General features: G+C 42.0%; 1 protein-coding gene across 1 annotated transcript; it reads right to left on the reverse strand.

Moving 5' to 3' along the window:
* Positions 1-2,474: 2,474 nt before the first annotated feature.
* Positions 2,475-60,135, reverse strand: CXADR (CXADR Ig-like cell adhesion molecule). The gene is made up of 9 exons (XM_063126749.1): positions 60,112-60,135; positions 59,541-59,775; positions 42,891-43,051; positions 42,408-42,606; positions 33,198-33,347; positions 31,729-31,845; positions 31,482-31,620; positions 19,639-19,822; positions 2,475-3,030 (listed from the first exon to the last, which is right to left on the reverse strand). Exons 1-9 carry the CDS (start codon positions 60,118-60,120, stop codon positions 2,989-2,991), a joined length of 1,236 nt encoding a protein of 411 aa, XP_062982819.1. The 5' UTR covers positions 60,121-60,135; the 3' UTR covers positions 2,475-2,988.
* Between the last annotated feature and the right edge of the window lie 84,044 nt (positions 60,136-144,179).

Below are 144,179 nucleotides of genomic sequence, written 5' to 3' on the forward strand. Positions count from 1 at the left end.
AAAGCCTATTCTGTGGCAGTGAGTGTAGTCAAGAAATTGTATTTCTCCACCTCCATTGTGTCTACACAGAGTTCTCAAAAGGAGCTTTTTGTGGGGAGGTCAAAGACCTATTAAACTCTGGCCTGCGAGAAGAAAAGGTGGGCCACACAGTAGCCATTTTCACAACATGACCAATTTTCACAACACTGTGCAGATAAAATCAATTTTATCCATGCCAAGTTGGAGGCCATAGTTGATATAGGTCAGGTGGATGTAACTTTGAGCTTCTTCAGACGAGTGTTTTATCAGATGCCTATGACTAGCTACTCACGGATCTTCGCGGGTCATTTTGGTGACACAGTGATCCTCCTGCCCATCTCCCGCTTCTGATGTTTTTCGTGCTAGAAAATAAGATCCGGAAAATCCGTTTCTTCTTGGCTCTGGTTGCGCTATAAAAACCACCACTGAATGGGTCATGTGGTTGCTACTTGCTTCCTCTTTCTCCCCATGTGAAGAATGAGGAAACTGCTCATCCCTATTGTGAGACAGAAGCAGGAGGCAAAGCGATGGTAGGGAAACGCGAGCCCCCCCTCCCCCCGTCTGAAAACGCTATTTGGCTTCCGCTTTTCCAGTTTTAAATGGATCCTTTTCTATTTGAACAACCTGAGGATATAGAAAGGATCCTTGGAGAGGAGAGGAGAGGCTTACCATTTGTGTGGAGATCCCTTGCTTTTCCTGGCTTATAAAAACAGCTGAGGAGACTGGCTAAGTAGGTAAGGGTAGTGGAGAACACTCCTTTATGGCAAGGTGTGATTCCATCTTGCCTAGAAAAAATGGTGGTAAGACCTCTGTTTAAAAGTACTTCCCTGCACTCCACTGCATTGGATAATTACTCTATGTATCCATCTTCTTCTTTAAAGTTGTAGGCGTCACAGGAAATAAAGATTTCAAAGTGTGTGTGTGTGTGTGTATGTTTGTGTTCATACACATACAGTTAATTGCAAACATGAGAGCAACTTCAGCATTAGCCATGATAAAAATTGCTCCATCTTTCAGCTGTGTGAGTGACCTTTGTTTTAATTCCTTTCATTAACCTTTTATTTTATTTTGACATCTTTGGCTTTAAGTGCATTATGTTCCTAAGAATGTCTCCAAATTATGGCAGTGATCTTCATACCTCTTAATTCAGAGCATTTCAATCAACTCCAAGAGATCTATTTCCAAACAAGACGTTCACCTGCAGACTTTCTGAACAAAGCACATTTTGTGGGGATGAATCATCCTGTGCATAGAAGGAGATAATCTCCAAACATTTAAATGAATGGCCTGGTTCAGACAACACGCTAAACCACACTGCTTAACCACCAAATGGTTAATAGAATGCATTGACCTTAATGCATTCCATTAACCATTTGGTGGTTAAGCAGCATGGTTTAGTGTGTTGTCTGAACCAGGCCAATGTCTGTTTTGGCCATTAGGCAGGTTATATTCCCATAGAGAATAAGATGCACAGCCTAGAATTTTGCTAGGACTGGGCACTGATACTGTATTCTCAGTGGTGCCTTTTACCAGCCTCTACTGGGAAGTCAGCTATGACCACTTCTCCTGGACAAGGAGTTTGGTGGTCTCTATCAACTAGGGGTGTGCACGGACCCCCCGCTCCGCCCCGCGGGCCGATCTGAAAATTTCGGATCAGCCCGCTCCGCGCCACTCCGCCCATTCTCCGCTCCTCTTCGCCGCGGAGCTCCGGCTCCGAATCGGAGCTCCGCAGTGAAGGAGAGTGGCACCAGGTAAGGCCGGGAGAGGAGGGCGGGAGGTTTACCGGGCCCTGCCGCCATCGCCGCCCATGAGGCCGCGGCGGCAGAGCCTGGTAAGGGACCAAGGGGGAGGGGGGCCTTCCCTGCCTCCGTCCGCGGTCCGTCGGCGTCTTCAGTTGAGCCCGTGGTTCAACCAGGAAGTCATGGGCGACAGCGACAGCGGCAGAGCCCAGTAAACCCCACTTACCTTTCCAGCGGAGCTCCAGATCGAGGCGAAGGATCCGGCTTCACCTCAATCCTCTTTGCCACGCTCCGCCGGCCCCCCAATCCTCTTCTCTTCCGCCTTAAGGGCAGGCGAAGCCCCCCGCTCTGCTTCTAATTCGCCAGTCCCATTAGAAGCGGAGCACATCCCTACTATCAACAATGTATTACTTTCCACCTGTATTTACTACTACAATGTTTGTTCTACATGCGGCTATTTTGCAAAATAGTTCAGAAGCTACAGAATGTTGTGGCTCACCTTCTGACATGGAAAGATAGTGGGGAAGCACATAACTTAATTGTACTGGCTTTCTGTTTGCTGGGGGAAATAACATACCAGCAGTAGTAAGTACATCCTTAGAGCACAAGCCTTAACATTTTAATAAGTAAACACCTGTGTAAATTATAGAAACCAATGAACTGTAGAATATACTTTTAAATTTACACTCCAGACTGATTAGGATCATCATGTACATATAACTTACTGTATCGTCATATAAAATTTTATTAAGTTCTGTAAGATTTAGAAGGCTTTTTTTTTTTAAAAAAAGTCATGTTTATATCAAAAATCATTTTCATAAAATTAAAAAGACAGCACCAAACTATGCAGTATGAAAGGCACACATTGTTTCAAACATACTAATTCATTGCTAAGTGTAACTTGAAATTATACCTTGAATGCAATTCCATTTAATTAATTGAGCACCAAAACTGCAAGCTACATTATTCATTATGTGGTTTAATCTTCTGAATTTGCATATCTAGCCAGTGCTGATACTACCTTCACACATTTTCATATCTAGTATTTTTTCAAAGGAAGAAATAGTTAAAATAATACATTTGTAAACATTTGGGAGGCAAAACACTACCTATAATAACTTTAGTCTACTTTACCAACTTGTCTGTAGACTCTAAAAGACAATAACAAAACATACAGTACTTCATTTGCTCCGTACTTGAAATTCATGATATAAATTCTGTTTCTTCAAGTTTATACCACTGTTATGTCACCCATCCTGCATGCGTTGTCATACTACAATAGAAAAAATATTAATAATCAATTAAGAGTTTTAATATATTAAACATAAACTTTATTGTTATACAACCATTGGCTTAACAAAGGAAAATAAATTTTAACAGAACAAACTCCAGAATTAATGTTCCCAAAAGAACTTTCCCCCTGATTTCCCTAGCAGCAAGAGTGATAGTAATATCATAGTAATATAAGGGTCATAATCTCTCAAAAGCAGACAAAGTTTAACAATATCAGGAAAATAATAGCATTAGTTTATTTATTTTATTTTATTTATTGCATTTGTATACTGTCCCATAGCCAAAGCACTCTGGGTGGTTCACATAAGATAAAAACACTTAAAAACAATATACAAAAATTAAAAACCACAAAAACATGCAAAATGCTTACTCATGCATACTTCATTGGATCCAACCCAGATTTTACTAACATACAATCACTCAGTTCAAAACTACTTTTCACCTTGATTGTCCTAGTTTTCATTATAGACCTTGCTGTATTCATGCAGAATTTAACTAACATCTGAACCTAATCAGAGAACATTAGAAGCAGGAAAATAATGAGTATTAAACTGCTAAGACGGAATAAACCCAATGTAAAAAGTGAAACGTAACAAATAAATGCCAGATAAGAACAACAGAAAACATTCGTGATTACTTGATCTAGAAGCTACAGTTCTTCTGCATAGTTAAGCATGAAAAAATATTTACAAAGCTTTTCAAGGACCAAATGTTACAAGTATTCAGTAAAGTTCACCATAAAAAGACAAGTACTGGAAACAAATCAAGCAGAACGCCTTCTTAGCTTGATATAAATTTACTAACAAGCTACTGATACATGGAATTTTACACTGTGGGATTTTCTGTTAACAAAACCATCGCTTTCCCTTATAAGTGGGAAATAAGGAAGAGTTGATATCTTAAGTTTTTGTATAATTTGTATAATCAGAATGTACAATTTTCTCGTAAGAGAACTATTTTTATTTTCCTGCTTCTAAAGATTCTTTTCATCTGATACATTAAAATAAGACCTGTCTCACGAATTTATATCTTCCTAGAAGGGCAGTGAACCAAGAAACATTATTTCCAAGTGCCTTAGTTGAATTTGGCCTTTTTTAAAAAAAACCCACTGAACTGACATGTCAGTTACTGATTTTTGTCTTTTCTGACTACTGGTGCTTCAGGTAAGTCAGGAGAATGACAGATCAATTCCTGGATGAAGCATTTGTGTATCTTATTTCACACAGTGAAATTTTAGATGTTCGGTATGCATTATGCCTTCAACCAGCCTAGTCATCCTTTCAGCAATGGATGACTAAGATACATGGTGATTTTACTTATATTTTCCATAAATATCCAATCATACCCCTTCTATGTTATGGGAGGAATTGCATGGCAGAACTATTTCATAATCTAACATTTGGAAATAATTACAATTCATAGTATTTGATTAACTTAAGATCCTAAATATTGAAGATGTACACATTTTCTATAGTAGCTATTGAGAATTTGTATGAACTCCACAAGCCTGTTTCCCCTCCCCTCCCCCCCACAGCCGCTGCAGCAGGGGGAGGACACGGATTTGCAGGTGGGAAGGACTCAGATCTAAGCCGCATGGGGGCAGACCCATGTGTGGCATGGGGGTGCATGTGGTGCCAAGCCTACGAGGGCAAGCCCCACAGAAACCCTGGCCTCTTTCTTCTTTCTGGCACCCACCCTCTCTCACTAATAATCAGTATGGGATTAGCTAATCGCCCCCTTTGGAGGGGAGCGAAGTACGAATTTTGCCTGACACCAATTGCTCTGTGTACAGTTTTTTGCCTACTCCGTACTGGAACTAAATCTTAGTGGAGGGTGGAACAAATAGGTCAATTGGCATGGGTGCAGGGTATTACAGGAAATTTAGGAGATGGAATAGGGATTGGTGAACACTCTGGCACCTGTATGGTGATGGGCAAATCCGGAGGCCTGCTCCTCAAGGGTTATGAGTCCCTCATGCTAGGATACGGTTTGCCTTTGGGGACCTCCTTATCTCATCTACTCGGGCTTTTGTGGCCCCGGGCAGGAATAATGCAGGTAGGTCTCACCACACTTGCAATGCAGTGAGGCCTAAGAGGGGCTGGGTTTGACCCAGCTTCTGGCTTAGCAGAGTAGCTCGCCCTTAATGGCAGGCTAGATGCCTGAGGAAAGGACCTAATAGATTCCCGCACTTTCACGTGCAGATCCAGGGGACGGGTGAATTTCCCTTATTAATAGAGGCCCTAAGGAGGACAGGGCTCCTGTATCTTTAACAGTTGCATAGAAAACGGAATTTCAGCAGTTATCATTTGTATATATGGAGAACCTGGTGAAATTCCCTCTTCATCACAGCAGTTAAAGCTGCAGGAGCTATACTAGAGTGACCAGATTTAAAAGAGGGCAGGGCATCTGCAGCTTTAACTGTTGTGATGAAGAGGAAATTTCTCCAGGTTCCCCATATATACAAATGACACCTGCTGAAATTTCCTTTTCAATACAACAGTTAAAGATACAGGAGCCTTGTCCTCCTTTTCATATGGGCACCCTAGTTTATACCAAAGCTCTGGTGTGCGTGTCTTTATTTTAGGAGTGCTGTCTCCACTTGCACACACATTTTCTAAATTAGCTATTGAGAATTTATATCAACTCCACAAACAATGAAACAGAAATGGAACTTAGTTGAACTGATGAACTTTTTAAAGGAGTCAGTTTGCATGATCTACTTGTCTAAAAATTGAAAATAAACCAGCATGACGGACAGTAACATATTTCAAGATGCCTATTATGAATTAACAAGGGAAATACTTCCTAGGCCCAAACCTTGTCATAGAATGCCTCAAGAATGGGTTATGACAGGGATAGGGAACTTGTGGCCCGACAAATGTTGTTGGACACCAACTCCCTTAGTCAGCCTGGGCCATGGACATGGCTGATTGCTGCTGGAGTCCAACATCTGGAGACCCCAGGTTCCCCAGCCTTGTCAAATTCCAAACTGTGCCATAAGAAAGCAGGCATTATTTCCTGTCTCTTTCTTGAAAGTTATAGAAAGTACACACGGAGTGTCATAAAAAAGATTAACCCCAAAACTGCCACACATTTTGGGTGAGTGAATACATGCATTCCTTATAATCGGATGGCTGAATAATATAATTCAACTTAAAGTTTTGTTATTCCAACATGGTAGTGATATAAGGACTGTATGTACTTGCCAAACACTTTGTAATTGTTGTATGCTTACATTTTTAGGGTGATAATACAGGTTCACTTTCTGTCTCAACAAGAAAACAGTGAACAATGCTATAAGAAATTGTGTTGGAAAGTGACTGATGAATACTGTAGAGGCGGTAAATGGTTTTACAATGTGGTGGATCTTTTTCTTTAAGAAGCCTTATGCCAAAGCCCAGTAGAGAGAAATCTTTCCAAGTTCACTAAAGTCAAAAGCTATCAAGATGAAAATCATAGCTGTATGTATGAAGTTTCTGTGAATAACTTGAGGCTGTCATGATTTAAAGAAGACTGTACTAAGACTGGAACAATTTGTATCACAGCAATTTATTCTCTGGTACCCATTTAGTCACTGGTCCTGAACATTTGCATTGGGAGAGCTGCTACAGAGCTGGTAATGTGGTAGTTTGGTTTGTTATAGTGATGCAGCACTTGGTCCTCTGCATCTTGGAACACTTTTGCTACCATTTCAGGTCTTGCAGCACTGAGTCTGTATAAAGTGGTCACCACTTCTACTGATGGGATGATAGTCCAAGTAGGCTCATCTGTTGCAAATGGTGACAAACCTCTTATAAAAAACAGAACTAATTACAAACATATGTCTATGTTCTATCTATGTAAGATTCAATAAACCGCAGGAAGAGCTATATGTAAAAAACAACCAGTAGATAATTTTGAGTCTCAGTTATATAGACAACCTATTTTGCTGCCTACTGTGACATTGTTTAGGGGTGCATTACAATCTATCAGAATCATTCTACAACTCTTAAAGTTGTGTTTCTAACCAATACTGAACAAACAGCATTTACTAGAGGCAATGAAGAAATGCAGGTTGCTTACCTGTAACTGTAGTTCTTCGAGTGGTCATCTATGCATTCATACATATGGGCTTTGCGCCTGCGCAGAGACTGAACCAGAACCATCTATAGCTAAGTGGAATGTTTTTGGCGGGAACCCCTCCCCCACGCTACTGCGCATGTCCCTGGGGTTCCCGCCCTTACCTCAGTTTATAGGAGTCCGACATTGTGCCCTCATAAACATGAGTGAAACATAATTATTTTAATTGTATATGTTACCAGAGATAATAAATGTACCATGTATACACGTTATATACCACCAAGCGGGGATGGTGGGTGGATTGTGTGAATGCATAGATGACCACTCGAAGAACTACAGTTACAGGTAAGCAACCTGCATTTCTTCTTCGTGGTCTCTATGCATCATACATATGGGCGAGTAGCAAGCTGACATACCTTGGAGGTGGGTTGGTGCATCATCTTAGGATCTCCAAGAGCACTGTCCTCCCAAAGGAGCAGTCTTGTCTTGCACGAGTGTCTAAACTGTAGTGTTTAACAAACGTGGATGGAGTGGACCACGTTGCAGCTCTACAAACGTCTGTTAAGGAGACACCTCTGTTGAAAGCAATGGATGTTGCTACAGCTCTGGTAGAGTGAGCTGTCACAGGCTGTTTCAGCTATAGTTTTGAGAGCGTAAGCCAGTTCAATTGTTTCTACGATCCAGCGTGATAATCGCTGGCATGACACAGGAAGCCCCTTGGAAGGCTCTCCATAACAAACAAATAATTGATTTGTTTTCCTAAAGCTCTCAGTCCTAGCCTTGTAAAAGGCGAGAGCTCTTCTTACGTCAAGTGTGTGTAGTGACGCATCCAGTGGTGTTGCAGGATTCGGGAAGAAGGCTGGTAATATGATGTGTTGAGACAGATGAAAGGTTGACACTACCTTAGGTAGGATAGCAGGGTCTGTGCGTAGTACAACCTTGTCCTTATGAAAAACTGTGTAAGGAGCGTCTATTCTGAGAGCTCTAAGCTCACTTGCACGCCTCGCAGATGTTATGGCCACTAGGAAGACAGTCTTGAATGTTAAAAGCCTAAGATCTGCTGTGGCCACGGGCTCAAAAGGTTTCCTTGTCAGTGATTGCAACACAACTGACAGACTCCATGGTGGAACGATGTCCTTTACTGTCGGTATCGTATTTTTAAGTCCTTTTAAGAATTTCCTTGATGTCGGATGTGTGAAAGGTGAAAAACCAGCCGTGCCTCGATGAGAGGCTGTAATCGCGGCTAAATGGACTCTAATTGATGTGAGTTTGAGTCCTTGCTGGTACAGTGTCAGTAGGTATTTGAGAATTATTGATATAGGGCAAGATTCCGGTGTTTGATTGTTCTCTGAGGCGAACTTTTGGAATCTCTGCCACTTTGCTGCGTAAGACTTCCTTGTTGAGGGCTTTAGCGATGCCAACAATATGTGGTCTACAGTTAAGTCTTTGATACGAGAAGAGGTTGTTATCCTCCACGCCGTCATTTTGAGAGTTGAAAGATTTGCATGTCGAACCCTGCCCTGGTGTCGAGACAGCAACGTCGGTATCGAAGGGAGCCTGATGTAATTCCCTTTCGATAATCGAAGGGCTTGGGGAAACCAAGCCTGTCGAGGCCACCAAGGTGTGATCAGAATGCAATCTGACTTGTCTGCCTGGATCTTGGCTACTACTTTTGTCAAAAGTGGAAATGGGGGAAAGATGTAGAGAAGCTCTCCTTTCCACGTTCTGCTGAAAGCGTCTCCTAGAGAGTTCTTTCCTTTTCCTGCTCTGCTGCAGAACTTGGAACAAGCTGCGTTTCCTTCGGTAGCAAAGACATCGACAGCAGGTTGTCCCCAATATCGAAAGAGGTATTTTCTCGTCTCGGTGTCGAGCTCCCACTCGTGGTCGACGTGGAAGGGCCTGCTGAGGGAGTCCGCAATGGTGTTTTCCTTTCCCGCTACGTGGATCGCAGTCAGGTATTTCTTTTTATGCACCAGTTCCAAATTCTGAGTGCCGATCGGGTCAGAGGGTGTGATCTTGTTCCACCCTGCCTGTTGATGTAGGCAACTACGGTGGTGTTGTCCGTCGCGATGAGAACATTTTGGCCTTCGATAATCTGAGCGAAGGTCTTTATTGCATTCTCCACCGCCAAAAGTTCCAGGTGATTGATGTGCTGTTCCTTCTGGCAAGGAGGCCAACGACCCTGGGCGGTGAGGGAGTTGCAATGGGCTCCCCATCTGGTCAAGGAAGCATCTGTTGTGATCGTTACCGAAGAAGTTTCTTGTTGAAACGGAACCCCCTCTAAGAGATTCTTCATCGATAGCCAGCACTTCAGAGATGCTCGCACTTGCCTCGGGATCGACAGGTACGTTCGGCGGGCATTGCGTTGAAGGTTGAACGTTCTTAAAAACCACCCTTGCAAGATTCTCATTCGCAGTCTTGCAAACCTGATCACTGCGGTGGTCGCTGCCATTAAACCTAGCAGTCTTTGGATTGTCCATGCCGAGAGTTTTAAGCGGCTCTCGGTAACAATGATTAGATCCCGAAGAGTCTTTGCTCTGGACGTGGGCAGGTATGCTCTCCCATCTCGAGACAATAGGGTTACCCCTATAAAGTCCAATTTCTGATGTGGTTTCAAGATGGATTTCTCCTCGTTGACCCATAGTCCTAACGAGTCCAACAGGTTGAGAGTGGTTAGTATATACTCCTGAAGCATGTAACTGTTGTCCGCCACCAGAAGCCAATCGTCTAAGTACGGGTATATATAAATCCCCTTTTGTCTTAGATGGGCGCACACCACAGCCATCACCTTCGTGAAGACCCTCGGTGCTGTGGCAAGCCCGAAGGGAAGGACGGTGAATTGGAACTGGCGGGTGCCGATAGAGAATCGCAGGTAAGCTTGATGCGGCCTCCTGATGGAAATATGGAAGTACGCATCCTTCAGATCCACCACAGCGAACCAAACCCCCTTGTGTAAAAGCTGGAGAATGGAAGTTACCGTTGTCATACGGAATTTTTTTGGGGTGATGTACTTGTTTAATTGCCTTAAGTCCATAATCGGTCGAAGACCCCCATCTTTCTTCGGGACCGTGAAGTAACGCGGAAAAAAACCCTGGTTGACTTCCTCTGCGGGTACGGGAGAGATGGCTCCCTTCGCTAGTAAGGTTTGTACCTCGATTAACAGAGGAGGGGACGGCGCTGTTACTTTCACTCCCAAAGAAGGAGGGGGGACATCGAGCTCGATGGCATACCCCGACTTGATGATGGTGAGCACCCAGGAGTCGGATGTTATTGACTCCCATCGATGGTAAAAGGGTGCTAGGTGGTTTGTGAAAGGTAGTGGATCTGGGACGAAGGAGTCAAACCCGCTGCTTCTTATTGAAGTCGGGTTGGCGTTTGTCTTGCTGGAAACGACCCTGGTAGGGTCTTTTCCTCTGGAGCTGGTGCTGTTGCTGCCTCGGCTGTCCTTGGTATTGAGGATGCTGTTGTTGCTGTTGTTGGGTAGATGGCCTCGTCCACCGTCTCGGTCTGTACTGTACAGGAGGAGCAGAGAAACCCATCTTTTTTGCTGTAGTGCGGGCTTTGTAGATAGAGTCCAAAGTGTCATCTGTTTTGGCGTTGAACAAGCCCTCGACGTCAAAGGGCATGTTCTCGATCCTGAACTTGGTTTCGTAAGTTAGGTTGGCGGATCTTAGCCATGCATGTCTTCTCAAGGATACGGCACACATCATACTTTTAGAGTGGCAGTCGACCTGGTGCCTGGCGGTAGATAGCTGTTGTTTAGCTATTGCTGAGGCTTCAGCCTGAAAAACCCTAGCCAACTCTCTCTTGTCCTCTGGGAGATAGTCACATAGTGAACCTACTTTCTCCCAGAGGAAGAGTTGGTATCGAGCCATCGTTGCCTGGTAAGTAGAGGCTCGAATACCAAGAGATGCAGAGGAATAAATTCTTCTGTCAGGTCTAATTTCCTGCCCTCTTTATCAACGGGGGCGGAATGAAACCTTTGTGACTGACCCTGAGCTGATTCTACTACAATGGAGTTAGGTTTTGGGTGTTGAGTTTAAAACCCTGCATCTCCCTCCTGGATACGGTAGAGAGTTTCTAACCTCCTTGATGTCGCTTGTGTAGAAGCTGGTGTCTTCCATGAGAGTTGTGCTGTCTGTTTCAAAGCGGGGGAGAGGGATGGCAACTGCTGCATTAGTTTTAGTGCGAAACACGTCGTAAATGGGATCATCCACAGAGTCATCTGATTGTTGTATGTCCAATCCGAGTGCTTGGGCCATTCTTAGCATATGCTCAGAGAATCTGCCCATGTCTTCAGATGGTGATGAGGGATCCTGTGCATGTATGGCATCGTCTGGTGACGGTACCGATGGTGTAACTGTTACTCTGGATTCGGAGTCGGATGGATAATCATCCTCGGGTGAGGACAATGTAATGAATTGCAACTGCTGTTGTGCTGGCTCTAACTGCTCCTGTTGAGCCGGTACCGTGGCAGTTGCAGTAGCCGGTATCGAAGAGGCATGGCTGTGATGTCGATGTAGGAGAGACTTGGTGGGACGGAGGTGGAGCTAATGGGACTTGGAATACCCTAGATGTTGGTGGAGGCTGGGCAAAGTAAGACTCAGGTGGGTATTGGTAATCCCGATCATGTTGAAAATATCTTTGCGGTCGATAGTAGTCCCAGTCATAATAGTCATGTCTTGACTGGTGCTCAGAGTACTGGGAAGCTCTGTCCCATTCACGTCTTGGCGTGCGTTCCGTAACCGTCGGTCTTGGTGACGGTTGTGGCAGACGAATGATTTCTTCGGTCTCTAAGAGCCCTGCGGGATCTCTAAATGAAGCTACGGAAGCCAAATCTCGTATCTTGCCCTCTGATAGACTTGGAGGGCGAGTCGGTAGCATGGTTGTCGGTACCGACTGAGGTCTCGGTATCGACTGAGGTCTCGGTATCAAGACAGTTGCGGAAGCTGTCGGTACGGAAGGAGGAGTTGAGTGACTCTGAGTCGGCTTAGAGGGTCGGGGAGACCTCGGCGAGGGTTTTCCCACGTTCTTTTTCTTTTTCTTCTTCTTCTTTTCTACCTCGGAGGAGGACTTAGGAGTCCGGGCCTTTTTCGTGATTTTCCTGGCCGCGGAGCTTGCTAATGACCGTCCAGGTGTGAGGGGTATCAATGCCCTACTATTCGCTCTGGTTTCATTGCACACTTTGGTGCTTCGGTCTGCAACGGACTTATTTGGTGCCGTTTTGTCCATTCTCGTTGTGTCTGTGGCTCTGAGGGCTTTTCCCCACAAAATGGCGCAAAGGTGATCTGTTCTGTTCTTTCTGGTTTGCTTGGTAAATGCCATGCAATGGTGGCAGGCTTCTACTTTGTGGCCTTCGCCCAAACAAAGAATGCACAGGGAGTGTCCGTCTGTAGGGGGGAGCTTAGCCCCGCACTTAACACATTTACAAAATGGGGCCTTCACTGCCATGCGGCTCAGGCGCCCGCGACCGAAAGTCGCTGAGGAAAAACTAACTAACAACAACATTTTTTAATTTTTTTTTAGGTAAGAAGAGAGATATAAGAAAGGTTGAAGAAATAAGAGATTTGAGAGGTTTTAAAAGAGAAACTGTGGGGAAAAAAACGCTACGAGGTTGGTTCTACAGGTCTAGGCACAATGGCGGACAACGAAGAACTGAGGTAAGGGCGGGAACCCCAGGGACATGTGCAGTAGCATGGGGGAGGGGTTCCCGCCAAAAATGTTCCACTTAGCTATAGAAGGTTCCGGTTCGGTCTCTGCGCAGGCGCAAAGCCCATATGTGTGATGCATAGAGACCACGAAGAATTACATACTTTATCTAAGACGTGAACTGTCTGGTATTTTATTTAGGCCACACCATTCTAAAAGCAGGTACCTGTCAGCTTGTATTTTTATAAATTAAATAGCAGACCTTATTTCTTGTTTCCAATGCAATATTGTTTTGCAGAGTTATTCCCAGATCTCCGCATGAAACACTCTTCAGTACTTCAATTTAACAATGTATTTCAAGCCATTATGATGTTTGTCCAGTGCTAATCTGTTTTAAATTCTAGTTGAAAACATTACTTTAAACCTTGGTCAAAATACCTCAGTCAGTGCAAACTAACCTCTACTGGAAACATAGGAAGCTGTGTTATACCAGGTCCATCAAGTCTAGAGTTATCTACTCTATCTGGAAATGGCTCTCCTATCACCTGCTACCAGATTATTTTTAAATTGGAGCTTCTGTATGCAAAATATGTTTTCCATCACTGAGCTAGCTGTTAGAAGAACATATTCGATACTCTCTCACATATTTTCTATTATAGTAACATACCAGAATCAGGGATAGCCTTGAAAATAGAAGTACTACTTTAACTTACAGCACTGATTAACATTTACTGGCAGATTCATCAGGCTAATTTTAAAGTTTGCTGCTCAGATGTCCTATACCTGCTTCCCCTGATCTGGTGCACTCCAGATCTGTTGGAGTGCAAATCTCACCATCTCCACCCAGCATCTGAAAGCCACTACGTAGTGTGTGTGTGTGTCCTATATTGTTCAAACCTTTTAAATCTTGCATAGTTGACAAACTATTTCTTTAAATCAATTGTTACTCTTATAATTGTTCTATGTCAATACGTTCTGTTCATGGAACATACGTAATATAGTTAGCAAATTTGTTAGTGTGCTTCAAAATTACTGTACTTTCTAAGAGTCTATAACCTGTGTCTTTGCAAAGTTTGATTGTGCAACACACAGGTTAAGTGATATTGGGTGAGCATCTACGCTGTAACTCAGTTACTGAAATGATGGCCACCCTGGTATGCCTGATTGTGCAGTCTGGTTCCCCTGCTCGGAATGGATAGCATGTGGGTCTGACCTGTATGTGAGAATGAGATACAAAGCCCAACAGAATGCCTCCCCCCTAATCCTAGTTCAACTTGGGGTTTGCGAGTGAAAGAGATTAGACAGGGGTGGGGAAACTGGCCCTCCAGATGTAGGTGAACTCCAGATCGTATTTGTATCAGCCAGCATGGCCAATGGCCAGGGATGGTGAGAGGTGCAATCCAGCAACAGCTGGTGGGTCAGATTCCCCATACCTGCATTAAGATATAGGGTGGTATTCAACATTGTTGCTCCATTCACAGGGGTTCTTCGGTAAACAAAGATGTTGCGTCCCATCCATAACAAATTGACTCTTTGGTTATTTTTTGAGTATTTTTAAGCATATCATTCTATTCCCTGCTTCCGCTTCCATTGGTCACAGGAGCCTTCTTAAAAGCCATAATATAGAGAGGGAACTGGGGGAGGAGCTGCTTTCGCATCCTAGAAACAGTGCATCAGTATAGCTGATGGCCATACCATTTCAGATCTACCTTTTGGTTTAATGTCTTCTGGGTCAAAGTACCTCAGGAGGTTCAGGCATTGCTTCGGGGAAGAGACGCTGTACCATCATGGGTGAGCTATTCCATCTACTTTCCCCCTCCCACATACAGACTTTAAAAGCAAAGCTGGAGCTGCGGTTTGGGAGGTGCTGCTTCAGGGCAAGAGATGCTATTCCAATCCTCACCAAGATGTAGCAATGGCCACCAGTTTGGACAGCTTTAAAAGGGGGTTGGATAAATTCCTGGAGAAGGGCTATCAATGGCTACTAGTCGTGATGGCTAAGTGCAACTTCCAGTATCAGAGGCACTAAGCCTGTATATGCTTGTTGGTGGGGAACCTGTGAGGGAGGGTGCTGATGCACTGTGCCCTGCTTGTGGGTCCCTGTGTCAACAGCTCGTTGGCCACTGTGGGAACAGAGTACTGGACTAAATGGACCCTTGGTCTGATCCAGCATGGCACTTATGCTCTTAATCAAGATGTGTTTGTTTTTTCCTTATCTGCTCTGCTGTAAACTTATATTTAGTATATTGTTGAATATTGTTGTAGTATACTTTTGAATATTGTGACATTTCTGCTGTAAACTTGCATTTAGTATAATTGAATATTATAGTGAGCTGCTTTGGGGGGCTTTCTGCCTAAAGGCGGCATAGAAATAAATATAACATACTTTTGCAGAAAGGATTGTGACTACCAACCTTAGTTTGGTATCAATCATACTCACACAAATTACACATTAATTGTTAATTATACAATAATAAATGTATAAACTGCATGCTCCAGTTTACTGTGTATTGTTAGTGTGCCATCCCCGCTCACTTGAGTATTGGAAATTGTTCCAGGTATCTGTATTACCCATTTTATTTTATTTTATCAGATTTATTAAGGGACAAGCAGAAAATGAAGAATGATGATGATTAACATTCAGAAAAAATTAGCCTTTTGAAATCACTTCCAGCACAAATAGGACAACAGACACAGACGCTGCAGCAGAACATCAGAATAATTTGTTTCCACTAATAACTTTATTTGAAGCAGTACACAAGTTATGAAGCTACAGCAGTTTGGACATGTCCTACAAATTTCAGTGCTTATACTACAAAAATCTGGAAAAGCAAACTGCATTCATTACCAAATCCAAACCCTATGATGGTGCCACCTTATGAATGTCCTGTATTATTGTTCCAATTGCTGAGTTTTAAAAATCTCTAATAATGAACACAAAGCACAAGGCCCAAGTGATCTAGGAGGCTGTTCTTCCCTTCTCTCTAAAGAACTGCATTAGTCTTGCTGACAAAAACATTCCATGTGCCAAGAAAAAGAAATTTCTTCACAAATCCTACAATATAAACATTACTTCTACAATAATGGTGAGGCACAAATCCAAGGAAATGCTTTTCAAATCTAACTGCTTGTTAATGAAAAGAGTGCAGTTTTTGAATGAAATTTCTACTTCTGAAAAAGAATTCTGTTTTAAAAATCATAAACATAAATTGAAATAAATGAAATGTTTTGAGGACGTGTCAGTCTAGATACTGTTAAATATCTATATATTTAAACAATTGTCACACAAGATTCTATCTTTTGTTTAAAAACCACATTGTATATTATAACTCATATATGAAATGGATATGCACATAATATCTTGCAGATGGACCCAATTTACTTACTTAACTGCTTGCTGCCTTAAGGAAGAGTTTGGCTTATTCATCCACAATATGAATCCTCTATTGCCAATAAGGGATGCTTAGGGTTAGGGTCAGCTACCTTTCCTCATCATGCAACTTGATAACATCAACTTTTCTTATTAAACCATTGACTTCATCCACCCAATGCCTATTTTAAAAAGTCAATTCTAACATATAAAAAAGCACCTCAACAATAAGAATATCCCTACTTATCAGCTTCCCCCATTGCTCAAGAACTGGTTGTACTGTTGTTGTACCTCTCCATGGATCAACACCACACCTATGAACTAAAGCCCCAGCAATGCAGTCAGGTGGCAGAATGCTACAATTATGAATTGATCACCCTGCTACCATTGGCATGCAGGGGGGTGGTGGGGAGGTGCTGAGCAGTGCATAGTGCCTTCTAAGACAACACCCTTTCTCATTTCCAAAGTGTAAGATGGCCTCCTTCTCCTGGTTAGTTGTGTGTCAAAGTGGTACCAACCAGTGGGGAACATATAGCCTGAACAAAATCTGAGTCTACCAAAAGTGACATTTTGGGATCTGATAAAGTTTGTAATAGCAGTGTCCTTCAGACTAGTGTTTTAGTCATTCAGTAGGGTCTAGAAGTTAAGCGCTTGGAGCAGAGTCTGTCCCAAGTCCGTTCTTACCTAAAATATATAGATCTGCTGTGTCAGTTCCTATTACTACAATCTCCATGCAGTTTTATAAACAAGCAGACATTGTCAAGGTTCCAAAGCCTAAGAGCTATGTTTTGAATGCGCATCGTGCTACACTTCATTCTGCCCATTTATTATTTTTATATGAGGTGACAAGTTATTAAATATGCATAAATTCTTCTGACTGCTACGATAGTACACAATTATGCATTCTGAACGTTTAAACTACAAGTACAGAATCCTGGGACAATGCTTCATGGGTACACTTAATATTCATCAACTGTGCAGCTCAGCCATTTAAAAGATGTTAAATAAGAGCAAATCTTATTCTTTGAGCTATTTTTCTCCAACTTGATGCCCTCCAGATGTTTTAGGCCATACTGGTTGAGACTGATGGGAGTTCTAATCCAAAACATCTGAAGAGCACCAGATTGGGAAAGTTTAAGCAGTGTGGCAGAATTCTGGATTGTACCAATCAGAGTACAAGCATATTCCCACATAAAATGTGTGTAGTAAATTTGCACATCATGGAGAGAGGTTTAACTTAGTCTTTTCCCAGATAGTCAACACTGTTAGGATACTGGCATTGTTTGTTTGTTTTTGAGAGTCACACAAAATATAATACCCAATCTGAAGTGGTACAGTTCCAGAATTCAACCACACTATTTGTTGAGATTAGATCCAAGGAGCAGTGTGTATGTATGTTTAGAAACAAAAATCGGTGGCTCTGAAATGTTAAATATTCAAAGGAGGTTGTTTTCATATTGGATTTTTAATTTAATTTTATCCTAATTAATCCCCTCTTTTCAAAAGCAGCCAGCAACCAGCTAAAGTCCTAATAATCCATTTGTCTGGTGCAGTGGTGAAGAACAGTTTTCAAAGAGAATAGTATCAAGCCTAATTAGGGTATTATAGACATGGCAACAATACAGGACCTTATGTAGTCACTGAAGCAACATCCAAAATGTTGGCAGGAAACATGAAACATCAAGTAAGAAGGAATTAAGTCACAGTGTTGTGTGAAAACTATACCTTCATATTCTAGCACCATTTAGAAATGCAAAGTCAGGCACCAGGATATTTTATAGTTGAAACTTAACTTACAATCAGGTGTAAAGTTTATTGGAAAGGCACAGATGAAAAAAGGATCTTAGATCCAATAGCATCAGGTAACCTAAAACAATTTAATATAAGAAGACTATTTACACACTGAAGATCCAGTTCAGTATCTAAACTTAGCAATTAGGGCTTAGATACTATACTTAATTGACCTGAAGTGAAGATGTATAATACTACCTAGTCTAGTAAGTGAATATATCAGATCTAGTTAACTTTAGAAAAACAAAGATATTTACAGCATAGCTTTTAAAGCAATGTTTTCATAACCACACACAAACATTTATTCAATCTAGAAGAGCAGGCAATGCAGACATTGTACTTCAGGAAGATGAGAGCAAATGATACACTAATATAGTTTATTGCAATGGCAGTTTAAGTATCGTTGAAATTTTAATTTTTAAAAATGACACAGGGCAGTGGGGAAATGACACTTTCACACAAACCCATTGTAAAGAACTTTCTAGTAATTCATCTTGTTATAAAAAGGACAGATAAATCCTAAGCCTAAATTGAATAGATATTTATCTTTATAGCCTTCCAGGTTTTTCTTCTTTATTTTGTAATTAAAATTGTAGAAGAACACAAATTGGTGGAATTATTTTTTAAAATGTTCTCTGCAAGTATTGGAAACATTCATTGAGGATACTAATATTACAAGAATACTGAGGGACAAAGTCTTTACTCCACCCTCCCCTTCTCAGTTACCACAACAGAATATTAAATATCCCAAACACCCACTTGTCCTACTGTCATTATAAATCAAAGCCCAAATTTAGATTCTCTGTACACACTTGGATGCTAAGTGGTCAGATTTATACAGAAATCAGGGTATCTGAAACTATTTCAAAAAGACAAACATGCTTAGGAAATGCTAAATGCTAATTTGGAAATATCCCTTTAGGCTTCCTTTATTTTCCTTTTTTTTTTTTTTTTTTTTGTCCAATGAACAGTTAAATACATCTATGTTCTTTATTTTGTGAAAACACAGACAGGATTATGCATCCAGACAGAAAGACATTTATGCACATAAAACAAACAGCATAGTATAACCCTAGTGGATTGTCTGCATGGGCAATTACTATTATCCTACAAGAGAAAGACCACTAGTAGAACATGGTTAAGCAATTAAGACCAAAATCAACTGAGCTGATTCTGCCTAACAGTATCTGACAATTCATTTTAAAAGTTCAAAGTTGTTGAGAAAAATAATCCAGAATCTATATTACAAGAATTCAAGTTCATGTTTTCAGACTTTTACACAACAATTTCACACTGTAACAGATGTCAAATATATTTCATTCACTCTAAAAACGCAAGGACAAACACAACATGTCATACAGTTCAGTATCTCTTAATGTCAAAAATTCAAACCTGTTTTCTTTAGTAACCCATATGGGATTTAAATATTGCCAGTATTTCATGTTTAGTCACAGATGACAATGTTTTCTTCAAAAGGTTGTTTTAGTGTACGTGGTCAAAAATTAATATAACGCTGGTGAACCAAACACATTTCTTGTTGTTCAAGACAAATTCTGTGTATATTTAAAAGTGTAGAACTCGAACAAGTTAATCATCAATGCTGGTACTGAACTGTAGAAAGTATAAATGAATGACAAACTATACTATAGAACCATCTTTGCTTTGTGCTGGAATCATCACAGGAATAGCTCCCATTCTACTTAGATTAGGTGCAGCTACCTTTGGTGGTTCAAAGGTCGGATTTTGAGAAGGTCGTTCAAAGTCTTCACTCGGTACTTTGTTGTATTGAGTCTTGGCATACCCATCCATATTGGAAGGAGACATTGATCCCAGAGATGAACGATTACTCCCTATATAGCTCCGGGCTGTTGAAGCACGACTCTTTGGAGGGGGAACATCCTCTCTGAAAATCAAACATATTTAATTTTCTTGAGTCTTTAAAACAAAACAAAACAAAACAAAACACTTATTTCAATGTAATGCTGCCCCAAGTACTTTACTTAGAATTCTCCTATATGTCAAAAAAAGTTGATGGGGTGTAGAAACACTTTCAGCCTGAGGGATGAATTCCATTTAGGAAAAGCACTTGGGGGCTGCATTCTAATGGTGGGTGGGGACTAAGGCAAAAGAAGCAGGGCTAAAGTAAAGGGGTGGGGCCAGAAATACCAGCATATTTTAACATAAAGCTCTTACTGGCATACTAATCCTCAGGAGAGGAATTTCAACTTCTTAGAATGTGGAAATCTGCACAAAAGCTGGGAAACCACCAAATGATTCTTGGCTGGGCCAGTTTTGACTCCCTAGCCTGAGATTCTGCACCCCTGTTCTAGATGGTATTCTTACTGCCATGCTCATGCTAGCCATGCTTTCTGAAAAGGGAAAGCAGCTCGTCTCACCTCATCCCTTTTAAAGGGGGAAGTTTGCATTGCAACTCTGGATGAGGGTGGGGGAAGCATGAATAACTTTCTAAGTTAGTGGCAATACAGCAACTAATTCTGTGGACAAGAGGCAAGGTAGCACTGTTTCTGTTCACTTGTTTTTTTTAAAGCACACTTTGTTTTTTGGAATTACATAAGCATTCCCACACTGAAGTGGTGAAGTGATACACAGTTCAACAGCTAGGTGTGTAAAAACAATTGAAAATCTGATGTGGGCATGGGGAAGAAGTCATGTTCTTTGGCAATAATAATATTGCAGGCACTATCTAACAAGTGGCCATGGTATACAGCTCAACATCCTTCATACTTCACTTGCTATCACAACTACCTGGAAGGAGGAAAAATATTTTCCCAGTGACAAAATATTGATGTTTTGAGTGCTGGGAAAGCATGACATCCCTGTAACTGCAGCACTCCTTTCAATGCTTGGAATAAGAGGAAAATGCAATGAAATTCGCAAACATCACCTCCTGCCTGACTCCCTCCAATTTTAGGTCTTCCCAATGGTGCTTGTAAGCCCTAGCTCTGTTGCTACAGGCTGCTGTACAAATTATGGGGCAAAGTTGTTAGACATTAAAATGAAAAATAAAATTTCTACACAAAGTTCTCATTTTAAACATATCTGGATCTTCAGTGCTGGTATGTAATCCTATCCATGGTGCTTGTTACCAAAACAAAAGTTCCCAACCTGCAACAGTAACCCTTTTCCCTCTTTGTTCTCTCTATGCTTGGGAAAGGTGGAGTCTAGAAATGAGGGAATGACGGAAAGCTGAGACTAGCATAGAAATTGGGTGGAACTAGTGGCAATTGGAAAAAAACAGTTAGAAGGAAGTCAGGGACAGTTATGGAAAAGTCAAGAAAAGAGGGAGCTGATGGGCAGAGATAATGAGAGGAATTATGGGCCAGAGGTAGTTAGGTTAATTAGTGAATAGAATAAGCAAGAGGGTGTGAATAAGAAGGGAGAGAAGCTATTGAAAGCAGTGATTTGGTGTACATTTTTTAATTAGTATCTTCATTATTTAGAACTACTATTATTACTGTCATTACTATTATTAATGGATGTTTACACTTTAAAATAATGATGCTCTGGTCTGAGTAGATCTGAAGATTGACATATCTCACCCCATGTGCTAAGGATATGAAGAGGAGAATTCTACCTCTCTAACTAGATGGTGGCAGATGGTGTTTTGGGGAGCCCTGTGGAAAATATGGACTAAGGCCTTAGTTAGAATCATAGAATAGCAGAGTTGGAAGGGGCCTACAAGGCCATCGAGTCCAACCCCCTGCTCAATGCAGGAATCCACCCTAAAGCATCCCTGACAGATGGTTGTCCAGCTGCCTCTTGAAGGCCTTTAGTGTGGGAGAGGCCACAACCTCACCAGGCAACTTATTCCATTGTCGTACTGCTCTAACAGTCAGGAAGTTTTTCCTGATGTCCAGCTGGAATCTGGCTTCCTTTCACTTGAGCCAGTTATTCCATGTCCTGCACTCTGGGAGGATCGAGAAGAGATCCTGGCCCTCCTCTGTGTGACAACCTTTTAAGTATTTGAAGAGTGCTATCATGTCTCCCCTCAATCTTCTCTTCTCCAGGCTAAACATGCCCAGTTCTTTCAGTCTCTCTTCATAGGGCTTTGTTTCCAGACCCCTGATCATCCTGGTTGCCCTCCTCTGAACACGCTCCAGCTTGTCTGCATCCTTCTTGAATTGTGGAGCCCAGAACTGGACGCAATACTCTAGATGAGGCCTAACCAGGGCCGAATAGAGAGGAAATGCAGGTTGCTTACCTGTAACTGTAGTTCTTCGAGTGGTCATCTATGCATTCACACATATGGGCTTTGCGCCTGCGCAGAGACCAGACCGGAACCTTCTATAGCTGAGTGGAACGTTTTTGGCGGGAACCCCTCCCCCACGCTACTGCGCATGTCCATGGGGTTCCCGCCCTTCCCTCAGTTTACAGGAGTCCGACATTGTGCCCCCATAAACCTGAGTGTAATTTTAATAAAGTACATTCCACACATAACTGTGTCATTTGTAAGTCTCACACCACCAAGTGGGGATGGTGGGTGGGTTGTGTGAATGCATAGATGACCACTCGAAGAACTACAGTTACAGGTAAGCAACCTGCATTTCTTCTTCGTGGTCTCTATGCATCACACATATGGGCGAGTAGCAAGCTGACATACCTTTGGAGGTGGGTTGGTGCATCATCTGAAGATCTCGGAGAGCACTGTCCTCCCAAACGAGCAGTCCTGCCTCGCACGAGTGTCCAAACTGTAGTGCTTGACAAACGTGGATGGAGTGGACCACGTTGCAGCTCTACAGACTTCAGTCAGTGGAACACCTCTGGTGAAGGCCACCGAAGTTGAAACAGCTCTGGTGGAATGAGCTGTCACAGGTTTCACTAACTCCATTTTAGAAATAGAGTAGGCCAATTCAATTGCCTCCACTATCCAACGTGACAGTCGTTGGCAGGAGACAGGGAGTCCCTTAGAAGGCTCCCCATAACAAATAAACAACTGTTTTGTCTTCCTAAAATTGTCCGTTCTGTCCTTGTAAAAAGCAAGAGCCCTTCTTACATCGAGAGTATGCAAGGAAGACTCAAGAGGTGTAGATGGATTAGGAAAGAAAGCAGGAAAAGTAATGTGCTGGGACAGATGAAAAGTTGACACTACCTTAGGTAGGAAGGCTGGGTCCGTGCGTAGCACAACCTTGTCCTTATGAAAAATAGTATACGGGACATCTATCCTAAGAGCTTTAAGCTCACTTGCACGTCTTGCCGATGTGATGGCTACTAAAAAGACAGTCTTTAAAGTAAGCAGCCTAAGGTCTGTCGAAGCCATGGGCTCGAAGGGCTTGCGTGTCAATGCTTGCAGCACAACTGACAGGCTCCAAGGCGGCACGATAGTCTTCACAGTCGGTATCGTGTTCTTCAGACCTTTCAGAAATTTCTTAGTTGTTGGATGGGTAAAAGGTGTAAAACCATCCACACCCCGATGAAAAGATGTAATCGCAGCAAGGTGAACCCTGATGGATGCGAGCTTAAGTCCCTGCTGGAAAAGTGTCAATAAATAATTGAGGATGAAGGATAAGTGGCAAGATTCTGGTATTTTGTCCTTTTCCGATGCAAAATTCTGAAATCTCTGCCACTTTGCTGCATAAGATTTTCTTGTGGAAGGCTTTAGTGCTGCCAATATAATGTGGTCCACAGTCAAAACTCTGGTTCCAGAGGAGGAGTGGTTGCTATCCTCCATGCAGTCATCTTGAGGGTCGACAGATCTGAGTGTCGAACCCTGCCCTGATGTCGAGACAGGAGCTTCGGTATCGACGGAAGCCTGATGTAATCCCCTCTCGATAACCGAAGAGCGTGGGAGAACCACGTCTGTCGAGGCCACCACGGCGTGATCAGGATGCAATCGGAGTTGTCCATCTGGATCTTGGCTATCACTCTTGTCAAAAGTGGAAAGGGAGGAAACATGTACAGGAGATTTCCTCTCCAAGTACTGGTGAAAGCGTCTCCTAGAGAGCGCTTTCCTTTTCCTGCCCTGCTGCAAAACTTGGCGCAGACCGCGTTGTCCTCGGTAGCGAAGACATCGACAACAGGGCGGCCCCAGTACCGAAAAAGGCTTTCCCGCACTTCGACGTCGAGCTCCCACTCGTGGTCGACATGGAAGGATCTGCTGAGAGAGTCCGCAATGACGTTTTCCTTGCCGGCTACATGGATCGCAGTCAGGTAAGTCCTTCTCTTTATGCACCAGTTCCATATCCTGAGTGCAGAACGGTTCAGAGGGTGCGATCTTGTTCCACCCTGCCTGTTGATGTATGCCACCACGGTAGTATTGTCCGTCGCGATCAAGACATTCTTGCCCTCGATCAACTGTGCAAACGCTCTTATTGCATTTTCTACAGCCATGAGTTCGAGGTGATTGATGTGCTGTTCTCTCTGTGATCGAGGCCAACGACCTTGAGCAGTAAGGGAGTTGCAATGAGCTCCCCATCCTTCTAAGGATGCATCCGTCGTGATCGTTACCGAAGGCGCCTGTTGTTGGAATGGAACGCCTTCGAGAAGAGTCGACATCGAGAACCACCATTTCAGCGATGCCCTGACTTGCTTCGGTAACGAAAGGTAAGTTCGTCGAGCATTGAGCCTGAGATCGAAAGTCCTTAAAAACCAGGCTTGCAATACCCTCATTCTGAGTCTTGCAAACCTGATGACTGCCGTAGTGGCTGCCATCAGGCCTAATAGTCTCTGGACTGTCCAAGCCGATACTTTCCGACGGCTTTCGATGTCGATGGCTAACTGCTGCAAGATGTTTGCCCTGGTTGAAGGTAAGTATGCTCTCCCGTCTCGAGAGGATAGGGTTACCCCTATGAAGTCCAATCTCTGCTGTGGAGTCAAAATGGACTTTTCGTGGTTGACCCACAGCCCCAACGAGTCCAACAGGTTGAGGGTGGTTAGTATATCCGACTGGAGCGCCTCGCTGCTGTCCGCTACGAGAAGCCAATCGTCCAGGTACGGATAAACATAAATGCCTTTCTGCCTTAGGTGGGCGCATACCACCGCCATGACCTTCGTGAAGACTCTCGGTGCCGTGGCCAACCCGAACGGAAGAACGGTGAACTGGTACTGGGATGCACCGATCGAAAACCGCAGGTAAGCTTGATGCGACTTCCTGATGGAGATATGGAAGTACGCATCCTTCAGATCCACCACTGCGAACCAAACTCCTTTTTGTAGAAGCTGCAAAATTGAAGTAACCGTTGTCATACGGAACTTCTTCGGGGTGATGAACTTGTTCAGTTGTCTTAAGTCCATGATCGGTCGAAGACCTCCATCTTTCTTCGGGACCGTGAAGTAACGGGAGAAAAAACCTTGGTTGATTTCCTCTGTAGGTACGGGAGAGATGGCTCCTTTCGATAGCAAGGTCTGTACCTCGAGTAGCAGAGGAGGGGATGGAGTCGTTACTTTCACGCCGGAAAAAGGAGGAAGGGCATCGAGCTCGATGGCATAGCCCGAGTTGATGATAGTGAGCACCCAGGAGTCTGATGTTATTGACTCCCATTGATGGTAATGGGGTGCTAGGCGGTTCGCAAAAGGGAGTGGATCTGGGGCCGAAGAGTCAAACCCGCTGCTTTTTAGAGAAGTCGGGCTGACGTTTTTCCTGCTGGAAATGACTCTGATAAGGCCGTTTCCTTTGAAGTTGTTGCTGCTGCTGCCTTGGTTGCTGGTATTGAGGCCGCTGCTGGTATTGTTGTTGTGGGGGAGGCCTTGTCCATCTTCTAGGTTTGTATTGTACAGGAGGGGCAGAAAAACCCATCTTTTTAGCAGTCGTACGAGCCTTATAGATGGAATCTAAGGTCTCGTCAGTTTTTGAATTAAACAACCCTTCGCCATCGAAGGGCATGCTTTCGATTCTGGCTTTTGTCTCGGTAGGGAGGTTGGCTGATCGTAGCCAGGCATGCCTCCTCAAAGAAATGGCCCCCATCATATTCTTTGAATGGCAATCGACTTGATGCCTCGCAGTTGACAATTGTTGCCTCGCAATCGCCGAAGCCTCCGTTTGGAAGACCCTCGCTAAGTCTCTTTTATCCTCTGGGAGGTAGTCACATAGTGACCCCACTTTCTCCCAGAGGAAGAGCTGGTACCGTGCCATTGTTGCTTCGTACGTTGAAGCTTTGATACCGAGGGATGATGCCGCGTAGATCTTTCTGCCTGCCAAATCCAACTTCCTACCCTCCTTGTCAACGGGAGCAGCATGAGCTCTTTGAGAGTGACCCTGGGCTGATTCAACCACGATGGAATTCGGTTTTGGGTGCTTAATTAAAAATCCAGCATCCCGTTCTTGAATCCTATAAAGAGATTCTAATCTCTTTGAAGCTGGTTGTGTTACCGATGGTGTCTCCCATGCGAGTTGTGCTGTCTGTTTGAGTGCCGGTGGAAAAGGGATCGCAATTGACAGACTAGTCTTTGTTTGAAAGACATCGTAGATGGGATCGACCTCCGGTTCAACCGCTTGTTCCAGGTCTAAGCCGAGTGCACGGGCCATCCTTAACATATGGTCCGAAAACCTCACCATATCATCCGAAGGTGATGAGGGGTCCTCTCCATGTACGTCATCATTAGGTGACGGTACCGATGCTGCTACAGTGTGTATTGAGTCCGAATCAGATGGGTAGTCACCCTCTGGGGATGATACGGTAACCAGTTGCATAGGATCCCGCTCCGTCGGTACCGTGGCAGCTGCAGCAGCTGGTGTCGAAGGGTGGCTTCGACGTCGAGATGGAGATTGATATGCTGATGGAGGCCGTAGCGGTAACTGGCAGACCCTAGTGGTAGGAGGAGGTTGAGGAAAACATTCCTCCTGCGGATAATGATAGGCTTGATCTGTATCATAGTATCTTTGGGTACGGTATCGATCCCAATCATAGAAACTCTGCCTGTCTTGGGGCTCAGAATATCGGGAGACTCTGTCCCAATCACGCCTCGGTGTTCGTCTAGGCGACACCTGCAGAGGGATTACATTCTGGGATGTTTGAGGTCTTGTAGGCTCCCGAGCCGAAGCTGCTGATGCGGAGTCTCGTAACTCACCCTCTGATAGACTAGGAGGGTGTGTCGGTACCGTCTTCCTCGGTATCGACTGAGGTCTCGGGGTCGAGACATGCCTCGATACCGTAACAGCGGTAGGAGGAGTTGTTTGCCCTCGAGGGGGCTCAGATAGTCTGGGAGAGCCATGAGAGGTTTTCTCCGCAGATTTCTTCTTCTTTTTCTTTTTCTTTTCCATTTCAATGGAAGATTTTGGCGTTCTGGCCTTTTTAGCAATCTTTTTGGCTGCAGAACTTGCCAAAGACCGGCCAGGCGTCAGGGGTATCTGTGCCCTATCAATTGCTCTGGCTTGCACATTCGTCCCTGTGCTTCGGTCAGAAACGGACTTATCAGTTGCCGTTTTATCCATTGGAGCTTCTGTAGCTTTGAGGGCTTTCTCCCAAAGTATCGAGCGAAGGCGGTCTGCCCTGTTCTTTCTGGTCTGCTTCGTAAAGGACATGCAATGGTGGCACGCCTGTACAATATGGCCTTCGCCCAAACAAAGGACACAGAGGGAGTGTCCGTCCGTAGGAGGTAGTTTGGCTCCGCACTTGACACACTTGCGGAACGGGGCCTTTACTGCCATGCGGCAGTCGCGACCGTAGTCGCTAAGATAAACTATCTACAAGAATATAATAATAATTTTTTTTATTTATTTATTTTATTTTTTTTTTATAGATGAAAAGAGAAAAAGGGCGAAAAAGAAGAAAGCTGAAGAAAGCTGAAGAAAAAGGTAAGTAGAAAATATTTTTAAACAGATTTAAGCAGAGAAACGCTAGAGGTTCAGTCTTTTGGTCTAGGCACGATGGCGGACGACGAAGAACTGAGGGAAGGGCGGGAACCCCATGGACATGCGCAGTAGCGTGGGGGAGGGGTTCCCGCCAAAAACGTTCCACTCAGCTATAGAAGGTTCCGGTCTGGTCTCTGCGCAGGCGCAAAGCCCATATGTGTGATGCATAGAGACCACGAAGAAGAACCAGTACCTCACGTGATTTGGAAGCTATACTTCTATTAATGCAGCCCAAAATACCATTGGCCTTTCTTGCAGCCATATCGCACTATTGGCTCATATTTAGCTTGTGATCTACAACAATTCCAAGATCCTTCTCGTTTGTAGTATTGCTGAGCCAAGTATCCCCCATCTTGTAACTGTGCCTTTGGTTTCTATTTCCTAAATGTAGAACTTGGCATTTATCCCTATTAAATTTCATTCTGTTGTTTTCAGCCCAGCACTCCAGCCTATAAAGATCACTTTGAAGTTTGTTTCTGTCTTCCAGGGTATTAGCTATCCCACCCAATTTTGTGTCATCTGCAAATTTGATAAGCGTTCCCTGCACCTCCTCGTCCAAATCATTAATAAAAATGTTGAAGAGCACTGGGCCCAGGACTGAGCCCTGCGGTACCCCACTCGTTGCCTCTCCCCAGTTTGAGAAGGTTCCATTGATAAGTACTCTTTGAGTCCGATTCTGTAGCCAACTGTGAATCCACCTAATAGTTGTTCCATCTAGCCCACTTTTAGCTAGTTTGTTAATCGAAATATCATGGGGCACTTTGTCAAAAGCTTTGCTGAAGTCAAGATATATGACATCCACAGTATTCCCACAGTCCACAAGGGAGGTCACCCGATCAAAAAATGAGATCAAATTAGTCTGACAGGACTTGTTCCTGACAAATCCATGTTGGCTTCTAGTGATCACCGCATTGATTTCAAAGTGTTTACAGATTGACTTCTTTATAATCTGCTCCAGAATTTTCCCAGGGATGGATGTCAGACTGACTGGTCTGTAGTTCCCAGGTTCCTCCTTTTTGCCCTTTTTGAAGATAGGGACAACGTTAGCCCTCCTCCAGTCGTCCGGCACCTCACCCGTCTTCCATGATTTTGCAAAGATAACAGACAAAGGTTCTGAGAATTCTTCCACTAGCTCCTTCATTACTCTAGGATGCAGTTCATCGGGCCCTGGAGATTTGAACTCATTCAAGGAAATTAGGTGTTCTTTGACCATTTGTTTATCAATCTCAAATTGCAATCCTGACCCCTCAACTTCTGCTTCACTTTTTCCAGGGGGGTCATAGACCCGCTTTTGGGAGAAGACTGAGGCAAAGCAGGAATTGAGCACTTCAGCCTTTTCTTTGTCATCTGTTAACAATTTGCCATCCTCATTAAGCAGTTGAACCACCATTTCTTTCCTCTGTCTTTTACTACTCACATATCTGAAGAAAGCCTTTTTATTGCTTTTAGCATCCCTCGCTAACCTCAGCTCATTATGAGCTTTAGCCTTCCTGATGCCATTTCGGCACTTCTGCGCCACCTGTCTGTACTCTTCTTTTGTAGCCTGGCCTTCCTTCCACTTCCTATATGTATCCTCTAAGCTTTTTGTGGAGGCACATTGGTTTCCTCTGTTGTCTTCTATCTTTTCTCCTTGTTGGAATTGTTTGTAACTGTGCCTTTAACATTTCCTTTTTTAAATACTCCCACCCATCCTGCACTCCTTTTCTCATTAGACTCACTTGCCACGGGACTTTACTTATTATAGTTCTGAGTTTATTAAAATCAGCTTTCCCAAAATCCAGAGTACACTCAACTTTTGTCTCCTTCATAATCAAGAATTCAAGTATGACATGGTCACTTTCCCCCAGAGTTCCCGTAACTGCCACTTTATCCACTAAGTCATCCCTGTTGGTCAATATCAAGTCAAGGATTGCCGATCCTCTAGTTCCTTCCTCCACTTTCTATAGGAGAAAGTTTTCACCCACACATGTCAGGAATTTCTTGGAAGGGCCGCTTTTGGCAGTATTTGTCTGCCAAAATAACATAATTAACAAAAGAACATAAGGTTTATCCCGGGGTCATCCGTGCCTGCTCCTGGGATATCCTGTGTGTCATTTACATGAACAGGGATGACCGCGGGACAATCCTGGGAGAAACCTTAGGTCTAGCTAAGGCCTCAGTGACTTCTAGGAGCCATGGACTTATAGGGGAAACAAATTTACATCACAACTCCTGAGAACGGGTATTAACTGTGAAAAAGGATGGATAGTGATCGGAAGATTACTCTTTTCACTAATCAAAATCCCCTTGACCATTGAAATCTCTGCACCGGTCTGCCTTCATATTATGACAAAGTAAGATTCACAGTATCTCCCAGCTCCTTATTCCATAAATGAGTTTTCATGAGTTTCACATTGTTTTCATACTCTCTTAATGAAAAGCAAAGAGCATTTACAAAATGAAGAGCAATATTACTAAACATTTCTTCTGCAGCAGACTTCTTCCCCTGAAGAGAAAGAATCCACGCCTGTGTGGCCCATGATGGCCATCTGAGTTGCACTAATCACCTCCTTACTTTGGTATCAGAGTTCTTTTGGAGCCTACCATTGCCTCAACGTAAAATAAGTTTGAAATTATTTAGTGAGGCATACTTGGCTAGAAAATTCCATCTTCTAAGGTATCTTGGGACCCTGGGGGTGTAGCAAGACTCTGATGGACAACAAGAACTATTTGATTAAACCAAATGTATGAGGGGAGAAGGAAGGCAGCTAGCTGAAGACAGAGCCTGCTGGAGGACATACAATGGGCAGATCTACACAGCCCAAGTAGAGAGAGCAATGCAGAGCTCAATACCATACTGTCAAGGACACATCTTGTGGCCATCTAGGCAGGATCCCTGATCCCATTTCCTGTAAATTTGGGGGCTAGTTGAACTGTGGGACATTAATCTATGGAACATTAATCTACAAACAGTGCAATCCTACACCCACTTACCTGGAAGTAATCTCCACTAAATTCAATGGGGCTTACTTCTGTGTAAACATGTATAGGATTGCTCTTCAAATTAAGTTTAAATAACAGGTATTTGAACAGGTAACAGAGGAAAGGCCCCACTTTTAAACAAGCGCCTCTCAAGCATAGTCTCCTAGAGAACAACTTTAGAGCATATGCGGAGTAGCCTATTTCTTTAGTGAAATAGATCCAATTGTTTTGTTCTACTTTCATCAGTATATGGATTATAGTCTTTTTAGCTTTACACATCTTTGGTGTACTAATAAATATATTTTAGTTACTGTTTAAAAAAGTCCACTGCTTGCCCTCTGCTAGCAGAATAGGCAAAACTGATTTACCCTCCCATTTGCAGCCCCCACATGTGCTGCAATCTACTCCAGAGGGTTGGGAGACTCTCCAGATCAGATCTGGGGGGCACACAAGGGTTGGAAGGAGATGGAGAGCAGAAGCCCACTTGCGCAACATTGGATTTATTATTATTATTTATTATTATTATTATTTATTTATATAGCACCATCAATGTACATGGTGCTGTACAGAGTAAAACAGTAAATAGCAAGAGCCTGCCGCATAGGCTTACATTCTAAATCCATTGTTTTTACAAGTTATAATCACTCTGAGATTTCAAATTGGAAAATGGAAAGAAAAAAAAATTATGAGTAGACCCCATTTCATGCCAATTGACTAAACCATGCAAATTTGTCTAAGCATTTTTAAATGTGAAAACGTGAAATCATATTGTCTGTTTCTTAGAATGACACACCTGATATCATGATGTACTTCTTTTTCATATTTTTTCTCCCTTTGTTTTTTGCAGCAACAGAAGATGAAAAAAGCCAGTAACGAGAGAGCCAGAAGAGTCCCTATGACAGCTCCAGCAATTGTACCCGCTCTGTTCATAGCTAAAACACATAAAACAAATTATATGAGGTGGCATAAATTAATCTGAGTAATGGAAAATCCTTAGCTGAATTCTATTATTTCACTATTACCTAATTACGAATACTTACGAGGGGTGATATTCAGCAAAAGTATGCATTCATCTGTGCCAACTCTATTTGAAGCCGAACATTTGTATGTGCCAGAGTGAACCTGAGAAGCATTTTTCAATGAAAGATCACCTGTACCTGTAAATATCAAAGAAATTAGTTAGAATTTTGCAAATATATATATATGGTAGAATCAATAAACCATGTATGTTACTGCAAGATTAACTTTGATTGTCATTTTGCATATTATTTATACACAACAAATTTGATTAACGTAGTTAAAATGCTTTCAGGGACCTATCTGTCACTGCTGTTTGGTATAGGTGTCCTTGACAGAACCAAATCCAATTTCTGCCAAGTTGTCTAAAAAACTGCTATCATCTTCACATACTTAACTCATCTATTTCATCCAGGATGACATGTCTAGACAAACATATAGCACCATAAGAAAAAATAAATACAATGCTACCCATCCCAATATGCTGTTTGCAGGAAAAAGGGAAAACACTGTTATCTTTATGTTCATATATACCCCCCCTCAGACACTCCATTCTTCCCACTTGTCACAACTGCCTAGTCTCCTGAATCAGATATCAAGTCAGTTATTGCTACTTCACATTCTTCCTCACTCTTTTTTAATTGATTGGCTTGCTTCTAAATGGTGAATGAGTAAACATTCCAAAATGAATCTTTCTGCATGAAAAAAATTCAATAGAATATAGGCGGGGTGGGGGCAAGGAGTAGGAGAGCTATGTCCTTATAGCCTTTTTTTTGTTCTCAAATGCAGTTTCCCAAATAACGTTTTGTAGGCAGCTAAACATAGCACTTCTTAGCAAACATCTTTGCAAAATTGTTTGGATACCATATAGGGCATGTCTGCACCATGCCTTATCCTGGGGATCGTTCCGGGATCATCCCTGTTCATCCACGTGATACACAGGGGATCCTGGGGACAGGGAGGGAAGATCCCTCCATATAAACCGGGACAGCTTTTAGCCCAATTTTTCCTGCGGTTTCGGGATCGTCCCAAGACTGCAGGAGGTGTGAGCAGCTATCCCAGTTTCATCCTGACTCCTCATGAGTAAACACAAGGAACTTCAGGCACTCTGTCCATCATGAGTGGGGTGGGGGGAGCGAGATGTGTAAGTTCTTTAAAAAAACCTTACAGTTCCGATGGAGCGCAATAGCGTTCATCTTCTGTAAAAAAAAAAAAAAAAAAAATGGTGGACACGACATCCCTCATTCCTCCCGGGATGTTGTGCGCACTATCTGCACAAAGGGGAGGATCCCACGATCACAAAATCGCGAGATCCTTCCCCATCCCTCCCGGAATCCCGGGAGGTGTAGACATGCCCATGATAAGTACAGCAGAATAGCTTTATTCTATCTTTAGTAAAGCTGCACTAGTAATTAATTTAGTATTTGAAGTTAGAAAGGTGTACACATTCATGCTCTTATCTTTGAGAAAGAGTAATAATATATAAGCATACTTGATAATGTGGTTGGAAGTTCGTCTGTACCAGAGGTTTTTGTCCAAAGGTAGTTTATAATTGCAGAGCCTTGGGATTCACATTTAAGCGTAAGATCCCTTCCAATCTCCTGTGATCCTTCAACGTAGCATTTAGTCTTCGCAGGCTTTTCTAATAAAGGAATATTAATCTACTATGAATGAAAAGTCTTAATATACTATCATCGACAGCTCTGTCTAAATAAATATACAGATATTTTGTCAGCAAATATAGAACTAAAAGTGTAACAGGAACTAGGAATACTGATTATTATACTACATTTTTCGTTGCGCAGATATTGGCCAGTATCCAATGATAGTCCTGCATAGTTTAGACCATTGAAAATAAATGAGACTTAGGTTACTCATGGCTAATTTAATTCCCATTCATTCCAATGGGTTTAATCTACCCAGGGCTAATATGGGATACTTTAAAAAAAAATCTCGCTCCTTCGCAAATATGAAGGTGCTATAAGAGAAGGCAGGATGAACTTGACAAGAACATTGAAGCCCACTGGAAAATGCATTAAACAAAATATTACAGATGTTTTACAAAGCCATTGACATTTTGTTTCAAGAATTTTCCATCAGGTTTCAAGATTCTTATAAATTTCACTTCTTTACAAATGCTGTCATCCACTCCTCCACACTTGAGAAGGACTGACAGAAGTAATAATAAAAAAGTATTTGCACATTTTTGAGGCACCAAAAAATACAAATAAAAAAAAGCCAGGGAATGAGTCATAGTCCTTTGAAACTGCCATTTCAGCATTATTTACAACTTCGAAACTTACCTAAGATTGTATTTGCAACTAGCATCCATTCATTGTTACCAAAGAACTTGGGAAATCAAAAACTTTCTGCCCACATCACTTCATAGCACCACAAGGACCTTTTCCATAGTGCCATATGAAGTAGTTGTATCATGCAATTTGTGTAGTTTGATTTATGGAAGTGAGAGTGATTTTGCCACATTCGAAAGAAACCTTACATTATATGACTTCCTGATGTAAAATTCTTGGTGAAGTTTGCACTGACAATAGGGTAAAACTACAATATCAGGTATATCCTTGCCTCTTTCAAATTCTACTCACATTGTTAAATGTCATTGTTCCATATGGTTTTTTTTTAGCAGATATATAGTTTAGGCTACTATGAAGAAGCCTTGTTGAACTTAGAATCATAGAATAGTAGAGTTGGAAGGGGCCTATAAGGCCATCCTTCCCTAGTGAGGTTTGTGATTGGTCAGAGTCTTAATTCCGCTGTTTAGTAGCTCATGAAGGAGAATAAATACGAATATATAAACACACATAGCACCTAGTACAAGAGAGATGGAAAGGCTTCCTCCTCAGACGTTTCTTTTTAGTCATTAAACACTGCCCCGAAATCTCTTGCAAGGATATACTTCACAGAGGCAGCTTTTCATTTGCAGCTGTGTTAAATGGAGAAATGAGCAGGGGCTGGGGAAGGAAGATGGACCCTTTTCATGCATAAGCCAGGATAGCAGGAGAAAAGGACAAACAGGAACGGAATTTAAAAATGGCATAGTTAGCTCCCATTGATCAATCAGAGGAGGATGTGGCAAGATTAGTGATGAAAAAGCTGCTCTTTGTTGTTATTACAGAGCAAAATACTACAACTGCTGCTTCCCAGAATTAAATTCATGGTTTCTGTGGCGCTGCTGCCAATCGTGACTGTTGATTCCTGCAGAGATGAATTCATGATGGACTCCAGGTGATGTGACTTCAAAACACAGCCCTAGGACTCTGTAATGGAGGAACAGCCTACAACTCCCAGTATGCACTGCCTGGTTGGCTGCACTTACCAGGGCCCAGGAACGCTGGGAACTTGTGGCTTCACCGCTGCCACGCTTGTCAGCACAATCCAGGACATGCCAGTCACCGCACATTTTACAAGCGCCCCGCAGTCTACTGCTTCCCTAAGAATGTGTGGCGATCTCTACATGGACTGGCACATCCTGGATCGCGCTGGCCAGCGGGTGATCACACTGGCGGGCGGGCGATTGTGGCAGCGGTGAACCTCAGTAAGTGCAGCCCTCCCAGGCACTGCAGACTTTGAGACATCATTTGGCAGGCAGCAGAAAATGCATCTTCCCTCACATACAATAATACTTGAATGTTGTCCAGGGGTACCTAAACATTTCACTTACAGCAGCTTCCTGTGAACAAAACTGTAAGGCTTTCAGCTGAACAACAACAAAAGAAAAGGAATAGACTAACAACTAAATGTACCACTAAGCTTGTTTCTGTTTCTCAAAATCTCTTGCTTTTGGAAAATCAGTCACAAGTACAAGCAGCGAAGGAGAACATGGTTCCACTAGCTCTGAATCAGGTTTGTTGCAGTGACAAATGGCACATATAAGTATTGACAGCAAAACTGAGGATACCCCAACAACCTTGGTGGAAGCCAGTTCAATTCTACTGAAACAGATGAGTGTTCTCAGCATGGCATGCAGAGTTCTTTGGGTTGCTAAAACATTAATTTTTCAGTTTTCAGTACTTTTTTTCTTAAACAATGTAAGTGTGAAAGGGTAATTCATGCTATTGTCTTCTAATTTTTTAGAAGTATCCAATAAAAATGTATCCATAATATAACATTTAAATCACATTAAGTGTGATTTAATTTTTCACTTAAATATTTCAGGTTCAATAGTTGTCATGTATTAGGACAAAAAAACAATAGGGGTACATTTTTTTAGCATTGTTATTTACTAAATAAACATACTATATTAGATCACTCTCTAGGGCATTAGAATTTTCCAATGCAAATTGAAATTTTTCCTAGTATATACTACCGTATCACCCTAATTTGTATAGGATTCCCCCCCCCCCTGGAAAATTCACATCACTGGTGCTATGTGGGCTAGATTTTATCAGGGTCCCTCACGAAAGTTTCAACTTGTACAATTGTTTACTCAAAGTGACATATTTTACCTGACTTTAATCTAAAAAGGTGATCCCCTCTTATCTATGAATATATATTCATAAATTGAAGTTATGTTCAAAAAATGCATCCAACTACTTTTCAATATCTAGTGATCCATTCTGGTTTTTTGTAAAGACAGGTTGCTTACCTGTAACTGTAGTTCTTCGAGTGGTCATCTGTGCAGTCACACATATGGGCTCTGCGCCTGCGCAGGGCCAGGTCGGAAACTTCTCAAGCTGAAAACCTTTTAGGCGGGAACCCCTCCCCCACCGTCCACTGAGCATGCTCAGGGGTTCCCGCCTAATCCCTAAGCTGACTTACCGGAGGTGGGTGGTGTCAGTTTATGAAGGAGTAGTCATAAAATCGCCGATAAGACGGCGCGCTCAAAAGCACAGTCTCTGCGTGCCCTGAGGTCAAGGCGGTAGTGACTGGCAAATGTTAATGGTGTCGACCAGGTAGCCGCTTTGCAGAGGTCTGGTAACGCGATCCCCTTTTCAAAGGCCGTAGAAGTGGCCACTCCTCTCGTGGAGTGAGAGCGCACTTTTCCCTCCAACGGGAGGCCAGCGAGTTCATAAGCTAATTTAATAGTCTGAACAACCCAAGCAGATATTCTCTGCGGAGATGCTTGGAGTCCCTTTTGTCTGCCCCCATAACAAACAAAGAGTCTTTGGGATCTCCGGAGAGTTGCTGTTCTGGCCTGGTAGAAAGCGAGAGCGCGTCTCACGTCCAGGGTGTGCAGAGTCGACTCAAGGGGAGAAGACGGTGATGGAAAAAAACTTGGCAGAGTAATATCCTGCCCAAGGTGAAAAGGAGACACCACCTTTGGAAGAAAGGCTGGGTCTGGTCTAAGGACCACCTTGTCAGCATGAAACATCGTATAAGGTGAGTCTATACGTAGTGCTGCTGGCTCTGATGCACGTCTAGCAGACGTGATGGCAACGAGGAATGCCACTTTAAAAGTCAGTAGACGTAAGTCCGTCTTTGCCAGTGGCTCAAAGGGTTTTGTAGCTAGTGCTTTTAGCACCAAGGAAAGGCTCCATTGAGGAACAAAGACATGAATAGGTGGAATGGTATTCTTCATACCTTTCATGAAACGTTTGGTTAAAGGGTGGGTGAAGACTGAGCATCCCTGAACCCAACGTGAGAGGCAGAGATAGCTGCCAAATAAACTCTAAGTGACGAGAACTTGAGTCCTTTTTTAAATAAAGAAAAAAGAAAAGAAAGTACAATGGGTAAAGGTGCCGTAATTGGGTTTTCATTTCTGCTAAAGGCAAAAGCAGAAAAAACTTCCCACTTTTTTGCGTATGATTTTCTAGTAGCCGGTTTCCTGGCTGCTAGAATAATGTCCCATACGTCAACAGGCAGGGATAGGTTATCTACCGATGCCTGATTCTCCAAGCAGTCAGGTTCAGGGACTGGACGTCTGGATGGAGAATGAGCCCTTTCTCCTTGGAGATCAAATTGTTGCATTGGGGCAGTCTGATAAACTCTGCTGAGGACAGTTTGAGTAGCGGAGTGAACCACGGCTGCCTTGGCCACCAAGGTGCTACTAATATGGCGTTGGCGTTGTCTGTGCGCAACTTCAGGATCACCTTGGATAGTAATGGTATGGGGGGGAACAGGTACAGGAACTGTTCCGACCACGTCCTCTCGAAGGCGTCTCCTAGGGATGCTGTCCCGTGACCCGCCCACGTGCAGAATTGACTGCAGATGGCGTTCTCTGATGACGCGAATAAGTCTATCACAGGCTGTCCCCATGCCTGAAAAATCATGTCGAGAACTGAGTCTTTCATCTGCCACTCGTGCGTGTCCACGAAAGAGCGGCTGCGGTCGTCTGCCAGAATATTGTCCTGGCCTGCGATATGAATGGCCGATAAAGTCATGCCATGGGCGATAGCCCAGTGCCAAATGTCTAATGTTAGGGAAATCAGGTCCATAGACCGTGTTCCACCTTGCTTGTTTATATGCCAAACAGCAGCCATGTTGTCTGTATGAATCTGGATGACATGTCCTGACAAGGTCTGCTGAAAGGCGTGCAGCGCTTTTTGGATGGCCATCAGTTCTAGGACATTGATATGTCTTTTCCTGTCGGAAATGCTCCAACGTTCCTGGATTGTGAGATCCCCGCAATGGGCTCCCCAGCCCAAAAGGGAGGCGTCCGTCATCAAATGATGCGATGGTAATGGAGGTCTGAAGTCCAGGCCCTGCATAATGTTGGGTAGATCTGTCCACCAAAGGAGAGAGTTCTTCACCTTGGCAGGGAGCGACAATTTCACTCGATGAGCGTCCCTTGTATTGTCGTACTCCCGCAGAAGCCACAATTGAAGAGGTCTCATATGCAAGCGTGCCCAAGGGACGACGCTGACAGTGGCTGCCATGAGACCTAGTAATCTCTGCACCTGGAAAGCAGATATCGTCTTGGAGTGAAAGAGTTTGAGCGCAAGTCTAATTAATGCTGTAGCTCTATCCTCCGGAAGGAAAGCCCTGGAGAGGGTTGAGTCCAGAATTGCTCCAAGGAATTTAATTTTTTGGGATGGTTGAAAATTTGATTTCTCCCTGTTGATGCACAGGCCTAATTCGTTAAGGAGGTTGATGGTGAGGTGGGTGTTACGGGTGGCTTCCTGCTCTGTACTAGCTATCAGCCAATCGTCCAGATAGGGGTAAATCTCTACCCCTCGAGTTCTCAGAAAGGCGCAAACTGGTGCCATACACTTAGTGAAGACTCGGGGGGCCGTAGAAAGACCAAAAGGAAGCACCTTAAATTGTAAGATGTCCTCCCCTATTATGAATCGGAGGAATTGGCGATGGTCAGGGTAAATAGAGACATGAAAGTAAGCATCCTTAAGGTCAATGGAAGTGAACCAGTCCCCTTGGGAGAGGAAAGGTAGGATGCTTGCTAAGGAGTTCATCCGGAATTTTTTGGGGTGGATGAACTTGTTTAGGTCTCTAAGGTCCAAAATAGGTCTTAGCCCCCCATCCTGTTTAGGAACCGTAAAATAGCGGGAGTAGAACCCACACCTTAGGGTATGAGTTGGTAATCGCTCTATGGCGCCCTTCTCCAAAAGAGACATGGTCTCTTGCAACAGAGTGTCTGTAGGTGGAGAGAACCTTACGGTTCCTAAGGGAGGGAGGGTGGTAAACTCAATTTTGTAGCCCCGGGAGATGATGTTAAGGACCCACCTGTCGGTGGTAATGGTGGTCCAACTGTTATAAAAGGGGGCAAGGATGTCGCCAAATTTTGGTGCAGAACTTAATGTTAAAGGGCAGTCAAAGACGCCGTCTTTGACTCTGGTCGGGTTTGCCTCTGCTTTGCTTGAAGCGTCCCGGGAATTGTTGCCTCTTGTACTGACCTTGGGGTTGGTACAGAGGAGGTCTATCCTGAAATTGCTGTTGCTGTCTGGGCTGGAACTGCTGTTGAGCCCTAGGCCAGCATCTTGGGTGGAAGGCCCTTTGAATTTGTTGTTGTTGCTGCTGCCCAATTCCCATCTTTTTAGCAGTATTCTTGGCCTTTTGGATGTTCTCCATCGATTCGTCAGTGGAAGAATGGAAAAGGCCGTTTCCATCAAATGGCAGATCCTCGATAAGGGAGCGTGCCTCCTGAGACAAACCTGCTGACCTAAGCCATGCATGTCTTCGTAGGGCTATGGACCCTACCATGGCTTTTGAGACGCAGTCCGTCACGTGGCGAGCTGTGTTAAGCTGTTGCCTTGATAGTGCCATGGCCTCAGTGTAAAAGACAGTCGCCAGTTCCCTTTGGTCATCTGGCAGATAACCAGACAGGGATGCCATCTTCTCCCATAAGAAGAGTTGGTGTTTTGCCATGGTGGCTTGATAATTATGCACTCGTAATGACAGTGCCGTTGAAGAATAAATTCTTCGACCTATGCCATCGAGCCGACGACCTTCTTTGTCCACTGGCGCATTGTGCCTCTTATGAGTGTGTCCCTGAGTGTGTCCCTCTACAATTATGGAGTTAGGCTTGGGATGGGTAAAAAGGAAAGGAGCAGACTTTTCCTGTATTTTGTATGTATTATCTAGCCTTCTGGACATTGGTGGCATAGAGGCAGGCAGCTTCCACGACTGTTGTGCTGTGCGTAGTAGCACGGGCAAATAAGGAATGGCTGCTGGAGTAGCTGACTCACAGTATGCGTCATCATAAACCGGGTCATTCATTTTTTCAATGGGTTGGGACATATCAATCCCCAATGATCTCGCCATCCTTTTGCACTTGGTCAGCAAAGTGCGATAGGTCTTCCGAAGGGGAGACCACATTCGAAGTCCCTACAATGTCGTCAGGGGAGGGAATGGATGGTACCGGTGAAGCCTCTTGGGAGGAATCAGACTGGTAGTCTTCCTCCGATAAGACGTCCAAGACGCGTGGCATCAGCTCCCGCGGTTGTGGCGCTTGGCTCGGTACCGAAGTGATCGGTACCGTCGCTTGCGTCGGTCGTGGCGTATGCCTCGGTACCGCTGGCTGAGGCGGTGGTGGCATGCTCGTGACCTCCTCCAGAGGCGGTGGACGGGAAATCGTCTCGGAGGGTGGCTGCCGGAAACGCGGGTACAGGTCATAGTGGCGCTCCGGATAATAGTATTCTTGATACCCTCTATGTCTCCAATCCTCAAAGTGCCGTGGAGGAAATTTTGGAGGGTACCAATCGGTATAGTGGTCCCGACCCCTCAGTGGGGACCTTGATCTTTCATTATGTGTGACGTATTGTCGACTTGAATAGATTGAAGCCGGTGAACCTTCACGGCTGTAACCATACGGGGGTGCGTGCCGGTATCGAAAGCCTTCGGTATTGACGTATGGTTGCTGTCAGTACCGACGTCCGTCGGTATCGATGGATTCTTCTCGGTACCGAGGGGAAGCAGTTCCCTGGTCCGCCACGGTGTTATCTACCAAAGAACTTCTGATTTCACCCTCAGAAATGGGTGCCCTCACACCGGGTTCTTCCGTCGGGACCGTAACAACGTGGAGTGGCGATGGGACTGGTGAATCAGCAACCGGTGGTGGAGGGTTCTGTACCGACAGTGAGGATGGGGTCGTCCGTCTCGGTATCGAGGAAGGCGTCGGTAGCGAAAGCCTCGGTATCAGGCTTACGGCATGCGAGGAAGGTCTCTGTAAGGAGAGACTCGATATCGGGCTCCTATGCCCCGTCTCGCGCCTCGGTATCGAAATACTCGGTACTGGGCTCCTCGGTACCAACGAGATCAGTTTCGATGGTTTTTTCTTTCCATCTTTGCCCTTCAATTTGCTCTTTTTCCTCTGAGGGTTTTCAGCCTCAGAGTGCTCTCTCGCTCTCTTAGAGATCTTCTTTGCCGCCTTTTTTGCGGACTGAGAGGAGGAGGGGGGAACCGCTAAGGCTTCACTCCTTGTCGGAGGATTTTGGGGCACAGACTCCATCTTGTGTGGAGAGGTAGAAACGTGAGCCGTTCTCAGTTTATCTACTGCCTCCAAAGCCTTTTCCCAGAGAATGGCCCGAAGGCGATCTGAGCGGTTCTTACGTGCTTGCCTTGAGAACTTCAGGCAAAAAGCACAGGACTCTACAACATGAGTCTCCCCCAAGCAGAGCAGGCATAAAGAATGCCCATCCGTTTTCGAAATCTTCTGTCTGCAGTTGGAACACTTCTTGAACAGGCCTTGGTGTGCCATAGGCACCAAGACAAGACAAAACAACAAAAATATTTTTTATTTTTTGGGGGGATAGGAAAGAATAGAAAACTGTAGAAGCAAGAAGAAGAAGGAAAAATAGATAGATTTTTCAGCTCTGGTATAATAAGAACGCACTATACCACAGAGAAGTCTCCAAACGCTGTTAGCCCACAGGCGGTTGAAGAGAACTGGGGGGATTAGGCAGGAACGCTTGAGCATGCTCAGTGGACGGTGGGGGAGGGGTTCCCGCCTAAAAGGTTTTCAGCTTGAGAAGTTTCCGACCTGGCCCTGCGCAAGCGCAGAGCCCATATGTGTGATGCACAGAGACCACGAAGAAGAACCATCTTTTAAAAAGTCAGATAGAAAACAATATTGTTTGCATAAATGTGTGCATGTATGGATCAACTTACTGGCCAATCATGGGTTAACTTTGTTTTTACCCACAATCAACCCAAAGTTTCCAGGTTCACATGTTATGCAGCAAGCTATGATTGGGTGACTGGAGATTCAAAGCAGCCGTGGCATGTGGTCCAGAAAACCATGCAAACTAGGTCACTATAAAGCTACAGAAAGACAAAACAAGAAACATCTTACCAAGTACAGTTAGTTGGACTCTATGGCTCTGAATACTAGGAAGCTTATTCACTTTACACTGGTATTTGCCAGAGTCAGCTGGCTTTAAGTTCAGGATTTCAATGCTAGCATCTCCAGAAGCTGGACTTGGATTAACAAATTGTACTCGTCCAGACAAATGATAGTCATCATAGACGGTGTCTCTGTTGTACAAGATTACCTGAAAGGAAAAAAGAGATTGTATCATGTATGTTCTACTCCAGCCTTCCTCAATATGGTGCCCTCCAGTTGTGTTGGACTGCATCCCCTAGTAAGCCATGGAGCACCAACCTGGGGAAGGCTGTTCTTCTCAACGCAATTTATATTCTTAAAATACAAAATATATTTTCAGTGAAACAGATCATATGAAGTATTTTAATTTACAGTTTGACAGCACACACACACTTCACCTAAAATGAAATTGAAACCTATGCAACAACTAAAAATTTAAAAACTTGCACTTACTGGTTTTTCTTCATTTGGTCCCAATAAATTCCATTCAATGTCAAGTGAGCCTTGATCTCTTTGTTCAAGAGTAAAAGTACACTGCAACCGAGCTTTCTCTCCTTGAGCCTGTGTTACCTGAGTCTGATCAGTTGAAGTTATTATTACACTCTTCGTTAGATCTAAGAAAAGCGATTGTAAAACCAAAACTTTAAAGTCAACACATTAAATATTCAAACAAAAAATACAAATGTGAATATATGTGTGTGTGTGTTTTTAAAAAAATGCCATCTGTTTGTTTCATTAGACATCTAAACAAACATGATTTTTAAACTTCTCCTGAAGACATCTTGACTTTACCATGGTGTTTTACCAGTGGAATGGAAACAGCATGCATGATTAATTTCCCTTCTGCCATGCAGCTCCCCAAATCTGTTCTGGAGGGCTTTTTATATGACAGTCACTGTGATCTCAAAAGCTCATAACCGCTTACTAACTAGATTCTCACTCAGAATTATTTGGTTTTCAATTTAACATAGGAATCAGTCTATTTGTTTAATCCACCTTTTCCCTATGTCAAACAGATAAGTAAGGAGCAGAAGTGTCATTGTATTGAACTGTGGAGTGAAGAGACTTCTGTAGAATTCGAATATTCCACTGTTGAGATGTTGTTAGCAGACTAATAAGCATCTCATGATCTCAATGGCCTATTCATCACAAAGTGAACGATTTGATACTGTTCCCTATCTTTGAATTCAAACATGTTGTCCAGCATGAGACAGCACACATCTCATTAAAATGATATGCCTGGCAATTTTTCCATATTTCCAACACAAAACTAGTATCTGCCATATTGCCCACATAAAGATATTGTCTTGTATTTCTGCACATATCTTTAGACTACTTCTAACATAGTTCAAAGACACTGTACTCCCCAGTACAGGAACAAAAAATTAAGTGTTAAGCATTGTAATTGCTGCATGAGATTATTCTGAGCATCCATTAATTGTCTTGCTTGCATTAGTATTTAACTCAGAGGTGTCCAATGTGGTGCCTGCAGGCACATAAAAAAATTTTTTTATCCATTTTTAAAATATACATGTATAGATTTGCATGAAATGCATACAACCTTCTAGCAATTATACATAGTTTTCAACAAAAGCAGACCAAATATCCAAATAAGTATCCATTTGAAGGTGATGTCTGCATGCCAGCTGTACAAATATTGAAAGCATTGTAAGGTATTCAATCCATTGCATTACAGCAGGTGAGTGTTTATCATTTCAATTTTGTAATATCAGTCTTTTAGCTGTCAAAGGGGTGCAGAGCTCATTTACGCTGGTCCTTTGTTAGTTTCCATGAAGTAAATTATTTAAGAGCGTGTGTATTTATGAATATTAAAGACTGTTCCAGTACAAAATTTATTTATATAATAACCGCCTCCAAAAAAGAAGCAAATACTGGACATTGCTTGAATATAATGTTTAAAAGAATCATTAGCTGTATTGCACCACAGCAATTAACCCAATTAGACAATACCTTATTAAAGAGACATTGTGATGTCTAATAGACACGAAACAAGTTTTTGCTGAATAAGATGCAACGTAACATCCCTAGATTATTATTTATTGCATTTGTATACTGCCCCCATAGCTGTGATGCGAGCCAAGATTATGCATTTTGAGGTGGTGCCCACAGCATGTTTTCAAAAAGGTTTGGGACCCCTGATTTTACATTTTCTTTTTCACCCTTGCAGTGTACTCTTGGAAATCTGATCGTAGAATTACGGGTAAAATAAAGAATTTAAGTGAACATTTTATTTATTTATTTTATTACATTTTTTTACATAGTCAATGCAATGCCTACATCCTATTTAGAAGTTTGAAACCCCCATGCAACTAAATTCAGCATACTGACATGTGGTTTGAAAAGTATCAAATGCACAGTAACGTGAGATAAGTTCATTCTTTCTCATTTTTGCAGCATATGTTATTAAGGTTGGGGCTATAAACATCTGACTCATCAATTCTCAACAAAAGAGCACTGCATTCCTCATATCAACCTATCTTCAACAAAGGACATGGAACATATTACTATCTGCCATGTAATTTTACAGCTAAGTCATAGAGTTCTGCTTTCAGATACAGTTTAATTTTAAAGAACTGTATGGGTTGTTTTCCTAAAATCCAATTGGGGTTCTTGGATTTAAAGCTTTTGGCAGTCTTTTCTGCATCATCTCCTCCTGGAACATCAGTGTAATCCTCATTTGCATGCTACGCTCAAACGGACAATATATTTCTGAGACACACATTTAGGCAAGCCAGTTATTAGAACATATCTGTACAATGGCCAAACAACTCCTCCAGAGATATTCAAAGAAAACACAAACATGATTTTACAAGTTTTGCAATCCTGCATATGCATTTACACACTTTCACATTTTAAAAAGAGACTTGGATGATAAAGTATCTTTTTAACAATTATCTCATTTAAATTTAAGGCCATAAAAAGATTTGTACTGAATTAGTTAAAAGCCCTATTAAGTCCAGCATTCTGTTTGCACAGTGACCAAACAGATGCCTATGGGAAACGCACGACAGGACATGAATGCAACAGCACCCACTCATGTTCCCCAGCAGAGGCATGCTGCCTGATACTGGAGGTAATCTATAGCCCCCATAACTTGGAAGTTTCATCATCCACAAATTTGTCTAATCTCCTTTTAAAGATGATCCCCAGATTCTAGTATAATGACAGAGGGACAAAAACATCTCCCTATCTTCTGTATGCCATGCACAATATATGCCTCCCCATTACTCATTTTTTTTCTAATAGCCCCAAACCTTGTAACCTTTTCTCATAGGAGAGTTGCTCCAACCCCTTGATTATTTTGTTTGCCCCTTTGTGAACATTTTCAAAGTCTACAATATCCTTTATTAAGTGTGATGATCAGAACCATACACAGTATTCCAAATGCAATCGCACCGTAGTTTTGTATAATGGCATTATGATATTGACAGTTGTCATGAACCAGGAATAGCCTGTTGGGATTTTTTTAAAAAAAGGATATGTTACTTCATATAAAGGATTAACAACTCTTTTATGCAATTGAACCAATGAAGTTCTGGTGGTCTAAATTTTCTTAGTAAAACGGATGCATACATAAGTGTTTTAGCTGTGCATATTTGTAATATTAGGGCTAGTTTAAGCTATGATTCAAGAAGTAAATCCCATTTTTACAAACCTTATGAAAATATAGTTTTAAGGGAAAAGATTAATCTAGAATTAATCAAAATAGCCTTCTTTTTTTTACCACTAACACATTCACAACATTTTCTGAAACTCTTGTTTTTGAAATAAAAGTTAACTGAACAGGTTTCCTAGCAACAGCAGTTGATGACCTTGCTCTAGAGAGACACAATTATCAACTTCATAAACCATTTGTATTCTTACTGCTGCAGTAAAGAAGATACTAGTAAGTTGCAATGTTCAAAAAGATTGTTGGTAGAAACAAAGAGGAAAGAGATTATTATTATCCATTATTTCTGTACTGATATGCACCATATATGGCAACATGGGAGAGGGCCTTTTCAGTGGTTGCCCCCCGACTGTGGAATGATCTCCCCGATGAGGCTCGCCTGGCACCAACATTGTTATCTTTTCGGCACCAGGTCCAGACTTTTCTCTTCTCCCAGGCATTTTAACAGCATTTAACAACGTTAAGTTTGTTTTTAATGGACCCCAGAATTGTTGTTTTTAAATGGATACTATTATTTTTATACTGGTTATTATGTTTTTGATGGTTTTTAAATTTTGTATACTTTTAATGTTTACTATTTTTAATTGTTGTAAACCGCCCAGAGAGCTTCAGCTGTGGGGTGGTATATAAAAGTAATAAAATACGTAAATAAATATTGTAAAAGTCTGAATTTAATACCTATCTTATAAATTAACCTTAAATCAGGAATGTGGCACACTAAAATCAGGACAAAGAATGGGGCATCAAGCTTTTCTTAGCACAGAATTCTTTGTACTTTGATACATTTGCAAAACTCCCATCTCCTCCTTGTCTGGGTTTGGACAACACAATCACCCATGATGAATGAAATAAGCTACAAAGGTTTATTTGATCCATCTTGAGTACCTTGTCATCTGGCAGGTTTTTTTTTAACCTACAATGGCCTTTTGGGCCAAAATAACCCACATTGAGTGGGTTATTTAAGCCATGTCAGGTTATGTCGTCTGGTGACCAAGTTGCGAGGCAAGAGTGGCAGAAACCATTGCCATTTGCTAGTGCGCCCAAGCCACTGTCCATATTTCCTTTCCTGCTCTGATAGTAATTACAGTCAGGTTGGCTCCATAATATATGGAGGATATCGGTCTTCCCATTTCCACACATGGGGAAATGGTATTGTTTTTCCCAGCTTTCCCGCTGTTGCATCCCTGCATGTTACCCAAACATGCCAGAGTGCAAGGGTGGGGGGAATCTGATATCCTTCATTTCCCTAGTGTTCCGCCCCGATTTTCCAGACAGGGCAGCTTCAAATCGCCAATGGCTCCATGGCTCTTCATAGAGTTTCATTGCAGATTTTTAGCTGCCCCATCTGAAAAATCAGGGGGGGGGAGTGAAAACGAAAATTGGGGGCACCACAGTCCTTGCAAGGCATTGGTTTTCACCCCTCTGATTTCCTGCTTTTTAAATTGTTCTTGGAAGCCCATTTGCACACCCACACTCCCTGTTTTTCTGAGATGTGCCTTGTTTCTTCTGAGGAAGTAAGGGTGCCAGACATGGGGGCAGGGTGGAAGTGGGTACAGCCAGCTACAACATGACAGCAATGGAGGTATTCATCTCATAAGTCTCCTGACCCCAATAAACTGTTACCAAAAGCTGGTGGGATAGAAGGAGGAGAGAAAACTCTCAACAGGCAAAAACAGTCTACAGTCTGCACTTGTGGACTACTAATTTTCAGGAAGATTACAAAACACTTTTTAATGTGTTTCATATTCACTGTTGTTCCCCACCTCGATCCAAGTGGAGAGGTGGGTAAGAAAAAAATTATCACATAATACATGGATCACGACATACAATGAGGCATGGAAAGGGGGGGGGGCAACCTACAGTTATTATCTTGGGCTGTCGATTTTTAACCTTGTACTTGTGTTAGGGTAACAGAAAACAATAGAAATGTTTTAAAAAATTATGTTTCACAATCACTAGTATGTTCCATCTGTAAAGTGAAGACAGACTAGAAAAAATTGCCAATTTTGCAAATGCTTGATAACACACTACATATATGCTACTTAGGTTTTGTGACTTTATATGTAGTCTATGGATGAGATAATATGCTTGAGTTATTAACTCTGTGCATATTTCTAGTTTTTGTTTTCTGCTTGTAGCATTTTGTATTAGTCCTGGTTATGATAAATGGATAATGGCAATCCAATATTATCTGGAGAGCCAAACTTTCTTATTGAGTTAGAATTCCACTCATGATTATTATGTTTGGTAGAGACCATTAAAGTTGCAATTCTAAACATACTTACTCACAGTAACACTTCTGAGTAAAAAACTAATATGATTGTGATGCATGAACAAGTTGAGGTCTCCCCTTTTAGTGCAGCCTGATGTTTTGCAACACAAAATGCAACTTATGATCACAAATATAAACAGAGTGAACACACCAGTTGCAAATCCTTTAGATCTGTTTCCTTGCTCAAACTGGAAAATTTAACATTTCATTTCATAAAATCAATTAGCAATTATTTATTTATATTTTTTATTTATTTATTTATTTATTATACTTATATACCGCTCCCATAGCCAGGGCTCTCTGGGCCGTTTACAGAAATTCTAAAATTGAGATAAAAACAAGAATACAAAATTTAAAACTCTGAAACACAGTACATACACACATAGAGCATTAAAAACCAATTAAAAACTAAACATGTGGGTAATTAGGATGTGCCGCCATATGCCCGGGCAAAGAGGAAAGTCTTAACCTGGCGCCGGAAAGATAGTAGCGTTGGTGCCAGGCGAGCCTCATCAGGGAGATCATTCCAGTCTGGGGGCCACCACCGAAAAGGCCCTATCCCTCGTTGCCACACTCCGAGCCTCTCTCAATTAATAACAATCAATGGATACACCAGTCAAAGTGGGCAGTTTCAAAGTTGCAGTTTAACATTTTTCAAGTAACTATGAGTGTGTACGTACACATGGTTGTATCCAATTGTGGCTTTGCAGTAGTGGAAAGCACTTGTACTTGGTCATGGTGGGGCATCCCATTTTCATGGAAATTTTTCAATTTTTCCATCCCACTTACTACTGTAGCCCTCTGCTCTTTGTCTCATACTGTTAAAGAGGGTTCCTCAATCCTCAGGCACAGATGGGGGGAGTGTTACAGTGTGCCATAGGAGGAGTTGGATATATCTCACCTTGCGCAAAGAACATGCTCTCCGCTAACACAGAGACATCACTAGATAAAATCAGTAATCCAAAAATGTTAAATCATATCCTAATCTATTTAGTACATCAAAATATTTTCCAACAAGTTTTCTAGAAAACCAATACTGCTGACTGTACGTTATCTTGTTTAACTCAAGTCAGGGGTATTTATATACCCCCTTTCCATATACTGTACTTGATTTGAAACTGATAATACAAATAATCTAAACTAGCAAAAATCATGAAGTAGTCTATTTCAATAATATTTCATTCCAGCATACAATTCATTTTGCCAGAGCAGACACCAACATTGTAATTGACAGCATTCAATTGTAATGTCTGTAGAAATTGTAATGTTTGTAGAGGTATTTGTAGAAACTATTTAACTAAAAACCTAGCAGAGTTCAATCACAATAAATTGCTTGGTGGAAGCTGACTTCATTTCTTTGTAGAGAATTTATAGTGGTCACACATAAGCCATATAACATAGCATTGAATAATGAACCTGGAAACATTTAGTTGAGATTCAAGAAGTACCATTTTGCTTAGAGAAAATAGTTTAAACAACACATACCACATAGTTCTATTCAAGCTATAAAAAGCATACAAATTCCAAGAATTCAAAGTCTGTGGTTTTAGTCACACCAAACTCCAAATCTTCCAATTTGTAAAGAAGTTCTAGATGAAGTCTTATTCAATAAAGTTCAATTGTTAAATGCTTACTTTTTATCCTAACATGATCCATATCTTTACTCTGAAACCTCAGGATCCTAGTAAGTGTGCTGCCTGCAGTATCAAAAACGCTGTTGTTGTGATATCTGTAGATATGCCTAACTCCACTAAGCCAATAAAAATTTGAGGAAAGTAGATTCATTTGCTTATTCAACTTTACTATAGTGGACTATATTTCAGAGTAATTAATGTAAAGTATATGCATCTGTTGGCTGCTGTATCGTCAACAGACTATAGCATCTGCTATTTACATTTTAACTAACTTGTGTGAAAAAAAATCTAATGCAGAGGACGATCAAAGTAGAAGCTTATTAGCACAACAGAGATGTGATCGTAATAACTTCTACAATATAATTAAAATGACAAATTCTTAGGAATACTTAGCATTTGTATGTGGATGTAGACACTTTATTATGCCTCAATATAAAATGCCAGAACACTGACATAGAGTGTTCAAATCTGAAACTCCTTCTCCCACATAAGCCAAATAACAATTTAACTTTACATGTGAACCAGGTCTTAATGTATGTAGAAGCCCTTATTTATTTTTCTTTATAAAGAGAGAAAATCAGAGAAATGTATTTCAATTAAATCTTTTTGGAAAGAGTTTTGCAGAAGAGAGAAAGTAATTAAACTTTCAAACTGGTCATCAATGAAGTTTGTTTGTACAAACAGTATTACCCTAGAGAAAACAGACTATTCCTGACATCAGCTAATCAAAGACCTACTATTCCCTCTGCTACAGAAACAACTTGGGAAAATTATAAGTGTTCAGCCACATCATTTGCTAATAAATATGTGAAGTCTTCCCAAAAACCAGATTATTATTATTATTATTATTATTATTATTATTATTTTGTTACCAAAAAGTGATCAGTCTCCTAACAATTGATGCCTAAACAGCTGTTATATAATAATAAGAGAAAATAATTAATACAACTTAGGGGGAAAACAATACAAAGAAGGAGAGAAAAGAAGAAGAAAAAAGAGAAAAGAAAAACAGAAATAACTAAATAAACAAATATACTAATTAATAAGTGTGCTGTATGATTTTCATTTGTTGTTATAATGTCCAAATGCATAAAGCTGAAACAGATATATAGTGTTGTAATTCCAGTTGTGACGTATGTTGAATAAATCTCCACCATATAGCATAAAAAGATAGCGGTTCTGTTTTTCCTTGGATTAGAAGCAAATCTTGAGTTATTTTTTCTGATATTGCCACAGACCATACATTTCGGTACCATGCCAATAAGTTCAAATTGTCCAATTTTTTTCCACTGAATTGTCTAGCGAGCGGCAGATGATATTTTGTATAATGTATACAGAGGGCAGGGACGAGCAGGAAAATGGAAGTTTGAGGGACACAGCAATCCAGGCAGTGTGCATCTGCCTATCATTGTGAAGACAGAATTCCAAAACCAAGCATACTTAGAACTCCTTTGGGGATACTTTTTTTTTTTTTAGAAACAAACTTATAGAAATATTATTGTGTCAAATAATACATCTGAATCATGGCAAACCCTGAATGAACTTTGATTTTAATGTAGCTCCTAAATCTAGTAAACCTAAATTAAACATCAGCTGTACAGTAGCACTTTCCAACATGTTAAATGGGCTTAGTACATCCTCTAACTCAGTGGTTCTCAACCTTCCTAATGCCGCGACCCTTTAATACAGTTCCTCATGTTGTGGTGACCCCCAACCATAAAATTATTTTCGTTGCTACTTCATAACTGTAATTTTGCTACTGTTATGAATCGTAATGTAAATATCTGATATGCAGGATGTATTTTCATTGTTACAAATTGAACATAATTAAAGCATAGTGATTAATCACAAAAACAATATGTAATTATATATTGTGAAATATTTATTTCTAATTACAAATAAATTACCATTGGAAATATGTGTTTTCCGATGATCTTAGGCGACCCCTGTGAAAGGGTCTTTCGACTCCCAAAGGGGTCGCGACCCACAGATTGAGAACCGCTGCTCTAACTGGATATAACTTGATGACAGCTAATAAAGTACTTGTTTACCATTGCTGAAACCAACACAGCATTTTGTTTCACTTGGACTTTTTCCTATACAACCAAATGCTACTGGTGGCAATATGGTAGATGCCAATACAGTTTATACGATTTGTTGTGCAAACACTCTGCAAACGTATTCATACAACACTTCAAAAAATTGGGAAGAAGGAGTACACACAGTAACAGCAGCAAAGGAGTGAAATGAATAGGCAAAGCTCCAGCAAGGCCTTACAACAATGACACTTATGACGTGCTGTACCTCACAGCTAGATGGCCTCCCCTAGAGAAAGTTGTGTTTCTTTTTCTTATCCATTTTGTCCCAATAGTGGGTCAACTAAGAATTGTTCATTCCTTTACTGGCAGCACTTCCTGAGTAGAAAGCAGGCTATATGCCTTAAAATTGAAAACACAGAGAAAACCTAGCTGCATATCTGGGTGTTGTTGAAATGTTTTGGGGGAAGTCTCTTTCCACATTCACTGCTTGTCCTCCAGCTGGAGTAGAATATTTGGCTAGGGGATGTATTGAGAGCTGATTTAGCAGCTAGGAATTGCTTCAGTGGTTAGAAGAGGTTTCTGGGGCCACATCCCGTCCTATCAGAACCACCATTTGATTCTTCCTACTTTTTGGGAGTAGAAAGGTAATCACAGTGAGTAAGTGACAGGAGGATATGAATATTGTTGAACCCAGAAAGAAGGGATACAGTACCTGATGAATAAGAAGGAACCAGAATAAATTCACATCTGAACAGGCCCACCAAACTTCAGTTCTTCAATGTCTATAGCTCTTATTTCTTAGCTAAAGTTCCCACCCTTCTTTCTGGGCAGCTTCTACTCAATACATCCAATTTTATTCTTCTGTACTGGTCACAGGAACTTCTGTACTGGTCACAGGAACAGGCAGAAGCATGCTCTGCTATCAAACCAGTATGAAAGGAGAGAAAGTCTGCCTGTTATGGACCCTCTTTAGACAATCCCCAGTATTTGCAGGATTAAACCCCAAAGTAAAGGGGGTTAATGCTGCTCATGGGGGAGTGTGCTGGATATTACTGTGTCATAATGCCCTCTCTCAATCTTTTTTTCCTTACCTGAACCTTTTATATCCATTCTAATTGTGTTTTATTTTCCTCCTTTATTCTATTAACTCTTTAGCTGTCCATCTCCTTTCCCTGCCTCACTCCATTATAACTCTTCTCATGATCCTTCGTCAGAGCTTAGATTTTAATAGGGTAGGCAGCATTCACGTTGGGTAGTATCCAGTGTTAGTCCTATGTAGAGTAGAGCCACTGAAATTAATGTTGTTTAAGTTAATCATGACTAACTTAAGCCTCATTCATTTCATATGGTCTACTTTAACTAGGACTGATACTGGATACTATCCACTGAATTTAATTTACTGTAGAGGTTTTAAGAGTTCCTTTAATTTACACTGATTTTTACAGCAGCTGTCCCTGTTGACCATGAACACATTTTTCCAGTCTCAGGGATGACTTAAGTAATCAAGGTAAATGCCATAATCCATTGATGTCAGCCGGTATACCTCACCACAATCCAATCCAAAAGTATGAAACACTGCCTCTCTAAGTGCACTCTATCACAGAGACAGTGATTTTATCTCTGTTCTACTGAACTAAAGACTATGGGGCAGGCAAGAATAGACCAGACCATGCTATATTCATACTTGCCAGCCCTGCCAGCTCTTATCCAGTTAGTGCCACAATACCCTGCTGCCACAGCTTGGTTGCCTATGCGCTAGCCAGTCAATCCCATAGAATGGTATGAAGGAGCAATTTATACTGCACTCTTACCTTAACCCCACAGGCAATTTGAGCATAACACTAATTCTGCACCAGCTACAATGATTGCCAGTGTGCTTCTGAGCCAAATTTAAGGTGCTTACCATTACCTTTCAAGTCCTAAATGGCTTGGGACCAGGTTATTTGAAGGACTGTCTGCACCTAGTCCAGGCCGCAATATTGTCCTGCTGATGTGCCTATTTGGTAAGATCTACCAGGCTGGTGGGCACAACTGCCAGGCACTTTTCTGTTGTGATACCAACTTTATGGCACAGTCTTCCACAGAAGGAATACCTTTTAAACAAGCCTTAATGACTTGGATGTTTCAGCCCACTTGTAATTGATACTGGCCCATTATTTATATTTTACAGTTTTAACATACACTGATATAATATTGAGTTTTTAAATTAAAATTGTATTTTATGCTGCTGTTTTAGTTACTTGTATTTTATATATAGCTGTTGCATGTTTTTATTTGTAAACTGCTTTTAAGGGTTTTATTTTTAAATGTGATTTTTTAAAAATAAAATAATAATAATACATACATAAATTGGCATATTCCCTCTTTCAAATTCTATTCTCCCTAGTTTTTCTCACAACCAGGCCTCTACTAGCCTAAGGGCCCAGCTAGAGGGGAGGAGGGGGGAATTAGTTTTAAACCTGCTGGATTGTGCATTTGCAGAGAGAATTAGTAGGTAGAAGACTTGTGCACCTCTTCCTATAGATCCTCTCTTGCAAATTTCCCTCGCTGATGCTCCTTTAATATTAATACAAGAGAAATATGGAATTAAAAATCCTGTGTTTCCCTTGCAATATGTAGCTCTGCTCAGACTACTATTGAGAGAAGTGAATTAAGTTTCCAAAACATAAGCACTCAATGAATTGCATCTTGTCTAAGATATAGACCTGGGTCGCATGACACACCAGGCTCACTGTAGGCTGTTAACTCCCAACTGATTGCTCTATTTTGAACATGCAATCTCCAATCAGGAATTGTCAAATCATGCAAATCTGACCATTGTGGATTATTTGAGCGTTAAACAACCTTTGCATAACTCTACTACAAACTGTGGGTTATGCGAGGATTGTCTTACCTCAAATAACCTATAGCGGCTAGATTCACATGACATGGCAACCCCCTGATCAAGGGCTGCATATTCAAAATGGTGCTCAGCACATGCCATCAGGGGTTAAACAATCTGCAGGGAGCCCAGCATATCATATGAACTAGGCCTATGAGAGAGAAGACAAACTCCAGAACCCTTTTTTCTTCCCCCAAGTTTTGGTGTCCCCTTTTGCTATTTTTGATGCAACAGGCTAATACTGGATTCAAAACTGATAAAAATCTACCAAAGAGTTAGGAAAGCTTAAGCCTGACAGTTATGTCCTGTGACAGTGGAAAGTTTAATATTGATCCAAATCCTTTATGTTTTAATGTTAAGTTAGTGGATGTCTTACATTTTCCCAACTGAAAGGTAGTATTAACCCAATAATCTAAGTTTATGTTATCAAATGTGTATGTGTGGCAAAAAGAAAAGAAACAGAAAGAACAGTACTATATGTACTATTTTATAACTGACAATTGATTATGAACACAATCATGATGCCATTGTGAGGAGCATTACCACCAACCTCAGTAGGGTTGTAATTTAATTCACGACCACTACATACTTGAAGAAAAACTGCACTGTTATTGCTGCTCAGAAACATTTTTTTTGTGCACTGCAATATCTTAACACGTCCAAACTGTGTTCAGCAACCATTCAATCCAGTCCTTAACAACTCTTTAGTATGCACTACCTGTTACCATGGCTTTAACCACTGTGGCTTTATTCACCATAATTAAAGCTGTGGTTTAAGGTGTCTTCTGAACAAGGCCAGAATCACCTATAAATGACAATTGCCTAGGTCACAAGGGGGCAGCATGAAAACAGACGTACAGGGCCTTGTCTCCTTAGGAGACACCCCTTTGCCTTCCATCCCCATTCAGTGAGGAAATACACTGCCTGTTCCTTGCCCTCTACCCAACTGTATGCCAGTTGCTGTGGAACATGAGTAGCTTTGTTGGCTTCCCAGAGGTATCTGGTTGATATTATACAAAGAGAATACTGGACTAGATAGGCCTTTGGTCTACTCCAGGAACTCAAGAGTGGCAAGAACAAGATATGATCAAACTTTAGTCTATGGAAATCATGTTAGGGAACCATCATGTTGAGAACTATTTCATTAAATGATGCAGGAAGGCAAATTAAAAAGCCTGCCCAAAGTACATAAACAGTTTCTTAAACCATCTGAGTCTATTTCCAATCTTATATGGGTTTTCATAAATTAACTTGCTTGTTCACCATGAGCGTTTCCACATCTGACTAGAGCCCATATTTCCAGAAAAAACATCTGCTTGTAGGGCAGTAACTACTACCTCTTTCTTAATGGAAAACTTTGGGGAGCAAAAGTAAATTCACTGTGGCCTGTTTTTTTTAAGGAGTGAAAAGATAGGAACTCCTCCTTTCTCCATGGAGGGAAAATGAGGGGTTGCTTCTCTTCCTGTAGGATTTTGCAGCAAAGTAGCCCAACTTGAAAGAGAGTAAACACTCATCTGTCCTTCCAGAGAACTTTGGGGTGTGAATTCTTTCCCTTTACACTGGATGTCCACAAGGAGGGATGTGTGGTGGTTACAAGTAATTGTTTAGGTAATAAGCTAAGCCCAAATTTGCAGACCTCTGAATGCTGTTTTCATCCTTAATTAGCCAATGTACAATAAACTGGTATTGATTATTGCAAGGGGAATTTTTCTAACATTCAGCATGGCACTTGTAGAGCAATATTAGCTACCTATATTTCAGTATAATTCTGTGAAGAGGAATAATTATTCTGTAACATTTGGGGTAATGACCTTAAATCACCTATTTTGTATTTTAGAAATTCACATTTCAAGTAAAAATTAAACATGGCAATTAATAACAGAGCTGAGTTAAAATAATCCTTCCTTATAAAAGATTTTAATCAACAATTACTTTCAGTACTACAAACAGTAAAATAATAGGGTCCGATTCTAATGTGTTTTTTAAAAGTTAAAGCAGTTTTCTAGTTCTATGCACTTTTAATGAAGTATTGTTTGATGACCAAACAGATTTTTTTTTACCCCATGAGTAATGACACACTTACTCTGGAACATCAACAATGGCATGAGATATTTCAACAGGAAACAAAAAGCTGAAAACTGCTGAAAAGCTTTTATTTTCCATAACTTTTAACCCCACAAGTGTACGCATTAGGTCCTGATTGCATTGGATCCTGATTGCAAGCAATTTAATTGCTAGGTTTTAAGAGAAGAAAATAATTACAAGAGAAGAGAAGCAGCTTCTCAACATTAAATTCATTACATTCTCTTTACATTATCACTCAATTTTAGGAAGAAAACTCTCACCATAAACTTGGCATTAGTATAGATGCAAAGATAGCAAACAACGTAATTTAATTTGTTGTTAAAAAAGTTAGGAGCCCAAGAGATATATATTTATTGGGAGAGCACCTGCACATGTAATTTTAATAATATCTTAAACAAAACACCTACGGTAAACATCTGAACCTCAATACTTGCCAGGCAAAGCATCTAGGAAGAGGCTTAACATCAAGACCAACCTATCCTCTTCAAAGACGTTTCAGCAGTATTTCTAGATCCCAAGAATGATACACTAGAATAAGGCCACTCAGCACAATTTTGGGGACCGCACTTCCATTTCAGAAAGCAATACTGCACTATAGTGCACACATATTTTGAGGCATGTACATAATGCAAGAACTCTTATTTCAACATATGAAGCTGCCTTATACTGTCAAATTGTTTGTTCACATTAGACCATACTGTCATTCCAACTGGCAGGTAAAAGACTTTCTCACTTTTGCAATTGGTAATGCCAGAAACTGATCATTCTGCATACACTATTAGTACACCACCACTGAATAGTGGCCCTGCCCGTTTTGTCAGTTGTACCAAAGTAGCACAATTGGCAGTTGGGAGTGCTCCGACCTTGACATACTTGTGTATAGGGTTAAAATGTAAATTTTATATTGTAAAACGAGTTCATTTAGAAAAAGACTGTACTTTAGCAAAACAATCTTATACAGGTTTATACTGAAGTTAGCCCCATTTATTTCAATGAGACTTAAGCCACAGCTAGACCTCAGGTTTATCCCTGGATCATCCAGGGGTCAAACCTGTTCATCTAGGTGACACACAGGGGATCCAGTGCTCAGGCAGGGGTGAACCCTGGATGATCCCAGGATAAACCTTAGGTCTAGCTGTGGCCTTACTCTCAAGTGAGTATAGAATTGCAACCTAAATGCAACTATTAACGCTTCTATTTTATTTCCAATATTTCAACTAGCTTCTCCAACCCCTCCTTAGAAAGGAGTCAAATTTTGAAGAGAAGCTAAAAATGACTCCAAAGTCAAAGAACACTATACGGTGTTTTTGTTTTTTAAGTGCCTTCCAATTCTTTTTAGAAGTACTGAAACCTGGCATTGGGGGGGGGGGGGGTCGGGGAAAGAGTAAGAAAGGACCATGCTTCTGCTCTGATCAGATATTGCAGGAAGAGGCTAGCCCCTCCCCCACTATTATTGGAGCCCTTCTGGCGCTACCGGCTTGACTACTGTTGAAGATCCATATAAACAACGTGTCTGGAATCTTTCGCCACTACCGCTCTCGAACAAGAACATGTCTTTATACTGTGTGTTTTGCCGCGTAGTTAAGTTATACGGCTTTGTTTTGGGGACTGGGGATTTCTTTTCTTTTTTTTCTTCGTTAAACATTAGGAACCTTTTTTACCCCTAAAGAAAGAAGTGGGGGAAATATACCCTTAGAGAGAGAGAAAAAAGCTACCCTACATCACACAAGCGAATCTTGCCTGGCCCACGAGTACAGAGAGGAGGACTTTGCTATGGGGCGTGGAGAGGGGCGGCTAAGCTAGCCTGGCGCACACAACAAAGCCTCTGATCTCAGTCAGGGTGAATCACCAGAGGGGGGGCGGGGGAGGGGGACCAGGATACCTCCTGCCTTCCCCACGCCCCACAGGGAAAGGACTCACAAAAAGGGCCAGACCAATATCGCAGAAGGGGGGGGGGGAGTCAGAAAAGAAGTTGTATCTCAGCTTAAAAAACAAAATAAAATGGAACTATGTGGGGAACCAATAGCAAAAACACTTGGTACCAGGCAGAGACAATCCTATTTTTCCTCACCCCATCCCTTATCTTTCTCATTCCAGTAACATACCCCCCTCCCCTTTCAATGCTAATTACTTTTGAAATACTCGCTTTTTAGATATCAAGGAGCCCCATACACTCCGCAACCACCCCCACCACCCCCAACCTCCCTCACCCCTCTCCAGCCACCTCCACCCGCAACTCAAACTCTTTGTTCCGCCACCTCCCATAGAGACTTCAGCGAAAGAAGCGCTGGGGAGCTCACAGAGCCGGCAGAAGAAACGCTGCGACTCCGGAGGAGGGGAGGGTGGAGACGGGGACAAGAGGTGCAGGGACGGTGCGTATCAGCGGCGCGGTGTGAGGCAAGGGTCGGGGCTTAGGAGTTGGCGAGGTCCTTTCCCCTCACCCCCAGACTCCGCTCCCCTTTCTTGGCCGTAGTCGCCGTCGCCCCCTCCTCCTGCCTTACCTGAACACAGGAACAGGAGAGTCCACAGCAAGTGCGGCGGCGGCAGCAGCAGCGACTCCATGGCGGGGACAGCAACCGACGACAGCCAGGGAGATGCCAACAACTCGCGAGTGAATTTCCCCAACGGACACGCTCCGCCTCGCGCCGCCCTCCTCGGTCCCCCCTCAGAGCCCAGCAGGTGAAGAGCGGCCGTCACTTCCGCCCGGCCACAGCCCCCGCCGCACGCCCAGCTGTACTGGCACACGGAGAAAGCGAGAGCGGCTGAACTCGAGGGGGGGACGGCCTCCTCGCTCACTTATTTAGTAGCCCCCACCCCACCCCCACAGGCCCGAAACTCCCAGCCTACCCAGCAGTGCAGGCGCGGAGAAAATGCCAGCCAGGCAAATGCACTTTCGCTCACCCTACCGCCCACAGCCTCATATCTCTATCTCTCACATACACACGGAACTCCAAACAATGGCTGCAAGCGCAGAGCGCTTACTGAAGAGCTGCATGGCTCAGCTACGCCTGCCTTGGCACCTTTCAACGCCTCGCACAACTATGGGGAGAAGGCGTAGCGTTTCCTCCCCACCTTTCCCATATCTGCTTAGGAGTGGAGTGGGGCCGTTTCTCTATATATTCAGGCGGCTAGGTGTACGAACTGCAGCGGCACTCCCAAGCTGCGGCACAAAGCGACCAGGAACGCGCAGGCCACTGTTAACTTCGCACGCTGCCTGTAGCAAAAAGGCAGTGGCTCACATACTCCCGACAACAACAGGCGCAGTCAAGGGAGATAAACATTCCCTGGCTCCAGAGCGGAACCTGTGCACAAGTTACACCCCCTGGGCCACCACATCTCTCTCTGCTGAAAGGAAGATTCGTATCAAACACAATAGGAACAAAAGGACTGCAGCCCTAAAGAACCTATCCAGATCTACACCAAGCAGGATATGACACTTTGAAAACGGGTTGAAAACTATAGAGTGTGTCCTGGGGCCCAACAGTTGTCACTACTGTTATAAAGCATTTTAAAGCAGTAGTGTAGATCCTGCCCTGCAGAAATACCCCCAAAGTGCAGGTAGGGCTCCAGGAACCAGTCACCCAACTTTCCACAAAATTGGTCTTATGCAGTATATTAATTTCTGAATGGCGCCAAGGCTCAACAATGACTAAAAGTCACAGCCTCAAGTCTAAATCCCATATTAAATCCCTGAAGTTTGTGTGATCATGGTCGTAATTGTAGAGAGGGGAGGTACTTAACACATGCTCAGGAACTTTTAAGTGAGCCTCAGATTTCAGAGCAAAGTCCCAAAGTTGCCAATTTGCCTTTAGGAGATTTCTGCTAGTTGGGTTAAACTGAGCAAGGGTGCCCAAGGTCATCCAGTAAATTTAACAAGTGGACAGAATTGACACAGGTTTAAGTTTCAGTAAAAAATGAATTTTGGTGTTTGCTGGGCTGATAGATTCAGAGGGGACAGGCATATGTATTCCAGAGAGCACCAATATCAGAGTAGAGAATTATTATTATTAATTATTATTATTATTATTATTACTATTATTATTATTATTTGTATACTGCCCCATAGCCGAAGCTCTCTGGACAGTTTACATAGGATAAAAACACTTAAAAACAATATACAAAAAATTTAAACCACAAAAACATACAATTTAAAACCACAAAAACAAACCAAGGCTAATTACATATTGCTAAATGCCTTGGAGAAGAGAAAAGTCTTGACCTGGGGCTGAAAAGATAACAATGTCGGCGCCATGCGGGCCTCGTCAGGGAGATTGTGCCTCAATTGGGGTGCCACCACAGAAAAGGCCCTCTCTCTTGTTGCCGTCCGAGATTCCAAAATGGCTGCCATTTTCCCAGAAGGTAAACTGAAGCTAAAAGAAAAGTTTACTTACCCAAGAAGCTGAATACAAGGTAGAGTTGGGGTCTGAGTCCCAAAGACCAGATTACATATTTGCCACCACAAAGCACAACAAAATGCCCATAAGACAAATAAAATGCTGAGAGAAACACACACACATATGCAAAACACACATCAAATACCCACAACAAACAAAAAACAGATATAACACCTGCCACACCAAAAATAAACAAGCACACAGCCGCAAAAACAATTGTCACCACCAAAAAACCAGGCAACTCACACATGTACCTGATAGTCATAACACACTCCTCACTGCTCTCTCTAACCAGTTTCCAAGACACTTTTGCCACCCTCGCTAGCTCCCAGGATGCTCCTTACCACCCTTAGCTTACATTTTTCTTTCTCCTGATTGTGTTGCAGCTGCCTGCCATTTTTATTTTCTAAGAATGCTTATGAAGCCCACATTAAGCCCAGAAGCATTATTGGAACTAAAGATGATGCTGGAGGCTAATGTTTTGCTTTGCAGCACACCAGCCTCCTAGTTTTTTTTTTCCCCTAAAAGTTTATTTTTTTAGTAAATCATTAAAATATGTTTAAAATTAGGAGGGAAGGGAGCCTGTGTTTGTTTGCAGGCACAGAGGTGTCCATAGGCACCATGTTAGGGACCCCAGGAAGAGATATTGAGTTTGGCTAAGATGATTTTGCTATAAGTGATAGATGATGGCACTCTGTTAACTAAGCCTTGACAATTTTGGAGCATATTAGTGTTTTAAAAATGTTTTAAGGTAAGGTTCAATATGAGTTTGCATGAGAAGAGGTTATGAAGAAGGTTTTGTGTGTTGATATTAATGATAGAGATTGTATCCTGTAACATTCTGTTTCTTCATTCTCTTAGAGGGCATAAAACTCGGTTATAATTCTGATAGGCTTCAAACAATTAAAATGTTCAACTAAAAGAAAAACATCCCTCGGCTGCAACCACACCTTAGCTTGGTTTTGCTAATCCCTTCCATAACAAATTCGTATTGTACTTCAAGCAATTCATTATTTAACTCTGCTTATGTCCACCCACAGATCTATTTTGATATTAAGAAGTAGCACAATCAATATTATAAAAGCAGTATTTATTATGTCTTTATTTATTATTGTTGTAATGTAAGGTATTTATGATTTTATACTGCTTTTATCTTGCTTTTTATACTGTATTGTACGTGCTTTTATGTAAACTGCTTAGACATCCTGGGATGTCAATCAGTATAGAAGCAGCTTAAATAAATAAGAGTGCAATCCTATCGCTATCAGGAATCGTATGCAGAGTGGGAGCCATGCAGAGGCGATCTTCACCTCTGTGCTCCAGTCTGCCCTGCATTTCTGCTAGATGGGCATTTTGTCCATCTAGCAGCAGCGCCTCAAAGAGGGAGGGAAGGAGACTGGGGTGGCCATAGGAAATGGCATAGCTAAATGGGGCAAAATCCCGGGGTGATCCCCGGGATCGTCCCTGTGCGTCCACATGACGCACAGGGGATCCTGGGATCAGGGAGGGATGATCCTTCCCTTACCCCAGGATCTCTCCCTACACTTTAGGCCTGCTTTGCTGAGCCTGAGACCGTGGAACATGTGTGAAGGCGTCACAGTTTGTCCCAGTTCCTTGTGAGGAGCTGGGACCTGCGCACGGGGCGCAGAGCTCCTCAGGAGCTCTGTGCCCATCGGGGTGGGGTGGGGTGAGTGAGGAATTTTTTTAAAAAATGAATAAAAGCCCTTACCTTTTGTGCACGAGTGCTCGTGCGCATCTTCTGTTTCTTTAAAAACAAAACAAAATGGTGGGCGCGACATCCTCTCTTCCGTGAGATGTTCACCCCTCCATTGCGCAATAACAGTTAGGTCTAGCTAAGGCCACAGCCACCCTATCTCTCCTCCCCTCCCTGCCCCTAGGAATGCCCTCTTTCTTCCATTTCCACACTCCGTTTACCAAGTGCAGAAAGTCAGCTGACATGGTTCTCTTTGCTCCAGCTACAATGGGAAGGGGGAGAGGGTGGGGAGCGTGGTTTCCTGGCTTCCAAATTGGAGCCCTGTCTATGAGGTTGGCATCAGTAAACTAAACAATCCTGTCTTCCCCCAGATGCTGTCTAGAGGGACATAGGATTGCTCCCTAAATCATTGAAAGTGCTGCAAATTTGGGAGGAGATCTGTGATGCTTACTTGTTTAAACCCAATATATGTCACTTATCATTGAAGTTGTCATAGTTTTCTAGAAAAATGCTGAACAGCACACAGGCACAAGAATATAAAATAAACTCAAACCTGGAGTCAGTGAAATCTCATATAAGTCTTGGCTCACTTTCAAGAGTCAAGTGATGCTATTTCTATGTAAAATGCAATTGGTCTTCGTTTAATCCATGGCATTTTTTCTAGGATTATTTATTTAATACAATTTAGCATGGGTAGAGTCTGGAAAAGCCGACTTTACAGAAAATTTTGATTTATACAGTCTTTGGGTCTCTTCTGACTCTATGCTTCCATAAATAAATAAAATAATCAGAATTTAAAAAGAAAAGCTATTACAAGAAAATGGAGGTAAAATACATGAAGATCTGAATTAAACAACATAGGTACTAAACCAGAATCCCCAAGGCATAGGTGTCATAAACTTAGACTGCAAATAAGAACATGGCAATAAGAGAAAGAGAATTATGCAGAAAAATGCAAATACGAATATTGAATTATACCATTACATTATTATCATAGAATCAAAAAGTTGGAAGGGACCTTGAAGGTCATCTAGTCTAATACAATATGTGCAGTATGTGCAACACTGGATGGAGCTACAACATCCATGACAGATGGCTGTCCAGCTTCAGCTTAAATACTTCCAGTGTAGCAGAGCCCACCACCTCCCATGGTCATCTGTTCCACTGTCAAGCAGCTCTTAATATTAGAAAGTTCTTCCTAATGTTATTTGCTTCCCTGCAATTTCTATCTGTTGATTATAGTCTGCCTTCTGGAGCAAGAGAAAACAACACTGCTCCATCTTCTGCATGAAAGCTTTCCAGATATTTAAAAGACTGTTATCATCTCTCTCCTTAATCTTCTCTCCTCTATGCTAAACATGCCCACCTTCCTAAACTTTCCTGCCAGTCTTTCTGCTCTAAAATTTAGATTCACAGACATGTACTACTGGAAAATAAATGCCAAAGACTGGAAAAAACTGATTTCACAATTTACTAATTTAAAAAATTCACATAATCTTTCATAACTAACGTGTTAGTCATATTTGTCCTGAAAGGGCTAGTATTTTTCCCAAACATTCCAGTGGGAATAAATGTCTCAAGAATAGATTCTGGTTAAAATATATAGATGAGAAGCAGCATAGTGGATAGAAAATGTCTTATAGTTACAAAAGTGTTTTTTTTAAAAAATGATTGGGCAGAATTTGACACTATTCCTTCCTTGTCCCAACGTTACACTACAAAACCAAATTTCTTTCTGCTTTCTATGGACACTAATACAGTCAAGAGGGTGTAGTTCCTCCTTGCTAACAAAAAGGTGATATTAGTCACTTTTTGTGGTAGATGACTTCTGCTGATGGGAACCACAATGCCTCCATTTCTGCTGAAATAATGAATATGTGAATGCGCCCTGGCATCTTTTGAAATCATTGGTTACTGTAAATAAAGCAGCTTTTACCTGCCAGATCTGAGTCTCTGCTTTCCTGATAAAATTACAGGGGAAGCAGTAGATGTGTGTCATTTTTCCCCTTGAGAGAACAATTGAAAGTACTGTTTACCCTTTACAAAGGCATTCACTGTGCTTAACAACTTCTTTAGCTTTTCTTCTAGATCAGACTAAACAAATGCTTGTGAAAGGTTTCACTAATATATTTAGCATGTTTAGATCTCTTTCTCCAAAAAGAAAAGGGTAGAAAATTACTATAAGAAGTTGTGGTTTGCCAAATTAGACTGATGATCAGTCATACTTATTAAACAAGTCATACAGCAGATGTGTTTTTAAGCTATTTCAGACTTCACATGAAAGTCCATAACTTGCATAAACAATGAAGAGTCCTATGGCATCTTAAACACTAACAAATTTATCATAGAGTGAGATTACTGGACTAGAGTTTGGCGTAATACATTTGTTAGTGCTTCTGCTGCAGCAAGCCTCTTTGTTGTTTTTGCTGCAACAGACAAGCAAAGCTACCTCTCTAAAAATGTTAACTTCTTTCTGTTTTTTAAGCAAGGAATTTATTTTTCTTTGCGGGCTGTCTTGTGCATATTGCACATTTAAGGAAAAGGGGGTGGAGGAAGAGAAAAACATTCTATATGCATTGAGATATCTACCCTATGACACTTTATATTAACTGTTGTGCTCTGTGTTCAGGATCAGTGCCTGGGCAATGGAGCACAAGGATACAAGGCACTGTAATTGCTCAGCAGATATAATATATACACAGCCTAAGTTTTCATTAATATCAGTTGCTATACTTAGTAGGAGTGTGCTCTGCTCCGTTATGGATCCCCAGATCCAAAGTGGAGCGGGCCGATCTGGACCACCAAAGCCCGGTTCCGGAACAGAGGAGGTCCGGATTGGCCCAAAGCGGTTTGGACCGGTCCGAAGCGATTCGGACCGATCCGAAGCTTCAGAACCAGGTAAGTGGGGAGAGGGAGCTTACCTGACTCCACCGTCTGCTGCCACCGCTGTCCGTGTGGTAAGGGCTGCAGAGCTGGGGAAGGGGGGCTTACCTGGCTCCGCCGCCGCAGTCTGTGCAGTGATGGCGGTGGAGCCAGGTAAGGGGGGAGGGGGGGCTTACCTGGGTGCATCATGGCCTGGGCGGCAGCTCAACTGCTGCTCAGGCCGGAAACAGGCCACGGCCTGTTTCTGGCCTTAGGCCTGGGCTACAGTTGAAGCCGCTGCCCGGACCACAATGGAGCCAGGTAAGTGGGGGAGGGGGGCTTACTTGGCCCCACTGTCCACTGCCACGGTCCGTGCGGTGGCGGATGGCGAAGCCAAGTAAGGGGGGAGGGGGCTTATTCAGCCCCCATTTTGTTCCCCCTTCCCTAGTTATGTGCCTTTGCTGTCCGCCGCAGAGGCAAGTAAGTGGGTAAGGGAGGGCAAAATGGGGGCCGAATATTGATCCAGATCTCCAGATCTCAATCTGGATCAGGTTCCAGAGCAGATCGGGGGAGGTTCAGATCGACCCGAACCAGTTCGGGCCCGATCTGGAAGGTTCGGATCGGGATCTGAAGCGGTTCAGGTAGGGGGTGCACAGCCCTAATACTTAGGCCAATTTATTTAGTTACACTTGTATTTATTATGTGGCACATAACTGAAAGACATGACTGCATGTTCTGTTGTATATGGTGAAATAGTTAATGAGGTAATTATACTCAGTGCCAAAAAAAATATCCTAGTTAGATTGGTGGTCTTCATGTTTATGCAACAAAGCACCACCTAGTAATTTTATGAAATGCTGTACAGCATTTTGAAAACCGAAACTTGTCTAGGCTCTATCGATCTGCTCCCATGAGTGAATGGTAAGTTTTATTCCTGCTGGTTCTAGGGAGAGTACACCCAGATCTTGACATGCTAGATTATAATTTTTTTGGTCTCAACAGTTCTCCAACACCAAGAAATTTTATCAGGATCATCATACATAGAAAACAAGACAGCTGAATTCACTACAGTGTTTTCATGTTTACAAAACTGTATACATGCCATACATTTATGAATCACTTTGTCATTTATCTCACTGGCAGCTTTAAAACTAGAGTAGAATTGTCAACTTTTTTACACATTATTTTGTATCTGGTTAAGAGGACATGGCTCCTAAAGCTATAATTGTGATGAAGAAGGAATTTCACCAGGTGCTGCATGCATACAAATGACATAGGCTAAAATTCCCTTTTCTACACAACTGTTAAAGATACAGGAGCTCTGTCCTACATTATTATTATTATTAATAATCATCATCATCATCCTGCCTTTTTCCCAATACTGGGCCCTTTCCATATGGTCACCCAAGTCAAGGAAAAGGATTAGAATCAGAGATATTTTGTTCCAATTTCATGAAGTTGAAACATTTTTAGTAACTCTCAATTTTAGTTTCCCATCTGTATGATTAGACTAATGCCCAAGACTTACATACCTCACAAGAATACTGTGAGATTAATGAGACAATGACAGTAAATTGCTTCACCCAATTAAAGCAATGCATAAAAGACAAACAGTATAATTAAGAAAGTGAAGTGGTTTGCCAGTCACACATTACTGTGAGAGAAGCAAAAATAGAATCATAGAGTAGTAGAGTTGGAAGGAGCCTATAAGGCCATCGAATCCAACCCCCTGCTCAATGGAGGGATCCACCCTAAAGCATCCCTGACAGATGGTTGTCTTCCCTAGGTAACTGGTTCCATTGCCGTACTGCTCTAACAGTCAGGAAGTTTTTCCTGATGTCCAGCTGGAATCTGGCTTCCTGTAATTTGAGCCCATTATTCCATGTCCTGCACTTTGGGAGGATTGAGAAAAGATCCTGGCCCTCCTCTGTGTGACAACCTTTCAAGTATTTGAAGAGTGCTATCCTGTCTCCCCTCAATCTCTTCTCAAGGCTAAACATGCCCAGTTCTTTCAGTCTCTCCTCATAGGGCTTTGTTTCCAGACCCCTGATCATCCTCATTGTCCTCCTCTGAACATGCTCCAGATTGTCTGCATCCTTCTTGAAGTGTGGTGCCCAAACTTCATAAATTCCTAACAGACCAGCAAGACCACCCTACTGTCCATGGATCACAGAGTCAGTGGTAACTGTAAAACAGAGAAAGCCCATGACATTTTAATCTTAGGCTGCTATCCCATGTATACATTGATCTCTCAGTTTACTTTGAAGTAATATGTTTACTGAGCTAAAATTCAGTTTGTAGGGTGACCATATGAAAAGGAGGACAGGGTTCCTGTATCTTTTAACAGTTGTATAGAAAAGGGAATTTCAACAGGTACAAAAGAGGGCAGGACTCCTTCAGCTTTAACTGTTGTGATGAAGAGGGAATTTCACCAGGTGCTGCATGCATACAAATGACACCTGCTGAAATTCCCTTTTCTATACAATTTAAAGATCCAGGAACCCTGTCCTTTTCATATGGTCGCCCTAATTAAAGGTAACATGAAAACAGAAAAAGTCAAAACTGTTTAGCCAAATATAAATTATTTATAACCACCCACACAGACTTTTGTTTTACTTTCTCTGAAATAGCCTATAACACTGCAATCCTGTGCATGTCTACTCAGAAGTAAGCTCCATTTAATTTAATGGGTCTTACTCCCAGGTAAGTGATATAAAGTTGCAGCCTAAGCTCCTTTAATTTTTCAAGCTGCCACACCTGTCTTCTTAGAAAACACATTGCTGGTAAAGCCTTTAGAAGCTTCTTACAACATGTGTATTTAAAGACACGCTATGCAAACTGCTTCCAAAACACTGCAAAGCAGGTTGGGCAGGTTTTGATATTCTATTATATTTATGCTACCTCTGGAAAGCCTACTGTGCTGTTAATCAATATTTTATTCTCACAGATAAGTTTCTTTTAAAAGACTTGTATAAATATTCACATTGAACCTTTAAGTAGTTATCAAGATAAGCAATAAGAGAAAAAAACATAGTCTTTTCAGATGCTTTTTATAGAAGCAAAAAGGTAAACTACAAAACCACCCTACTGGTAACAGGGACTGGCCGGCGAGATCACATTACGCCAGTCCTTTTCCAGCTTCATTGGCTGCCAGTCCAGGTCCGGGCCCAATTCAAAGTGCTGGTATTGACATTTAAAGCCCTAAACGGGTTGGGGCCAGGTTATCGGAAGGAATGCCTCCTCCCATATGTACCTACCCGGACCTTAAGATCATCTACAGGGGCCCTTCTCCGTGATCCCCTGCCAAAGGAAGTGAGGCAGGTGGCTACTAGAAGGCGGGCTTTCTCCGCTGTGGCACCCCAGTTGTGGAACGAGCTCCCCAGAGAGGTCCGCCTGGCGCCTACACTGTACTGCTTTCGTCGCCAGCTGAAGACCTTTTTATTCACTCAGTATTTTAACACTTAATTTTAACTTAAATTTAAATTTTACTGTTTTAACTCTGTATTTTAATCTTATAATCAACTTTGCTGTGTGGTTTTATCCTGGTTGCGCTTTTTATACTGTATTTCGTAATTGTGTTTTTAACCTGTTGGGCGTTTTATTGTGGTTTTAATTTTTGTGAACCGCCCAGAGAGCTTCGGCTATTGGGCGGTATAAAAATGTAATAAATAAATAAACAAACAAACCCACAGTGTTAAAATTGCTGATTGCTAATTTCCTTATATATTCCATTTTTCTGACATGACATCTGAAGAACTGGTGATAAGGAAGTGAAACCATTATTATTATTATTATTATTATTATTATTATTTATTTATTTATTTATATAGCACCATCAATGTACATGGTGCTGTACAGATTACACAGTAAATAGCAAGACCCTGCCGCATAGGCTTACAATCTAATAAAGTTGTAGTAAACAATAAGGAGGGAAAGAGAATGCAAACAGGTATGTTAAATAGATGTGTCATCAATTCTGCAAAAGTATTGCTTTCTCTTCCTACATTCTTCTTGGGACAAAAATTTGTGCCATGATCAGATCTTATGTTTCTCTTTTCCAGTTAGAAGCAGTCACAGTAACTCCATATCAGTGCTAGTGAGATGGAGGTTAACACTCACCACACCATTTTCCAAATCTAAAATCCCCCACAAAGGTGCTGGTAATTTATTTAAAGTCATGCCACATTCAGTTTAAGCAAAACTCCTAGGGCTGCTTGCAGTAATCATAAAAATCATATAAAATACAATAAAATTCAACGAAGGGAGATCAGGGCAGACAATAAAAGAGCAATTTAAAAACAGCTCAGACGGCATGCTAGAAGGTCTTGGAAAAGAAAAATGTCTTTACATGGTGCTTCACATTCATGTGGAGGACATTTCAGAGCAGAAAATGCTGTCTCTCCAGGTACTACCTGCCTTGTTTAAGATGACAAAGGAACTCAGAGGAGAGCCTGATGAAGACAAAACACAGCAAAGCTACTCCCAGCAGTGGGCCCAGGATACTAGGGTTGATGGTCACTAAAGATCTAAGAGAATCAACAGGGATTCACTGCCACTGACTCTTTCCCAGTGAAAGGCATCAGTCATCATCACAAACATGACCAAGGCAGTTTCTATTACAAAACCACACCTGAAATCAGATTGAAATAGATCCAGAGAATTTCATCCAAGAGAACCTGGAGCTGACTAGCCATGAGTTCGATCACCTTCACCAAGGGGAAAAAATGGCTAAAAATTTCTTAGAGCCAAAGGATCTTGGAAGAGCTTTTTAAAGGAGTGATTATACAATTACTTCCTTAAGAGGTTCAGGGATCACCTCTTTTTTCAAAGAAGTGCATTAATTGCACAGTCAGCTGGAATCAGCAAAGGAGGACAAGATTTCAGAGCAGAGGTCATTGACTGCCAGACATCTACAAGGGCGTTGACCATGTCCTCAGGCTGCAACAGATATAACACATCCAAACCATAGTGATAAGCATAGGCTCAAGGCATGTCAGGTCCAGACACCATCAGAACAGTCAAACCTGGTGTGAGAATATTTTACCAAGAAGTATCTCGAGAATAAGTCACAGTGAGCTACCATTCTGTACTCAGAGTCCTGAAGTAGTTATGTCTTGAACTACCCAGGAAAGTTCTGCTGGATGATGCAGAGCAAAAGCAGTGATGATGGTGAAACAACTATGCTTTACAACAATCATTACCACCCTATAGTTTGTAAGATGGGGTCAAACTTGTATTATTTCAGATTCAGCCTGGGTTTTGTCCACCTATGCTCAAACCATTGTTCCAGCTTCTTGCCTACAGCTCCTCATTATACTACAGTGTTGAACTTGTTATCCTGAAGTCTCAGGCCATGACTAGACCAGGCCTATATCCCGGGATTGTCCTGGGATCATCCTTGTGCATCCAAATGACACACAGGGGATCCCGGGAACAGGCAGGGATGACCCCTCCATTTGCCTGGGATAATCCTTAGGTGTAGTTAAGGCCTCAGATATGCTATACCACTTTAAAGAACGAAAGCAAAATATACATTTTCTTTTTTTAGCTTGGAGTTGAATGACATATCGTGAAGAATTTTGAACATCTCACCATATACCCAGTGGCAAAACATCAAATTTCATTACGTGTCACTCTCCTAGTACTTGAGGAAATTATAGTACTGCAGTATTCAGCCCTGGTAGGCCTTTCATTTTCAGTACTGAATTCTCTTCTGGTCACTACATCTTGAGAAGGGTTCTAAACAAATGAAAAAATAAATACAGAAGAGAGATACAAACATGCTCAAAGTTTTAGAAAACTAGCTTCATAAGGAAAGTCTGTAAGATTTAGTTGTACAGATTTTCCTTAAGATTTAGCTCAGAAAAGAATGGTGAGGTGATTTCTTTTTTTTTACAGATTTCAAATATATAAAAAAATATCAGAAAAAAGGCAACATTGCAGATGATAGAACTATCTAGAATTCTGCTCGCTGTTAATCCATTTTAAGCAGTAGTAAGAAACAACTTTTTAAAGGAATATTTCTGATTTAATATTGGAGAAACTACACCTATAAGAGTAGCTTAGCTATGGGGAAAACTATCTAGAGAAGTTGTGGTGCCTCATTACTTGAAGTTCAGGGTCTCCAGATGCACTGGGAAACCCTAGAGACCTCCGCAAAAATGAAGGTCTTTGGGGCAACCGGGACTGACCCCCAATTCATCAGGGAAAAGGGCTGGAAGACACATTCCTTGACTTCCGGGAATGTGTCATCCAGCCCACCCCCAGCGCAGATCTAGCGCAGCAGAAAGCTAGATTGGTGCTGGGCCCCCCCCCGGGGGACATGTTCCCGGACTTCCGGGAACACGTCTCCCAGCCCCCACCTCCCCCCAGGGCTGGTCTAGCCCATCTTTGCTGGTGCAGGAGAGGCTGGGGTACCCTGCTTCTGCCTCCCCACCCCTCCCACTCCTGATCTGTCTGATCTGAAGAGAAGACAAAGAAGCCTGGATCGCCATGCAGGGCACATTTTCCTTTCGTTCCCAGGCTCTCCCATCCCCCATCTGAAGGGGTGGAGGAGGAATGGAGCATATCCTCCTCCTTACCCCCAATACAGAACTTAAGCAGGCAGCCAGAGGAGAAGGAAGCCCTGAGTTGTCTGTGCGCAGCAGTTCCTTCTCAACTACCCACCCAGTAAGTTAATTTTTTTAAAAAAATAAATGAATCATCATGCTAATAATTTCTTTGGAATATTTAAAAGACAGTATTAAAGTTGAGGGAAAGAAAGTTGTTTTGCACAATGTGATGAATGCATTTGCTGACTGAGACTTATCTCTCCAAGAATGTGCAGTGCAATCCTGTGCATATCTAGAGCTTTATCACACCAGCGTTATACTGTGCAATCACTGCGAATTGCGTGCAAAGGACTCCGAAGTTTTCCAGTTTATCATCTGCTTTGACTGTGAAGTACTCCCATGCATCCTGCTTTAATTGTGCTATAAAGCCCAAAGCCCAAACATATTTTGCTACTAGTTTTGGAGCGAATAATTTGCTGTTTTCTGAGCGGCCACTGGGGGCGCAGGAGCAGGATTTGATATGGTTAAAGTACAAATTAAACAAATGCTTACATCTGCATAAGTTGTAAAGATAAAGACATGAAAATTGGCACAGTAATAGATATTAAGGAGAGCTTTAAGCATACCAAATTTGGATCGGATTGGGTCATCCGTTGATTTTTATGATATTTTTACATTTCCCCCCTTAAACCCTTTTCCTGGTATGCAAAGGATCTTAGGAGCGCTGCCGCCTGGGGTGTGATTTAGCTAACAACAATTATCCCGCTGCAGGGGATAATTCGAGGGAAACAGGTACTTGGGATGAAGCTATTACTCAGAAGTCAGTGGCATTCAGTTCAATGGGAGTTACTTCCAGGGAAGGATTATTGGGTTGCAGCCATTGTTTGCTAGTTTAACCTCAGATAGAGTCAATGGGAAGAAAATTGTGTCTGGCTTCCAATCTCTTCTCTGTGTTATCAAATAAAAAAAAAAGAGGGAGAGAAATGAAATGAATTGATGCTGCCAGCCGCATGCCTACATGGAAATGATGGCTTGCTGCTACAGTATGCTGAGCTGCAATTTGACAGTCTTTTTTTTTAAAAGCATACCTTGTTAAACAGGCAGGTGAAGCATTTCTAGCAGAGGGGAAACATTATTATCCTTGCATAGAATATATGCAATCAGGCCACTAGTATTTGGGAAAGAGAACTACATTTTCTGTTATTAATCAATATGATTTATAAAAGCAGAAAAGCAGCCCCCTCCACTGCTATGGTTTGGCTAAAACCAGGGGAGTCCAGTTTGTGGATTTCATGAAGATTCCCCCCCTACCTTTCCCCCTATAGTTTGATAATAGCATCATTCCACATGATAAGCTTTCTGCTGTTAACATGGAAGTTGGGAGAGCATGGTGGCAATGGTGATGATTTTTAAAAGAGTGCTTGGCAGGATCTACACTGCTGCTTTAAAATGGTTTATGACAGTAGTGGCAACTGTTGGGGCCCAGGACACACCACATATAGTTTTCAAAAAAGTGTTTTATTCTGCTTGGTGTAGATCTGGCATTCTTGCATTCTCTTTTGTGCTATTGTATCCTGTACTCATAATGGTATTATGATTTAAGTTACTTTAAGCAGCTATAAAGCATAGAATGGCACACCTTATGGCATCTTGAAGGACCTGTAGCGTTAATTCATATCCCTCTCATAAAATGAGTAGTTCAGCATACTGAAGCAGTGATCCAAATCACAGAACCGCTTTGAATTTTCCTAAGTTTTCCCAATGAATTCACTGATATATATTTTTGTTCTATTAGCTCTTGTGCCGATAGGCATGGTGGGGGTGAAAGTGGAGAAGGGCTTTACACTTCTGTAATTGCTAGTTATTTCATATCCACTTGCAGTTTCTGAAGACTGAAAGCCCAATGTGAAATTGTTAAAAAGTTATAAAGACATTTCCATTAAGGTATTTCCATTGCAGTTCTACTGATGCAAATTGTGACCAGCAAAATATCTCAACCTATGCAAATATGAGTGAGATTTCCTAAAACCTTTGCTGGGATAAGGAATTTTGAGTCATGAAAGAAATTCTTTCCAAACATAGATATAGATAGCTGTTTTTAGCCATCCTCTGTGGTATGTGGTTTGGCTCACTTGCTTGAGTTATTTGTGTCTTCTTGCTCGGTAGTGCAAAGGAAGAAGTGGATCTCTAGCTAGTGTTAGAAGATAGTAATTCATTTTTTTTAATAATGCATTTTGACCCATAGACCTTCCTCTGCAATTTGTTTGATATAATTGGTATGACATATATTTTTTAACAATTGCTGATAATTGTTCATCCTTCTTAAAATAATCTTTCAAAAAATTAACAGGGTTGCCATTACTATTCTTCTAATTCATCATCATCATCTGTCTTTTCTTACTTGTGGTTTTTCTAGATGAACATGATGGGCTTTACCAACTCATGCTGTCTTTTAATAATTCAAAAATTTCCTGACTATTGAACATGTTTTAAGTATGACTGTTTTCCGGATATTGGTGTGGATGTATTTTGGTAGGCCTAATTTCTTAAGATTTTCTGTAAAAAGTAAAATAAAAAATGATATGATGCTGGTGACTGATGTGACTAATGGAATAATTGTGACCTTTCCCTGTTGCCATAGTTCTTTAACTTCCATGGCCAGTAGTGTATATTTTTCTCTCTTTTCCTCTTCCTTTTCTGCAACATTTTTGTCATTAAGTATTGCTATGTCAATGAAGTAGGTGTGTTTTTCTTCATTGTTTTTGACTGTTATGTCTGGTTGAAGTTGAAACGAGCTAAGAGGTGCTAGTCTTTAGTCCATTTTGTTCCATAGTTAATGTTTGCAGGGTAATAGTAGTTTATAATCTTTCTGAAAACTTAGTGCAATTGGTTGTTTTATTATGATTTTAATTTTTGTGAACCACCCAGAGAGCTTCGGCTATTGGGCGGTATAAAAATGTAATAAATAAATATTAGTTGCTTGTTTGTTGTACTAGATTTTTCTGTACTTGTCAACTGCTTCATTTATTCAGTGGTAGCAGTATGCTGAATCTGTCAGTATGGATATGAGAAAGGTGATGGGGAAAGAGTGTTCAATGTTAGGAAAGGTGAGACTATGGTAATCCAGTGAAGGATTTGCAGACAGAAAAGATATTTGAGGGAACGGGAGACTGTCTCACACAGAGTACAGCAAAAGCTACAGAAGTAGGAATGAGTGACGTTAATTTCAGATACACTGAATGTCTCACTTGTGATTAGATGTTATGTAGAACAGGTTTGTCTTAAGTGTGTGCTGTGAAATCAGACATGTGACCAAGGCCATGTTTGGGTGGGCACACCCCCTTGGGGGCTGGACACGTTGGTGGGCATGCCCGCTTGTGTGTGGCCATGTTGTCCTTTTTGGTTTCCAAAATATGGTCACCCTACTTGAAGGATATCGTATGCTTTCAAAAACCAGTTGGGTAGTCCCTACCAGGAATTTTTCAGTCATCCTGCCTCAGGGCAGCAAATTGGCCTTAATGACCAGATTCTTCAGAAATCAATTGGATCATCCAGTGTGGTAGCATCTATATTCCTGATCACTTTTTGAACCAGAAATGAAGGAAAGTTGTTCTTTGGCATAATTGATCTGAAAAATAAGAATGAGGAAAGCATTGGTTCTTCACTCCAATGGTTCCCATGCAATGGCAGATAACACCTCCCCATCTAACAACACATTCCCTATATTTTCACACTAATTATCGTAGTGTTATCAATTATTTGCCAAACGCATCAAAATGTCAAGCATTATATACCTAACTGTGCAGTTCAGATCAGAAGTAAATATAATATAATATACAGGGTGTTCACTGAATCTTTTGGATACTTTCAAGCATTTTTATATTGTGTGTGGGAAAGTTTCCTTTGTACTCCCAGAGAACTTTGCACTAAAATGTATGCAGATTCAGAATTGTTCATTGCCTTATAAGATCAGTGCACACAGATTTGATTTGATTTTCCCGTCTAGCAAAGGTGTCTCGGACAGAGAGGGAAGGAGGCTGGAGAGGGCTCGGAATGACTCATATTGTGACCTTTCCACTATCCTCCCCACCCCGCCCACTTAAACACCCCCTTTCCCCTCTCTGATTCATGTTCTTGATCTTGGAGAGGCAGCTGGCCTGGTTCTTTCTGCGTGGGCTGGAGGTGGAGGTGGGCTGGACCTCTGATACCCAGCTCTAAGATCGGAGGGCTGACACCTATTTTGGATCTGGGAATCCTAACTTTCCTATGCCCCCCTCAGATGCTGTCTAAGGAACTTAGGATTGTTCCCTAAACTACTTACCCTTCAGGTACGTTCCAATTCTATGATTTTTCCCCAGTCCAGATGACAGCATTTTGCCAGTATATAATGAGGAATTCTGTCAGCTTTGTGTGTAAGTTTTTGTGTGGTGAGGAGCACTACCACACAGAGGTAAAGAAAAAGTATAGCAATACATAAGTAAAATTGGCTTAATTCTACCAACCGGAGCAAAAGGTTATAATATCATTGCCCAATATGCTCATCTATGTGCTCATCTAAACAGGAGGATATAGCTCAGCATTATTATTATTTTTAAAAAATGGACAGGAAATAGTATCTCTGCTGATGAAAGAAAGAGATTTTCCTTCCATTTCTTCAGTTCTCCAGTCTCTTTCCACACATCATCTTCTTAATCCTAACCTTTGTTAACCAAACAAACAAACAAAAAACATAAACAAAGAAAACCCTACTGTGCAGGTATTTCACACAATATTTGCTTTCTGTTTTACCATGGTTGCTAAGGTCACTGATATGGAGCAATGAAATATTATATGAAATCTAAACAATTGTATTATATGTATAATGAAAAATGGTTCTTTGCCACCAGCAAAATACCACATATATAAAGACAGACCTAGATTATCATGCACTACAGAGATCCCATGAGTGTGGTAATGCAAACAGTCTTGCTTTCGTTGATGAACAGCCTGCACATGCTGTAAAGGAGATATAATGTACCGAAAACCTGGAACTATGTCCTTAGTTAGACCGGGCGAAATCCCGGGGCAAACCCCGGGATCGTCCCTGTGCGTCCACATGATGCACAGGGGATCCCGGGATCAGGGAGGGATGATCCCTCCCTTGCCCCAGGATCTCACCCTCCCCTTTGGGCCTGCTTTTTCTGCGGTCCCAGGCTGAGCCTGAGACCACGGAACGTATGGCCCGTTGCCCTGGCTTGACCCGGCTCCGTGCGATTCCTCACGCGGAGCCAAGAGCGCTGCACCTATCGGGGGTAGGGGAAGCAGGGAAATTTATTTATTTATTTAAATAAAGGACCTACCTTTGCGCACGACCATTCGTGCACTCCTGTTTCTTTAAAAATAAAAAAGATGGCGGGCGCAACGCCTCTCTTCCTGAGGTCGTCGCGCCTCACATGTAAACGGAGGAGGACTATAAGGTAGGTCTAGCTAAGGCCTATAACAACAGTCAGCAAATGAAATTAATAGTTAGATGAATATACTCTAATATGCAAGGGAAAAGGTGGACACAGAAGTTTGAAATACAAGGAGCAGTGCATAGAGCAAGTGCAAAGATTTCAAGGCATACACAAAAAGAAAAGATGTGCATTAAGTTCTACATTTGCAGTTCTTTGCATGTACACTGTTGCTTTGGGAATAACTACATGGAATATCCTTTTGCTATGATTAATGTTGCCAGTGGAATTTTTGTTAGGTGTAAAAGACAGAATATTGCTATTACGTACATATAGGTAGTATAGCAGGTTTGGTGAATTATGATGTTTCGTCTACATGCTAAGTCATAGACGTAAGATCTGTCTGTAGATGTGCATAGGATCAGTCATCAGATCCCGTCTCCTACTTTCAAAACCGTATAATAGGGAAGTGTTCTAATTATTTGAAAAAATGTAATACAAATTAGACTGAGATCAACAATTACTAATTAAAACATAAGGATTAGTGAATATATAATAGCAGAAAATAATGAGTTGAGAAAGCAAGCATAGATCAGCCCAGTCTGAAGTATCCCGGAGGGTGGAACTAAATAAAAATCCAAAATGCAATTGAATAAAACAAACAGCTCTTTAACTCAAATAGCCTACAGGGACCATTTGCATTCAAGTCAACATAGATGCCAGCACAATTGTTTTAAGTAGTCAGAGAGATGCTAAGCAATAAGAATCCTGTTCTTAAATATTCAGATTGGTTTATTTAAGGAATGTCCTTCTCTGAAGGTCTCCTGTTTTCTCCCATTGGATCTAAAACAGCTTTTTAAGAGCACAACAAGATGTGAAGGATTATCTGAATATGTTCTACCAACCTTTGGAACAAAAGAAGAAAACAGAAAATGGGGTAGATGAGGAATTACTTTATTGTGTGGGCCTTTGCAGGTCAGGCACTTCCGGTGGGCTTTTCGATTGTCTAATTCTGGGATGGTTTACAACACAGAAATGAAGGGCTCTAATAAAACTGATATTCAATTTCTACTGCTAGTCATTCTGTTTCAGGAACGCAATTGGGGAACGTCTTCTACACACCTATTTTGCTAAGCAACTCACCAAGTAACTATTGTAATATGAACTAAGCTGGCCTTTTTGAACTGGGATTGCATGCCAAAAGTGTAAGTTTCTTTGTTTCTTTAAAGGGTTTGTCTTGTTCTGTAGTTATAATGAGCTATTAAAAAAAACCAGAGCAAATTTTCTCAAAATACACTGTTTTTTTGCTGAATCTTCCCCCATCCAATTAAAACGGAACTCACCCCCAAATAATAATTGGAAAAGAATTCGGGGGTGGGTGGGGAATGAAAGCAAAAGTGTGGAGGATAGCTGTATTACTTATTCAGCTAGGAAACTCAAATCCAAAAAAAACATACCACAGAAGTGCCAGGTTTCATACTGAAACTTGACACTGCCAAAGGATTTGCAGTTTCACTTGTGTGTGTGTGGTTTGGTCAAAGGCCAAACACTTAGCAAAATGAACCTTGACATACTCTTATCACACGCTTGTCACATACTAAATTACTGGAAAGAAAGTGCTGAAAACAAGCAGAAATGGCAGACTATGGGAGGAAGGAGTCCCAAAAGACAATCATTTCAAAAAAGTATGACTAGAACAAGGCATCGTTTGTGTGCTGTCCTTGAATCATTTCCAAAACTGCTCTGGGAGAGCCTTATCCCACTCTATCGGAAAGAGCCTTCAGAGGCAGTCTGTGATTAGCTCCATATATGGCATGTTGAGATAAAGTTGACCAGACTCCCCCTCCCAAATCCCAACACCAACGCAAAACACCTACGTCTCTGCCTGCCAAAACCCTATTATCTAATGAAACAACTGGCTCAGATTGAAAGGGCTTGTTTGCATAAAATGCTTGCCAGGACTAAGATAATTTAGGCTTTGATGATCAGTGTAATATATGCTATAAATACATTCTTTTCATTTATTTATTTTTACTAACTCTTAGGATAAAATCTGTTAGTATCATCACATGGTTAATCAAGACATCATAAAGTACAAAGATTAATCAAGTTCAACTTCCTTCCCACAGGAGGCCATTCATGCATCACTCATCGACCACCACAGACACCACGTCATCCACCATAACCTACTAGCAGAGACTAGATGAATTGCATATAGCTATCAGAAGGGCAAATAGTATGGTTTTCTGATTTTTACTTTTCTTGGTGTTGCTGTACTATTTAATATTGATGTAAACTGTTTTGAACTTTGAGGAAGCAATATAGTAGAGGAAAGTATAGCAAGTATGGCAAAGAAGGAAAGGTACGTGGTCATTCTTTTGAATTGCCTTTACAATGCTTTTTATACCCTTCTCTCACTTTTCTTTTCTTTGCAGATAAGGAGGAGCTGGTGACCTGTTCCATATCTAAGCCAGTAAAGTCCAAGATGAACTCATTGGTTAACCATAAACCTACAGCCGGCAGTGTGACCAAGGCCCGTGCCAGTAACACACAACCCTTTATGGTTATGACCTATAAAGCCCTATACGGCTTGGGACCAGGCTACCTGAAAGACTTTCTTCTCCTGTACAAGCCTACCTGGGTTTAAAGATCTTCGGGGAAAGTCCTTGTCTTGATCCTGCTGTCATCAGACCACATTTGGCGGGGATGTTAAAAAGGGGCCTTCTAGGTGGCCGCTCCCTGCCAAAGGAGGCTAGGCGAGCCACCTCTCTGTTGTCCTTCTGCCAGGAGGCAAAAACATTTTTTTCCAACTGGCCTTTAGCATATAAACCTGTTGCTGAAGCAGGTTTTAATATGTTGGTGCTGTTTATTTCTTTTGTTCTTGTGTTTTTAATTAATTTGGTTTTGAGCTATGCTTAAGAATTTGTTTTAAATCTTGATTTTATTGTGAGCTGCCTTGAACGCCAGTTTTTAGCAGAAAAGCAGGATATAAATTAAATAAATAAATGTATGGATTTCATACTTTAGGAAAATAACAGCTTGGTACCATTTCAGCCCTCTCCATAGCACTGCTGGAATTGAGTTGGGTGTTGCTGTCAGCTGATGACTGTTAGAATAAAACTGGCCTAAAGCAGCTACTGACGCCTGTGGGCCTACATGGCCTAGCTGGGGAGTGTTGTTGCCTTAACTTTGGGTTGGCACTGAAGGCCTGAAGCCAGCATTCCCACATTGCAGTAATGTGTCTCACCCTCCAGAGAAATTCTTCTTCCATAAATGGTAGCACGAAGACTGGCATTACTGTGAAGCCAGCTAAAGCAGGCCTCATACAGCAGCACCTGAGTAGCACTTTGCTCATTAGAAAAGGCCAGTGCTGAATCTTCCTTGCCTTTCATAATTGCTTTGCTGCTGTTGCCTGCATGTTTGCTTTCTCTCTTGTGCCTTGTGCACTCCCCTTCCTACCAGGCATACCAGTGTCAGTTCGAACATGTGAGAGAAAACAGGCCCATCAGCAAGCAGAAAGGGTGTGGGTGGGGGCAATAAAAAGGAAATAAAATTGTCAGAGTAGCAAGTTGAAAAGTTCCCTGTGGAAGAAACTATGTGACTGCCCTGTTGACTACTGTTAGCTTTCAGTCCTATTTGATTCTTAATGGCACGCACATAAACATTGCAATCATATACATAAAGGTTTGTAGTTATGGATTGCAAATGAAGATTAATTAAAATTTTCTAGAAGCATCCACAATTGCATCAAACACCACAACCATGTGAATTGTTTCTGGGTAGCCCAGGTCACATATTGCATTACGAGTAGAGAAGGAAGCATAGAATAAAGACACAGACACCAGAGTTTGGGATAAATTAGGGCCTCTTTATTTAAACAATAAGGGGGATTCACCCCTCCCTGGATCTGCATGTGAAAGTGTGGGAATCTATGTGTCCTTACCTCAGGCAACTTGCCTGGCATTGTGGGCGAGCCACTCTCCTAAGACAGGACTCAGGTAAACCCAGCCCCTTTCTTATGTGACACTTTGTAAGTGTGGGGAGACTGCCCTGTGTCACCCCCACCCAGTGCCACAAAACTCTGAGTAGGTGAGGCGGAGGGTCTCTAAAGGCATACCGTATCCTGACATGGGAGCCACACAGCCCCGTAGGAGCAAAGCCTCCGGATATGCCAATCAGAGTGCTCACCATCTCTATTCTAACACAACAAATTCCTGTACATCCCTACAACCAATCAACCTATTTATCCACTCTCCTCAGTATAACTTCCAGCATGGTGTAGGCAAAAGCCTATCCACAATTTTTAGTGGGAGTAAAAAGTCCTACTCAGCCCTCCCTCCAAAAGAAGCGACTGGCTAATCCTATACTAGATGAAAGAAGAAGGGGAGGTGGGAGCCAAAACTGAAAGAGTCCGATGCTTTGCGGGGGTGGCTTTTATAGGCTCTGCCCTGCCCTGCCCTTGCCTCATGTGGCCCATGTGTCCTGTATACAAGGGGTGTCTCATTCTGTTCCTCCCCACACGCAATGGCCATTTCCCCACCCAAGTTGTCCCGGTTAGGCGGGTACCAGGTTTCCTTCTTTTGCAAATGTGTCTCATGAAACAAACAAACTGTATCAATGATGTGTATTCATTTGTGTTCTTGGTTGACTTTCTCTCTCTCTCTCTCTCTCTCTCACACACACACACACACACGCACGCATAGAGCAGTATCCATTGCTGGCCGTCTACCAGCCCCCAAAACATGATACTCTAGCGGAAATGACTGCTACTGCAACAGGAAAGTAGCATTTCAGTGGCTACTAGTCCTGATGGCTATGTACTACTTCCAATATCAGAGGCAGTAGTCAGTCAGTCAAATTTATTGCTTTTGGCCAATGGCCTTTGCATAAACCTATATACACCAGGGGCCTTGCTAGACCCAGCCGGATAAGCTGGCAAGGAGGCGGGGCGACGGCACGCTAACTTTAGCGCGCGCCGCCCCGCCTCCTAGACGGCCGACGCGCAGGGACTACAGAAGCCCTGCAGCGTCGGCCAATTTTTTGTTGTTGTTAAAGGGGCCACGTGTGCCCCGAAGACTCCGGAGAAGGTAAGTGGGGTTTTTTTCTAAAATTATCCGTCCCTCCCCCCATCCCATCCCCGGTTGTCCGTCCTTCGGCCCCATCCCATCCCCGGTTGTCTGTCCCTCGCCCCCATCCCATCCCCGATTGTCTATCCCTCGGCCCCATCCCATCCCCGGTTGTCTGTCCCTCGCCCCCATCCCATCCCCGGTTGTCCGTCCCTCAGCCCCATCCCATCCCCGGTTGTCTGTCCCTCTGCCCCATCCCATCCCCGGTTGTCTGTCCCTCGCCCCCATCCCATCCCCGGTTGTCCGTCCCTTGGCCCCATCCCATCCCCGGTTGTCTGTCCCTCAGCCCCATCCCATCCCTGGTTGTCCGTCCCTCAGCCCCATCCCATCCCCGGTTGTCTGTCCCTCAGCCCCATCCCATCCCCGGTTGTCCGTCCCTTGGCCCCATCCCATCCCCGGTTGTCTGTCCCTCAGCCCCATCCCATCCCCGGTTGTCTGTCCCTCACCCCCATCCCATCCCCAGTTGTCTGTCACTCGGCCCCATCCCATCCCCGGTTGTCCGTCCCTTGGCCCCATCCCATCCCCGGTTGTCTGTCCCTCAGCCCCATCCCATCCCCGGTTGTCTGTCCCTCACCCCCATCCCATCCCCAGTTGTCTGTCACTCGGCCCCATCCCATCCCCGGTTGTCTGTCCCTCAGCCCCATCCCATCCCCGATGTCCGGCTTTCCCCCCCTCTCCTGCCGGTCCGGCCTTCCCCCCCTATCTCCCCCCTGGGATTCCCCCGGCCCGATGGGCACAGCGCTGAGCGCTGTGTCCAGTCCGTGGCTTTTCCCGGCTACTCGCGAGTAAGCGAGTAGCCGCAAAAAGCCACGGACCTTGCTAGACGTTCCGCAGCCCCGGCCTGAGGCCGGGGCTGCGGAAAAGGCGCGCCATAAGCGACTTCGCTTATGGTGCGTTAAGGGAGGCTTCAGCGCGCCTTGACCCCGGATTCCCCTGTGCATCATCTGGACGCACAGCAGGGAAACCGGGCCTCACAACACACTAAGGCCTCGTCTAGCAAGGCCCCAGCAGTATATATACACCAGCAGTAAACTATACACCAGCTGCTGGGGAACATGGGTGGGAGGGTGCGGTTGTCCTGCTTGTGGGTCCCTGGTTGGCCACTGTGTGGGTCCCTGGTTGGCCACTGCTTCCAAAATTGAACAAGTCTGTGGAGTTCTCTTCCATGACGTCTGCTGACTTGTCCCATTTCAGAAGCAGTAGTTTCAAGTAGTTTCTGGTTGTGCTAACAAACACCACTTTACCACTGTGATAGTGGTCATTCAGTAGCAATATTGGATACATCAGAATAGCCACAGGTGTGAATGTGGTATTTTTGTGTGCATGTGTAAACTGTAAACTGTTTCAGAGGCAAATCCAGAAGTAGATCACCACTATTTTTTCAATTAAATGTATATATGCATTTCATTATATGTGTACCTTTCTTTCCTATGTGTGTACCAATCTTTCCTATTGAAAGCATCTAAAAACAGTTCACAAATTTATAAAACATAAAATAAATTCATTAAATGCATAGAATCAAACAAAAGCTAGTAGCAGCATCAGAAACAGATTGAAGTAGTTTAATCAGTATTGTAGCTGCAGCATTACAAGTCCTATATCTTAGTATTTGCTGACTATGCCCAATCTTGCTTATCTATTCAGTTACAGGAAGCCACCACGGACTACTGCTGTCCTTGTTCAGCTGTTTGGAAAACAGCATTGTTAAAAGATAGAAAGTGATAACCTTTTGTTTACAGCTTTCATAGTTAATGCCTGATTATGTACCAGAAGAATATTTTAAATCAAGGCTCAGACACAATGATCCAGCATTCTCTGCAATCCACTGCATTTCTTCATTACTTTTAGACTTTTCACATTTCCATTACTTTTGATTATTTGAGAGGGGCGGGGGGGGGGGATAATAAAGAAGAGAAGTGGATGAGATCAGAATAAGTGGAGACTCAAACATTGTTCTAGTGAGTAGATTCCTAGGCCTAATCTACACCAAGCAGGATATTGCACTATGAAAGTGGTATATAAAGGCAGGAGCCACACTACTGCTTTATAGCAGTATTGAAGTGTACTGACAACTGTTGGGGCCCATTCAGACATTCCATATACCACTTTCATACCGCTATGTCCTGCTTGGTGTGGCTCCTGCCTTTTATATACCGCTTTCATACTGCTTTCATAGTGCAATATCCTGCTTGGTGTAGATTAGGCCCTAAAATTATGTTAAAAGTTACAAAGCCTAACCCCCAGAGCTAGCTTGCTGGAGAGGGTTAGGAGATGACAGGTGGGGGGAGGCAGGGAGGAATCTGCTGCCACAGAAACTCACAGTGACCCCACGGTGCCTACAGTAGAAATGTACTGCAGAGGTATTACAGCTGGCAGTAGCTGATGGAAGGCCCCACAACAGGGTGTTCCATATCTAGGGAGGAGGAAAAGGAGGCATCCTTGTTCATAACAGGGTTGTGAATAATAAGGCCATAGATCCACCATGTTGTTTCCTCACCTGACCCCACTTAGGATTTCAGTGACTGATTGTTTATTCAGACACAAATTGTCTGTGTGAACCTGAGCAAACTGATATGTCTCAATTGACTTCTTAAAATGTTAATTAAAACTAATAATAGCTTGCCAGGGGGGTGGGGGTGTTGCCAGGGGGGTGGGGATGTGTTTCTTAAATGCAGAGATTTGCATAAGTGCGATCAGGAACATAAACATCTAAGAAGCAGAAATACAAGGTTGATTGCTTATAGGAATATAAAGTTTATTTTTTACAGTTATCTGGAATAGCAGTCATTTACGAGGAAGGCAATGGCATGGATCTTAAAATACCCATGCTCCCTGAGAGAAACACAGCAAATGTATAACATGTCTTGCTCTGGCAATCATAATATCCAATATTAGTTTAAATTACATCCTATTCATTTCAATGGAGCTTAGAGTAACGTTGGATAAAATCCATAATCCATAGAGCTTGATACAAGGATTATTTCAGGAAGAGTCTAAACTACTGATAGGAGAACTGTCCTCATTGTAACTGGAACTAGCTATGATTCACAAGCCCTGCTCAATGTAATCTCAGAAATGAGGTCTCCTATATTCCAAGGTTTAAAATCATGGTCTAATTTTAGCCCATGGATATTCCTGAAGTGCACCTTGGGAACATGGCATGTTCAGTGCAATATTCCTTTTTTGGTCCTCTTGTCATGATGCACCATTCTCTGATTGGCCATTGTCAAATGTACTTTGTTTACAAACTGACTACTAGATAGATCTGGAATAAAAAAAAACGTGAAAGAAAGCAATACCTGAGCATGAACAAAGATGGTGGATATTTGCTGACTTTGGCTCTATAGCAGTGGTTCCCAAACTTTTTCAGGTAACCGCCCCCTTGGTTCCACAAACTCATGCTTAGCGCCCCCACCCTACACTATAAAAATCATTATTCAGAATAGCCGTTTTCAATGACCCACCAAGGAAGATAATAACAATAAAATTCAAAACAGTAACAATTAATTGAATACTTTATTCAAAATCCAATTGGTGTGTTCTGCCACGCTGGCTGCAAACAGAGGAATTCGCTCTCTTTTCCCTCCCTCCCTCAGCAAGCCTGGGGCGGGTGCTTCCCATTTAGAGGGATTCTAGGAGTTGAAGGATTTTTTTCTGTCTAAACATGCATAAAATTGTGCCTTTAACTTATCATGTCACACTAGCATGAATACAGGAATCAAATAGGATTTCCTTCTTCAGTGGAACACACTTACCATTTTGTTATAGGAAAGGATAATGTATTTTAATTAAAAATTTAAAATAATTATCTGCCACCTGGTACAGAGTTTTCCTATGGAAAACCTGTACTTATTGTCTTTAAATATAGTTAAGTATCCCACAGTCACCTTACTATTCTATTTTTACAATTCATTTTCTCCTGTCTTTTCACCCTCTCTTCGTTTTCAGGCTGAATCCTATGCACATTTACCTCAAAGTAAGTTCTATTGATCTCAGTGGGGCTTACTTCTGAGAAGACATACTTAGGATTGTGCTGCAGCTCTGTTTTTATGGTGACACAAGATACACACATACCATGTTTACCAAAAGAACGCTTGAAAAAAGGGGGTTGGACACCCTGAAATAAGCAAGGGCAGATAGGAATGGTTTCAGCAAGCATTCTGGAAAAAGGTGCTGCTGAATCTTCTTTAGCCAGGAAGGACCTGGGGAATTGCAATTCTCTCTCCCTCCCCCTTTTCTTTTCTCTCCCAATCCTGTTGTAGTCCAGATTTTTTGGGGGGTGGGAGCACACACACAGACACACAGCCTCTCTCTCTCTCTCTCTCTCTCTCTCTCTCTCTCCAACCCCAACCCCCCAAGCCTCACAATAGCTGCTGGACTGATTAGGACAGGAGGGCAGCAGCTCAGAGGGGAGATGGCCCCAATCTGTGACTCCTGATGGGGGAAGAGAGCCTGGTGACACCTTGCAGCAGCACAAGCAGTCCTGCTCCCCACCAGCTGGGCTGGCCGCTGTTTTTGACAGCTGCTCTGCCCCCCCCCCCCCCGCCATCCTCCACATGCTCCTTCCTCTCCGCTGCACGGCTGCTGCTCCCGCCTTGTGCAGCAACTATCGCGAGAGGTCTGCCGGGGCAGCTTGTAGGAGGGACTCGGCAGCTCTTGCCAAGGGAGCTCTGGCCGAGGGAGCTCTGGCCAAGGAAACGAGCGAGTGGGTGGTGGTAGCTCCAGCAGGAAAGAAGCCCTGGGCCCTCCTAGGCAGGAGAAGAGTGGGCGGGGCAGCTGAATTCGTCGCTGTTTCTTGCTCTGCTGCCTCCTGTGGGCGCTTCCCCCACCCCCTACTTCTGGTGGGGCTGCTGTGGGCTTGAGATAGGAGGAGCGAGCGGCTGTGTGAGTGAGAAAGTCCTTCCTCAGCAGGAGCGGTGTGGGGAGAACTGCTGAATTTGCCGCTCTTTCCTGCTCGGTCCCTGGGTTTTAGGACCTTCTGGAGAGACCACCTCAAGCGCCCCCTGCTGCCCCTTTGCCTGTTAGCACCCCCTGTTAGCGCCCCCTGCTGTCCCTTTGCCTCTTAACGCCCCCTATTGCAACCCCACCGCCCCCAAGGGAGCAGTACCGCCCACTTTGACAACCACTGCTCTATAGTCATGCTAACTATTTAGGGCATGTCTAGATGATGCCTTATCCCAGGGATCATCCCTGTTCATCCACATGATGCACAGGGGATCCTGGGGGTGGGGCGGGATGATGCCTCCATTTCCCCGGGATTACCCGGATGGCTTTTAGCCCAATTTTTCCTGCATCTCGTAATGATCCCGAGACCACGGGAAGAATCGGGCTACAAGTGGTCCCAGTTATCTCAGGGAAATGGAAGGATCATCCCTCCCTGCTCCTGGGATCCCCTGTGCGTCATGTGGATGCACAGGGGACCCCAGGACGATCCCCGGGATAAAAACTGGTGTAGACATGCCCTAAGTTGTAGGCAGCTGTCTGTGGTGAGACAGAAGGTGAGCCAGGGAATGACAACTGAAGAATACCTAGAAGCACACTAGGCTCAAGAGGACCATGCTGCTTACAAAAGGTTTGAGCCCAAACAAAGTCTTTCAATACCCAGCCTGGACAGAGCCTCACAATACTTTGCTACAAAGGAAACATTCCAAGTACACCACATTTCTGTAAACAGAAGCAAAGGCTTATGGTCTGAGTCCGTGCAGCTTCCTACATACATATCTATCCCCTATTACCCTTCTCTCTTCTTATGTTGTTTCTACCACTGCTGAAATTTAAATGTTAAACTTCTTAGAGCAAGGCCCTGCATTTATTTTGCTTTATTCTGTAAAGCACCATGGACTGTAGAAATAATAGGTTGGATTTAGGATCTGTCTTCTGTAGACAGAAGGGCTTTGCTCACAGAAGGCATGTCCACCTGATTCAGCAAGTTTCCCCAGGCTTTCTGTGTAGCATTTTCAGGGTGCTGGTGGGGCGGGAAGTCCACCTCTGTCAGCCCTGTTGCCCACACCTAAGTCTGAATCAAACCCAATGTTTTACTGTGAGTTTGATGATAGTTTTAAAATTATACATTTTAAGGGATGCCTATGTGAAGCAAACTCTGGGCTTTTCTTGATGGATTCGTAGTAGTGGCAGGTCATCTACATGACGCAGCTGCCATTGTGAAGCCATACAGGGGCAAACCCCAGAAACTCCGCTGAAGAAAAGTCGGGCACTTACACCAACTTTTTGGGCTGTGGAGATATGTCACAGCCGATGCTGCCCCCTGATTGATTGCCATTGGCTGGACAGGGAAGGGGGCGGACCTCCAGGAGCTCAGCAGAGCCCCATGCATCCCTATAAATAAATAAATAAATAAATAAATAATAGGAGGAGGAGGAGGAGGAGAATGGGCAAATAAATTAAAAAAAAAAAACGGGGCAGGAGAGGAATGGGGCCCATTCCTCCTCTCCCCATTTTTTATCAGTATCTGCAAAGCTGTGCAGAAACAGATAATTTTTTTAAAAAAAACCAGGGAGGGGAAGGAACAGGCAGCCGGAGGGAGGTCAGAGGGAGGAGAGGTGGTTCGGGCGCCATGAGTCCCTCTTTTCATCCCCCTCTGGCTGCCTCGTTTCACACCCATCCGCCCTGCAGTGGCAGCGGCAACTCCGCACTTGCATTCCTTCCTGTGCAGATGCCAGGAAGGAGCGCAAATGTGGGAGCCCAAGGCCTCGTGACATCAAAGCGCCGCTTTCAAGATGGGGGATCTGTGTGGATTAGCAAATGTTAAATTCATGGATTTAAAATGCATTAAGGCATACCTCAGACATTGCTGTCAGCTTGCCAGGGAAAGCATTTATGTATGCTTTCATTTGTTTACTGTCCTTCCAGAAGATGGAGATCTGACAACTGGCTTGTTGCTGACAACACAGTAATTCATTCTCTGCTTTGAGAGGTTTCCGGCACCGCCGCTTGACCACTCTGAATTAATCTCTTGTAATGAAGCTTATATTTTCATCCTAATTTGCCTCTGGAGTCTTTACTTTATAAGCCTAATGCAAAGTGAAGTTCTTTGTCTGTGAGAACCATATATATTAATCTGGCTGTGGAAACCAGATGAGCATCTGATGATTAATATTATATTTTCTGTGAACCACCCAGAGAGCTTCAGCTAATGGGCGGTATAAAAATGCAATAAATAAATAAATAAATATTTTGTTTCAGGATCATTGTGGATTTCCATGAAATCCACTTATTGACATAAGTCCCCTCCTATGTGAATCAAGATGTCAAGCTACTTTTTACACTACAATGTTTTTGATATGCACATTTTGACCATAACATTATTGTGACGTGAATATATATATATATATATATATATATATATATAGTATGATGATTTCTTTGAAATGGTACTATTTGTTTTCCTGAAATCATTACTGAAAATAATTTTCTGATTATTATTTTTTCAGCTACCACTGAAAACACAAAAAGCCTTAGGGTGATTCCTAGTGTTTACATACAGCTCTTATGAGTCATAACCATAGGATAAAAAAAGTTTTTTTACTGAGTATTCATGAATCAGCCATACAAATACGAACCCTTCAAAAACAATAATTATGACATCAAGAAAAGAGCTAGTAGTAATCTGAAAATAGTAGGGAAGCATTTGAGGTAATGTTACATTTGTTCCAAAGAGACAGTCAGCTGTTAAACATGCACATGCAATAAGTGATTCTGCCTGTGACATTTTTATGAACATCCCAATCAACAACACATTTTTGTGGTTTGATATTTTTTGTTTCTGAAAAGTTATTTTTATCGTCCTCTAAATCCATTTTCTGGAAATAATACTAGATCTATTCTGGGAACAACAAATCTTTTCTGCAGATCTTAGGAATTAAAATATTTATGGAGTAAGGCCTTGTATTTGTATAACTTACTGACTGGTGTAAGTGTTATAGTGAATTGATAGTAATTTGTGTCAAGTGGCACAAATCTGTGTACTTATATCTGACAATTGCTGATTCATTCTTTAGTGCCAACCACATTTTTAATCATTGAATACAAAAAGAATTTAAAGAGATTTTTAAAAAGAAAAGAAGAGCTTAGCTGAAATATATGACAGATTTCATGGGGACGTAAGTAAATGGAGAAAAACATTTATTTAAAGTGATGCAGGTTAGTGATTAAGAAAATCATTGCTGCTGCTATGGAAAAGTTGCCAAACCCAACAAGTTTCATTCTCCCTAAGCATTTTTTTTATTTTACTTTTTGAAATTCAAATTAATGTACTGATAGTGTATGTTGTTTATTTATCACACCAGCGTAATACTGTGCAATCACTACGAATTGCATGCAAAGGACTCAGAAGTTTTCCACCTTAGAAAGCCAGGGAGTTCCAGAAAAACATCTATTTCTGTTTTATTGATTATTCTAAAGCCTTTGACTGTGTGGATCATAACAAATTGTGGCAAGTTCTTGGTGGTATGGGGATACCAAGTCATCTTGTCTGCCTCCTGAGGAATCTCTATAACGAACAAGTAGCAACAGTAAGAACAGACCACGGAACAACGGACTGGTTTAAGATTGGGAAAGGAGTACGGCAGGGTTGTATACTCTCACCTTATCTATTCAACTTGTATGCAGAACACATCATGCAACGTGCTGGGCTTGACGAATCCAAGGCTGGAGTTAAAATTGCAGGAAGAAACATTAACAATCTCAGATATGCAGATGACACCACTTTGATGGCTGAAAGCGAGGAGGAGCTGAGGAGCCTTATGACAAAGGTGAAAGAAGAAAGTGCAAAAGCTGGGTTGCCGTTAAACCTCAAAAAAACCAAGATTATGGCAACCAGCTTGATTGATAACTGGCAAATAGAGGGAGAAAATGTGGAGGCAGTGACAGACTTTGTATTTCTGGGTGCAAAGATTACTGCAGACGCTGACTGCAGCCAGGAAATCAGAAGACGTTTACTTCTTGTGAGGAGAGCAATGACAAATCTGGATAAAATAGTTAAGAGCAGAGACACCACACTGACAACAAAGGTCCGCATAGTTAAAGCAATGGTATTCCCCCTAGTAACCTATGGCTGCAAGAGCTGGACCATAAGGAAGGCTGAGCGAAGGAAGATAGATGCTTTTGAACTGTGGTGTTGGAGGAAAATTCTGAGAGTGCCTTGGACTGCAAGAAGATCAAACCAGTCCATACTCCAGGAAATAAAGCCAGACTGCTCACTTGAGGGAATGGTATTAAAGGCAAAACTGAAGTACTTTGGCCACATAATGAGAAGACAGGATACCCTGGAGAAGAGGCTGATGCTAGGGAAAGTGGAAGGCAAAAGGAAGAGGGGCCGACCAAGGACAAGATGGATGGATGATATTCTGGAGGTGACAGACTTGACCTTGGGGAAGCTAGGGGTGGCGACAGCCGACAGAAAGCTCTGGCGTGGGCTGGTCCATGAAGTCACGAAGAGTCGGAAGCAACTGAACGAATAAAAAAACAATAAAAAAATCTGCTTTGATTGTGAAGTACTCCCATGCATCCTGCCTTAATTGTGCAATAAAGCAAAAAGATTCACTGTATTTAGCCCCTACATTTTGAGTGTATGTTCCGAGCCACCGCTGAGGCGCAAGAGCAGGATTTTAAACATCTGTGTATGCTTTAAAGATAAAGACACCAAAATTGGCACAGTAATAGATATTAGGGAGACCTTTAAACATACCAAATTTGAATTGAATTGGGTCATCCATTGATTTTTAATGATTTTTTACATTTCCCCTCTTAAACTCACTTCCTGGTATGCAAAGGATCGTTGTCGCCCAGTAGCAAAAACAACAATAACCACGAAAGCTTAGTGCTACAGGGATAATCCGAGGGAAGCAGGTACGTGGGATGAAGCTTTATAAGGCTCATTCCAATTTCGTCTGGCTCGTTCCAATTTCGTCTCTCCCAACTTAGTTCCTATTCGGTGTCTCCCCTCTTCTCAGCTGCCTTTCTCGTGTTCCTTATGTCGCTCTCTTGCTTCTAAGGCCCCTGTCATTCAGGACTTGTTTATCTCTAGGTCTCTCCACCTCCTTGCTCTTACTGAAACCTGGCTTCCGGCCCATGATACCGCCATCTCTGCTGCCCTCTCTCTTAGAGGACTCTCTTTCACTCACACTAGTTGCCCAGAGGGTCGGGGTGGTGGTGTGGGTCTTTTATTATCTAGTTTGTGCCAGTTCCAGCCTCTTTCCATTCCACCTTCACATTGTTTTTCCTCCTTTGAGGTACATGTGGTGAGGCTTTTCGTTCCTTTGTGACTGCGGATTGCAGTTCTGTATCGCCCCCCAGGCTCGTCCTCAAAATTTATCTCTGATTTTGATTCGGGCTGTCCTTTTTCCTCTCTGATAACTGTCCTACTCTTACTTTGGGTGATTTCAATATTCATGTGGATGACCCTCAAGACGCTGCAGCTCTACGATTTCACTCATTATCTTCCTCTTATGATCTTAAGCTTTGGTCTGATGCTCCCACACATTTCCTTGGACACTGTCTGGATCTTGTTCTCACTCGGAATTGCTCTGTTTTGGACTTTTCTACTGCTCACTTTCCGTTGTCAGATCATCACCTAGTTTCTTTCAATATTACTCATAATCCTCCTCCTTCACGTCCCGCTTCTCGCTCTTGTCGTGACTTGCAATCTATCAATTATGAGGCTTTTTCTCAGTCTCTAGCCTCCTCTCTTCCTTCTCTCATTGGCTGTTTCTCCACCCAAAGGCAGTGCGCGCTGACATACACACACACCACGGAGCTCGGGATCTTCCTGGGACTGCGGGCAAAATCGGGATAACTGAGGTCTTGGTTATCCTGGGAAAATGGAGGGGTTGTCCCTGCTTGCCCCCGGGATCCCTTGTGCATCATTTATGTGCATCTAAATGATGCACAGGGATGACCTCGGGTCGACCCTGGGGGAAAAGGCTGGTGTAGACATGCCCATTTCCTATGCATCCCATAAAAAGCGCAAGAAGGTCTTACAAGGGGAAACAGATAGGGAAGTGAAAGCCCTCTTGACTCAACTTGCAGCCTGCTCCTCCTTGGGTCCTTATAATAATTTACAGCTAGCTAAATACTAAGTAAATAATTTGTTGTCATCCAAGGCAAAATTTGTGCTAACTTGTTTAAGGCAGAGATATTGGGACACGGGAGAAAAGCCAGGTAAAATTTGGTCATAGTGCCTGAAGCAAACGAAAGAAAAGGTGGGTCCCAGGCAGTTTGAAGAGGCTGAAGCTCTGTATTATTTTCAAATGGGAGCGACATCTTCTACCATGTAATTGTGGGAAATATAAAGTCAGCTCAATTAAGTCTCCAGGGAGCATACAGCAGCCCGCATTGGCCACTGATGAAGACCTCGTGTTGAAACACCTTTGGCCTTTTTGCTTCACGTTGTGCCTGATAGATATTTGTTCTTTTGCAATATGAGGTTGCACTTTTAAAGTAATACTATTGTTAACCTTTATTTTATTTTTGTACATTAAACATTATTGTTCTATTGTTACTTTTTGTTTGGTATCATATGGTTGTTTGTTAGGGACTTCACCTTTTCTTGTGTTTGCTTCAGGCACTATGACCACATTTTACGGGAGAAAAGCCAGGTAAAATTTGGTCATAGTGCCTGAAGAAAACGCAAGAAAAGGTGAAGTCCCGAGCTCCGTGGTGTGTGTGTGTGTGCGTGTGTGTGCACACTGCCTTTGGGTGGAGAAACAGCCAATGAGAGAAATCTTTAATTAGCTCCTGTGCATTTATTTGCCAAGTCCATCTCAAAGGCAGTGACTAATTTGTTCATATTGGTGCTACTCAAAATGCAAGCACATTTATTTTCTTTTAAAACTGCAAGCGAGGCTTGCAGGCTCAGCTGGGTGCTTAGGCGCTTTGTCAGGCATGGGTGCATGAGGGGAAGGAAGGAAGGAGAAGGTGAAGTGCTCCTACCATCACCATTGCCAGCATTTCACAAGAAAAAACACCCGGAGGGAAGCAGGTTTTCATGTCCAGCAACAGGGGGAGGGGGTGGGGGTGGGGGTGGCTTTGGCTGGCAGTAGCAGCACTGTGGCATAGGCAGGCAAGTGGGCTGGTAAGGGGGGGGCTTTGACGGGCTCAGGTGGGTGGGAAGGATATGGCTGGCAACAACGGCTGCACTGGGAAGTTGGGCAGGTGTGGGACTTGGGCTGGCTGGGATTCGGGGGGAGCATCAGGGGCAAGTGGGGGGGGTACTCTACTCTGGCCTTGCTGAGACCTAAGGAATTTCAACATACCCCAATCATCAGTTTCGGGAATGTGTTACTGGAATCCAAGATTTCAGAGCTCTATCCTATTTTCTGGAGGACCTACTCGTCCCTATTGTATGAGTGTATTTTATAATTAGAGGTTACCTCCATCCTACCTTCCCTATTGTTATTGAAATTCTGTGCCAGGGCTATCCTGAACACACTCTCCGCTATTAGGACATACCTCTGCATGATCTTTTCCTCCTCCCCATCTTACAAGCTCACCCAAGCTTTTCTCTTCTTCCCCCAGTATGTTAGGCTCCTGATTGTCCTAGCTTCTGCCTCCACATCGCCACACCCAGAAGCCCAGCCCAGATTAACCAGCCCATCCACACAAGTCCACAATCTAGTCCAGTCCACGATTTAGCCACCAAAAAAATGATTATCTCCCTAATATTCAAACCCAGTCCATGGACTTTCTTAATGTCCCAATTCATCTGCAGATTGTAATCAGCTGATATTTTGGGATTTCTGTAACAATCGTTCTACCAGCTAATTTCTTCAAGTAACGAGTGTAAATTTTAAATTACTATGTTTAATAAATGGCCCATTTTTTAAGAAACCAGTGTACGTGTGTATCATTGGTTACCCTCCTGCCAAGGATCACTAGTGCCGAGGTTAATTGGAACAGTATAACATCCGATGGCAAGGGTGGCAAGACTTCAGGCTTGTGAGATCTACTTTGATCCACTAACCAGCTCCTGATGTAAAACTGTAGCTAAGGCAGGTGGGCATGTGCTAAGAATGAAGGACCAGGATTATTCCAGGGGATATGCTTAGCCCAGGTATTTGTGATGAGTATCAGAACCAAGCCCTAGTCCTCTCATGTAATTTCCCCCATTGTTTCCTTTTTCAGCACCCTAATTTAAGGGGATAAAGCTTTTTTAGTTGTTGCTATTGGTAGGCAATTGGGAGTGAGAAATCCTTGCCAATCTACTGCAATTCACCTGAAGATCTACTAGTAGATCCTAATTTATCTTGTCCCCACCCATGCTCGATGGCATGCACACAAAACAATCTCTATAAATAGATAGGCAATGCAAATCCAGACATGCGAGCTAGGACAGGAGATGTGCACCACAAGACTAAATTGCAAAGTTAAACAAACAAACAAAAAGGAAGAATAATAATAATATAAAAACCCCACACCTATTCATAAATTTTTAACATTCATACATGTCAACAAACCATCACAAATTCAGGTCACATTGACATATAATAAATACATCTGTCCACTCCCAAAGACACCCACTCACCCACCCAACCAACCACAGAGAAAACTTTAAGACCACACACAAAGACAAAACACCATAAAACAGACACACTAAGGCAGTACCAATAGCAGGTATATGACTGGGTCAACACTGGCATTGCCTGTTATATCTACATCTGAATATGATAGATGGGTGTCAGACAGCTACAGTCCTCTCTTAACTTGTGCATAGTTCTAGACCCCAGCAAATCACCCCCAAATGAACTTGCCTTTGCTTGTATTTTACAGCGCTGGACAAGGTAACTCTGATCAGCTTCAGTTTTTGAGTGCAGGGGCATTGTTAGAAAAGGGCCAGCTGGGCCCGGGCCCGGGGTCTTCTGTGCTGCGCCCCGGATCTTCTGAGCAGCCCCAATTGCCATAATGTGCCTTAATACAAGCATGCTTCTTCCCTCTAAGCCTTGCAGTTATTAGGGGACCTTAGGACTCGCTCCATTAATAGACCAATAGGGAATGGAGTGTGAATACACCAGCCTTTTAAACAAGAGCGAGACTGCCATCTTTCCTTCCACGGTCTGCCCATTGTTTTTTTCTCTTTCTTCGTGTGTGTGTGTGTGTGTGTGTGTGTGTGTGTGTGTGTATGTATTTATCCTTAACTTTTTGTTTGGTATTATAGCGCCTGAAGCAGCATCAATCCTAAAACTATATCCTGATGATGAAGGACAGGGACAACGATGCATATTCAACACCGTACGACATCAACAGCCAGTTCTTATTCAAATTAAAAATATAAAGAGTCCAAACATCAGTACATTGAATCTCAATTGGATCTTCCACAGCTTGATTCCTGCCAGAATGAATTTCTTGCTGAGCCCTTTCAAGTGGGAGAAATAGCAAATGTTATGAAAACAATATGAAAAATGGGAAAGCCCCATGTCCAGATGGGTTTTCTATTGAACGGTATAAATCATATTCTAACATTTTGGCAGCTGTGTGTTTTCATTTATTAAATTGATTTTTAAAACCTGTATCTTGCTAGGGATTGTTCAAGGTGCTCACATCTCTGTCACCCCTAAGCAAGGGAAAGATCACACCCATGTTCAAATTACAGGGTAGTTTCTCTAATTCATGTAGGTGCCAAGATCTTAATAGCATTACTTGACAATGGGCTTCAGGAAGTAGCAGAAACCTTAATTCATTCCAATCGAAGGTGCTTTATTTGTTGAATACAGGGAGCAGCCCATCTGAGACTTTTTAAACATTCATGGAAAGATCCAGCTGTGTTTTTATTGCTAGATGCAGAAAAACCATTTGATCAAGTGTATTGGAAATTTATTTTTCACTACTTTATAAAAAGAAAATTAAATTGGATTAAAATTCTTTATTCTTCCCCCAAATCTGAGGTCTTGACTAATGGCCTTTTAAGCCCATATTCTTTAGAGAGAGGCAAGTATCAAGGATGCTCACTCTCTCTGATTATATTTAACCTTTGTTTAGTGCCTCCAGCATGTGCAATCAGGCAAAACAAACATCCATGATCTTTCACATGGGAATGTTCATTATAAGGCAATTTTGTATGAGGATTATATACTACGGTTTCTTAGCCAGCTTGCAACCTCCATACTGAAATAGAATTGGTTTTTACTCTGGGGGAGCTCTCTGAATATACTAACAATTGGGCTAAGTCAAAATTGATGCCATTACATACTGCCATCCCATTTACATTATTTTCTAAATGAAAGTTTTGTTAGTGACCAGAAGCCATAAGGTAACTGGGATCTGGATCCCTAGGGACATTATGCACATGATTAAGTTGAACTTAAACCTCCTCCTATCACAGATATCCCTTGATTTGGAGTGATTGGCCTCACTCATGTCAAGTACCTGGGGAAAAATAATGCACTCAAAATGAACATCTTCCTCCACATAATATATGTCCTTTGTAGCATACCCAACTCATATTTTACAAAATTTAAGTCAAAATTCTGTGAATTATCTGCAGAGCTTCCCCAACTCAGTTTTCCCTTAAGAAATTACAGCTGCCAATCAAGGAAGAGAGCTTTAATTTTCCAGATGTGTGTGTGTGTGTATGTGTGTGTGTGTGTGATACACACACACACACACACACACACACACCACAAGGTACCTCTTCCCCTCTTGGGCAAATGAGTGGCAAGCCTCTCCCCCTTCAAACTCTTTTTCCTTGGACCCGGCTGGAATCCTGGTTTCCAATTGGATTATTCTACCAACTGTTTTGCCAGCTACAGATTTATGGTGAGCTATGGCACACAGATTCAGTTTTGTTCTTTATGCACATGCCAAGTTATCATTGTGGTGCAGCCCAGACATAGAAATAGCCAGGTAACCTTTCTGTGGGAAGAGATGGGCTGATCGATGGACCAATTGATATGGTGGGAGAGTAAGTTTCTTTCATTTGTGGAGCTGAAATATAAACATTTGATCTACCTGCTAGCACTTAGCAGTAACACCTTAAAATTAAAATACCTGTTAAAATCCCGATACAGCCCCTCAGCTGTAAGTTCCTCAGAGATTCTGGTGCTGTTGGACGAGCTAATTGATTTATCACAAGTAATTAAACAGACCATTTTAATTCATAAAATCTTATTGGAATATGATAAGATATATACACAGAATCACCGAGAGGAGTGGAGAGGGAATTGGAATGCCCTTTATAGTAAAAAAAAAAAAAAAAGGCTTAAAACTGTGTCTGCTACAACAGAAATAGTTGTTCTGCAGATATTGGACTGCCCAGCGTCCTTTGAGGAAAAATCTATTCCCTTCAGATAAATGTTGGCACCAGAAAAGCATTATAAGTCAATATGTCTGGGCATGCTTTGTGCACATTAATTTTGTGTTAGATGTTTAACTGAAGATTGTAGACATCCATACATTATTGCAGAGATCCGTACATTATTGAACTACATACCCATGGTGTAGATAGAAGTCTCCCCTGTCACTCAATGTACAGGCCTCATGACTCTTGATACATTTAAACTAGGGGTGTGATCCGCTCCGATTAGGAGCGTAGAAGCAGTAGCGGATTGGCCTGCTCCGCCTTACCCAGAGGCGGAGTAGGAGCGGACCGCGGACCCCTAGAAGCAAGGCGAAGAGAAGTGACCATTTTTCGGAGCTCCTAGTTCAGGCGGAGCGCTCCGGTCGCCATCTTGAAAACATTTCGCCATAGGATTGCATTGCGGCAAATAATCGCGGATAACTACGTTCTTTTTGAAGCTATCGTTCTGGAAATTCTTGTGCTCAGAGAGTCGTGGATGGGGGTCATTTTGAGACCACTCTCACCTCTCTGCGTCGTGCGGGTCGCGTGCTATATTTGTTTGAAAATCGGGTCAACCGCGCGGCTCAAACGGCGTTTTCGGCTTTTCGCCCATAGGATTGCATTGAGGGAAAGACTCGGGCATAACTGGGTTGGTTTTTAAGCTATCGTTCCGAAAATTCTTGTGCACAGAGAGTCGTGGATGGGGGTCATTTTGAGACTACTCTCAACTTTCTGCATTGTACGGGTCGTGCGCTAGAAGTTTTTAAAAAATCGGCGGGAAAAATACCTTTTTCAAAGGGCTGAGGGGCAGAGTCAGCTCCCGGTCATGATGATCCCAAAGTTAGAGGAGGGCATAGGCAAAACAGGTAACTTGGGATTCTGGGAAACTTCTCTTTCTTCATCTGAACGGGCTTTTCCCAGTGTTTTTTAAAACAGTAGCCCCACCAAATGCACAAACACAACCTGAAATCATATACTAAGCCAAGAATAAGAGATAGAAACACAGCACTGCTACCCACCCTAACTTTGGGGAACAACTGAAAAGATGTGGTGCAAGGGGATGAGCTCCCCAGGGCATCTCATCGTGGACGTGCCCCCACTCTCTCCTGCACTGGAAGGCCATTAGAGCCTTCCAAAGAGAGTAAAACGGTGGAGCAATGCCTATCATGAGTCGAAGTGAGCGTTCATTTCTTAGTGGTGGAGCGATGCCTGTTATGAGTTGAAGTGAGCGTTTGCTTCTTAGAGCTCTCGTGGTGAAGCAATGGCTGTCTTGAGTTGAACTGGCAGCTACTTCCCCCTCCCCCGGGCACGTCCCCCTATTGCTGGTAAAAGACAGATATAGCCTTTTAAAAAAAATTCTTCTTGCTGTTTATTGAGCAACACTGCTGCTTTTAATTCCACCCCTCCTTTGATTGTTTATTTATTTATTTATTCCATTTTATATGCATTACTGGCTTATCCTTGGCTCACTTCCTTATGCCCCCAGAAATGCCAGCTGCATGCCTGCCTGCCTTCCCTCCCTCCTCCCCTGCCCACCTCGCAGGGATGTTGTGTGTGTGTGGCTTTGACTCAGGGGAGAAGTCCTTCCTGCGCTCACTTGGAGTTTTGGAAGTTCCAAATTTTGCAGGTTTAAGCCCCGCCAAAAAACAGGGGATGATGGGACTGCCTTGGATAAGCTGTCATGGTGGTGAGTTTGAGGTTTTTTTTTAACGTGCAAAATTGACGGAGCTATGGAAAGGGGTGTTGGATTTTCATAAATTCCCCAAAAATCAGGGGATGATGGGACTGCCTTGAGTCTGGGCGTGCGTATGTATCCCTGGATAAGCTTTCATGGTGGCGTGTTTGAGGTTTCTAACGTGCAAATTGACGGAGCTATGGAAAGGGGTGTGAATGGGGTGCCCGATTTTCAAAAATTCCCCAAAAATCAGGGGATGATGGGATTGCTTTGAAACTTGGCGTGCGTGTGTATACCCCCATGAGGTGTCATGGTGCCAAATGTGAGGTTTCTAACTTGAACAGAAAAAAAGTTGTATAATTTTTTAACTTTCAATGCAAGCCTATGGGGGGGGAAAACAGAGCTCCGGATCCGGAGCTCCGAGCGGAGCGGAGCGGAAGTGGGTGGGGCGGGGCGGAGCGGCCCGATCCGGAAAATGGCGGATCTGCAAGTGAAGCGGAGCGGGGGGTCCATGCACACCCCTAATTTAAACATACATGTTATCCCCGAGCTTTACCCCAATATGTAGACATCTGAACCATGGATACCACTTTGAATGTGTAAACAGTTCTTAATGAACTGCATTATGAACTAATGTAAGTGATTTATACCTGCAGTAGGTGCAGTATGAGTTCTAAAGGTCCTCCCAGTTGCAGAACTAATTAATCTCCCAATGGATTAATTAAAATTGCGTGGATAATTTTAATCAGCCACTCTTCTATATAAACATGCCACGGGGAGGGTTTGTCTTCTGTATGGAATTAGTGGTGTGGACATTTACCACAGTGCATCCTTTCTAGAGTAATTAACGCTTCTTGTACACCTCTAACCCCCTTCACATATGGATCACATGAAGAGGAATCACACATAGAATGGGGTTGTAGGACACCACTTCTGACCCCATCCCTGAAGTCGATGTGGACATCTGAAAGGGAAAGTCTGTGTAGACCTCCATGCACATAGGTTTCACCTGTATTCTGGAACACTCTGCAATCCAGAGTTTCAAAACGTTGGCAAATCTTTCTCTTGCAGATATCAATGCCTAACATATAGATATTTGGGGTGGAGCCAGAGGCTCAGCCCCATAGTCTTATTCTGCATGTGATTCCCTTTCATGCAAAGCACGTATGAAAGGCATCCTGGGCTATTGATTCTGTAAGACAATCTCCATCAAGTTTTTATATGTATATATTTGTATAATTAATTAATATCCTGTGCTTCTTCACTAAGTCCCAAAGCTGCTTCCAATTCAAAAATATGAATGAACATTAAGTTAAAATTAACAATCAGAGCTAAACATATCCCCTTAAGGACCATCACTGCAACAGTGATGAAAGAATCCAATCCAGTGGCATAAAGCATTAATTTCTAATGTAAGTAGTTAGTGAAACAAAGGGTCAAATCCTTCTTTTAGTAATTGTGAATGAACACTTGTAAAATCAATAATGTCAATTCAGTTTCACGCACTATCTCTGCTTGAAGATTTGGGGTCATTATTTGTAAATGATTTGGAAAATTCCCTTAGGCAGCATATTGATTGAACAGTAAATGATTAGATTTACTATACCCAAGTACACAATCCTGTGCATGTATGCTTGTAAAAAAATTCCTCCTATGTTCAGTTGGGTTTACTCCCAGGAAAATGTGCATAGGATTGCAGCCTAATTCTCAGATTTGCACATAGTACATAGTATCTAAGTAAACCTCTAAACACTTTTAATAAAAAGGAAGGCAAAACTACACAGAAAGTGAGGATTAGAGTTGGAAAGGCTTTGACATACAGATTAACATGTGACTATTAACATTTGGTTGGATTCAGAAACTGTCTCCTGTGGATGCAAGTGCTCCTTCCATTTGTAGGAGGCTTCATATCCAGTGGAGGAATCCCATTTGCAGAAAAGAGTGGAGTCAATCTTGGTTATTTCCCCCTCCTCAATAAGAACATGAGAAGAGCCATGCTGGATTGGACCAAGAATCCATCTAGTCCAGCACTGTGTTCACCCAGTGGCCAACCAGCTGTTGTCCAGGGACCCACAAGCAGGACACAGTGCAACAGCACCCTCCCACCCATGTTCCCCAGCAACTGGTGTATATAGGCTTACTTTTTCTGATACTGGAGGTAGCACGGAACCATCAGGACTTGTAGCTATTGATAGCCATTGATTCCTTCCCCGCATCTGCTCTGGAGGATTGGGGAACCCTCTGGAACAGAGGGTGAGGTAGCACTGGGGCTTGAAAAGGGAGGGGGGAAATTGCTTCCCCCCTTTTCTGCCAATGGAAGTATTCTGAGAGGAACTCTGTTCAGGGAGTGCTCCCACCAGCAAAAAAGAAGCTGGATCCCACCCAAAGAGCAGTAAAAAGATCTATAGGTGAGCTTTAAAACATAAGAATACAAGAAGAGTTATCAGTGCACACAGTGGGCAACCAGCTGGCTTTGGGAAACCCCCAAGTAGGATGTGAGTGCAGCAGCACCCCCATGCGCCTGTTCCCCAGCAACTAGTATTCAGATTGCTGGGGAACAATCTGGAGGTGGCATATAGCCATCAGGACTAGTAGAATCAAACAGCATTGCATACAAGTTTCTTCTGGATCTCGAAAGGATTCAGTAAATCACTTCAACCATATAGTTATTAAAATGACTAATGCAACAGAAATATTAAAGTCTTAATATTAATATAATTAGAATATGTTAATATTCAATATTAATATTCTATAATAATTCAGTAGTGTAAGTCTTATTTCTTGAGATCTACCAGAACAATTTTGCTCATTTTTGTTGTAAACTGAAGCTTGAGTGCTGTAGACATGAAGAAAATTTTGAAAGTTCAAAAACGTTCAAAGCTCAAACATTTAATAGCAATTAATTTACTCTGCACCAATCAGGCAGGGCAAATCCATCATCAACAGGATGACAGACAGCCGTGCTCAGCCAAGCAGTGTGGTGCAACTGTTAGTGCCAGCAGGGATGGGGAAGTGAACAGTAGCGGCCAATCAGGGAAGGGGAAAGGGCCATGCCACATGCAAATTTCAAAAGGGGGATTCACTATGTATGAACCATATTTGCATTATTCATGAGACCCTCTGTGGAGGGAACTGTGGGGCTCAAAAGTGGGAAAGGTGCAGGACCATTAGTGCCCATGGTGACATGGACTTTAAACTAGTACTTAGGACTTTAATATTTGGTCATTCTAGTATAGATAAAGATACATAATACTTGTCAGGGCAATATGATTATGAGGTGAATAATCTTCCTAATTCTTACAGGGTTCATCATTAAATAACCACCTTAAAACATCCAATAATTTAAAAGGGAATTCAAGTTCAGTGCAAGAATTTCCATACATAGAGGGAATGTATGGAGAAGTGGGGATGGGAGGACCATGCTGCTGGCCCTTTCCCCCCACCATTGTGTATAGCACTCACAATCTAAAAACACAAACAAAAAAACTGCCATGAGAGGAGCCCCATTGATTGTGCAGGGTTCCCGACTGTGCAGAGCTCCTATACACATACAGCTTTATGCATGTAAACACCATGTACATTGATGGTGCTATATAAATAAATAAAATAATAAAATAAAGGGCCGGCCCTCCCATGAGGCAGGGTGAATCCCCTGCTCAGGTGGCAGCTCATTAGGCATGGTTGGCTGGGGAATGCTAGGGGTTGTAGGACTTTATCCTGTCTAAGCCTGTATGGCATGGACCCTTGATGTCTAAAAATCAGTTCATATAAAACCTTCAGTGCAAAAAGTACCTTCCACTTTAGTATAAGAGCTCACAGATTGGAAACGGTTCTGGTCTAATCATGGAGTTTTGTTGCTGATGACATGCAGCAGTGTCCTCAATCCAGCCCATATCTGCAACCTTCTGGGTAGTTCACAGAAATTAAAATATATTAAAATACATTATAAAACAATTTTCATGAAAAACATATAAAAAAATTGCACACCCAGAGACAACATACTGTATATCTAAAAGCAATTTAAATATAGTACCTTAAATCATTAGCACAATTATTTTCATCTGGGTGAGAGTCAAGATGACATTATATTTTAATTGGTACCATTGAAGTACACATGATGGAGTATTGCTGGACAAGAGAACAAGTGGCTACTTGTTGTTGCTTATTCTGAGAAATGCAAGTTTTTCTACAGAACAGCTGACTACTTCTTTATGGCATGTTTATAATGCAACCATACAGTTCTTTTCCACGTTAGTATTATTACTAACATGTTAGTATTACTTAACATGACTCCAAATGTGCAGCCAATTCATGTGTTTGTGCAGGGGAAGGTGTCTGACAGCATGCAACTGTGACTGCCTCACACATGCTTTTAATGAAGAACTGGGCAACACATGATTCCCCACCCCCACCCCCAGCCTCTATCATGGGCTCCACAGCCCCTGCCTTAACACTGCATAATTCAATGGTGCAGTAGTGGTGGCAAAAGATCAGTGGTGAATTCAGTGGATGACATCAATGAAGTGGAGTGGAGACAGGGAAACTTTGAGGATGATGACATCTCATCCTATTTCCGTTCTTACCAGTCATTACGGGGGATGATGCAGGTTTGCAGTTCTGGTCAGCAGCCACACGTTCTTGAGAATTTCAGGTTTGACTCCCAAGAATTGTTATTGTCACACCTGCTTTCCTGGAATAGCAAACCGAAGTGCCTTCTTGGTAGCAGCACCCAAATGATGGAAATCCATCCAGAAAAAAGTTGTGTTACCCAATCTCCATTCATCCCTTTTAACCTCTTGTGGTGACGATGTATTTTTTTAAATCACTCTTGTGCTGCTGATGACAATTGATACATTGTATTTGTTTTATGTCATTATTATTTTTATCATATTTTTATGTTTTTAATCTGGAAGCTGCTTTTGTAAACCACCTAGAGAGCTTTGGCTATGGGGCGGAATATTTTAAAGCTCAACTAAAAACTTTTCTTTTTCCTAAAGCTTTTAAAACTTGATGTTGTGCAGACTTCTACTGTTACTTTCTACTGTTAGTTTTACCCTACCCTGTGCCTGCTTACCCTACCCTGTACCTGTTTGCATTCTCTTCCCCTCCTTATTGTTTTACTATGATTTTATTAGATTGTAAGCCTATGCGGCAGGGTCTTGCTATTTACTGTTTTACTCTGTACAGCACCATGTACACTGATGGTGCTATATAAATAAATAATAATAATAATAAATAAATAAATAAATAAACTGACCCACCCAAGCTCCAACTGGCATGCATTTTCTGATTCTTTTCCTATCCCATCTACATTACTTGCAGGCTCTAATCACTCCCTCCTGACCAATGCAGCAGACACCACATTGCTTTGAAGTTCTGTGACATGGTACACTGCTGACACTAAGTAAATGTTAATATGGCAGCAGGTGTGCAGGTATACTCTGTTATTCCATCTTAACCAACTGGGAGATTCTTGCCTTTGTTTCCGTGGTCTAAGGAAGTAATACAATAAAAGTAGAGAGAGTGGAAAGATGTTCTCTTTCCCTCACATCACTGTATTGGGATTAAAAATGCACAACGCTTGAGACTTTAGAGCACATGGTCTACATGGATTACCTAGTAATCCAGCCTGAATGGAAACTAACACACACAATAATTCCAGAGACGCAATCAGACAATGAACAATGTCCTAGGTGCATCCCCGGTGCGTGTGTGTCATTTGTTCAAACAGGATAGGCCTGTCTGTGAAAATTCCTTTTATTTCATTGTGTCCCATTATCAACTGTCTTTATAAGCTTGGGAAGGGCTGTGGCTCAGTGGCAGAGCACATGCTTTGCATGCCGAAGATACCATGTTCAATTCTTGGCATCTCAAAATAATGCTCGTAAAGACTCCTCTTTGAAAACATGGAGATCTACTTCAAGACAGTGTAAACCATACTGAGCTAGATGGACCAGTGGTCTGACTTGATATGTCAGCTTCCTGTGCCTTGCCTAATGAGCAACAAAGGGGACATTTTGCAATATGGTAATGAAGCTATTGCTTTGGGCAGCCTAATCTTGTTCATCTGCTTTAGCCACAGTAGAGAAAACAGTGGCTTCCTCCACTCTGGCTAGAATAGATTCTGCCTTTGGCAAGCTGCATAGAGCCACCTGTGGTGCACACATATGTGTGGGGAACTCTGGGACTCTCCAAAGGCCTATAGGATGCCCTGGGTGGGGTATGAGACAATCTTTTGATGATACTTCAGTCACATGGCTACTAATACTGATACACCATCATCTTTGCCCCAACCTCTGAATTATTTTGGAATTGTGGTAGCAAAAATCCTTTTATTATATTTATTTATTTATCTCTGGGCGGTTTACAACAATTAAAAATAGTAGACATTAAAAGTATACAAAAAATTTAAAAAACATAAATATGCCTAATTTATATGCCTAATCTTTCTTCTGCAAGTCACTTGTATATGTTTTGACCTGGTTGCTTCTGAGTCAGATGCTGACTACTTTGATTCTGTGCTCACGGAAGCTTTAGCCCATCATCCAACCCACTTCATAGCCAAATGCTGTTGTCCGACCACCACTGGAAAACCCTCACATATTGATGGATCTCCATATTGCAGTAGTAATCTATGCATGTAGTGACCATCCACTTTACTCAGTTCATGCAGTGTTGTTTAATCCCAGCAGGGCTTTAATGAATGCTGCACATTCATTAAAGCCCCCCTAGTGATGTGCAATGTGGCCATACACTCCAGAGATCCACTTGGTTGCTGCCTCTGTATGTTACCACTCCAACATGGAGTTCTCATGACATTGAAGCATCCGTTTTCTGTCAGCCATACCAAGTACTAACATATGAGTTTCTTTTTGATAGTTGAATTCCTTTGGCATTCATTTCATGCCAATGGTGTGCTATATGTTTGGGAATCATTGGTTTCCTTGCAGCTTTCTCAGGATAACTTGTTAATAGGAATACAAAAAAAGCAAAGGCAGCTGTGATGGCCATAATGAAACATCCAAAATCGAAAGGTGTCCCCCTAATATGAATTTTGATGATAAGATTGGAGGTTTTAATCCCATTTAATGTTATTTGATTGTTTTACTTGTTGTGTATTTTTTTTTGAGCCACTCTGGGAATGAGGACAAGGTATAAGTTTTAGAAGTAAATTAATACAATAAATGCCTGAATTCCATCAGTGTGCAAATCAACTCATTTAGATGCTTACTGTGTGACTTTTTAACAGCAGTGTTTTTCAAATAGAAATATGAGATAATATATCACATCAGCTATTCTTGTTGAGTCTCATTCACTTCCCGCCCACAGTAGTAGAAACAATTGTAGGAGCTGGCTGCTTGCAGTATCCATACCAGTCAGAGCATTTATGTGCAATAGAAAATGCCAAATGGTGTGGCAGTAACGTGCCTAATGCTGTTAGCTTTAGCGAGCCAGTGAAACTGCCGTGTTATCTCCTGGCATGCTCTCAATGCAGCCAACTATCACTATCTGCCTGAATACTCATCCAATGATGCCCATGGGCACTGATGGAGATAAGCAATTAAAATTGACAGATGGTCCAGAGAGGAGTAGTCTGACACACCATTCTCTTGCCAGCAGACTTCATGGCTCATCTTTCATTTTTGATGCACATGAAATGTTTCAGTTGTGCAGGGAAGTGACTTCTAGGGTGAGAGTCTAATGGGTACTGAGTAGACCCTACTGTTTTCATGAGCTAGAGAGAGTGGGGACTACTGATACTGAAAATTTTCCTACATTTGGCCCCTGCCTCTACATGTTGATTTTCTATAGATGTTGCTGTCTTGCTACTAGAGAACCCAAGATGAAAAATGCATATGATTGCATCGTTATAAGACCAAAATTTGTTATGTGGGAGGGAGGAAGAAAGAAAAAGAAAGCTGGTTAGCTAGCTTAAAGGCAAACTATACTTTATGCAGGAAATCCATAACTGGGTCTCTATATATTTATAATTGAAATGTAGCCACAGGCAACTGCCATTTTTTCAGAGTAGCATCAGAAAGGAATGACTGTTTAACTCTTTCTCCCAGCTGGACAGTTTGCAATATCAAAAATGCTGCAATCCCAATTTGCTGTTTGCCTTCTGGCAGTAGCTGGGTGTGTGTGTGTGTAGGGGACATTAGAGCTCCAGCAACATCAGTTAAACTGCCTCTTCCAGATCCATCTAGCTCTGTGTGTTGCAAAATCCAAATGATTTCCCTTCAAAAGCTCTACATGATCTCCAGACCAGGCCATTTTTGCCAACTGAAGAGGAAAGAGAAATTAAAACAGCCAGGTACCAAATGCAGTGGGAAAAGGCAAGGAAATTTCCATGCATACATTGATGGAATCCAGTGCATTTTGAATACAGCCCCCCTCAGGGGCACTCTTAGGCACAATCTACATGTGCCTTTGGCCTCTGACTCTGTTGCCAAAGTTTTTCTTTGCCAAACCCCTGTGTAAGACTTTCTTTTGACATACAAAGGGAACAAATGATTTCTTTCTAGAGTTTGTTGTTCATTGACCAGCTTCCATCTCTGTCGCAGTGGTACTTTCCAACATGCTGAACAGAGAAGGGAATTTGTCCACCCAAACCTCATGGCTGTTATTCATTTATGAGCAGATGAAAAATTGATGCTGCCCAGGCACAGCAAAGAATAAGTGGCTGCTATGGAGCAGCATTGCCCTTTAGAGACATGTTCACAATGGTCTGTGGCCAGCACAGTGATTAGACCCTCCCTGTACACTGCAGAGATTACTAGCCTAGACTCTCCATTTCTTTGATACTCCCACTGGTGGAAGGTCATTTGCATTGATACTTTCTCTCCCCTGCAGCACCATGTGCCATCTAAAATTTCCTATGGAAGGTTGGGAAATAGCATGGAAAATGGTGCAGGGAAAACTGGCAAAAATTGTCTCCTCCTTTCTGCTAGTGGAAGCCTCTGTCCAGAGGAATTGTGAATGAATTGGGCCCTTCCATTCATGGGTGGATGATTCAGGATCTGAGCCACAGTTCCAAGAGCCGGCAGTCACACTTATTTCCTGGGGGAGTCAAGAATGGCATTATTGGAGTGGTCTTCTTGGCTCTGGTTAAATTCTGTGTATCTCTTGACTCTGATTCCCTAACATGTGGGTCATCTCCAGCTGGCCATGGTTCTGCCTTGACAGGTGTTTGAAGTGTTGGAAGACCTAAGTGGCTTGGGGCCAGGCTATCTGAAGGAATGCCTCCTCCCATATTTACCTGCCCGGATCCTAAGGTCATCATCAGGAGTCCTTCTCCATGAGCCCCTGCCAAAGGAAGTGAGGCAAGTGGCTACCAGGAGGGCCTTCTCTGCTGTGGCACCCCGGCTGTGGAATGAGCTCCCTAAGGAGGTTCACCTGGCATCCACACTATATTCTTTTAGATGCCAGGTGAAGACCTTTTTATTCTCTCAGTATTTTAACAGTCTATAAATTATTTTTAACTTTGCTATTGTATTTTAAATTTGTATTTCTGCACTGCTGCTGATTTTATCCTGGTTGTGCTTTTATATTGTATTTTATATTATGTTTTTATACTGTTGTTTTATATTTTGAATGGTTTTAATCTTTGTGAACTGCCCAGAGAGCTTTGGCTATTGAGCAGTATAAAAATGCAATAAATAAATAAATAAATAAATAATAAGACCAGTTGAGACAGCTGTAGGGTGGAACCAGAGGAAGACAGAGGAGTAAAAAGAGGGGGGAAAGGCAGGTCTGAGAAAGATGGAGAAACATTAACTTCCTTTGTTCCTATTCCTGTAAGGATGCTTTCCACAGCAAGACACAAGAGATCAGATGGGTCTTCAACTAAAAGTGGGCCTGGTGAAGAAATGCATGCCAAATGAGCCAAAGAACTCCAATGACTCACTGATACTGCAAACCAGGTGTTACATCCCACATCCCTGGTGCATTAAGTGCACCCATCAATAAACCAGTATGGCTGCTGAACATTTATGTTTGGATGTTTGCATGCTGTAACACAGCTGTGTCGTGCTTTAAATAGAATGAAAGAAATAAAAAGCTAGATATTAGAGCCATTTTATTGTGAAATAAAAGCCAAAGTATACACTGGAGTTGATTGCTGTTGCAAATTATCACTGATATATTTGTTTTGTTTTCCTTTTGCAAAAACATTGTAATATTTTTTAGGATAGCATTGCCATCTAGTGACTGTGTCTAGTATGACAGCAAAAAATAATAATCAGGCCATAATTAAATTGTTCAGATATGTTGGCTGAAAACAAGGATTTCAGTGCATATCTAAAATGTAAGATTTCCAGGTGGTAAAAGAAGTGATAGCTGAGTGTGGTTAGGGGAGTCTTTTTGGTCGGTCGCTAGTCTTCCAAAGGTGGGTCCCAAAAAGGGATGCAGAGCAAAAATCTAGAGAAACACTGGCGTGTGTTTCTGAGATCCTTGTGATATAGAGTAGGATACAAATGTCTAAATAAATAAATAATAAAATAATAAATAATAAAAATAAGTGTATACTGCTAGTGAAATAGAGTCAACTCGGCACCGTGAAGCCAGCCCCATAGTCATACTTAGAGTGGACCCATTGGATCTAGTGACCAAGTCTGGCATCAAACCAATATTTTGTCATGAGTTGATCCTAGAAGAGATTTCAGAGGCTGCAGCAGAAACAGGTAGGATTGGGAAGGGTTATTAGGCAAAGAGTGAATCAGAACCCTGCAGACATCACAAAGGGACACAAGGAAAAGAAGCTGTCTTTGATGTTGCCACTTTTTTATTGTCCCTTGCAGAAATGGAGAGGAAGCCAGTGCAAGGCTTGGAGTTTGAACTTGGATGAATGTGAGCTTTATGTCTGTACCTGTTTCTAGTGCCAGGGCTCCCCTCTGGAACATGGGAAGTATTGAATGCCTCTGAATGTGTGCAGAGTTTATTTCTCTTTTCACAACTAAACAAGTCAGCCTCCAATACATATGCATGTGCAAGATAGAGTTCCTAGTTAGGCTACATAATCCCAGGGCATAGTCTGAGAGGACCGGATGTTGAACCTAAGTTGCTGTGGATGGGAGCCTGTCTGGCAATGTCATGCAAGATACCTTGAGTTCTACCATGGAAGTAAGGCAGGATATTAACATAATAAATCAACAACATAAATAAACAATAAGCAACGGAACCATTGCTCTCCAGCTATGATTGCTACCCTTGTTTTTGTCCTTTTAACTGGGGTGTGACTGACTGTACTTCAATTGGTTCAGTTCTTCCTCTTCTTTTTTTCAAACTTCACATCTTCTTCCTTTTTATTCACATGACAAGCCAAACACTGCAATGCGAGGTGCTAAGAGCTAAACGAACTTAGGCAAGCTGGAACATCCCCATTCTTAGAAATCCAACCAATCAGGTCCCCTTTCAAGGGCTCAGAATTTAACCAAGATCACTGCATCTTTCCAAGATTTTGATGTTGATGCTTTCCTTGCTCAGTTCCATCCACCTATATCCAACACCCAGTTTCTCAGGCCAGATGAATCTCATGACACCAGAATGACAGACCTAAAATTGCAAGGTGAAGTGGGAGATCAGGGTGGTAGTGGTTGTGGGTCTGTGGGGGTGGAACGTTACTCATATAAAGTGTCTGTAAGGCATAGCTGAGAAGCTGGAGCTGCTCTCCATAGTGATTCCATTTCCTACCCTACAGCTACAACTGGCCATAAAGAGACACTTCAACGACAGTCACATTTAAACCAGGGGGGGGGGATCTACACTACAGTTTTTAAAGTGCTTTAAAGCACTTTGAAAACGTTTTGAAAACTGTATATGCAATGTGTCCTGGGCCCAAACAGTTCTCAAAACTGTTATAAAGTGCTTTAAAGCGCTTTAAAGCAGTAGTGTAGATCCCCCCCACTTTTTCCCACCAAGTAGAACAAAGGGAAAGAGTAAAGCCTCTGTCACAGCCTGAAGCGTGGCTGATGAACCAGTTTGTGAATACTGTGTTCAGGTATCATGCACTCACGCAGCTCAGGATATCCCTATCAGCCCCCTGGCATTAACTGTCTACCAAAAGAATGTATTTAAAAGTAACACAGACATTTGCTGTTTGTGTTACAAGAACTGGCAGCTCTTTGCACCTGTAAAGAATACGACTTTAGAGACCTAAAAATAAAGCATTCCCATGGGTCCTTTATTTCATAGCCCTTTCTGCCCTAGAAAAACAATTCTCTATTTCCTAAGAGGCAGCAGATAACAGTAACTAAAACACACGCACCACAGCACAATCACACATGAACACACATTGCACTTATGTAGATGAATAGGTCACTTGACGAGTGGATATGGATTTTAAAGGGGAAATATTTCCAGTTGTGGGAAAACTGAAAAATGTCTCCCGGACGTGATTGCAGCCTTATTGAATCCCACACCCTCTAGTAAGCATTGGTGAAAATCTATGCAATTGACGTTCTCCAGATGAGTGGTGGAGGGGACAGGCTTAGAATGTTATATTTAGGAAGGTGGTGGTTTTCTCATCATTCTCTGTAACACTAAATGCAGCTGATGAGCAAAGACAAAAATGGAGTCAAATCAGGCCCACTGAGCTGAGGTTTGCAGAAGAAAAAGAAAAGAAAAGAAAGAAATTAAAGAAAAAAATGATATCCATCCGAAAACGGTCTTATGAAGATTGTTGAATTTCAGTTGAAAAAGTAGACAAAAAACAAACAAACAGAGAAGGGGTAGAAGACCCCATTGCCTTTCTGTTTAAAGTAATCTGGAGAGGAGCATGGCCATATGATACCCTAAACAGATGCTCAATCTGTCCTTCTTATCAGATTGATATCCTCTTTCTTTGTTTCTTTCTTTTCCCCGTTGTTTTAAAACTCTACTATCATGTGAACCTATTATCCCCCATGGGCATTAAAATCAGCCAGGTAAGAGAATTCAACAGACTTTATCACACTAGTAAAAGAACTGAGCGGATGCATATGCCATTGTTTGTTGTTGTGTTTCATTTTTGTTGTGCATTTTTGGGCAAAATAATAATAATAATAATAATAATAATAATAATAATAATAATAATAATAATATAATTTCCTCACAGGGTGTCTCCCCCCACCCAACACCAGCTCCAACTCTACTCAGACAAGCTAGCTAGAAAGAGAGAAAGATCCCTCTAGTGGTGGCTAATGGAACGCCAACAGAAATGTCCACCAAATTCTGGTACATTTCACAAATGTATAAACAAGGCATATTCAACTATACTGTCCTGCTGCTATATGGACGATATTTGAGCAATCTGTATAAAACGACTGACCCATGCAGCTAGGGCTTACTCTCGCATACAGGTACTGCACAAAAAAATAAAGAAGGGAACAAATTACCCTTTGACCCTTACAAAAGGTGGGCTAGGTCCATTTTACAGGCATCACATTATTATTATTATTATTATTATTATTATTATTATTATTATTATTATTATTATTATTACATTTATATACTGCCCCATATCCGAAGCTCTCTGGGCAGTTTACATTGAGAGAAAGGAGGACTGTATTTATATGTGTAAACAGTTTCCGTGACCTCTCAAGGATCCCTGCATTAGAGTCCTCTCCCTCCTTCATCCCACTAATCAGAATGATGGGAATTTATCAATTTGGGGGGGGAACAGTGGGGAGCTGCTGCCACCTCCAGCATATGCCACTTCAGGCCACTACCTCACTGAGCAATGGTAGGGCTGGCCTTGGCACCTGAAATTATATTCAATTAACAAAACACCTTTTGGTTTAACATCTTGTATTAAGAGCTTTCCATGTTTACTCAAGCTCCAAATTACCGAGAAATTGCATTTGGGGCTGTTTGCATGTCACAACAACCTACTGGTTAAACAAATGATGGGTTGTCATGCATGAATGGGAGAGAGCAGGCATGGTGCAGGCAGTGCACCCACCTCATCCACTTTTACTCCACCAACCGTGATTGGCTCCTTTGTAGGTTGCGGACCATGCCATCCAAACCCAGACCATTGGGTTCTTTAGGGGCTAAACAACCCAGCAACAAACCTCAGGTCCCTGCTTGTGCATGACAACAATCAATCTATCAATCAAGGAGAAGACGAGGATGAAACTTTTGAGAAACAAATTTGCCAGTGTTTCAAGGAAGTGTGATGTAGTAGTGATGGGGGACTTCAATTACCCTGATATCTGTTGGGAGACCAATACTGCCAAAAACGGCCCTTCCAAGAAATTCCTGACATGTGTGGGTGATAACTTTCTCCTACAGAAAGTGGAGGAAGGCTCTAGAGGATCGGCAATCCTTGACTTGATATTGACCAACAGGGATGACTTAGTGGATAAAGTGGCAGTTACGGGAATTCTGAGAGAAAGTGACCACGTCATATTTATTTATTTATTTATTTATTACATTTTTATACCGCCCAATAGCCGAAGCTCTCTGGGTGGTTCACAAAAATTAAAACCACAAAAAACATCCAACAGGTTAAAAACACAAATACTTAAATTCTTGATTGTGAAGGAGACAAAAGTAGAGTGTAGACATGCACGTACTCTGGATTTTAGGAAAGCTGATTTTAATAAACTCAGAACTATGATAAGTAAGGTCCCATGGCAAATGAGCCTAATGAGAAAAGGAGTGCAGGATGGGTGGGAGTATTTAAAAAAGGACATTTTAAAGGCACAGTTACAAACAATTCCAACAAGGAGAAAAGATAGAAGACAACAGAGGAAACCAATGTGGCTCCACAAAAAGCTTAGAGATGATCTGAAAACAAAAAGGGATACATATAGGAAGTGGAAGGAAGGCCAGGCTACAAAAGAAGAGTACAGACAGGTGGCGCAGAAGTGCCGAAATGGCGTCAGGAAGGCTAAAGCTCAGAATGATCTGAGATTAGCGAGGGATGCTAAAAGCAATAAAAAGGCTTTATTCAGATATGTGAGTAGTAAAAGACAGGGGAAAGAAATGGTGGTTCACCTGCTTAATGAGGATGGCAAATTGATAACAGATGATAAAGAAAAGGCTGAAGTGCTCAATTCCTACTTTGCCTCAGTCTTCTCCCAAAAGCAGGTCTAAAAAGTGGAAAAAGTGAAGCAGAAGTTGAGAGGGCAGGATTGCAGTTTGAGATTGATAAAAAAGTGGTCAAAAAACACCTAATTTCCTTGAATGAGTTCAAATCTCCAGGGCCCGATGAACTGCATCCTTGAGTAATGAAGGAGGTAGCGGAAGAACTCTCAGAACCTTTGTCTATTATCTTTGCAAAATCATGGAAGACGGGTGAGGTGCCGGACGACTGGAGGAGGGCTAATGTTGTCCCTATCTTCAAAAAGGGCAAAAAGGAAGGACCTGGGAACTACAGACCAGTCAGTCTGACATCCATCCCTGGGAAAATTCTGGAGCAGATTATAAAAAAGTCAGTCTGTAAACACCTTGAAATCAATGTGGTGATCACTAGAAGCCAACATGGATTTGTCAAGAACAAGTCCTGTCAGACTAATTTGATCTCATTTTTTGATCAGGTAACCTCCCTCGTACTCTACACCTTCTAACTCCTACTGACTAGATATAGCTTCAGCAATCCCTAAGGCCCTATCTATCTGGCTAACTGTCTTCTCTCCCCTTATATAAACTCAGCCTCCATACACACAAACAAGCCCCTCCCACCTTTCACTCACTTTCTATCATACAATTAACCCTAACTTATCCAGGTTCTATTTGTGATTTTGTTACAGCTCCTTCTTTTTTTCTTTTCTTTTTTGTACTTCTGGAAACCTTCACGTAAGCCTACTGATACCTTCTCTTGTGTGGCGGTTGTACTGTTTGGGCTACAGGAGCACTTACAGCCTGGATATTGGGAATAGTGTCACAAATTATATTAGAAGTCTATGCACAGTAAGAAATACTCCACAGAACTATAGAGCCACCTTTTAAGAGTTGATAGGTTCCATATACGACGATAACACTCCTCCTGGATTTTAAAGGCCTGCTTGGCCCTCCCACTCAGAACTGGCTTTTCTAGTTCTTCATTATGTGCTGGTGTGCTGAGTGAGGATAAACTCCAAAAGCCTTTGTCTCTTTCAAAAGTCACAACCCTTCAAATAAGAGGTAAGAATTCATGTTACACATTTGATCACTTTAGAATCAAACAGTTTTTTTTTAATTAATGCAAAATCACTTCACAGCAACACAACATAACTATAACAGGTACAATCTCCAACTGCTTTTTCAACTGTGATTGTTTCTACTCCTCAACGCTCCAGACTGTTCCATTCCAACCACCACAGCAGGGCTGACTGAAACATACCTATCTACAGCACTTGCTCTAGATTATCTCACTCCTACAAAAATAATGTTGTTCCAATATTTAATACAATTACCTGTTTTGTACATAACATTAATTTATGGTTTATTTAAACCATGGATTGTTGAATTATGGGTTGTTGTGATGTGCAAACACCACCGTGGTAACAAACCATATTTAGTAATGACAATCAACTCAGAAAGAGAACCTATGTTTTTTTGTTGGACTATAAACTCTGAGGCCAGATCTACACCAAGCAAGATACAGCAATATGAAAGTGGTATGAAAGAGGTATATGAAGGTAGGATGTACACTGCTTTATAGTGGTATTGAAGTGCATTGACAGCAGTTGGAGAACATGACACATGCTATATACTGCTTTCATACCACTTTCATAGTGTTATATCCTGCTTGGTGTAGATGTGACATAGACCCCAACAGTTCAATGCCACTTTAAAGCAGGAGTGTAGATCCTGCCTAAGTTGTTTAAATCATGGGTTGTCATGGGTTGTTTCACCAGGCTAAAGAGGAGGTGGATAAGAGTGGTTTAAAAAACAACTAGCCATTCTACATGTGATTACTATAGTGATGCAAAGGCATTTGGGAAACAGTGAGGTAGTAGGCAAAGAAGGAGGGAAACAAACAACCCAGAGACTGAGAAAACAAGCCATGGTTTTTATTCAGTCATCTGCCAGACAAACTCTGGGTAGGGCAATTAACCATAGGTTAAATGAACCATTAGCCAATATATAGAGACATACATTTCTCAGGGTGATAGCTGATGTTGTGCAAGTACATGTCTGCTCACATAATGGAACTTTTCCTTCCTGTCCTTATCCTTGCACACCTTAAATCTGCCCTGGAGGGTGCCCCAATGCACTCTTGAAGATGGGGCATGGGAGCTGCAGAGCAGTAGGGATTTCCATTCTTTTGATTGATGCCATCCTATTGGCAGATGGACCACTAGATATAACTCTTTGAACACAACTTTGGAAGGAAAATGTAAGATAATACAACTCCCAAAATGCAAATACAACCTTTAATAGCTCTAATTGCATAATTAATTGATGCAATAATTGATCTACACCAAGCAGGATATAGTACTATGAAAGTGGTATAAAATCGGTATGAAAACAATATATAGTATGTGTGATGGGCCCCAACATTTGTCAGTGCACTACAATTCAGCTATAAAGCAGTAGTGTTGCTCCTGCCTCTTATATACAGCCTTCATACCACTTCCATAGTGCAATATCCTGCCTGGTGCAGATCTGGCCAGTATGTGACATTTTAATTGATTGGAAGGGCCTTACACTGATGTTTAAGAGTCCCATGGTCATAAGTTATCATTTTTGGAGTATGTTTCATTCCAGTGGATTATTGTAAGCTACTTTCTGATTGCTCAGGTATAAGTAGAAGTCTCTGTGGACTATCACAATTGACATGGTTATCTGTTTTTGCGGGTGGAAGCAAAGGTTGTTGTGGATAAGACACTAAGCTATGGTTAGACCACTAACCCTTTTGCAGCAAATTTTTAATGAGTGTATTTAAGCCATGATAGGTAGCCACCATGGTTAGGAATGGTTCACACAACAGCAAAGCCATAATGTTTAGCTCAAAATGCTTAATCACCATGGTTTAGCATGTGGTCTGAACACCAATGAATTGGGTATAATATTGATAAGGAAGACAAATTAATCTAAATCCTCCTCATCAGAACTATCCAGTGTGTGTGTGTAGACTAATTATTTTAATTATCCTTTACCTGTCTGTCATAGGAGTGCAGAGAGATAAATAAGGATAAGGCAGTAAAAAGGCTACAATGTAAAATTTGTATTTATCTTTTTGGTCCTGTAGAGTTATTTTATATACTGGTAATTCTCCCATTTGGTCAAGTACAATATGGATTATGTTTTCCCAGTAAGACCTCAGTGGTCCAGGACCTACCCATTCTTTTAAGTTCCATACTGATACTTGTGGGGGGGGGGATCTACACTACTGCTTTAAAGTGCTTTATAACAGTTTTGACAACTGCAGGGGCCCAGGACACACTGCATATACAGTTTTCAAAACATTTTCAAAGTGCTTTAAAGTGTTTTAAAAGCAGTAGTGTAGATCCCCCCAGGCCACCTGGAAAAAGTGAAGTGGTATGGACAGTGCTGCCATAATCGTCTTTCTTCCAGGCCGCTGCTTGTTTTGCATTCTTACTTGCTATATCAAGTTGCTGTTTCATTTGCATCTTCTGCTCTGTCATATAATCTAGGGTGACCATATGAAAAGGATGGCAGGGCTCCTGTATCTTTAACAGTAATGCAGAAAAGGGAATTTCAGCAGGTGTCAATTGAAGAGGGTGAAATTCCCTCTTCATCACAACAGTTAAAGCTACACTAGCTGTAGTAGAGTGGCCAGATACAAAAGAGGGCAGGGCTTCTGCAGCTTTAACTATTGTGATGAAGAGGGAATTTCACCCTCTTCAGTTGACACCTGCTGAAATTCCCTTTTCTACATTACTGTTAAAGATACAGAAGCCCTGTCCTCCTTTTCATATGGTCACCCTATATAATCACTGTTTCCCTCCAATTCAGTCTTTGACACCAGTCAAAAGAAAAAAGGAGAAAATTGTAGGTGCAATTATATGTAGGGTGACCATATGGAAAGGAGGGCAGGGCTCCTGTATCTTTAACAGTTGCATAGAAAAGGATATATGAAGAACCTGGTGAAATTCCCTCTTCAACACAACAGTTAGTGCAGGAGCTATACTAGAGTAACCAGATTTAAAAGAGGGCAGGGCACCTGCAGCTTTAACTGTTGTGATGAAGAGGAAATTTTCACCAGGTTCTCCATATATACAAATGACACATGCTGAAATTCCCTTTTCAATTCAGCTGTTAAAGATACAGGAGCCCTGTCCTCCTTTTCATATGGTCAGCCTAATTAAATGCATAAATCAGCTTATTTAAAGGATGTTTCTAATTCCCTCTTTGCTCTTCAGGAAGAGTTCTCAACATACTTAACAGAGTTCTGTTAAGTTACTCTACCTGCCCTTTTCCTTGGAGATGATTAGGGGGGGCGGGAAATTGAGGCTGGATTAAAAAATTGAGACTGCAACCTGTAAAACAATTAATTTTGCTATCGAGGTACCAACCTATGTGGCTTAGCATGCAGTTCCTGTTGACTTTTCCCTATCTGTTGGCTCTTCCTTTCTTCAGAGATTCCCAGGTACTTACACAAACTCAGAAGAGCCATGCTTTGGAGTTGACACAACTGTCCCTATGTTTCCATTATAGGGATTTTGCATCCTATTGGTGTCCATCTTTCTATCAATTATAATACACTGAAGAATTTAAGAACATCTAGTAACTGTAATCCTATGTGCACTTACCTGGGAGAAAGTCCTATTGAACCTAGTTGGTCTTTCTTCAGAACAGGATCATGCTGTTAGTATTATAGAGTTGGAAGGGGCCATCTGGGTCATTGAGTACAACCCCGTGCTCAATGCAGAAATCTGACAGACACATGTCTGTCTTCAGCCTCAGACTACCAAAAGTTATAAGTCAATGGCACAGAACGGAGTCCCCCTAATAATGCCCTGTAATAGTGCTACTGACTTCCTAGGATATCCTGCCAATTGGTAGAGCCAGGTTTAAGATAATGATAATTCTGCACCAGTAAAGCTGTTCTTAAAAAATTAATGGGGTCTTTGACGCTACTTTAACAGGGGATAAAAGTGGTATCAAACACTTTTCTTTCCATAGCTGCTTTAGACGAAAGGCAGTACATTTGACAGAAAACTTTTGAGTCTGTTTGAATTTGCTACCTCTTCTTTCAAAATAGTCATATTGCTAAGATGTTTTTAGACTGTTTTAGGATGTTTTTAACAATGTATATTATGTTTTAATTCAGTTTTATGTATTTTATCACTTATTGTTGTTCCCTGCCTCGATCAAAGTGGAGAGGCGGGTAAGAAATAAAATTATGATGATGATGATGTTGGTTGCCTATACTCCTTGAGATGCCATTATTTATAGAGTGACCATATGAAAAGGAGGACAGGGCTCCTGTATCTTTAACAGTCGTATTGAAAAGGAAATTTCAGCAGGTGTCATTTGTATATATGGGGAACCTGGGGAAATTTCCTCTTCATCACAACAGTTAAAGTTGCAGGTGCCCTGCCCTCTTTTAAATCTGGTCATTCTATTATAGCTCCTGCAGCTTTAACTGTTGTGATGAAGAGGGAATTTCACCAGGTTCTCTCTATATACAAATGACACCTTCTGAAATTCCCTTCTCTATGCAACTGTTAAAGATACAGGAGCCCTGTCCTCCTTTTCATATGGTCACCCTAATTATTTATCATGTTGACATACAAGACAGACTACAAGACAGTTAGAGGAGTGGGAGAAATCCAATGAGGAGAAACAATTTTCTTTGTTTTTTATTCAACTGATTGAATATCATACAATCAGATGGCTGATGTATGAGTGTGTATTTTATAATCTGTGCCAGTTGCACAAAAGAAGCACATTACAAATATTGACTGTGTTAGGGAAAGAACCAGAATGAGCAAAGAAGATCTAATAAGTAGTTCCAAACATGTAATAAATGGTTTGGCACAAGAGAGTGTATTATTAGTTAATGCTTTGTATATATTTGGTATTGCCTAAAGGATTACACAATACTTTGATGCGCGTTATCAAAGTAACTACAGTTTAAGCAATAGTTACCAAACATGTCATTGCTAGTAATGGTTTGGAAAGCTTCCCGATACTGTTCTCCACATAAAGCTCAGGATTCACATCCAGTAATTATTTTCACAATAGCTATATAATCTGCTAATCAAATAGTTAGCAAAATGGTTTCCTTCAGAGCCTTCTTTGTTCTGTGGGCTTCTGATTCAAAGTCTGCCAAACTAATGGAATCAATTAACAATGTTGTTATTTAACAATTCAGTCCTTTTGCTGGAATTATGGATGTTTTCAGTCTGAAGTATCTGTTTTGCTCAACATACTCTGAAATTAGGCTAGCTCTGTTCACTGCTTAGAGATCACAGATAAATAAGGTAAAGTACAAACTACTGATCTTTAGTGTCTCTTCTTTAAATCTATGCTCATTATCGTTATGATTTCAGTCATATTAATTAAGTCATATATACCTTAATGGGAAAACCACAACACAAACCTTTTAGGTATGTACAACTTCAGTTACTTATTTTTAATGGGCCTGTTCAGACAACACACTAAGCCATGATTAGGCCACTAACCCTTTTGTGGAAAATAGTGAGTGTATTTAAACCATGGTTATATGGTTAGTCATGGTTTACACAACATGCTTAGTCATGGTTCACATGATACACTAAGGCCATAGCTAGACAGGGCTTTATCCCAGGGTGATCCCTGGGATCGTCCCTGTGTATTCACATGATGTACAGGGGATCCCGGGATCAGGGAGGGATGATCCCTCCCTTGCCCCAGGACTTTAGGCCCACTTTTTCCATGGTCTCGTGCTAATCCCAAAACCACGGAACATGTAAGTGGATGTCACAGTTTGTCCTGGCTCCTCACGGTTACTCGTGACGAGCTGGGACCCATGCACAGGGTGCAGAGCTCCTCAGGAGCTCTGCGCCCATCAGGAGGTGGGGGGGGGTGGAGCAGGAATTTTAAAAAACAAAACAAAACAAAAAACCACTTACCTTTTGTGCACAAGCGCTTGTGCACTCCTTCATCTTTTTTTAAAAAATAAAAATGGCGGACGTGATGTCCTCTCCCTTTGAGGCCGTCATGCGCCATGTGTAAACAGAGAGGGAGATCGTGGGATAAAAATATTTTATCTAGCTGAGGCCTAAGTCATGTTGTTTAGCTCTAAATGCTTAACAACTACCATGTCATTTGAACAGGGTCAATGCTGTCATAGTAAGTCTATGTAAAATTGTATACGAAATGAACCAAGAAATATAGGTCAGGTTCTAAAGAGCTCCTTTAGACATGCACAACATTTTGGGTGTACCCAGTATGATTTTTGCTTTTTAAAAATATGTACATTCATGTGTGGTTGTTTTTTTTTTAAAGTATTTTCATTTGTTATGTTTTTGCAGTTGTGAATACAGACAATGATGTGAGAACGGAATACAAAATGTGCACAGTTAATATAATACACTTTGGCACATACATTATACTTTTCTAAAAATGTCTGTCAGGTGGTAAATGATTACAATATTCCCTTTGATTTTTTTAATTTCAGGATATGATGCATTCCAAAAATTAGAGTGAGAGTTGTTGTTCTGTAGATTCTTTATTTATATATGATAAAAAGGGAAGCCATATTCCCATAAAAGTATTTTCATTTGTTATGTTTTTGCAGTTGTGAATACAGACAATGATGTGAGAACGGAATACAAAATGTGCACAGTTAATATAATACACTTTGGCACATACATTATACTTTTCTAAAAATGTCTGTCAGGTGGTAAATGATTACAATATTCCCTTTGATTTTTTTTAATTTCAGGATATGATGCATTCCAAAAATTAGAGTGAGAGTTGTTGTTCTGTAGATTATTTATATATGATAAAAAGGGAAGCCATATTCCCATAAATAAATTGTGTTTGATTTACCCTCTTGACTAATCTATTGTGCTGTATTAATTTTCCTGCCAAAGCTATTTTCCATAATTTTTAGAAACCAACCATCAATCATATATCCTCTGTTTGTTTTCCAATATCTTACTATTTCCATTCTGCCAGGAGAAATAAAATTAAGGCCTTTTGAAAAGTTAGCTTTTGTGTAACATCACAAATTGAAACAAGTGCTAGCCAGAACTGTCTATTTAGTTATTTTTGAAATTTATTTGAAGACAGATGTCCACAAAACTTGAACATATCCACAGGGCCACCACATATGAAGATGTGTGTCTCCAATTGGGCATACTCTCCAACAGTTTGGTGAGAGGTGCATAAGCCTATGTTCTTTCCATTGGGACTTTTCTGACAGTCTAGAATGAATTAAGAAATAGAGCAAGGTTTCAAAATCATATGTCATGGTTCTAAATTAGAACCCCAGCCCTTAGTGGAGATGTCAGATAATTGTGTTACACCTTTCGCATTCAATGCAGACTATTTTTTAAAAAGACATTATGGATGGAAAGTGAGTTCAAAATGTGGTTGTGTGAATTGGCCTACAGGCAAAGCCTTGTAAAAAGCTTTGTGACAGAGCCAAAACTGAACACATTCAACTCCAGTTGATGTCATTTGGAGAGTGTTAGCATTAGTACGGGATGCTTGTTGTTGGCTTCCCCTGAAGCGTTACTGTATGTTCCCTGTTTGTGTCAATGTTTGGTGCATAAAGAAGGAATAATCGGGTGACCATATGAAAAGAAGGACAGGGCTCCTGTATCTTTAACAGTTATATTGAAAAGGAAATTTCAGCAGGTGTCATTTGTATACATGGAGAACCTGGTGAAATTTCCTCTCCATCAGAACAGTTAAAGGTGCAGGAGCTATACTAGAGTGACCAAATTTAAAAGAGGGCAGGGCACCTGCAGCTTTAACTGTTGTGATGAACAGGAAATTTCACCAGGTTCTCTATATACAAATGACACCTTCCGAAATTCCCTTTTCAATACAACTGTTAAAGATACAGGAGCCCTGTCCTCCTTTTCATTTGGTCAGCCTAAGGAATAACAATACTTAACCCATATATAGCATTGCTGTGTGTGTTTTCAAAACACTCTACAAACTTCTGTCTCAGTAATTGTTACAATAGCCCTGCAAGGAAAGTCACTATCATTATCTTCATGTTGCAGCTGAGGAGTTGAGGCTCATTAAAAATGACTTGATAACACCTGGTGAACTCAGAGCAGTCCTGAATGAGGTTTTTCCTGGTTCATAGTTCAGTACCTCTTAGCTCCACAAGGGGGAATCCGCACGTCGTTCTCAGGGCGCTTCCATCCGCCCCCAGTGCACCCCAAAAACGATCGTGTAACTTGCCTGTAAAAGAGCCGAGGAGGAAGCGTCCTTGCCGGCGCCGGCGCCACCACCCAACTCCCTCCTCGCCAGCTGGGATGGAGAGCTCGTTTTCGGGGTGCACTGGGGGCGGATGGAAGCACCCTGAGAATGATGTGCGGATTCCCCCCAAACTGCTTTCAGTGGCTAGGAGTAGGATACTGGTTTCCTTCTATAGCTATTATTCTTCCCTTCCCTTCCTTTCAACACATGTCTACTATTACTGTAAACATGTATGATTGTGTCAAATCATCTATGAGCTAAGTATCCACGACTATTTCCACTCAGCATGACCTTGAGTGGGGGACAAACCATGACTTATCATACATTCAGGAAGAGTTTGAAGCATTTTGCAGCTGAAGAGTAAATACATTCAAATGGTTGATATTACAAAAAGAAAAAGAAAAAAAAAGGGGGGGGACATGGCTCAATGAATTCATCATCACTCTACATTCCAGTCATAGCAATGTGTGAAAACTGTGGATTTGACAATTCCATATTACCATAAACAACAAGACTAGCATACTGCCAGATGTTATGGCCGGCTGTGTCCAGCAGCCAGCTTGACAGACATGAGGCAGGGAGGCAAGGATATGTATATTTAGTTGTTGCCAGGGGCTGCCTTATGCATCCAGCCATTATTAAGAGACTGCCTAGGACAATGGCAGAGGTCAACAACAGTGCAGTGGGGTAAGTCTTAGATCAGGAAGATTTCCACACCGAATTTCATCAGGCTGTTGAGATCCCAGTGTTAATAACAGAAAGCTGATTAACTTTAATGAGGTGGATGTATATATCCGTTCCCTTGCAACCACCACATGTCTTATCAAGAAAAGATTCCCTACTGGGATTAATGGAATTATCCCTTTCACAAGCTGCAGGTGTACGGTCCGAGCGCATTCTCCGGCTGCCTGGGATTGTGTTGCTCCTCCTTGTCTACAGTAAATCTTACAATACAAGTGCTTTAATTTTTCACAGAGAGGCAAAAAAAGGAAAAAGGAACATGGGACTGAAATGTCTTCTATTGTCCAGGTAAAGAAAGGACTAAAATATACAGTACACAGAGCTGCTTTACATGATTATAGAAACTTGGATTCTCAAAGAAAAGAGGCTCAAAAGAGATTTCCGTCCCCTCCCAGCTAGAGCTTTTGTGACACATTGTCCCAAACAAATAAAAGATTTTTGCTGAAATGGTCTACCTTGCTGTTTTCCTTTCCTTTGAAGAATCCTATGCTACAATAGGCAACCCATCAGGAATAATTAGATTATACGGCAGCATCCATGGAAACAATATAGCTTTTGGAGAGTGGGGGTGGAAAGGACTCCTGCAGAAGATCTTAGAAATCACATCCATAATGGATATCTTTTACTATTAGAAAGACTGAGCAGCTCCAAATTATGGGAAATAGCAGTGGGCCAAAGCTTGATTGTTCCATGCTTTGTCCTATGTTAACAAGATATAGCAGGCAGGAGGACAACTGGATCATGTGTTTGTGTTTTATCCCAAGCTTTGGTAAACCACAATGAAAACCGTGTGTGTGTTTTACATAGCATCTTTAATATAACTACAGTGTTTGTTGTCTTAATAGGTCAAGAAAAAATGGCCAGTGCTCTAAAAAAAAAAAATAAGGCCAGAAAAAGTAATACCTGGATCTTAAGAACTTGACTTCAAATCTATCAAGAAGATGTAAATGGCATCTGACCAGAAAGATAAAGACTGTGTCTTTTGGCTGTGATGTAGACATGCCCAGATTTTATCCAGTTTGGCACTGCCTCTTCTGGTGTGTACACCCATCAAGCCATTTGGCAAATTGCTGCAACACCAAAGTTCTTTCGTATGGGGAATATTAAAATCTTCTTTCCAGGTTGAGCTTTTATTGTTCTAAAATCCAGCTTCCCATTCCCTTCCCATGAGTGCTATCAGTACTTCTGTTACTAGAATGTATAATTGTTAGTTAAAGCTGTCACTGATATCTACTGGATCATGATGATATGATAAATGGTCAAATGGTGGTCCTCCAGATGTTGTTGGACTATGACTATTTACCATGGTGGCTGAAGTTGATGGGAGTTCATGTCCAACAACATCTGGAGTCTCACAGTTTGCCCACTTCAGCTTAAACAATGAATGCTTGTACATCCTTCCATATCACCACTCGAGCAGCCTTTTAAACAGAAAGAACACAGTTTGGATGACAACTGGGTCTTGCTATTTACTGTCTTACTCTGTACAGCACCATGTACATTGATGGTGCTATATTAATAATAATAATAATAATAATAATAATAATAATAACTCCCCCAATTCAAGAAACAACATTTACTTTTCTTTATTTTGAAGTAAGTACATACATTTATAGATTTTCCTCTATAACTATAGACCACCTGTTACAAGGTTTTATTGTTTATAGAGTTGTTGCATTACTGTAATAGGATCAGGGCTAGAAGGGCTACAAGAATGTTGCCGGGGTGCATTGGACCTCCTCTCTTCCGATGCCACCCATCCATGGCAGACTGCCCTGTCTCTATCATCTCCATATGTTCCTGCATGTATAGGACATTCAAATACAGGTTATGCACAATCCGATGCATGAAATTGCATGGCTGACAATTAGATTTTTTAATGGGGGAATCAAACACAGATTTTGCCCTATGTGCATTGAATTTGACATGTGCAGGACATATTCTGATGTTGTGTCCCCACTTGGATGAGCAGGGACAGAGGAGGTGGGACACATGTGCTGGCTAGTCATTGAGCTCTGGTGTGCACTCCATCCCCTACATGAGATGGGCCAGATCAGAGAAGATGTATCAGCAACATTGACTCAATACATTGCTCACCATTTTGTATTGTACTTATTTTCCTGGGAGATCTCATGTTGGACTGCATCCACGCAGTGAAATTTGAAAAGGTTCCTATTTATTTTTCATAGGAGTATTGTTAGGGCTGTCGTTGCTGACTGTACTATTTCTGTTGAATAAGGAAACTCTGCCTTTTCAACCTAGTGTGTAGTAATGATCTTCTTTCTCTAGCATATAAAATTCTTTATTGGCAACTGCCAGTAGAAAATAAAGATGCAGCAGACTGGCATTGGAAGTTATCCGAAACAGCATAATACAGTTTGATGTCCCAGGTTTTCAAGGCTAGAGTGTACATTGTATGAGGTGGTAGAAGGGAGTGTGAAAATTAAGACAGGCAGAAGTAAACCCCTTAGATTTGAATCTAAAATGAAATAAGGTAACTTCCTTGCTCTTTAACATTCCTGGAAGGGGCATTATGTTTTATGAAAGCCAAAGACAGATGCAAGATTGACCGAAGAGGGTAATGGAATCGACAACATTTGACTTTGAATACCTTGGAAATAGAATATATGAGCTTGCTGCTCTCAAAATTACAATTAAGAACAGGACCATCCATAGGGTGAGTAAGTAAAAGATCTTGTATATCAAGGAGTCACAAGGACAGAATCTAATGTCATACTCCCACATCTTCACAAATATATGTGGAATATAGGAAGCTGCCTTATAACCAGTCAGGCTATTTGTCCACCTGTGCCAGTATTATCTACTCTGGTGGAAAGCAATTCTTCAGGGTCATAAGCAAAGGTTTTTTCACTTCGCCTGTTACCTGACCATTTTGACTTGTGAAGCCAGGGATTGATCATGGGGACTTTTGCTCTATGTGCTCTATGGCTCCTTCTTATCATATATAGTATGTGGGCATTTATAGTAATTCTTCCACTGGGCTCTAGAAACTTCTTTCTGGTCCTGGAAAAGATGCTAAGGATATTTGGTCGGTCTGTGAGATTCTAGAGAAGGATGCATAGATTACTAGGAGCCATCATGGGTTTAGCAATAGTGAGTCATGCCAGACCAACCCTCTCTCTCTCTCTCTCTCTCTCTCTCTCTCTCTCTCTCTCTCTCTCTCTCTCTCTCTCATTTAGTAGACCATGGGAATGATCTTGGTTTCAGGAAAGCATTTGACAAGGTCTTACATGATATCTTTGTTCACAAGATGGTAAACATGGATTGGGCAATACTATTGTTAGGTGATGAAGCCATAGCAGGTTCAACAACCATATCCAATGAGTGTCATTAATGGCTCTGCATCAACATTTTTTAAAAATGATTTGGACAAGAACACAGAGAGGATGCTTATTAAAGTTGCAGATAACACAAAATGGGGAAGGATGGCAATGCCATAGATTTATTTATTTATTTATTTATTTATTTATAACATTTCTGTACCGCCCAATAGCCGGAGCTCTCTGGGCGGTTCACAAAATGATAGATGATACAATCAAGATTCAAAATGGTCTTCACAGACCAGAACACTGAGCTGAAACCAACAAGATGAAATTCAACAGAGATAAATGTAAAGTTCTGCATTTAGGTACCCCGAAAAGGTGCAAGTATAGGATGGGAGAGATCTGGCTTAGCAGCAATACATATGAAAAAGAACTAGGTTTCTTATGGACCATAATCTGAAAATGACCCAGCAGTGTGATGCATTGCTTAAAAAGTGAATACAATCTTAAGTTGCATTAACAGAAGCACAGAGTATAGATAAAGACAAGTAATGAACCTATCTGGGCATTCAAAACATACCTTACTTAACATGCAAGCAAGACTGTACTGTGTAGACCCACTGCCAATGCCATACACATTATGTACCCCTAGGGTGACTATTTGTATGCATGCAGCACCTGGTGAAATTCCCTTTTCATCACAACAGTTAAAACTGCAGGAGCTATACTAGAGTGACCAGATACAAAAGAGGGCAGGGCTGCATGCATACAAATGGCACCTGCTGAAATTCCCTTTTCTATACAACTGTTAAAGATACAGAAGGCCTGTCCTCCTTTTCATATGGTCATCTCCCCCTTCTAAGGTGCCTTGAGGCCCAGTAATGGGGAAAAGTTGGGATACAGATGATGATGATGATGATGATGATGATAAATGTCTCCACATACAAAGTGACTGTTCTACACATGTAGGCCTCCACACAATCCAGAACCCAAATAGCACAGAGTTCCAGATCAGATGGAGGCCTACATGTATACAACTGTATGCATATGTGAAGAGCTCAGACATCTTCCCAGCAGATGTCTGATCTCTACACATGGATGGTATCAAGGGGTGGTGGTGGTCATGAGACATGCACAATGTTAGGAGGAAGCTATGAGGAGCATCCCTGCTCCACACTTACGTGTTAAGGTAAGGTCTTTTTTGAATGCCCAAATGGGGCTATAAGTGCACTCCAGAACTCATCAGCCTGCATCTGGAGTATTGTGTCCAGTTCTGAGCCCCACATTTGAAGAAGAAATTAGAGAAAGTAGTGCAGGATGACTAGGATGGTAAAGGACATGGAAGCCAAGTTGTATGAAGGATAGTTGAAGGAGCTGTATATAGTATGGAGAAGAGAAGATGATGGGAAGACACCATAGCTATCTTCAAATATCTGAAGGGCTATCACAGAGAAGACACAGCAGACTTACTTTCTGTTGCTCTACAGCACAGATGAGGAACCTGTAGTCCTTCAGAGGTTGTTGAACTACAGGTCTCATCATACCTGACCATTGACCCTGCTGACTTGGGCTGATGGGAGTTTAAGTCTGACAACATCTGTAGGGCCATGGATTCCCTGAGTCCTGCTCCGGAGCACAGGACTGGAACCAATGGGTGAAAATGGCAGGAAAACAGATTTTAGTGAAACCTGAGGAGAATGATGAGAGTTGATCGACAGTGGAGTGCCTCAGGAGGCAGTTGGCTCTCCTTTGCTGAAGGTAGTTAAGCAGAATCCAGACCTTACAACTCTTTAATTCTATGAATGCCTGGTTTTAGCTGGGATATGATACTACTGAGTATCAGATCCTATTTCTAAGACCACCCCAGTCTGTTGGAGGCCACCAGAAAATGCTCAGTCAGCCCATATCAACATCCCCTGCCCATGGTAATGTTGATTGTTTACATCAGGGGTAGGAAGACCTCAGGCTTGCGAGATCTACTTTGTTTTTGTTTTTTATTTGAACCCTGAAATCCACCAACAGAAGCCAGCTGCAGAAGGCATACACTGTGAATCAAAGCAATCTGAGTCCAGGAATTTAGTCTGAATACAGAACTGAATGGAGCCAGCAGTCCCTCCACACACAAAAATCCACACCTGGTCGTTCCCACACCACAGGTTTTCTTCATTTCAGCAGTATAATTTAGGGTGGGAAGGGAGTCATTTTGTTGCAGCTATTGTTAAACAACTGGGAACTGGAAATGCTTGTGGATCTACCTCAAATTGCCCAGAGATCTACTGGCAGACCATGATTTACCTTTTGCCCAAAGTTAATTTACGTGCTGCCACCCTATGTTGATTTCAGCCCAAATCAGGTTTTGTCATGTCACTGCAGACATAAACTTATTTTGAGTGTTTGTGGCAGTGACAAAACATTATTTTGGACAAATTTAGTATGTAGCTGCAGTAAACACATCCCACACGCATGCATCCCTACCTGATATCTTAATCACCCACGTTTAGTTTTTTTTAACAGTTTTTAATGCTTTATGTGTGTATGTTCTGTGTTTTAGAATTTTAAATTTTGTATATGTGTTTTTATCTCAATTTTAGAATTTCTGTAAACCGCCCAGAGAGCCCTGGCTATGGGAGCAGTATATAAGTGTAATAAATAAATAAAATAAATAAAATATGAACTAAGGAAGTTTCAAGTCAAAATGAGCTACTCCTTTCCTGCAGCTTCTGGTGGGCCTATTCTCACATTTGCCGTGTGTGGTTGTGTGTGTGTGTGTGTGAGAGAGAGACAGAGAGACAGAGACAGAGAGACAGAGACAGAGACAGAGACACAGAGAGAGAACAGATCCTTGAAAATGTTTTCTTTTTACAGACATTAGTTATGCAAGTGTGCTGTTGGTGCAACAGCTGCACCAATGCAACTCTACAAGCATTCCCTAGAGTACATGACCAGGAGATGAGCAGTATGTATAAGGAATCATATACATTTCAGTTGTGTTCATTTACAAGAAATAAAACCAAATCAGATTATTAGAGACTATACAACTATTTAGACAATGGAAATTACCTTTGTTTTGATATGTTTAAACATATAAACAACAATACTAGCTTTGTCCACTAAGGTGTGCTAGACCTCCAAATATCACTTCCACTTACACACACGTTACTAAAAGAAGTGTCAGTACTTCTGCATTGTTCACTATTGTGTTTTTGACTACTAAACCATTTACACAATCATTTTATACCCAACATGTTTTGTCATGCAAGAACAAAAACATATGGCATATGGAAGCTGCTAAAACAAAACAAAAAAGATTTGTTTCCTTTGGGCTGTGCAGCAGGAATTGCAGACAGAGTAGTAGTACCTATGTTCATCTGTTGAAGCAAAAATAAGAAAGCACTCTGTGGCATCTTAAAATCTAGCACATTTAAGGCACAATCCTATACGTGCTTAGACAGAAAAAAATCCTACAACGCCTAGCATTTCTTAGTCACCATGGCTGGATGGAAAATTATGGGAGTTGTAGGACTTTTTTTAAAGTCTAAACAGGCATAGGATTGCAATATTAAGCTGTAATCTTAGCCCTCATCTATAAGATGCCGGGATTGTGCCTCATTATTTTTTAACCTGCATTTTCTGTGATTCAATTCTCCCACATCGTCATACTGCAGCAGCTACAGCAAGTTATCCCTTCAATTTACGGGGTGTGGGGGAATCCTGTTATACGATCCCTTCTGGAGTGAAGTTGCTCCACATGGGCAGGAACATTTTTTTTTTAAAAAAAAGTATCGTTCTTTATGTGCACCTCTGCATATATGCACATACAAGGGTACAGGAGTCTGCACAGCTGGATGGTTAAACATATAATTTAAAATCCACATACTGAGATTTATTTATATTAAAGAACTAAGGAAGATAAAATGAAATGGTGACATCAAAGTTCCGCCCATGATGTTGGGGAAGGTATGCCCCCAATGGCCAAAACTCGACCGTGGTCTCACGAGCCTTTGCATCTGTGCAGGTAAATACCTGCAGGATGCGCACACCTTGGTACCCAAAATGGTGATTGCTCCCATCTACGTATTCATCCCCCTTCATTTGTTCTGTGAAACGGCGGCCCACTCTACCAATCCGCAGCCCGGTTCACCAATCTGCGCAACATCGTATATACAATGGAGTGCCCAGTCTACCCCCTTAAGTGCTCTCTCTGTGAGAGGAGCAGCTTGGCTTGGCGAATTCTCTCCCCTCACCCTCTCTTTCTAGTCACCATTCTTAGACTTTTCATTTCACTTTCTAAAATGGTGACTGCTCTTCCTGGGCAGGAATAAAAACAGTGATAAATGTACTTCTCCTGTGTGTGTTATGTTTGGCACAAGGGACAATTTTTCCACGGACTGGGGTTGGGGGTTGGGGGTTGAGGGGATGGTTTTGGGAAGCCCCACCACCACCCACTCCAGCGTCCTGGCTTCACTTCAGCTGGGTGGGCGCCAGCTGATAACAGATGACAAAGAAAAGGTGAAGTGCTCAATTCCTACTTTGCCTCAGTCTTCTCCCAAAAGCAGGTCTATGACCCCCCTGGGAAAAGTGAAGCAGAAGTTGAGAGGGCAGGATTGCAGTTTGAGATTGTTAAACAAATGGTCAAAGAACACCTAATTTCCTTGAATGAGTTCAAATCTCCAGGGCCCGATGAACTGCATCCTAGAGTAATGAAGGAGCTAGCGGAAGAACTCTCAAAACCTTTGTCTATTATCTTTGCAAAATCATGGAAGACGGGTGAGGTGCCAGACGACTGGAGGAGGGCTAATGTTGTCCCTATCTTCAAAAAGGGCCAAAAGGAGGAACCTGGGAACTACAGACCAGTCAGTCTGACATCCATCCCTGGGAAAATTCTGGAGCAGATCATAAAGAAGTCAATCTGTAAACACCTTGAAATCAATGCAGTGATTACTGACAGGAACAAGTCCTGTCAGACTAATTTGATCTCATTTTTTGATAGGGTAACCTCCCTTGTGGACTGTAGGAATGCTGTGGATGTCATATATCTTGACTTCAGTAAAGCTTTTGACAAAGTACCACATGACATTCTGATTAACTAGCTAAAAGTGGGCTAGATGGAACAACTATTAGGTGGATTAACAGTTGGCTACAGAATTGGACTCAAAGAGTACTTATCAATGGAACCTTCTCAAACTGGGGAGAGGCAACAAGTGGGGTACCACAGGGATCAGTCCTGGGCCCAGTGCTCTTCAATATTTTTATTTGGATGAGGAGGTGCAGGTAACGCTTATCAAATTTGCAGATGACACGAAATTGGGTGGGATAGCTAATACCCTGGAAGACAGAAACAAACTTCAAAGTGATCTTGATAGGCTTGGCTCAGCAATACTACAAACAAGAAGGATCTTGGAATTGTTGTAGATCACAAGCTGAATATGAGCCAACAGTGCGATATGGTTGCAAGAAAGGCAAATGCTATTTTGGGCTGCATTAATAGAAGTATAGCTTCCAAATCGTGTGAGGTACTGGTTCCTCTCTATTCGGCCCTGGTTAGGCCTCATCTAGAGTATTGCGTCCAATTCTGGGCTCCACAATTCAAGAAGGACACAGACAAGCTGGAGCATGTTCAGAGGAGGACAATGAGGATGATCGGGGGTCTGGAAACAAAGCCCTATGAAGAGAGACTGAAAGAACTGGGCATGTTTAGCCTGGAGAAGAGACGATTGAAGGGAGACATGACAGCACTCCAAATTGTGTGAGGTACTGGTTCCTCTCTATTTGGCCCTAGTTAGGCCTCATCTAGAGTATTGCATCCATTTCTGGGCACCACACTTCAAGAAGGACGCAGACAAGCTGGAGTGTGTTCAGAGGAGGGCAACCAGGATGATCAGGGTTCTGGAAACAAAGCCCAGAGAAGAGAAGATTGAGGGGAGACATGATAGCACTCTTCAAATACTTAAAAGGTTGTCACACAGAGGAGGGCCAGGATCTCTTCTCGATCCTCCCAGAGTGCAGGACACGGAATAACAGGCTCAAGTTAAAGGAAGCCAGATTCCGGCTGGACATTAGGGAAAACCTCCTGACTGTTAAAGCAGTACGACAATGGAATCAGTTACCTAGGGAGGTTGTGGGCTCTCCTACACTAGAGGCATTCAAGAGGCAGCTGGACAACCATCTGTCAGGGATGTTTTAGGGTGGATTCCTGCATTGAGCAGGGGGTTGGACTCGATGGCCTTGTAGGCCCCTTCCAACTCTGCTGTTCTATGATTCTATGATCACTTTGTCCTGCCCTCAAAGCTATGCCCACAAAAGCCGAATTTACACCACCACCCCAGTGACACATAAGGGGTAAAGCACGGTAAACATGAAAGTTTTGGAAAAGTTGTTGTGTAATTGGAGGTACAAATATGCGCATTTTAGGGGTTATAGATAGGCACTGCAGCAACATTGTGGCTGCGTCATGTGTTGAATAACGGGAAAATGCAGAGGTAAGGCCCTTAGACTCGGGCCATAGCTAGACCTAAGGTTTATCCCTGGATCGTCCAGGAGTCGAACCTGTTCATCTAGGTGTCACACAGGGGATCTAGTGCTCAGGCAGGAGTGAACCCTGGATGATCCCAGGATAAACCTTAGGTCTAGCTGTGGCCTCACTTTCTGGGTAGTCAGCTCTATTGAACTCACTGAAACTTACTTCTAAGTAGACATTGTGGCAGTGTGCAGATGCATGCCCCTTTTGTGGGCATGCATCTGGGAGGGTTCAATTAATGTGTTAAATCTTAAAGGTACCATGGGACTATTTGTTGTTTTTTGCTGTGAGTTTCTAGTGCTGTTTTGACACTTAATGACATTTAGGATCTATTTATGTAATGATATTATGCCATCATTTAATAGCTGATGGAAGTTCCTTTTTGTTCTACATCACTTACAGCTTTCTCAGTTAACCTGTTCAGTATAAAGCCAGCCTGAGTATAGAGATTTCATAGTGGATCACATTAGAAATAAGATGAAGGCAATAAAAGGGATCTCAAAGTTTTAACAAGCAAGAGTAGGGGAAGGAGCATACTTGAATAGACTGACATTATGTTGTAACCTAAACGCAAAGAGCCGTTGAATTTAAGAGCATTTATATCACCTTAAAGTGGTAGGAAAAGGCTCTCATTTTCAATTTATGAGTCCAAGCAAAAATGCCAGTTTCTGCTACTAGCACAAAGCTGACTTTCCCCTCAGGCTCTTATATAAAATTTTACCTCCATGTCTGAGCAGTTTCAGCCAGTTTCAGTGTAGCAAAAGACAAAGGGCATCTGTGAAAATGTGGATTGAATTTCAATACAGTAGAATCCCTGTGTTGTTCCCTGCCCCCGCCCCCATGGGATTTTATTTTATTTTGAAATAAAGTTTTTTTAAAAAATGAGCAACAGAAAAGAAGAGTACACATAACAATACATCAGGATCTCTAAAGAAATAAGGAAACCCATGGCTTATCATTCTTACAGAGAAGTCCTACCAGTGGAGATGGGGAGATCTGAAAGCCCTACTGGGCTTGCTCCAGCAGAATGCATAAGAACATAAGACCCAAGCTGGATCAGAGCAAGGGGCTGTCTTCATAGCACCTAGGTGGCACCATTCCACTGCCAAACCCTGTGGTATCACTGGTGCAAGGTGGTGGCGAGTAATCTAAATGAAGGGAGGCCGTGCGGTCTTTCCGGCAACCATTAGGCCTGCCAGGCCTGCCCCCTTTCCTCTGCCGGGGAGAACAGCAACCAATTAGGACTCACCGTCTACCTGGCCACACCTCTGCCGCGACTGAGGAAAGAGGATAGATGGCAGATGTGGCGTACTCACCTTGTTCCAGAGAAAACAGTCAGGGTAAGTCCCTGACATTTTCTCCACAGCCTCACCAGAAAGCCCCGGCGTGGGTGAGTGATGACTGCAGCGCCACAGCAAACCCACTCTGGGGCTTTACATGTGTTTAGACAGCCCCTAAGGTACATCTAGAGGGAATCCGCACGTCGTTCCGAGATCGCTTCTAAGCGACCCCAGAGTGGCGTGAAAGCGAGCGTGTAACTTGCCTTTTGAAGAGCTGACGAAGAGACGTCCTTCCCGCCGCCGCCGCCGCTGCTGCCCCCCGCAGACCTCCTCGCCGAGCGGCGAGGAAAGCTCAGCTGAAGAAGGCGGGGTTGAGAGCGGAAGAAGCTCTCCACCCCGCGTTCTTCCCCCGAGCTCTCCATCCCAGCCAGCGAGGAGGGAGTTGGGTGGCGGCGGCGGTGGCGGCGGCAGCGCGAAGGACGTCTCTTTGTCGGCTCTTCAAAAGGCAAGTTACACGCTCGCTTTCACGCCGCTCTGGGGTCGCTTAAAAGCGATCTCAGAACGACTTGCGGATTCCCTGCTAGTCCAGCATTCTGTTCACACAGTGGCCAACCAGCTGGCTGTTAGAAACCCACCAGCAGAACATGAGTGCAACAGTGTTGCATTCCTCTGCTACTTGAGGTAGCACATAGACATCAGGACTGGTAGCCATTGATAGCCTCTATAGAAGAGCGTGAGGAATGAGTGGTATCTTCCTTTACCCTCCCCTTAATGTGTTCGCCTCCCATTGATGCCAACAGAAAGGAAACGGACTGCACTTGCTCCAGTGCTAGTGTAGTTCTCCCCCTTTTCAGGGGAGGAAGGTGCTGGGGGTTCCTGGGAGGGCTGTGGCTCCCCCGAATGCCTCCCTTTTGTGCTGTCTGACTTCAGAGTTCTGATGTTGGGGAAGCTTCAGCTGCAGACCTTTCTGCAGCCCCATGGAGAAAGTTTGAGAGATGCAGGGCTCCATCCGACAAGCATTTTATTGCACACTCATTACTGGACACTCACGGATTTTTCGCAGGTCCCTCACATGATGTCTGCCTCCTGTGTGCCTTCCGCCCCTTCTGGTCTTCCCTGTGTGACAAAAAAAACTCTCAAGGAAGTCCGATATAATTTTAAACCTGAGAGTTGCTGCTCTCTTGCTGTGTGTAGCAATTAGAACAGCCTAATGCATAGTCCTCGTGCTCATTGTTTACTTCCTCTTTTGCAAGAGGAAGTAACTGAGCAACAAAAGCAGGAGCGGAGAAGCGACGGTAGGGAGCATGTTTTCCCACGTGTGATGGAGCTTCCAATCTGCACCCACCCCCGATGGTGGATCTCTCTCCCCACCCTTGGTAGGGGAGATCTGAAAATTCCCTGTGCTCCTGAGATATCCTCCCAAAGATTTTAGGACTGAAGCTGTATACATCATAGATGTGCTTGTAGGACAACTACAGTAAAACAGGATAACCACATTATTTAACAAAAGATTGGATAGATATGTTTAGTCAGAAAAAATATATAGGGATCCGTACTTGACTGGGATTTGATCAAATGTTTGAAGGGCTTGCACACAGGAAATAAACTGAAACCATGGTGCCATAACATCAGACAGAAGCCATAATATCTTCCTGTCTATCTAGAATACCAAGAGACCTGCGATACTGCAGGCAATTTGAGGTATGTAACATACAATAATGGGGAATATGAAATACAGCCAGAATGTGAAATGTGGATTACAAAGGTTCAGATAAGTATTAAGAGAAAAAGTGTTAGTAGAAACATAACAAAGTCATATTAAATATACAAGAAGTATTCATTTTTTTAAAAAAAATATAACTATTCCTAAGGCATAAACAACAATAAATTATCAATCAAAGTTCACATAAAGCCCACCAAACTTTATTTAAAATATAAAGCTATAAACTAACAAAATAGTTTATTGAAGAACACCCACTGGGGCCATTTGGGAACTCTCAGAGACCAGCACAGGACTTCTTGCTGCCTGAAGCAGAGGAACATGCTGCTGCTGCTGCCCTCCCCCGCACATACCACTAGCATCCTCCTCTTCCACACTTCTCACCCAGTCACCACCACTGCTGCCACCACCATCCTCCTCTTCCCACCCCTCTTCCTTCTCTCTTTCTCTTCTACGCTCCCGCCCGCCCTCGGCTGCCACCTAACTCCCCCTCAGTACCTCACTGAGAAGTCCTTCCTCACAGCAAGGCATTGGCAGGGAGGTGGCCCTGGAGATGGATGCCTACTTCTCTGAGGAGTCCTCAGAGAGCTGGGCAGTGAGTGGGCGAGACTCTGGAGAGCAGTGTTGTCCACTCTCCTGCTGCCACTGGCAACTAACCTTTCTAATCCACAGGATCCTAAGACAGAAGCCTCTCAGCCAATCGTATTGGTCTTATATAAGATAAAATATAACTCTCCCTGACCAATGGTGTAGTGGAGCCAAGTCTTGCGGGGATAAAGTGGGGGCATGTTTTTGTTAGCAGGGGCACTGATGCCATCTGACACCCCACCTCCTGAGAATTCTCTGAGCTTAGCTGCAAGTAGACAGGTGTGGATTTTGTGAAATCTGTCCCGCAAGTGTTTCATGGATTATGTAGTGTCGTTTGTTCTGGCATCTGCTCACAGACAGATTTGAATCCCCCCTCCCATTATGTAGAAGAATACGCCAATAATTCCATAAGAAAGTTTGCAACAATTTTACATAATTTCTGTTAGTACATAACATTTGGCGTATCATCTCATTCCATCTGACTTTTTCCAATGCGTATTTTTCAGCATGGCGTGTGTCTCAGCAGAAACGCATATTTTCTTGAGAATGAATTTGCATCAATTTCAGGAAAGTTAAAAATAATAAAATAATCCAGAAATTGCAGACTCCACACAGCCTGAGGAGACAAGTCTACAGCGGATTCCTGAAATCAAATTCTTAAAAATACAAAAACATTTTAGTCCGGCTTGAATTTCTCCAGCACCCTTAGCTGCAAGAATCATCAAAGTACACAGAAAGGGTGTGGGGAGGGATGAATTTTCCCAGCAACCATATTTTGTTCCTTATTGTAAAGTATTTGGGGGGTGGCCTGGTCTTGAATGGGCAATTAAGACCCATTTGTTTTATAAAAGACCTGCTCCTGATGAAGATGAAAATTGCTAGAACTGGTTTGTTGATATCTGCCAACCCAGTTGCTCGCATTTTTGGACTCTCGTCTGGGGCATGATCAGTGTCTGCACTTCAAAATTTACCTCTACATCACTGCTCCTGACACAAGTGAAAGTAAAAAGAAAACTATCTTGAAATATTTTATCGTCACTGCAGGAAAACAGGATCAACATCTGCCCAACTGAGTTTTATTAACGCTTAACCAATTCACTTATGTCAGCCTGCCAACCATCCTGTAGGAGTTACAAATGGAAGTGACAAATGCGAGTGTGTCAAGGTGTCTGCTAGTTCATCATTGCCAGGATATCTTGGTGTCTACTCCATACCTTTTCTAGGCTGGAGCCCTCCTCCAGTGCGCAACTCACCACACCAATCCTTCACTGAGTATGGATCCCACAAAATGTACTATTTCCCATTGCTGCACTTAAGTATATGTAAGTTTAGCTGTACTTAAACAGCCTAGATAGACTCTTCCAGAATGTGTGGTCATTTATTTCATTCATACCTTAAATCCTTCAATGAAACTAGGAAACAGTAGTCGGCTATGGCTTCCTAGGTGAAGTACACATAGAAAACAAAACAAAACAACAACCATGGGTTGAATCCAGATTAATGCTGGATCAACTGCACTGTCGGAAGTGGGTTTCCCTTTCCCACTTTTCCAGGGCAGCCCTTCCAGCCCCCTGAAAATGCTACACAGAGTTATGTGATCCTGCTGAATGGAGTAAGCTGTGGTGTGTGATGGAGAGAGAGATCCAAAAAAATTGGGCAGCCGGACCTTCCATGGATGGGGTCCTTCCTCTTTTGACAGGTCCTGGATCCAACCCCATATATACAACTATCACATAAGAGAATCTATATAGAGATTACACATTGATTCCTGCATGTTAACATCCTCTGTGTGTAAATGTTGACTCATGTAAAGCAGCCCTGAATGTTCAGCTAAAAGGGATTAATGAACCAATGAAAGACTGTTTCAGATCAATATGACTACTTATTTCTGGTTTTGGGAACAAGGTCAGAATTTCTAAAGAAATTATTTCATGAAATGATTGATTTTCATAGTTGCTCCTCTGTGTTATGGGGTTCCTATTAATTTTCTCAGCATAGGTCTATCAGTGTGGGTTGCCCTGAGTCAATATGTGAACTTGTTCATAATACACCATGACATTCCAGTGAGGTATCTCCAGTGGAACTACGTGAGAACGTAAGAAGAGTCATGCTGGATCGGTCCATCCAGTCCAGCACTCTGTTCACAAAGTGACCAACCATCTGTTGACTGGGAACCCACAAGCAGGAATGCAACAGCACCATCCCACCTATGTGACCCCATCAACTGATGAACATAGGCTTACTGCCTCTAATACTAGATGAGTATCAAAAGAAGGCTAGGTGATGGTCAGAAGAGATGACTTTTTGGGTTCCCTCCCTCTAGCCAGGGGAAGAAGGGGCAAATTTTCTGCAACATAAATCAGTACTGGAGTTGGTTCTTAGTACGTATGATCATAATTTTGCCCCAAGGAAATTGAGGTCCGAATCCCTGGATCTTATTCAGTGGGGGCTGTTTGCTCCTATGTCAGTGGAGCAGTGAATCCACTCTGGGTTTTAATCAGAATCAGTCAGAACTATCCAAGGTTCTGAACCCATTTTGAGGCTATGGTTCAGCATTTTGGATAGTTCCATGAGAGTGCTGACTGGTTCTGACTGAAATCCGGAGCAGATTTACCACCCAACTGACATAGGAGCCACCAGCCTCCACGGATCTTATTGAAAATAAGAACATTAGAAGAGCCATGCTGGATTAGATCAAGGATCCATCTAGTCCAGCCTTCTGTTCTCATAGTGCCCAACCAGCTGCCTGTGGGAAACCCACAAGAAGGACACAAGTACAATAGTGCCCACTTGCGCATGTTCCCCAGCAACTGGTGTGTATTGGCATAGGCATACTTACATACTTCATTATTGATAATGGGTTTTAGATATGGGATTTTGTTCATACTTATGCATAAGAGTGTAACACCAAGAACATAACCCAGCAAAACTGAACCTCTGTATTTATTTATTTTATTTATTTTATTTTTTTAAAAAAATTATTTACCACAAATTAAAACATCTTACAAAAAAGAAACAACAACACAACATACTACATACATTTTGAATAAATGTTGAATACATATATATTGAGTAAATATTAACTATAACCTATCCTATCATACAATATAATCATTCTTAACATATAAGTGCACCCCCCACCTCGGGATCTATTCCTGCTTCCAAAATCTCATGCTTTCTTTTGCTGGCGGTTTCCCACTTCCCTTAGAAAACACAAATATTAGGAACTGTTTCCAAATTCCTTCAAATTTATTTATTTTAGTTATACCTTTCCTCCACTTAATATTACAAGTCAATTTATCATTAATAGCTATATACCAAACTTCTCTATACCATTCTTCAATAGAATATTCCCCCTGAATCTTCCAGTTCCTAGCTACCATCAATCGTGCTGCAGTCAGCAAACTCGATATCAATTCTTTAATTTCTTTTCCACATTTTAAATCTTCAAATAGTGACAGTAATGCAATTTTTGGTGTTTGTTCTATTTTCATTCCCACTATTTCTTCAATTTCAAAAAACACCATCTTCCATAATCTTTGTACATATTTGCATTCCCACCACATATGTAAATACGTTCCTTTTTCCCCACAACCTCTCCAACAATTTGCTGAATGCTGATTATTTATCTTATTCAATCTAATCGGGGTTAGGTACCACCTCCACAAAATTTTAAAGTAATTCTCTTTTATTCTCACTGACATACTTCTCAACACTCTTTGTTTCCACAGTCCCTCCCAGCTCTGTCGCCCTATTTGTACCTTCAAATCTGTCTCTCATACCATTTTTCCTGAACTATCCATTAGCCCTTTTTCTAACAATATTTTATATATTTCGCTCATTAACCCTTTTAAGACTAAACTTCCTCCTTTACATTTTTCCTTTTTAACTATTAACTCCTCAAACTTCGTCATTTCTCTACAAACTCTATTTTCTTTAATCCACTTTTTATTCCACTGTTCTAATTGCCTATACTCTAACCAAGATATTTTTTTTCCTTTAACAGCTCTTCCATATCTTCTCTTCTATTTATATCTCTTAACCAATCCTTTAATTTCATTTTATTTTTCTCTTTTAATATTTTACTTAATCTACCCTTCAGTTCCTCTGGGAAATTCTTTAACATTATTACCAGTGACAAGAGAGAGTTGCTCGGAAGCAGCTTCCCTTTAACTTTACTCCAAATTTCCCATTGAGACCTCAGGAGTGGATTATCTATACTTTCAACCCACTTTCTCCCTCCTTCCTTAAAAAAAACATTTTCCAAACTCATCTCTACATTACAAGTAATTTTATCCTCCATCCAATGAACCTCTGTATTTGACGTGACCGCAGCATATTTGGATAATAGTTAAAGTTGGCCATCGTAATAGTTCTTCCTCATATGCAGAGAACTTTGATTCACAGCAAAGTTTTTATGGACTTAAGTTTTTATTTTGTGCTGTGCCACTGTTGTTCTTTTCTAGGTTGCTTTGATAATGTTTTGTATTTTTAATCTTTTATAATCTGCCCTGGGAATGCTGATTGACCACTGAAAGGCAGGCAATACATTTTAGAAATTAAGAAATGAAGTTTTCATCGAGCATTTTGCATTCCTCTTTGCTTGATTGACCTTGTGTTTGGTTAAGACAAATGGTAATCAAAACATTTTGCCATCAAAACTAT

Source organism: Elgaria multicarinata, chromosome 5, assembly GCF_023053635.1.
Source record: "Elgaria multicarinata webbii isolate HBS135686 ecotype San Diego chromosome 5, rElgMul1.1.pri, whole genome shotgun sequence".
In the NCBI taxonomy this organism is placed as follows: domain Eukaryota; kingdom Metazoa; phylum Chordata; class Lepidosauria; order Squamata; family Anguidae; genus Elgaria; species Elgaria multicarinata.

Bases quoted from the DNA above. Each gene is read 5' to 3' on its own strand.
- CXADR (XM_063126749.1), bottom strand. The intron at 42,607-42,890 runs GTAAGTGCAAGT...TTTTCCTTTCAG, and splicing joins GACCAAATGAAGAAAAACCA to GTAATCTTGTACAACAGAGA. The intron at 3,031-19,638 runs GTAGCTGCACCT...TTTCTATTGTAG, and splicing joins CGACCTTTGAACCACCAAAG to TATGACAACGCATGCAGGAT.